This window comes from Gracilinanus agilis, chromosome 5 (genome assembly GCF_016433145.1).
Source record: "Gracilinanus agilis isolate LMUSP501 chromosome 5, AgileGrace, whole genome shotgun sequence".
NCBI classification, from domain to species: domain Eukaryota; kingdom Metazoa; phylum Chordata; class Mammalia; order Didelphimorphia; family Didelphidae; genus Gracilinanus; species Gracilinanus agilis.
In genome coordinates, this window is record NC_058134.1 from 3,720,958 (window position 1) to 3,865,136 (window position 144,179).

General features: G+C 41.5%; 1 pseudogene; it reads right to left on the reverse strand.

Moving 5' to 3' along the window:
* Positions 1-60,506: 60,506 nt before the first annotated feature.
* On the reverse strand, positions 60,507-112,325 carry LOC123249337 (annotated as a pseudogene).
* Between the last annotated feature and the right edge of the window lie 31,854 nt (positions 112,326-144,179).

The window sequence follows — 144,179 nt, forward strand, 5'->3', positions numbered from 1 at the left end:
ATCTGTGACCATTCAGGGGAAAAAAAGGAGATGTTTTGATTGTGAGCACAACACCAAAATAAAGCAATAGCAATTCTGAGTGTTAAGGGTTTTTTTCTTAGATTAATTTGATATCTGACCATCCAGACAGAAGAAAGACAGAGTTTGATTTTGAACCAACATATAAACCAAAGGAAAAATACTTCTCTGAAATTACTTTTTTTTTCCTACATAAAGAAAGCACTTCTAACAGAAGAAGTGCAAGGAATGTGCTGGACTTTCAAGAGAGAGCCTCAGTGTGTATAGAATGCTGAAGAAGACCCCCTGTTTAATGAAGCTGATCTCCTAGATGAAATAACTAGAATGCTCTCTTCCTCCCTAGACTACAGATCTGACAAAACAGCTGCCTTAAAAGTTTACTCGAGCACCCAAGAACTTATATCCACTGCTGATATTTTAGATTCCAGAGAGAATTGGGTGGTTTTTAGGAGAAAAAATGAGAAATTAAATTTCTGCTTGCACTGGAACAAGTAGAACAGGGAAAAGAAAGATGCCATCATTTGACACTGACTCACATTGACTAGAAGGCATCTCACCACCAAATAGAGAGGCAAGAGATGAGGGGGTGGTGGCCCTTGCAGGGCCATGATAGAGGCTCAGCTATATCATAACTTGGCACTCTGGTTTACTTTTGACAGCCCAGCCATGCACGTGAAGAGTTTTTTTTGGAAAAGGCAGGAATACGCAATTTCATGCAGATCTTCTGCAAGCTATTATCATTCACCTCAAATCTTTGGCTCCAAAAACCTTCCAAGCACATGAAAGTGTAGCTGGAAATACACCTCCCAGGACTTGCTTAGTGTGTCCTGAAACTCCAAAATAGAAGCTTAGTACCTGACATATATGGAGATTTCCCCAAACCTGGAGAACATGCTCTAATGGTATGGGCTATATTAAACTTCATTGGGATAACTTCATTTTCAATACTCTGGAGGTATTTTAAAACATTATTTTTCAGTGAAGATGCAATTTGCCTATTTGATTAATCACTACATCAGCTGGTAAATGGAACTTAAAAGTTCCTAATTGTTCAGGTGATATGAGAGGCTTAAAAGGAGATCCCCTCATCTTGATTTGCTGGTGTTTCTGACTTTGGGGAAAAGTCTTGCTAGATTTTCAAGGGAAGCACATAAGGAACATCTCTTGATTTCTGGACTCAATGAGAGCTGAAGAAACAGGCAAATCAGAAATATCAGCAATCAGATACTTGAGGGAAATAAGTCTAAAATCCTCTCTGCAACAGTAGCCCAGTTTTGTACATTGATGGCTAACAGTAAGAAACAGTAATACCTGGATATGGGGGGAGCGGGATAATGTACCCAATCTGGTCCCTAGCCCCATCCATGTGCAGTGATGGAAGGTGAACAAAATCTCAGAAATCGTAATATCTAATAAAAAATGGCAGAGGAAGAAAAAGTCCAAGACAAAGATCAGGAGAAAACCTTCATCTTACAATGAAAATGTCCTGAGCCTCTCAAGTGAAGGACATAAAAAGAAAAAATGGTAACAGAACACAGTAAAGAAAAGAAAAACACAGGAAAAAACCAAAGGCAAGACCCATGGTGAAAGAGAGAGAAGAGAGAGTGAGAGAGAGAGAGAGAGAGAGAGAGAGAGAGAGAGAGAGAGAGAGAATTCATTCTATGCTCTGTCTTTCTTTCTTTCAATTGTATTATTGACATCACTGGCCAGTCAGTACATAAGCTGCTTAGATTAGAACAAAGTGCATTTCCTAAAGCATATTTTGAAAAAAAAATTCTTAGAGAAGCAGCTTCAGGAGGATCAAGGCTCTACCTCCAAAAACGGAATTTCCTTTCATCAAGTTCTGGTTCTTGCATAATGTGGCTTCCCATTAGGTGGATAGGGTCACCGTATGAAGAAGATAAAATGCCATTCGAGATCATACTTTGGATTCAGGGATCCAGTGACTTGAGTCAGGTTATCACTGAGTTCCAACTCAAAGTCATGGAGATCCCAGATCCATTGGTTTGAACTGGCTTGTCTCCCTGGCTGGGTTCAGAAGTAGGAGACAGCCCATTCCAGTAATGATCTCACCCTCCTTCTGTAGTTGCCATAGTAACTGCTAGTCTGCATTTCTAACTGATCTGCAGATATTTTCCTTAGTGTGTCTCCCTGCCATCCCATTCTCCATCTTCTCTTCCTACCAATTTTCTTCCCTCCATCAGACTCTTCTATCCTCCTGTGCTCCCAGACCTGTAACCATATAATCACATGATACTTCTTCTTCACCCTCACTACAAGCCTGTACTAAGTTGCCAATTATGGTCATTTCGGCCTCTTTAATGCATCTGGCTTTTGGTTCCATACCCTCAGCTCTCTTATAATGGCTCAGGACAATTATGATGGAAATGACAAATTGTCTTCAGGGGCAAGTCAACCCAGGGAGGATACAAAGGTCATAAGAAGCAAATGATGAAGGCATAAAGAAAAAAACAGTCTGATGAGGGCAAAACAAGGTACCTAGAGGGAGAGGCAGAAGGCAACATATGGTAAGCAATCAAACAGCCATCTTGACCACCAATACCCCTTAGATTCCCATGGATTCAGCCCAGGACCATAAACCCAAGATTCTTTAGAATAGTGATGCTTCCAATGCAATTTCCATCAACCTGGGGAGCAGACCCTATGGAAACAGCCTGACAAACTGATCTGGCAGAGGTCACAGACAAAGCTACTGAAGATCCAGAAAGGAAAGTTCTTGTCAGCAAAGACTTTGGCCTAGTCAAATGATTCGAACTAAGAAACTGAGATTTTATCAGGGGGGTGACATTAAAAGAAGAGGCACCACTATCTCATCTTCCTCTGTGACTTAAAGATTGTGGGACTTTCCCATCTGACTCAAAGTTGAAACTTTCTCTATATGTTATCTCACCTATTAGAATGGGAGCTTTTTGAAGGAAGGGTCTGGTTCATTTTTCCATTTATATGTCCAGTACATGACATTTATTTTATTTTTTTATTCATTTATTCCTTCTTGAGAAAAAAATGAGGGATTGCCTAAAAAGACCAGTAAGGATGCATAGGGAGCTCACAGGGATCTAAGATTTGTATGGTCAAAAGTCAGAAGCAAGGGCAGCTAATGAAGAAAGAATTCAAAACCCTGATCATCATCCTCACAAAGAAAATGAGGAGCACAAAAGCTCAGAAGGACCTGAGTCAGAAAGCTCAGGGCAAGAAAAGCTGCAACTGGGAATGGAAGATCAGAGAAGATCTAGGACCACTGTGGTCCTAGGCTTTCTGCTCTGAAAGCCTGCTGAGGCTCATCAATCACTCATTGCCCCTTCCCTGTCATCTCTCTGCCCAATGATTTCTCCCTCCAATTCTTCATAGAAATTTTCCTGGACAGCTCCCATACATTTAGCCTACATGATCTTATATCATAGGCTATATACACTTGTCTCATTAGATAGTCCTTTAATGGGTAGAGCCTTAGAGGCAGCTAAGCACAGTGGATAGAGCACTAGACCTGGAGACAGAAGACCTGAGTTCAAATCTAACCATTGTGTAACCCTGGATAATTAAGTCGCTGAGCCTCTATCTGACTCAGTTTCCTAGGGAAAAATGAGAGGGAGGGAAAGAATGATAATAATACCTCCCCTGGCTGTGGGAAGGATTAAATGAGGTATCTTTATACTGTTTTACAAACCTTAAAGTGCCCTGTCAACAGTAGTCATTGTTTTTATTCTTAGACGCTCCTCTCCTTATCAAGGCCTTTTGTGAACAGACAGACAATATCTTCATTATAATGAATTAAGTCAAACCCTACAAGGTTTGAAATATGGCCACTACCTTGTATTTACCAGCTTTCTTCCATTTCCCATGGCTTCCTAAAGTCTCTGAAGCTTATCACACCTGCACCAGAGTCTTTTGCCTTCTCAGCATTCATAGCATCTTCTGGCTGATCAGGCAGCACGAGAAGGTGGGGAAGACCTCCTCCAGCCAGCACCTGCCTCAATGTCTCCCAGCAGGACTTTCTCTTGGAGCTCCAGATTCAACAATATGGCTATTTTAATCATCCTATATCCCTAGAGAACTTCCCTTATAAGTATCCAATGAAGGAGGAAGCTCAAAGATCCTTAGCCCATCTGATCCATGGGAAATAAAGCTCCACAAGGTGGGACAATCTGGTCAAGGCCATCTGTTGAGTGGAGGAGCTGGTGATCCAACCTAAAGGTCAACCCTGCACTGCACCTCACTCATTGTTACACAGAATATGATGTGTCCCCAGGCCAGAAGCCCTGGTTACAAGGTCCCAGTCCTTAGGCACATTCATTGGTCTCAATTGTTCTGAGGAATAAATGCGTTTGATTCAGTTGAGGAGATTATTACCTTGATACTAGGTGCCAGGCATTATGTTAGAAGCTGAGGAAACAAAGACAAAATGACGCCTGCTCTCCAGGTGCCATCATTCTAATCTCTGATCTAGGTTCTCACCAAAATAATGCAGATGGATTGCCAGAAGACATGAATAAGGAACAGATGCAAATGTCTGTGAATTAATGATGTTACAACCCATCACTTCCTTACATACAATCTGGTTTTCCTTCTAATAATCAAGGGAGTTTAGAGTCTTTTGGGGGAATTGCAGTTGTCAGGGAATGAACCAGGGTCCATGCAAAAGGAATAAATGACACTCACTGCAAAGTATAATGTATTTATTCTGGGAAAGAAGTCTAACTAATTTTGTGTAGCACAAGATCTAGCACACATTCTCAGCCATTTTTAGTTGTGTCTGACTCTTCATGACCCCATTTGGGGCTCTCTTGGCAAAGATACTGGAGTGGTTTTCAATTTCCTCTATAGTCCATTTTGCATATGGGGAAACTGAGGTGAACAGGGCCAAATGACTTGTCCAAGGTCACATAACTAGTATGTGTCTGAGGGAAGATTTGAACTCAGGAAGATATCTTTCTGATTGCAGACCCAGTGCCTTTGTGCACTGTGGTACCATCCAGCTTTTTGATTGGTGCTGTCTAGAATGGTATTTAAGTCACTTGAGCTTTCTAGCAGCAGAAGTCAAAGCTAATTAGTAAGTAATAAGTAAAAGTAAGTCTTCACCTGCTCCTTATGCCTTTTTATTTCTAGCAGCTCTCTTTGTAATGGCAAAGAACTAGAATTGAGGGGATGCCCATCAACTGGGCTATGGCTGAACAAGCTGTGACATGCAATTGGGATGGCATACTGCTATGCTGAAAGAAGTGACAAGCAGGTTAATTTGGAGAAAATGAGGAAAGACCTGTGTTCAAGTCTGCCATGTTTCATTTCTCTTCCTTCAAGGGCAAAATCAGGCCCTGAACCTAGGGTGGCTGATTCTACACCCAGAACTAATTCCATGTTGCCTCCTTCCTTTTCCACACAAATCAGTAATATTTAGGAAATATTCTACCACAGGAACAAGAGACATGAAATAAGCCTTGACTCGGCTTCCCCAGAAAGAAAAACCAAGGGCCTAACCTGCTTTTCATATATCTATTCTTTTAGAATGAAAAAAATAGGAACAATCTGAGAAAGCCCTGGGTTATTTTCTCAGAAAAGATTTGGACATCGAGGCCTAGTTGGGCCTAAGAAGGAAGCTGCCAGGATGCCTAGGATGAGCCCGCAGCCGGGTGGATGCCCTAGGCAACTTCTCATGGTCTTTCAGCAGGAAATACAGCTGAAATACTGGGCAAAGGCAGGCTGCTGATATTTCTCATTATAAAAGGTCACTGCTCTGCTCATTTATCACTCTTTTATGGAAGAAGCCAAGTGGATTATGTCTAGGTGCAGAGAAATGGTGCTGAGGAGCCTCTTTAAAATGGCCTGATGAGAAGAGGGCCAGAGAAGTTCCTAAAGGTACACCCAGTGTGCTTGGGGTGCCACTAGCCCCAAGCTCGAGGTCAGAAATGGGGCCAGAGAGACAAAGAGATCCACAGTAAAAGGTCTGCTTTGTCCTCTTGTATAGAACTCCTGTTGCTAGAAACGGGAATTATTCATAAGCAGAGGAAAGAGACTTATCCCCCTGAGTGTACTTAGCTATCAGCCCTCCATTAGCAATAACTTGAGAGATTATCCAGCCATCTGAAGCCAGCAGGCCATTCACAGGAGAGCCTCACAATTGCAGAGCAAAGAGAACAAGAACATGGCTCTTTCCCAACTGTAGGATGGACACATTCTGTATCCATATCCACATATATGCACATGAGCAGAAGCACACACATTCACAAACACACACACACACACATCATCCACTAGCACATGCACACACATGCATGAACAACTTAAGCTTCTATAGGAGCTGACAATTGATAACCCATTTTCCAAGTCATTTTCTCCTTTGATTCTAAGAAGGTCCTGTGAGGGAGGTGGCAGAGGGTTTGGCATGAAGGAAGGAGCCTCAGAGTGGAGAAGAGACTTGCCCAAGGGAACAGTTTGTAATCATTAAAAAGGGTCACCAAATTGTAATAATTAAAAGGTCACCAAATTGTAATAATTGAAATTAAATTATGAAACTGCCAGTAGCTTTATTACATCAAAGTAGTGATAGTAAAGAGAGGGAAATGTAGGAAAGAGGTGGGGAGCAATTTAGCTAAGTACCCTAATTGTGTTCTAATGGAATGAAGTTCACCTCCGATAAAGTTCCAATCTCCAGCCAGAAGTCTGGGAGGATCTCTTTAGCAAGAGTCACCAATGCAGTAGTGTCTCCAGCAAGAGAATCACCAATGCCAGAATGTGTCTTCAGACCTCTGGTCACGCCTTTATAAGCTATTTTCTCTACCCACTGACTCTCTCATGTCACATCTCAGGAACCAATCATAGTTCCTTAATTTGCCTGACACCACTCAGGGAGACAGTGCCTATGGGATCAATTTCCTATCTCTTTGGCTTCAACTTCCTTTCACTGTTGGTGCGTGAATCCTTGCACATCTCAAAGGACCTCCAGGTCCCTGACTGATTAAATTAAAACAAATTCCCTTCTCACAACTTCAAGAGGAAGTGGAAGGCCAGTCTAGTTCTCACTTTATCTGGTGTGGGACCTCACATTTTTGTTTTGTTTTTATAATTTATAATGTTTTGTTTTTATCACTAAAAATCTTTAGAAGTGATGGCCAACAAAGCATATGAACAGACAGTTTTCACATGAAGAAATCAAAGCTGTCTATAGTCATATAAAAAAAAAACACTTCGTCACTATTGATTAGAAAAAATGACATTTAAAACAACATCTCACCCCCATAAGATTGGCTAAAATGACAGAAAATTCCAAATGATGGAGGTGGGTGTGGGATGTCAACTTGGAAAAACACAGAACTACTAAAGTAGTCAGAAAAACTAAGTCTTTAATCTGAAAAGAGATAGCTCAGGGGCAGCTGGGTAGCTCAGTGGATTGAGAGCCAGGCCTAGAGACATGGAGTCCTAGGTTCAAATTTGGCCTCAGACACTTCCCAGCTGTGTGACCCTGGGCAAGTCACTTGACCCCCATTGCCTACCCTTGCCACTCTTCTGCCTTGGAACTAATACATGATATTGACTCCAAGATGGAAGGTAAGGGTTTTTTGAAAAGAAAAAGAAAAGAAAAGAAAGGAAAGAAAAAGAAAAGAAAAGAAAAGAAAAGAAAAGAAAAGAAAAGAAAAGAAAAGAAAAGTAAAGAAAAGAAAAGAAAAGAAAAGAAAAGAAAAGAAAAGAAAAGAGATAGCTCCAGTAACCAGCTATTACAAAGCCAAGTACCAAAATAGTATACTGAGTCAACACCCTGGAGCTCTGGGAACAGTATCACTGGGAGGATCAAAGCACTAGAAGATTCTCCAAAGAAACAATAGAATGTCGGAATCTTATATACCTTTTGGGGAATTAAGGGCATAAAATATACACTGATTAGTTGTAAGCAAGCTTGGGAAAGAGGTCATAGCCAGAGGTTTGGGTATAAGGAAGTGGTCTACTTACAATGGATACTAAAAGGATGGGTCCTACACAAATGTTGGTCTTCTTCAGACGAGATCTCTGACACAATCTCTGGGGAACTTCTTTTTTTAATGTTTATTTAATTAATTGATTTAGAATATTTTTCCATGGTTACATGATTCATCTTCTTTCCCTCCTCTCCTCCTTCTCAAATCCCTCCCTCCAACAGCCAACAAGTAATTCCATTGGGTTTTACATATGTCATTGATCAAGACCTATTTCCATATTATTAATATTTGCATTAAGGTGATTGCTTAAAGTCTACATTTCTAATCATGTCCCCATTGACCCATGTGATCAAGCAGTTGCTTTTCTTCTCTATTTCTACTCCCACAGTTCTTTCTCATAAGTCCCTCAGAATTGTCCTGGGTCATTCCATTGCTGCTAGTAGAGAAGTTTGTTATGTTTGATTGTGCCACAGTGTATCTATCTCTGTGTTTAATGTTCTCCTGGTTCTGCTCCTTTCCCTCTGCATCATTTCCTGGAGGTCTTTCCAGTGCACATGGAATTCCTCCAGTTCGTTATTCCTTTGAGCACAATAGTATTCCATCACCAACAGATACCACAATGTGTTCAGCCATTCCCTAATTGAAGGGCAGCCCCTCATTTTCCAATTTTTTGCCACCTCAAAGAGTGCAACTATAAATATTTTTGTGCAAGTCTTTTTCCTTATTATCTATTTGGGATATAAACCCAGCAGTGGTATGGCTGGATCAAAAGGTAGGTAGCCTTTTAAAGCCTTTTGAGCATAGTTCCAAATTGCTATCCAGAATGATTGTGTCAACATGGAATCTAGAGACCCCAAACTTGTGGCCTAGTGAGATCTGGACCCCAAATTTTAGAAATAGCTTGTAGGTTGGAGACCCCCAAAGCTTGTGCTTGTTCCCTGTTCCCTGTTCCCATGAGAATCCACCCTGTAGGGACTACCAGACTAGCAGTTGCAGACTGAATAATGGACTCTAGGGTAAATGCTAAATATCCTTTTGTCTTAGGTAGTCTTCCCATTGTATCAGAGACCCTTTCCCTGGAAGAAACACCTGTTCAGGGACCATCCTTTAGTATCCATCGTAAGTAGCCCCTTTCCTTACACCCTAGCGTCTAGCTATGATTCCTTTCCCAAGCTTGATTGTATCCTCACAGTATGATAATGCCAATCATCCTTCCCAGCCCCTGGATCTTCCCAAATGGTATATAATTTTCCCAATTTCTTTTGTTCCAAGGAGTTTTATCTAGCTCGATGGCACTCCCAGGGGGTCAGGGACCAGAGCAAGCAGTGTTCAATTCTTGGACTCTGCATAAGGCATGTGGCGTGCATCTCTTAGTGGAGGCCTAATCAGCCCTGTTCCCCCTTTTCCTTGATTAAAGAGTGGCTTTTCTGACTATTTAATAGTTCTGTGTTAACAGTTGGATCAATTCACAACTCTACCAGCAATGCATTAATGTCTCAATGAGAGGAAGTTGTAAGACTAAAAGGGTACTTAATATTTTATTAGATCTGCTAACCCCTCCTAAGCTGGGATCATCAAGTACTCTAAGATCTACTGTTCAGTATCAAATAGGTTAGTCTGAGACTTCCCTCAGGGTGAGTTCTCAGGGGACAGGGGCAAAATTGGGGTCTTCAGACAGGGAAAACTGGGACACTAATACACTGTTGGTGGTGCTGTGAACTGGAACAACCATTCCGGAGAGCAATTTGGAACCATCCCAAAGGGTCATAAAACTATGCATACCCTGTGATTTGGCAATACCACTACAAGGTTTGTATTTCAAAGGGATCAAATAAGGAGGAGAAGGATACATATATATACATACATACATACATACATACATACATACATATATATATATATATATATATATATATACACACACACAAAACTATTTATAGTAGATCTTTTGAAGGTGACAAAGTATGGAAGGGAAATGGAAAGGAAGTCCATCATTTGGGGAATGGTTGAACAAGCTGTGATATATCATTGTAATGGGATATTTTTGTGTTATGAGAAATGATTGGCAGGATGAGTTCAGAAAAACTTGGAAAGACTTACATAAACTGATGCAGAGTAAAGTAAGTAGAACCAAGAGAACCCTATACACAGTAACAATAATATTGTATAGTGAATAATTGTGAATGCCTTAGCCATCCTTAACTATAGATTAATACAAGACAATTCCAAAGACTTATGAAGAAAAATGCCATCCACCTCCAGATAAAGAACTGACAGAGTCTGAATGCAGACCAAAACATACTATACTTCATTTTCTTCTTTTTTTTAAGATCTCTTCCATAAAATGACAAATATGGAAAAATGTTTTACATGATTGCACATGTAAACTTGATATCAGAGAGAAGAGAGAGAGTGTGAGAGAGGATTTGAAACTCAAAATTTTTTAAAAGAATGTTAAAAATTATTTATGTATATATATATATATATATATATATATATATAGGAGAAAATGAAATATTATTTAGAGAAGGGGAATGATGACCAATCTATTAGTGGTCATGTACAGTGTAGCCCTCCACAAACAAAAGAACTTAAGTCTTTGAGTTCTCATTTTTGTTTTTTTATTGCCAGTGATTGGAACAGAGGGAGAGAGAGGGAAGGATAGAAAAAGAACTTATTGAGCAGCAACTACATGTACAAGTTGTTCAGAGAGCACTAGAATACCTGGTATAAGGCTTGCAGAACCCTTTTCAGGGCTGCTCATCCTCTTTTGGTGTCCATATGGCACTCATATCTCACCTGTGGCTCCAAGAAGCTATGGCATGCACAGTGTCCTCACCTTGGTAAAACATCTCAGCAGATGAGCTAAACCTGATTGAAGGTAACCAAGGGCCTCAAATTTATTGGTTTGAGTTGATATGTTGGTAGACTTTTAAAAATGACTTAAAATAGGAAAAGCTAAAAACTGGCACTTAAGGCCTTCCATTTTCCATGCAAGTATCTCCTGGGCACTAAGTAAATTTTTGCATGAAAGGTTGTCATTTTGTTTTGTTTTGTTTTGTTTTTCCCCAACAATCCTCTGTGATCATCAAGCAAGGTATAAACCAGGGCAATGTGCTCAATGGAAAAATTCACTGCTGCCAAGGAGAACATACTACACACAGGAGCAAGAGAGCAAAGCTCTCCTGAGGCTCGCAATTGGACACTCACTCAGAAGGGATCTGCCTAACAATCCACCCAGAAAATATCAAGTGGATGAACAATATCTTTTGTTACATGCTGTCAGATGAGAACCTGGTGAACTGGCCCACTGTTACATGCAGTTTGGACAACCTCAGGGTTGAAGGGGGAAAAGGCATTTCATGCTGACCTGTCTTTGGGAAATCCCAAAACACTTTTGGTAAAGCCAAGCAACCCTTAAATGCATACACACACTCACACATGCACATGTACACATATGCATATAAATCATTTTTCCATCAATATTTTTCTTATGATATCCACGGCTCATAGAATACTACAGCAAACAATCAGTCTTATGGGTGAACCAAAAGACCATAGATAGTTGCAAAATAAGAATAAAGCAGATACAATAACTGTCCATGATGGCTCCAGTCCAAGAAGTGATCTATATGACACTATCCAGAAGAAGTGGGATCTGAATCAAGGATGACTGGCCATGTGGCAGAGAAGAGAATAAGTAATGAACACCCCAACAGCTTTCTTGGCACTCAGAGGATGTGGTGGATGACACATGGAAAATAAGGATAAGAATTTCACAGGATGAAGTGCATATGGGGTGCAACCTGTACCACTGAGTGGAGTATCCTCCTTACTGATAGTACAACTTGCCTAGCACACTAACCTGTAAGTGTTTCTGAACTAGGAAGTGCTCTCATTCTTCTTCTATTTTTTCTTCTTCTTGAGAACTACAAGCAGACACTGGAATGGAAAGTGAACCCTAAAAGAGAATTTCTTTGAAGAAAACTCATGGATTATTAAAGCAATTATTTAGTTTCTTCATCTCATGCTCTATTCTATAAGCTAGGAACCTGCAGGGACCTTGAGCTCAGCTAAATTAAGCAAAGCACTTAAAAGAAGGAAATATAGAAATTATTGGTCTCGGTCTTTGTCTGTGCGTTCCATGGGAGATGGTTCACTTACTCTATCTGGGCCTCCATTTGTGTTTAAGAAACAAGGGCTAATCCTATAAAGCAAACTGATTTTATGTGGCATATACATGGAGGAAGAAGCATTGACAATTTTATGTTCAAACTCATGCGCTATAGAATATATTTAGAAATTCCAAGTCATTTAAAGTACCTTCTAGATTGTGACAATTGCCAAGAGAGGAACGTTCTCTTCATCTAGGTAAAACAAAGCTGGGCAAGAAGAATGTTCCTGCTTTGACATCTGCCCTGTATTTCTCAGAAGGGAAGAAAGGTTCAGTCATCTCCCCAACTTCTCCAGTGAGTTTGTGTGAATTTAGACATTGAAAAAAAAGGCAGTCAAGATGTTGTATGTATAAGAGATATGAAGATAAACTACTTCTGGCCCAGGGGACTAAATAGATCCACTCCTACCAAGGGACCCCAAGACTAAGGGCATGCTCATACCAAGCCCAATCCCAGAAAGGCTAAAAAAGGGTCATATTTCTCTGCCTCAAAGAATATAATGAAAATCACTTAGAGCTTAGCTTTGGTCCATGTCTAAAGCCTCCGCCAAAGAAAATAGAGGCAAGTTGACGTGCCATGTTAATCAAGTATAATCTATTTATTTTCTCCATACATATCAAATGACTAAATCACACAAGGCTCAGGAGCTTGCTCGGACAAAAATTTAAAACAGAACTTTAGCCTACAAGTGCATTTGTACTCTTCTTGGAGATACATTCTTTTTCTTCCTTTTTGAGGTCCATTATTAAAGCATAAAACACCTAGTAGAGCTAGCAAATAGCCTTTTCATCTTCACCTCAACTCTGCACTGTCCAAAAAAAACTCATTCAATGTCCTTATCTTCTCCCAAGACAGACTAAAAATTGAGTTTCTCCTCTTATGGGCGATCAGCCAAGAAGCACCCTAATAGCTGTCAGCAACACCTCTCGACTTCACTGAGAGCTCCAGGAGCTTCCAATCTTAAAAACCAGGTTATGCCCAATGCTAGAAACATCCATCTTGTTGTTCATTCAGAATCATTGTTGATTCACCTATGCCCAAGAGAAGAAACAAAGGAGAAGCTTCCAGGGTCCTGTGATCCTGAGCCAGGAGCACCTAGATGAGCGCATACTCTCCCCGCCCAGGTAGATCCATTCCAAGGGAGCAGTGAGGGAAGCCTTTCTCCCTGGTCCTCACAGTATGGCACAAAGATAGAGTTCCAAACCATGCACTGTGGGTAGAAGAAGAGAATGAGTACAGAAGTGGTGTCTCCTCTAATATTCTAATTGGTAGGCAGCTGTTCCTGAATCTTCGACACAAGCACCCCTTGCCACCATCACAGGACCAAGCCATAAATAAGGTTACTTCATCACATCCAACCCTAAATCTATCAGTGCTGAGCTATATGTGTCCACAGATGTGGCTATGAGGTCCAGCTCAGCTCCATGCATGCTATAGCCAGAGAAGTGGGGACCCTCACTACATAGTTATCCTTATGTGTGTTATGGCTCCTTCTGTGATACAAATTAGCTGAGATCCAAATAGCCTTCTCTTCTCTCTGGAAGTGCGGAAGCCCTGAAGAAGTCACTCTGGTGAGCAAACAAGCCAGTTCATAAAGAGAAGTTGCTGTTAGAATCAAGGAGAAAAGGAAAAATCCCAGCCATAACCCACAATCGTCTTAAAGGTCCAGAGTGCAGCACATACAGTTTGTGAACTCTCCAAGGACTCCTGTATTCCTAAAGGAGGCTGCTGCTGGAGTCACACACAGGGCGCAGCTTTGGGGATAATCACTTTACAGAGCTTATTTTCTAAAGAAACGGCATCATATTGGTTCAGTGCTTCACGTTTTCCTACCCAATTCTTGTCAGAAGCAGAAAAGGCCCCATTTCTGTAGCTCTTTGGGGAAAATAAAATGGTTTCCTGACAACAGCCCTGGGAGGCAGATGATTTATGCATTATTGTCCCTATCTTGCAGTCAATGAAGTTAAAAAGGACCAGCTAAAAAGAAGAAAAAAACCTACCCAAGGTCACTCAATTGGCCAAGCATTTTTCCAATTCAGAATGGGAAACAAAGCAAGGCCTTAGGGCTCATAGGCTGAGGGCTCCTTCACACTGCCTCTGATGCAAAAGCTCTTAGGAATTTGATAACTCCTCCACAGACATTCCATGATTATGTTCTGCCATGCTATCTTTTCTAAGTCTCTTATAAAATAAAGTAACAGGCTTTTACTGCTTTGGAGTAGAAAATTCTTTCTCCCCTCCCAAATGGCACCTGGTAATATGGTATCAACCTGAAAGGTCCAATCATGTCTGCTGTTGCCCACAAAAGCTGTGAAGCCTGCTGAACATGAGAGACAGGCAGGCAGAAGTAGGTAACACACACATATGTTATACATATACCAGAAAGGTAAGAAGATTCTAGACTTGTGCTAATGAGTGGGTGACTCATTGTTGCCAAACTAAGTCATCCCTGAACTTTGATCTCAAATCTGCAATTTCAAACTTAGTCCCTTGTTGGTCTGAGCACTGCCAAGCTATATCTCTTCATTCGCTCAGATACAATAACCAGATCCTAGTCCTGCCCTTATACCTCCCTGCCACTTTTGCCATGGCAAGGCCATCTGTAGGGTAAAGGCAGCTCATCCCCCCACTAAGAACTTAACACACTAAATATATAGTTACTGGGGGGCATGTAGGTGGCTCAGTGAATTGAGAGTCAGGACCAGAGATGGGAGCTTTGGGGTTCATATTTGGCCTTGGATACTTCCCAGCTGTGTGATCCTGGGAAGGCCACTTGACCCCCTTTGCCTAGCCCTTACTACTTCTGCCTTGGAACCAATACACAGTATTGATTCTGCCTTGGAACCTTGGAACCAGTACACAGTATTGATTCCAAGATGGAAGGTAAGGATTTAAAATATATACATATTTCATATGTATATAAATTGAAAGGTCCAATCATGTCTGCCATTGCCCACAAAAGCTGCTTAAGCCTGCTGAACATGAGAGGCAGGCAGGTAGAAGTAGGTATGCAAACACACACACACAAATCCCTAAAACATACATACATATACATATATATATATATGTAGTTTCTCTCAAGATATTCTAATAATCAATAAGCACCTTGAACTTGCTCTCAAATGCAGGTGCTTCACTGAACATTAAACCCATGTAAAAATTTAAAATTTAGGTTTTATGCTAAATATGAAAATTCTAAAATAATACTGTGGTCACCCATTTAAAAAATTAACTCTTAAGTCATGAGTTTGTTAGCCTCTCTTAACAATTTAGTTTAATAGAAATACAGTAAAAGAGAGAAATGTAGGAAGGAAGTAGAAAGTATTGCCTAGCTAAATACCCTAAAATTTCTGTCCAAAGAAGTCCAGCTGAATACCTGGCAAGGGGTCCCTCAAGTCCTGATTGCCACGTGGAGTCATGGTAGTCTCTTAAGCCAGGAGTCCTGGTGGTATATTTAGCAAGGGTTCCACCAGAGCAGCTTCCTCCAGGAAAGGAAAGCCTCTCCAGAAGCAATCTTTCCAAAAGCCAGGAAAGGAAGGCCAGCTACTCATCCAGAAAGCTGATGCAGGATCCAGGGAAAAAGCTCCTTTTTCAGTCCAGCTCATCAAAGTAGAGTCTCCAAAGAAGTTCATTCGGAGAAGTCCCTTGGACAGGGACTTTTTATAGTCCTTTTTCCACATCACTTCCTGTCCCTTGCCCACTTTTCAGGACCCAATCACGGTCTTTCAATTTGCCTATCACTGCCCAGGGACAAGGCAGTGTCCTCTGGAGTTGTAACCCACTCTAGCAAGTGACTTGTGAACTCTCTTACTTAGTGTCAAGTAGAGGTACTTTAAATTCTTGATTTAATTAGCTAAAAATAGGCAAGGGGAGAGTTAATCCTATCTTTACATCCAGATGGCTTAAGTATTTATGAGGCTGACTAAGCAAATGAATTTATTCTAGTAAAAAGTCTAGAGGAAAGACTCCATCAGTCTTTTTTTTTTTTTTATCATACTTGATCTCTATCCAACCAAACTCCCATCTCCTCTATCCCAGGTACTTGGATCTCCAAAGGTCATAGGGGCAGAACTGGGGTTAGAATTCAGGCGGTCCTTTTCTGGTCCAAACTGAAAATGGGTGGAGGCAATTCCATGCTGTATGAGGGATGCAAGAAAAATTATCACAATAGTCTGACTTTAGAGCTAGAAAGAAGCTAAAAAGGCACTAGGTTCAATGCTTTCATTTTTCACAGGTAAGGGAACTGACACATAAAGAGATTAAGTGATTCATCCAAAATCACATAAATAATAACAAAAACAGTATTTGAACCCAGATCTTTTTGCTTCAAATTCATTGATTTTTCTGCTATACTATACTTCCAATCATTTATCTCCTCCATGACCTTTATTTTCTCCCTCATCCAATTCTGCTCCATTCAGTTCATTTTATTCCAGAGTACATGGCACCCATTTAATAGTCTTCTCTAATTTTCTTTTGTCAGCTTCCTACCAAGAATAAATGAAAACTCTATAATATCTAAGTAAAGGGGTAGTTAAACCATGCTGCAAGCTTAAACAACCTTCCAATAAATTGCAAAATTCAAGGATGTAATTTTTTCTTTAAAATTTTCATCAAATTTTCTATCATAAAAATATTACCTTTCTCAATAGCTGAAGTGCATAAATTAGGAATATACAAAAATGGAAATTCATGTTTTAAATAGGTTGTTGAATCGGCAGCTAACACCATAACTATCAGAGCAAAAATTATAGACTCAGGAACACAACTCAACATCTGAGAATTCCTCTGGTGGAAAGAAGTCTGCAAAATGGTAGGAGGCAAGCAGGAGCTGCTGAATGAAAATAATAAAACAGGTGAAGAAGAAAGGGGTTAAAACCCTTCACACAGGAAAGCCACCAAGTCAAGGGCTTGTTGTATGAAGGCATGATGATTTCACTAGGAAACAGAAAATGGGGGAAATGAGTATATTTTGAATTGTCCCTTCCTAGACACCATCTCTCCTGGCTCAAAGAGGACATAATTAAAAACTTGAATAGGGAGAATTCCAAGCCCACTAGAATGTCACAGATTCTGCCCAGTTGAATCTCAATCAGTCTTGAATGTCAAGCTCTGTGAAATGATGACACTCATTCCTAAATTGTCCATTCTTCTGTCTCTGTTCAAGTATAGGAAGTACTCGATGAATGAATGTTGAAGAAATGAATGCAGTGAGACATGTAGAGCAGTGTGCAGAACAGAACAAAGATCAGAACTCATAGGCAAATGCAGAGCCCAGAAACAGCCTCTTTTCAACTGTGAAACAGGATATAAATGGATGGAGAGGGGGGACAGGAAGAGAGAGGAGAGACCTGAAGTGGAAACCCCAAGAGAACTAAGAGCAGCTCACTCTTTTGCCAGACACCTGTTCCCTTAAACAATTCTTAGGCAAAAATTTTCTTTACTTAGAAGCAGGGGAATGGAATCTCATGGGTCTACTCTGATGTAGCCACCTTTGCAAATGGATGAGGAGATGATTCCAGAGGCCCTCTTCACCTGGAATAGGCTCTACTCTTGTACAGGGGCATCTCTGGCTTGTCGTTTGTTCTTCACTGGCTTTGTTACAGAAGGTGCCATGTTAGAGCAGACAATGTTAGAGTTGAGTTGTTGGCAAGAAGGATCCCTGATTTATTTGCCTCATCACACCATATCACCCACATTAAATAGGAAACCCTTGCCTTCTTCAACCACCCTGCCCAAAATCTAAGTGCCACAAATTGCACAGGGCCCAGACAATTTTCCTTCTTGCAGTCACCCTGTCATCCTCCCATGAAGGACACATAGGGAAAGATCAGATTGTCCTTGGCCAATAGGAGTCACAATTTCCACAGGAGCTAGAGAATTGAGCCAAAGTCTGAACACTGATCACCCAGGAGTGTAAATGGAGAGATCAAAGTTGTCCATTTGCTGCCTCAAGCCAAAGCCAGCATTTTTCACAGCTGCAAACTGACTTTCATCACCAGACCACAAAGAGAGAGAGAGAGAGAGAGAGAGAGAGAGAGAGAGAGAGAGAGAGAGAGAGAGAGAGAGAGGGGCAGAGACAAAGACAGAGACAGAGACAGAGACAGAGGCAGAGAGACAGACAGACAGACAGACAGAGACAGAGACAGAGAAATAAAAGAAAAAATCTAGATAAAAAAACTCACTTTGCTTAGCTTAGCCAATGAAAGTGTGAGTGATACCATTGAAGTGGAAGCTTACTTTTTAAGGAGGGAGAGCTTATGGGCCTCATGAATTAGGGAATAGTTACAGCTCATTTTTTTCCCTTACTTGATCTCTTGCTTTTAAGAAAAGTTCCATTGGAACAGAAGATTCCAATGCAGCCTGTGTTTAGCCAAAGAAGTAGGGTTGGGGGTCCTTAGTTTTCCTAGAAAATTAGTCAATTGACAAATGTTAATAAGATTCCTACTGTGTGCTGAGCTCTGTGGGATACAAAAAGAAAAATGAAACTAGTCTAGACATGAAAGTGCTTACCTTCTGATGGGAAAATCCAAGCCATATGACTGTAAGTACACACGAAGGTCTAATACAAAAGAAAAAATGGTGTTGATGTTGTTAGGAGGAACCATTATCAGAGAATCAGGAAAAGTGATGTTTAAACTGAGATTTGAAAGAAATAACGGATTCTAAGAGACAGAGGAAGGCATCCCTGCTGGCCAGTACAAAGTACAGTCAGCACAAAGGCCCAGAACTGGGAGATGGAAGATTTTCTGGAAGAGACAGGAAGGGGCCACACACATTCATACATATGCACACACACATACACATACACATATGAGCAAATGCACAGCCATATACCCTTGGGCCTCTTCACCTTTGAACCAGCTTCTTCTCCAAACTCCTGATTTTTTGTTCTTAGTAATGACACTGTCCTCTCTCCAGTCCAAAGGTTAAAAATCCTGGAGCTGTCCTTGACTCATCATCACGTTCCTGCTAAGTCTGGCTTCTTCCTATACCTCACACGCTTTAACAATGATAACTTTTGTTTCCAAACGTAACATATTTTCTGTCATAGTATAAAGATTTCAAAGCCCTTTCTTGCCTGAGTGACAGGTGAAATAAGCATGATCTCCACTTTACAGATAAAGAGACTGAGGCTCTGAGTGATAAAGGGACTGTCATCACACAGGTAGCAAATGTCTAAGGTAGGATATGAATCAGTTCTGTTGCCTATAAGCCAAGGACCCTCTTCTAGGCAACAGCACCTTCTCCCATGAAATCTTACACCACAATATCTCCTGCGTATATCTACTCCTTGCCATCCCCATTGACACTAACCAAGTCCTATCCTTCATTAGCTCCTGCACAAGAAATTACAAGCCCAACCCAAAGTTCTTCCTGCCTTGAGTTAGATTCCATTGTTCTAACCAGTCTCTATCTGTGGCCTTATCTTCCTAAAGTATCTCTGGTAGCATATAATTGGTCTGCTCACAAGTCTTCAAGAAACCATGAAATCAAGTCTAAATACATGACATGTTAAGTCTTTCTACAAGACTCCTCTCCTGTGAGTACCCTCTGCTCCAGCCAAAATGGACAACTTCTATTTTCCAAGGGCCCACTTAACTGCCTCTCGACATTTACTCCTCTTGCTCTCTCAGCCAGAATATCCTCCCTGCACTGGCATTTGGTCCACTAACTCTAACCCAAACCTCCAAGTCCTACTCAAATATCCCCTTTTCTACAAAAGGCACATTCTTGATGCCTCAGTCAGAAGGAGATCCCTCCCCTTCTGAGCTATTATCTTCTTGGCCCCAATCCATAAGAATGGTTAATCACCTCCTACTACATACAAAGCCCTGTCCTCTATGAAACTTCATGTTAGGTCTTATTTCTGTGGAAACTTCTTATCTCCTTGGCTAATATGACAATTTCTTTTTTCATGACTTTAATTCATGTATTTAATTAATTAATTTAAAATATTTTCCATGGTTCCATGATTCATGTTCTTTCCCATCCCCCTCCCATAACCAATGAGCAATCCACTGGGTTTTTCATGGGGGTATGACAATTTATTGAGGGCAAGAAGACATGCTTTGCTCCCCCAGTCTCACTCATGACACTTGTCATTTATAGAACTACAAGATTCGAGAGTTAAGTGGGGCCTCAGAGGCCATCTCCTTCTACTCAAATCACAAAGAGAATTCCCAGTAAAACAACCCAAAGTGGTCCTCCAGACTCCATAGGAAGGCTTCCAGTAACAGAGAATATTCTACCTCCTATGGTAACCCTTTGCACCTTGAGGGATTTTTGAATGCTGAAGTGGGTTTCCTGATATCTGTCACGCATTGGCCCCTCTCCATCTTCTCCCTATTCCCCTTTGTCCTTGGAAGCCAAACATAATAAGCCTAGTCCTTCTCCCTGGTGACAAACCCTTTAATACTTCAATATTAAGGTATCTTGAATCTTCTCTTCTCCAGAATAAATAAACCATTCCCAGTTTTTTCAAATGATTCTCATATTATCCATTCTCAAGGCCCTTTTCCATCCTTCTTGCTCTCCTATGAAGGCCTTTATAAACATCCTTCCTAAACTGTGGAGCCCAGAACCAAAACTTAGTCATAAATTACATGATTCTTCAACCTTTTAAATTTTGCAATTCACTTTGCATATTGAATTTCATTTGATCTTCACAAATAGCCCTGTGTGGTAGCTGTCATTACTGTCCCCCTTTTACACTTGAGCAAATTGAATCTGAGGGAGATTAAGTGACTTCTTTAGGGTCATACCACTCCCCAATATTCAAGGCAGAATTTGAATTCCAGTCTCTCTGACTCCAATTGAAACATTCTCTTCACTTGGTTATCTAGTTGCCTTTAGAAAGTACTCTCAACATTTTTGAATGTATTAATGAATAAGAGATTTATCCAGTTATTGCAGTGTGTTAACAGTGCTGGAGAATGAATTCAGTCTCCTGACTTGGACTCCAGGGTCCATTTCACTGCCTTCTGCTAAGAGAGAAAAATCATCCAAATGAGGCAGGCAAGGCTTCAGTGCATGAAGGATGTGATAAACTATAGGAAAAGGGAAAGTTACAGGGGGACAAACTTTGAAGTTTTCAAATTGTTTTGACCCTATCTACAAGCCTCCATTCCAGAGCTATGGCGAATTTTCCTTGCCTGAAGGAAGTATTCCTCTTCTCCTTTTCTATCTTCAAAGCAACATATTTAAGGATCAAAGCTGAATTGGTTCCACTTATCCTGGTCACTCAATTTTATATTAAGTTTAAAATTTCAAAAACTGTTGGTTTAGAGTTAAGTTGCTGGTTCTCTGCATTCTGCATGGTCTTGTGGGGGGGGGGGGGCAGGGAGGAGGGGAGGATGCCGATACAAGGAGATGCTTCTACAGGGCTTTCAAAGCAGTTTAGCTTCTTACTTAGGGATATGACGGCTTACCTTGTAGCTGCCTCAGAAAGACCCTTTTGTTGCTTTTGTATAAATGTTATTTGATGGTTTATTTAAGGGAACAAATAAATCAATGAATGAATTTTTAAAATGTTCAACAAAGTACTTACTCTGTACCAGGAATTGGGTTAGGCTGGTGAACAGGACCACATAGTTGCCAATTATAATGATCTGCAAGGAATGATCACAGCACTGGTTTCATTACTGTTCCAAAAGCAAGAGGTTGAAAACTGGAGCTTGGAAAAGAGGCTTGAAGAGAAGAGGATTATATGAGAGCAGGGTTGGCAGAAAAGGTCAGAAAATGGTTGGGGTGAAAGAGAATGGGCAGGGGTGGAGTCAGGATGGCAGCTTAGGAGCAGGAAAAGTCAATTCCTCTGTGAAAACCCTTCCACACCAATCAAAAACAAAGTGCTTCGAGGGGGACAGAAAATCAAATCCAACAATAAGACAGAGCTGCAGGACTCTCCTGCTCGATTCAGCTTAAAAGGTACATAGAGAAGGATGAATTCTCCTGTTTAAGGAAAAGAAAGAAGGAAGATCCCAGGACCCCTCACTCACCTACTCTGCTGAGACTCCAGCAGTAGGTGGGATCTCAGGGCTGAGGGCCCTGGACAGAGTACCTGGCTACCACAACTACTCAAAGCTCAGGGCTCTGCTAAAGCTTGCTAGGAGGCAGCTGGAGGAGAGAAGCAGAGAATAGGCAGGTGGATTGCAGCCTTCAGCCACCACACCTCCATCTTGGGCCTCTGTCTCTGGAACCTTTGGCCTCAGGGCACATTCAGTTCTGCAGATCAGCTCAACTGACTTAATCTAGTTTATTAAGAGTGCAGAGAAGAAGCCTCCCAAGGACAGAAGAACTCAACCATTATTCACAATGACCAGGTAGGATTTATACCAGGAATGCATGGATGGTTCAATATTAGGAAAACCATCCACGTAATTGACCATATCCACAACCAAACCAACAGAAATCACATGATTATCTCAATAGATGCAGAAAAAGCCTTTGACAAAATACAGCATCCATTCCTATTGAAAACACCAGAAAGTATAGGAATAGAAGGGCCTTTCCTAAAAATAATAAACAGTGTATCTTTAAAACCAACAGCAAGCATCATCTGCAATGGGGGTAAGCTAGAAACCTTCCCAATAAGATCAGGAGTGAAACAAGGATGCCCATTATCTCCTCTATTATTTAAGATTGTACTAGAAACACTAGCAATAGCAATTAGACAAGAAAAAGAAATTGAAGGTATTAAAATAGGCAATGAGGAGTCTAAAGTATCACTCTTTGCAGATGATACAATGGTCTACTTAAAGAATCCTAAAAAATCAACTATAAAGCTAGTGGAAGTAATCAACAACTTTAGCAAAGTTGTAGGATATAAAATAAACCCACGTAAATCATCAGCATTTCTATATATTTCCAATACAACCAGGCAGCAAGATTTAGAAAGAGGAAACCACTTAAAATCACTCTAGACAATATAAAATACTTAGGAATCTATCTATCAAACTATCTATCAAATCTATCTATCAAAACTATCAATAAATGCATGAAAAATTATTCTAAATATCTCATAATCAGAGAACTGCAAATCAAAACAACTCTGAGGTACCACCTTACCCCTAGAAGATTGGCCAATATGATAGTAAAGGAAAATAATAAATGTCGCAGGGGATATGGCAAAATTGGTACACTAATGCATTGCTGGTGGAGCTTGTGATATTGGAAATTTGGGTGTCCTTGAACTAATTTTGAGGGCTCTGAACTTAACTTCCTGTGGAAGTTTAGAGGACTTTCAAACTACATTTTCCATGATTCCTAGCTTATGTAATGATGTAGGTGGTTACATAATAACATGGACCAGAAGTTTAAAATGAGTGGCTGGGCTTGTACCATCTCTTTCCCAGCTGAAGCAGCATGGTGACAGAGGTAATTGTGTTTTGTTTTGTTTTGTTTTGTTTTCAAACTGAATCTTAATATGGCACGTAGCTTCATTTTTCTAATGGCTATCAATAAATCCTTTAAAACTCATAATATTTTAAAATCTATCCTTTTATATCCATTTTATTTCTTACAATTTGTGAATTGATCCAACCATTCTCGAGGGCAATTTGGAATTATTCCTAAAGAGAGTTAAAAGACTGCCTGACCTTTGATCCAGCCATACCACTGCTGGGTTTATATGCCAAAGAGATCATAAGGGAAAAGACTTGTAAAAAAATATTTATAGCCTCACTCTTTGTGGTGGCAAAAAAATTGGAAAATGATGGGATGTCCTTCAGTTGGGGAATGGCTAAACAAACTGTGGTATCTGATGGTGATGGAATACTATTGTGCTGAAAGGGATGATGAACTGGAGGAATTCCATGTGAACTGGAAAGACCTCCAGGAATTGATGCAGAGTGAAAGGAGCAGAACCAGGAGAATATTGTACACAGAGACAGATACATTATGGGCACAATCTAATTTAACAGACTTTTCTACTATCAGTAATGCAATGACCCAGCACAATTCAGAGAAACTTATAAGAAAGAGTGCTATCCACATCCAGAGAAAGAACTGTTGGAACGGAAAGGCAGAAGAAAAACATGATTGATCACATGGGTATATGATTGGAGATTTTTACTAAATGATCACTCTATTGCAAATATTAATAATATGGAAATAGCTTTGAACAATGATACATGTATAACTCAGTGGAATTGCTCATCAGCTCTGGGAGTAGGGAAGGAAGAAGGGAGGGGAAGAATATGAATCATGTAATCATGTAAAATAATCTTAATTAGTTAATTAATTTTTAAAAAAGAAATTGATCTTAATTAATTAATTAATTGAAAATAAAAGGGGGCAGCTGGGTAGCTCAGTGGACTGAGAGTCAGGCCTAGAGACGGGAGGTCCTGGGTTCAAATCTGGCCTCGGACACTTCCTGGCTGTGTGACCCTGGGCAAGTCAATTGACCCCCATTGCCCACCCTTACCACTCTTCCACCTAGGAGCCAATACACAGAAGTTAAGGGTTTAAAAAAAAAGAAAAGAAAAAAAGAAAAAGAAAATAAATGTAGTTATGTATAATATTTTTTAAACAGAAAGAGAATGGGCAAGTACAAGATATGTACGTATTGTAAAGTCTCTCCAAAGAAGACAATGAGGCCCTAAGCTGGAAAATCTGATAATGCAAAACTCTAGGGAAAACATTCTGGAAATTCACTCTCCTAGGACTTGAAGAAAAAGAGGAAAGAAGAAAATTCCACTGAGAGCCACACATATTTTGATGGCTCTTGACCTCATTGATGCAGAGATTGAGATCACAGCCCATTCATTCTTTCTTGTGGTGGACTCTGAATCCTTCAAGGGAGACTGCCCATTGACCTGGGAGAACTTTCATCATGGTCCCTGGACATGGCTTGGATTTCAGGCTAGCTTCCAAACTGTCATTGATCCTTCACTTAACTTTTAGTTTTAATTATTCTGAATCTGACAAGCAGCAGGTAGCATGAGCACTTCAGGGGTATTTTCTATGAATTTGTGAATCTTTGTCATAAAGAGCTGGCTTCAAAGTATCTAACCAATTCCATATGTTAAGTTTTCCTATCTATCTCCCTCTGAACTTCCATCTGTTCTCTTCCGGGTATTTTAAAAATGCTTCTTTCTATTTTTCTTCTATTTTCATTCTTGTTTCAGAAAAACTATTATGCTTCCATTCTCATTAACAATCACATCCTGATAAACACACACACACACACACACACACACACACACACATACACACAGCAATGAAAATCCCTCCCTTGTGACAAAACAAACCCATACATGGGTCATGCTTGAAAATGTGTCACTCACTCTGCCCTCTTATCTTTCTCATGTCTATGCCAAGAGATGGGCAGCATGTTTCAACATCTGGAATCCTTTGGTGTCATGTTTGGTCATTTCATTTTCAATATTCAGAATTTTTAATGGATTTTCTTTGCAATGTTGAAGTTATATAATTGTTCTCATAGTTCACTTCATTATACATCAATCCATGTAATGTTTCATATTTTTTTCTGAATCTATCCCTTTCATCTCTTCTTATGAAGCAACAGCATTCCATAAAATTTATGTGTCATAATATATTCAATCACTTCTGAATTGATGGGACTCCCTATTATCCATTTTTTTTACTACAAAAAACAATAAAAATAGTGTTTCTACCAATATGATTGCTCATACAGGTCTTTGATTTTTTTTAAGTATATGCCTAACAGTTAAGTTGTGGAGTTAAAAAATATATTAATGTGTAGAACCATATAAAAATTCTACTGAATTGCTTGTCAGCTCTGGGAAGGAGGAGGAAAGGGGGGGAGGGAATCATGAACCATGTAACCATGGGAAATATTCTAAATTTAAAAAAAAATTTAAGCAAAGTAGCACCTCCAATTCATAGTTCCACCAATAGTCATTAATGTTCCCATTACTCACCCTCCCTTCCAATAACTGGCATTTTTTTGCCAACTTTGTCAATCTAACATATATGAGGTGGAATTTCAGATTTGTTTTAATTTTCATTTCCATAATTATCAGGTTTGAAGCATTTTTATATGGTTACTGATATCCTGAATTCTTTTCCTTGAAAATTGTCTTGTTATACCCTTTGATGGTTAAAATATTGAGGAATAGCTCTTTTTCTCATACATTTGAAATAATTCTCTATATGTCTTGCATAATAATAGTAATAACAATAATAAGCTTTCAAGTTTAAAAATCGCTTTACCTGTACTATTTTATTTGATCTTCAAATTAATCCTTTGAGGGACTATTAACTTTATTTTATATATAAGGAAAATGAGGCAAGCAGGAGTTAAGTTGTTGCAAGAAAAATAGTCCTTTGTTTCTAGGAAAAGCTTGGATACATTCAAAATTTCGACCAAGTTCTCTGAAAGCAATCATGCCACTTTTTTCCTCCTGTTCAATCCTGAACTGTGTTCTGTTTTCCACTTTTTCTCTGTATATGAGCTAATGGACCAATTCAGTGAGTTGCCACTCAACCATGTAACATAGTCTGGACAATAGGCATTTTTTTTGTACACTTGTGTTTTTTTTTTTCCGTTTCCTGTGTTTTTGTTGTTATTGTGTTTTTGTGTTTTGTTTTGCATTTGCATCCATTTGCAAACATGACCATTAGGATAATGTCAATTTGGTTTAGGGTATCTGTAGTTCTTTCCAATCCAAAAGTCACTGGCCCTGCCAAAGGAAGAAATAATCAATAAGAAGCGAGCATCTTATTATTAGTTATCGATGCCCCTCCCCCATGGTATCAGCCCTAGCCATTCTGATATCTCCTTTCCTTCAATGTAGCTTAAGAAAATTAAAAAAAAAAAAACCAGGGTTTTCTATTGTCTTCAGCTTACCTCATCAGCCTTGGCTTACTTTGGGCATCAGCATCCCCAGAACAATCTTAAAACATCATGCCAAACTTTTTATTCCCTTTTTCTTATCTACCTTTGTTCTATCTTCAGGACTTATCTTTGTTCAAATCCAAGTTGATTAGTGAGTTCTCAGTGAATCCTCATCCATCTCTTCAGACAACTCCTATTTTTGTTTTCACAAGTGATTATTTCTTTGTGTCATTATAAATCTTCCCCTGCCTCTTCAAGTTATTTCACCTATAGCTATCACAGGCTGCTAGCACTTTTGCTCATTTTTATCAAAAAAGCCCATCTTTAGACAGAACTATGGAGGAAGGTTCCTGCAACTCTAAAGTGCCTCATCAGCCCCAGGATCTAAATTGCAGTTGAGTCTTTGTGGCATTATCATGATGAATATTCCTAAAAGCATTCCCAAAATCCCATGCAGAAGAAATGGCTCTGCTACTTCTTCCTTCCCTAAATGTTTATTGTGAACCATTCTGGGAATTTCAGGTAGGATGCAGGCAGGCAGAGGTGCATTTGAAGAAAGGAGTTATGGATGATTAGGGTGTCTGAAACTAGATCATGAACTTTGTTTGAAAGAATAGGGAGCTCCAGAACTGAGTTGAGAAGGCTTTGGTGTATTTGATAGCTCCCTAAGTATTCAACTATAGCATCATATGGGAAAGGAATTATATTTACTCTGCTTGGCCTCTGAAGACAGAAGTAGGACCAAAGGGTCAACATAACAGGAAGGCAAAATTCTACTCAATATAAAAATATTTTCACCAATAATTAGAGCTTTCTAAATATAGAATGGGCTGCCTGGTGAGATAGTAAATACAATGTCCTGGAAATACCAAGAAGAGACTGGAAGGTTACCCTTCAGGGATGTTGGCAAGGGAATTTATGCTTCACAGAAATGGTTGAACAAATGACCTCTAAGGATTGTTCCAATTCTATGATTCTGAGTTTTTGACATTACATGAGTGAAATATAAAAGGCAGAGAGCAGTAAACAAAGTTTAGAAAAAAAGGTTAAAATTTAAAGTTCTCTGACTTTTTTGGGAAATTTATGATTTAAAAAAATGGGAAAAAGCAGCATCTGATTCATATGGCCTAAAAACAGTGTCAGATTAATTGCCACCCTGAACTTTACCAGTACCCAGATACCACTAGCTTATTACTTCTTATTTTGCATTCCTAGGAGGACCCTTGAGGAACTGGGGGAAGTGATGAACTTTAAACAGGTGAACAATCAGCTTCTTAAGAGAGAGTGTGTTTCTTCTTCCAGTTCCATAAGCTAAGATGTCAGAGTAATGAAAGCTCTGAGATTGCCCAAACCCATCTCCAAACAATCATAAAAAGAGAAAAATGCCTTAAAACAAAAGATAGTAGGAGTGACCCATATCACTGGGGTAAGAAAGGGAAGGAGATCAACCCAGTGCATGGGGAACCCAGAAAACTAAATCAGGGAGAACAGAATACAGGTGGATAAAGAGCTGCAAGCCTCCCCAAAGCAACCCAGACAGGCCACCCCCTTGAAATACACACTGCAGGACCTAAAGTTAGCCAGATTGCCCAAGCAGCAAAATAACCTATACTGTAATCTTGCAACAGTGTCCCTCTACAGAAGCAGAGTAGAACTTCAATATATAGGCAAAGGAATTAAAAAGACCTAGATAAATGATCAAAAGATAAAGAAAAAACATGATTTCAGAAAATTACTTAAATGAGAAGGACAATCAAAAGATCTTCAGAAAAGGAAAACAGTGCCAAAATGGAAATATGTGAAGTCTCAGAAGAAAGTGTGAAAAGGAGTCAAGCCCCAAAATAATTCTTAGGAGAAATTGAAAAGAAGTTAAAAAATAAAATAAGAGAATTGATATAAAGCAGGGGTAGGCAACGTGTAGCTCTTGAGCAATATCTGGCTCCACCTCCCAACCAGCCAGTCCGGGCAGAGCCCCGGGATGCACCCCAGGGGGCCCTTCAGCCACCGCCCCATATTCCAGCACCTTCCGCCTCCATCTTCCTCCTCCCACAGGCGTTTATGACTCTCAAGGACAAAAAGCTTGCCTACCGTTGATATAAAGAGTCAACAGCTTGGGAAAATTCACTAAAGAAAACACCTCCCAAAAAAATAGAATAGGTCAAATGGAAGAGACACAAAAATCCACTGAAGAAAACAATCTCTTAAAGATTAGAATTGGGCAAATAGAAAATGAAGGACAAAAGCTCCAGGAAGAGAGTAGCTCCCCAAAAATCAGAATTGGACAAATGGAAGATAATGACTCCATAAGATATCAGGTAACAATAAAACAAAAAAAAGAGAAGAAAATCTAAAATATCTTAATGGAAAAACAATTGACCTAGAAAATACATCTAGGAAAAATAATCTAAGAATCATTTGAATGGCTGAAAGTTATGATAAAAAAAAAGTTTGGACACCATATTATAAGAAATCATAAGGAAAAACTGCCATGATATTCTTTAAAAAGAGGGGGAAATATAAACTGAAAGAATCCACTGATCATCCCCTGAAAGGGGCTGAAAAAGAAAATATTCCAGGAGTATTATAGAAACTTTGGAGGAGGGTGAGGGAAAAGAGAGAGAGTCTGTTTCTTCATTCTGACTCTCCCCCAGTGCAAATCTATCATGCTATCATGCTCACTGCTTGAATTAAGATTCAAAAGAAATCTGATTCCATTCTATAACATGCATAATATGTAAAGTTTCATGTGTTGAGGTAAATAATAACAACAATAAACAACTGGGAAACCAGAAATCTCAAAAATTGGCTGCCACATTCAAAAGAGAAAGATAATCACAGAAAGACAATAATCAGTCATTAATGTCTGAATATCTCAAGAACAGAATTTACAATGTGTTCACATAATTAGCTCAGTTAACTCATGTCATTGATAACAACATGGATTGCAATGTCTTTTTCTCTCCATTGCATAAATAGGAAAATCTCTATCCCACGGTAGTTATGTCAGTAAAAGATGTTTATTCCACCTCATAGCTTTTCTACAATCCAACAGCATGAAACACAAACTAAAGTCAATCAAATGTGTGGCCTGAGTTTCTTTCAATAACCTCTCCAAGACAACATCTCTAATTAATGATGAATCCTTCTAGAAGCAATACTATTGTCTTTTTGCCACATGCCACCTTCCCTATTCAGTCCTCTCCTTCCCATCTGTGAGGTTTGGGAATTATTGTTCGTTTCTCTCAAATGAATCTGAAAAATAATATAAGATTGACCACTGGGGAAAAGCATTTTTTCTAATAAATGGAAATTTTCACTTTCATTTCCAAATTGGAATGTGTGTTTAATTAGATCTAAAAAAATGCAAAAAAATAAAATTACAGTACTGAGAAATTAACTTCAATATAACAGAACCAGGGTTTGAGTGTCATTGGATTTCAGCTTTCACATTCTGTTTTCATGGTTGTCTTCAATTTTTCCCTTACTGTTTCACATGTGACCTACAATAAGAAAAAAATGACTTTAGAAATATGAAGGAAAAGGACTTGATGAATTCAGTTAAAACTTGAAAATCCAAATTTGAGTCCATTGAATAAATGATCCCGTATCCCCACCCTTATCCTCACTGTACCTCTATGTTCAATAGAAACATCAGCAAATGAATAAGCAGAGCCCATGAAACAAGGGAGAAAAGAAGGAATACTCACTTAGAATAAATGAAATGATGGAGAGTAATAAGAGACTACAAGAGGGCCAAGGACAGAGATTTAGGATAGACCTCAAGGTATATTGGTAAATTTTTAACAATTTGGCTCTCCAAAAGAAAAAAAAAAGCTGTCACAGAATAAATTTTTAAGTTTAATCTGTATTATTAACATTAGTTATTCAGACAAGTAAGACCCTAATTTATATTTTTTGATGATTGAACATATTAAAAGTCAGTTATGTAATAATTTACCAATGAAAATGTAACAGTGAGTCAGTACAAGCTGGCTCCAGCATCTCACTAGGTAATATCAGCAGTCAGGGACATAATATAGACAGTGAATCAACAAAGGAGATGAAGAAAAATCTAAAAATGCCTGTCAAATATGGTCTGTGAGCCAATTTAATAGGTAGTGTGCCTTCCTTTGCCCTCCACTTCTGGATATAAAAAATATAGTAAAGGAAATAAGAGGAATATTCCTGTCTAGAAATGTTAAATTAGCTTAGAAACTCCTCATTCCCTTAAGGCCATCAAGTAACATATTAAACCATTGCTGAAGCATCCCTGAATGCCTTCTTTTGCTGGCAGAATCAGTCATGCGGAGTGACTCCATGCTGCAGAGGTGGAAGCTGCAAATCTACAAGGAAAGAAGAATTCAGGAACAAATTCTGTGTTCATCTGGGGTTTTCTTTGCCCATGGACCACAAAGTTGCTTGACTTTCAGTAAGGTCACTGGCAGTATTTCTTTTTTCCAAATGGTGGAGCACAGTTCTTCATTTCAAATCAAACAGAAGCAATGTCAAAGTAGTGAAGAGAACCTAGGGCTCTAATATACTATTCACCTCATCTCAAAAAGTTCTCAAAAGGCTGGAACAATGAGGCAAATGGATTAAGATGCAATAGTTAATGTTAATGTAAAATTTTCCAAATTTTCCATTTGTCAAAATGTCAAAAAATCAACTGCAGAAGTTCAGGATGGGGGAAATATAGACAGACAACACAGAAAAGATCTTAGGGTGGTGGGGTAAATTGACAGCTCAATATGAGTCAACAATGTGAGCTGACAATCAAAAAAAGATAATGATATCTTATACTACATTAATAGCATCATATTATCTAGAATAAGGGAAGTTTTCATGCCAGGCCATGTATCTGGCCTGATTTGACCATATCTGGGTGATTTTAATGAGTTTAGGGCACCATTTTCAGGGGAGAGCATTGATGAAATGGAATACCAAGAGAAGTGGGGCCAGATGATGAGAAAATAAGATGTTCCACAAGATAATAAGTTGAATAGAGATGAGAGACCTTGGATTCAGATGTGGTCTCAGACACTTTCTAGCTGTGTGATCTTGGGCAAGTCACATAACCTTACTGTTCTTCTGCCTTGGTACCAATACTAAGTATTGATTCTATGACAGAAGGTAAGTGTTTTAAAAAAAGAAAATAGGTTGAAAAAATTAGATGTTTATCCTGAATTAAAAAAATGACTGTTCTTAAGTATGTGACGGGCAGGCAGTTATGTGGTAAGAGATCAGATTTGCTCTGCCTGGACTTGGAAGACAGAAGTAGGATCCAAACAAACAGATTTGGGTTCCATATGAAGAAAAGTCACTTGGGAAATCCATCCAAAACTGAAATGGCCTGTCTTGGGAGGTAGCAAACTCCCTATGTGAGTGTTCTTCAGTTGGATGCTAGATGAGTAGCAGTTGGGAATGTGCCTAAGGTACATCTGCTCACATACACAGGTTGGACTCAATGCCCTTTGAGATCCCCCAAGCCCAAACTGTATACTTCGTGATTGATTTGGACCCTGATATTGGAAAGGCAAAGGAAATTCAAAATCAATTCAGCCAACACCTACCTAACAGATGGGCATGAAAGAGGAAAAAGCATCTTTCTGACATGGTATCAATCTGGGGTCTCCTATGGGAAGGAGCTCAGTGAGAGACTGCTTTCCAACAAAATGGAACTCAGGATTTCCATGAAGGCCCTTAGTGACAATAGCTAACATTTACAAAGTGCTTACTTTATACCAGGCACTCTACTAAGTGCTTTAAGACTGTTATGTCATTTTTTCCTCACCACAGCCCTAAGGGGTAAGTGCCGCACTACCCAATTTTACAGATGAGGAAATAGAGGCCAATAGAGGTAAAATACTTGCCCAAGGTCACTCTGAGACTGGATTTGAACTCAAGTCTTCCTGACTCCTGGACTGTTGTTCTATCTACTTTATCACCTAGTTGGGTAGAGGTCCCCTAATTGGCCAGTCAGAATCTGGGCATGGACTATCACAACCCAGGAGTTTTGAGAGGGTTGTATCTAGAATAGAGTACCAGCCTAGAAATCATTCCTACACAGTGGATTAAAATAGGGGCTCCTGAAATCTCTAGCTAGTCCTGTGTCAATGACTAAAACTGTCCTCAATCAAAACAATCCAACTTCAGAAACAACAGTCTGAAAAGACTATCCTAGACCACTGCCAGACATTCCTTCTTAATGTTAATAAAATAAGTAAAATAAAAAAAGGGATCTTCATTAAAACTTTCAGAAAAAAAAAAAAACAACTCTAACCCTCTATCTTAAAGTCAATGTTAAGTATTGGTTCCAAGGCAGAAGAGCAGTAAGAGTTAGGAATTGTGGTTAAGTGACTTGCCCAGGGCCACCTAAGTAGGAAGTCCCTGAGACCACATTTGAACCCAAAACTTCTTGTCTCTAGACCTGTCTTTCTATCCATTGGTCCACCTTGCTGCCCCATACTCAATGAATTTTGAAGAATTACTGAAAGTCAGATAATGAAGTTCCAGGGTACTATTTACTGAGTCAGACGCTTGTCAGCGTTTCCTAACTCCCCGCCCCCACTCCAAACCTTATCCTAAACATCTGAGTTATCTGAAATAACTGAAATGCACGAGGTCCTCCCAAATGGCTGACCATAGCCAGGAGCTTCCTTACATACCATAGTTCTCATATGAGTAGTGAAGTGTCTCTTCCCATCTTTGAATGCCTTTCACTTGCTTTCCCCTGACCCCACCATCCTGGACCAAACCACAGGATCCTGCCTCTTTAATAAATCAGGAAAAAGCAAGGCAAGCAGATTCCCAAGTCTAGGGGGGCACTGAGGGCCTATGAATATTTAAAAAGGTCACTGTCTCTACTTCTCAGTCCAGATTTACTGACTGCCATCCAGAGGAGCTGATTCATCTTTGGATTCCGGTGCCAGTGTCCCTAAGTAAAGGCAACAGAAGAGAAACTTGCATCTATTCTCTGCAAGTTGATTGTATTAGTGGCCAAACAGGCATTTTGGAAAGCTCTCTGGGCAGGTCCTGGAGCACTATCTTGACTCCTTTCCTGGTGCAAGTATGGCTTCTCTCGCTCTTTGGTGATAGTTTTCATTGCTTAGGAAAACCAAGAGGGCACAGCTTTTTTCATTGGGGAGCCTAAGGGCAAACTTTGGAAAGACTCATCTCTGAAAGTCTTTGTCTTTCCCAGAATCATGCTAGATCTTTGTCCCCTAAAAGGTGGAGACCCTGAAGGTTCTGCTTTTTCTCTAACTGTCCATGGTACTTTGCATCATTTCAAAGTACTTTCAGAACCTCTCGGCTCCTGTTTACCATTATTCCTACTGAGGGAAAATCCTATGGTCACTATTTTGCATCATCAGATATGTTAGAAATATGAGCATCATTCACAGAGTCCACACTAGGTAGGACCTAGAAGGGTGTATGCTGCATTTTCTTCATAAAAAGCAGAGGAAGGACTTTAGGCCACCCAATGGCCTCCTGACCTGCAATTAAACAAGATCTTAACATCACTGATCTTTTTTCTCTTTGCCAGTGAAATGTTTGCCTTATTTTCTTTTCTTTTTTTTTAAACCCTTGTACTTCGGTGTATTGTCTCATAGGTGGAAGAGTGGTAAGGGTGGGCAATGGGGGTCAAGTGACTTGCCCAGGGTCACACAGCTGGGAAGTGGCTGAGGCCGGGTTTGAACCTAGGACCTCCTGTCTCTAGGCCTGACTCTCACTCCACTGAGCTACCCAGCTGCCCCCCTTATTTTCTTTTAATATTATAAGAACTTTAAGAAGCAAAGATATGTCTTCTGAGTGATGGAAAGCAGAGGTCAGTCCATTTTCTTTGTCTTAGCATTCTGTTGTTAAAGTCTCTATTTTTTCTTAGTTCTTCAATGATCATAGACCTGTTATTGGGAGGACCCTTAGACATCATTGTGTCTAACTTATTCATTAAAAAAAAAACCTTACCTTACTGTGTATTTGGTTGTAAGACAGAAGAGTTGTAAGGGCTAGACAATGTGAGTCAAGTGACTTGCCCAGAGTCACACAGCTGGTAAGTGTCTGAGGCCAGATTTGAACCCAGGACCTCCCATCTCTGGACCTTGCTCTTAATCCACCCAGCTCCCCCCCCAACTTATTCATTTTAAATATGAGGCAGTGATGACCAGAGGGGGAAAACAATTTACCCAAAGTCTCATACATAATCAGTGGCAGAGCCAAGATTCAAACTCAGGCCCTCTGATTTCATCTACTCCTCAAAGACTGAGAGCTGAGAAGTGTATTCTGACAATGAATCACAAACAGGCCATAGTAGTGGGCATACTGAATTGCAACTACTAAGTTGAAAGGGGGTGCCCTGGTCTTCTGGGGAACTGAATCTCCAGTTTTTACTGGGGCAAAAGGATGTCACAAGATCTGTCCCAGGGAAAAACCCTCAAATTTGACTCCTACCCAACATATAGTAAGAACTTAAGAAATGCCTCTTGATTCATTGATTTGTGCACACCTGCTTCTTCAACTAAGCCTGTTTGTGAGATTGAATGCTCATTTTTATAATTTGTTTTCTTTATGACCTTGTGCAAGTCACTAAATATCTCTTGGCTTCAGGGTTGGTTAATATGACCTTTATGCTCTTGTCTAGCTCTAAATCAATGATTTTATGAGCTTAATAATTCAGGAGTAATGATAGAACATGGAAGAATTACCTTATAAAGAAGGGGAAAAAACATCGTGGAGCCGAAAACAGGCCCCCAGAAGGCACAGTATATGATGCAGCCAAAGCAGATTATTTCAAGAGCATTGATACATTAGATGGGGAAAAGACAGCTCAGAGATAGACAGGAAATAGAATGACTTGGCAATTCTAGAGAAATCTACTCATCAACCACAATAATATTTGACCTTCATATTTGTTGCTTTGAAGTTTTGAGACATCTTCCATATATGTCCATTGATTTTTGAAATAATCCTATGAAGTTGATCATTATTTACAGAGAAGTGAATTGAGATTGGGTTAGTTTAAGTGACTAGCAATGAGCACACACCTAGTGAAGAGGCTGAGGGAGAATTAAAACCCAGGTTTTCCTGATTCCAAGTTTTGTACATTATGCACTCCTCCATTCGGCCTCTCTCAAATGATGACAATGGAACAACCACCACACTGGAACTTGAACTCCTCGGTCAGTTCCTGATATGCTGTGGGAGGAAGTTAAAACAAAACTCAAAAAATTAAAATGAAAAAGAGCTACCGAAGCAAGAGAGGATTTGGGGCATCCAGGTGGGAGACAACCAGTGTTAAAGCCACACGGGGATTAATTTTCAAGATATTGCAAAGCAGGACAATTTCTTAAAGGATAAAAATAATCACTTACTCATAGAATGGAAACTATTACCCTCCTCTCAGGCAAGCAATATGCCTTTCTTCTCATCTCTATTTTAAAAAAGAAAAAGTTTATTAAACTTTGTCTATGAACATTTTGATGGTATCCTTGATGAAAATCCAGTCTGCTAGCAGGCAGGTTTTGCAAATTATTCTCTATAGGACATGCACAACTTGTTGGAAATAAAGAGAATATAAGATCCTACTGTGTTCAGTATTCATTGGTTAGAATCCAAAAGCAAAACGCCATTCTCCCCTCCAACAAAGCAAAGTGAAGGTCACACATGTCTCCTTTCTTGATGAAACATGAAAAGAGAACTTTGTTCAACAAGTTTCTGATCTTCAGCATCAAGTAAGGAATGAAAGAGGGGAATGGCTACTTCTTAGACATATTTGCTACAGTCTTGGAGAATGTTCTGCTCAGAGTTCAAAAGAAAAGAGAATTTGCTAAAGATGGAATCAGGGTTGGCATACGTTGGAAGATGCCTAGCAGCCTTCAATAATAAATAGAAATAGTCCCTTCCCTTGGCTTAGTGCTTTCTTGTAGATAAGCACTTCCTTTCCATCATCTCATTCACACTAAAGGATGCTCCACCACCACCACCACCACCACCACCACCACCACACACACACATACACACACACACACACACACACACACACACACACACACACTTTTCCATGGATTCTATTGACTTATTCAACTATTCATTTGGTGTATAAATGCACCATTTCTGACTAACAAATGTGATTGGCATAAACTGTTTTCTAGTTCAGTCATTCACCATAAAAGTTCAAACAGGATATTCTTGTCCTCGATCCTGAGCCCGTCCCCTTCTACTTTCTGTCTCCCCGCAGTGACATCTGGTAGCTCAAAGATGCTTTATTTATCTTCTTTGGAGCCCTTTTCCAGCCATGCCCACTGTTCATCCCACCTAATTTTACAAGTCAGATTTCTCCCAGCTCTGTATTAAGTTCTTTTCCAGAACCTAACTGGGCAGCATTTCTTTTGCTCCTTTGCTGCATTAATTCTGTAACTCTATTAAAAGAAGATCGGGCAAGATGTCTACAGTGATTTGTTCTTGTCAGAACCTGTGCTGTGGGTTGCAAATGATCCTATTATTCTCCCAATATTCACAGATTCATCCTTAAGGCATATTTGTCTTAAGAATTTGCTAAGAAGCTGCAGCTGCCTTAATAGGAGAGCATTTGAAGGACTTTTCCCCTCCCCCACCTGAAGTTGATTACTATGACATTTCATTGTTATATATGCACCTCTTCTACTTGATTCTGAATGATTCTTTTTAAGGAAGGTGACAAGTAACTAGCTGTCTACCCAGTGTAAAATGGATGCCTTACTATAGTGTCTGACTGACCCAGAATCCCTGAAGGACATTTTACTGAGCATCTACTCTGATAGGTTCTTCTAGGCTGGACAGTCTCTGATGATTGACTAATGGGCTGGCATCCCAGTGATAGCCACAATAGGGCAGAGACCTCATTACCCAAAAGTTGGTCAGAAGATAATGAATCTATTTGGCCAAAGTAACACTGGGGGATAGCAATGGAGAAAGCCAGAGGTTGCAGCCTGCGTTGATGGACGGGATGCCTCTATCACAAGGATATGGATTTTGTGGAAATATTGATGTAGTCAATTTGCTTGACACAATAGAATACCCAAGAACCACGTCAGCTTGGTGAATTTGGAGATTTCATGACATGTATTTCATCCATGGTAACTCATCAAGCTTATGACAAAAAAAAAAAAATGACATTGATCTTAGGCAATGACAGAGAGGGAAGGACCACTCATTCAACTCCGGAACCCAACAGCATGACAACTAAAAAGAGCTGCACGCTGCTGACAAATTTTGTATCTCATAAGCCCATGATTTTTGACAGTCTACATATGTTTCCTCTAAGGAAATAATCTAATGCCATCCCTGAGGGAAAAGTAACCCAAAGCCAATATCAGCAAATGAAAGTGCTGACAAGAGTATCTGTTTACAAAGACATTGGAAGAAACTAGAGAACTGGGTCCAACAGGTAGAATTTTCGTAGCCTACAAGACTCCTAGAGGCTCCAATCTTGTAGAATGTACCAATGAAAAGAGTTTTCCAAGTCCCGAAAGCCTTCAGAGTGATGGCAGCAAAGTCACAACAGACTGATTTTCAGTGGGGAGGAATAACCCCTACAAACCAGCCAGAACTGAGCCTAGTATTTCTACTGCTACATTAGCACTCCAATGAGGCACGTTTCCAATCCAGTTCAATCCACCCTTCGCCAAGTCAACAAGCATTAAGTATCTACTATGAGTAAGGCACTTTTCCCAGTCCCCACTTGTATTCTGTGGTGTCTTGCTCTCCCTTCCCATACTGGCTGGGTACACGCTCTTCTATGCACTCTCCTCAGTAGCCTGGTATTTGAACACATAGGTGGAAGGTATCTAAAACAGCAAAGCCGGTGCTGTTATGGTTACCATAATAGATGAGGGTTCCTTCAGCATTGCATGACTTCACATGCATTTTAGAGAAAAGCAGTGTCTGCAACATAATGTCTGAGGGCCATTTGCAAAATCATTAGCCCTGATGTAAAACTGTCTCCAATCTGCTGTTAAGCTCATCATTGAAAAGAAGAAAAAAAAAAAAACCCACCTCTGAATGGTGGCCTGAGCATTTTACCTCTGGATTACAAGAGGCTTGAACAAGACACTTAGAGAATCCATTACTTACTGATATCAATTCCTCCCCCACTAGTGAAATAGAAGAGCTGCCTGACAGAAGAGACTGGCACTGCTCTTATCAACCAGAATGGCACAAGCGTTCCTTTTTCCATCATAGAAGGTTAAGCTGTTGAATTCTGAAGGATTTGGAGGTGAACTGTCTTTAAGCAGCAGATAAAGAAAATTAAACTAATCTACAAGGAAATGAGACAAAAACGTGTAAAAGCAAATGAAAGTAAAACTGATCCAGAAACTGCTTCATGATGAGCTGATAGGATGCCAAGGCAGAGGTTTCTCTTTCTTGATGCTGGGGTTTGGGAAGATTCCTTTGTTCAAAGGGTGGGCGTTTATTTGAACTCTATCTGGTTATCAGAATTTGCATGCTCTTTCCCTTAAGGCTATGAAAAAGTCTTCTCTAAGGTCAGTTGTTAACTGTCATACTAGAAGAGGAACAAAATAACCTTACAGGTGAGGTCTTATGACTTGAGCATGAATCAGATTTCAGTGAGCTAGTCATCAGTCTCCCTCTTACTTGATCATCAAAGCTCAGTGGCAAGACAAAAGTCAGAACAACTGGTGATGACCCAGGATACAGTGGGTGACCTTGACTACTTCATTGTCTAACCAAGCTCTAAGTGGTCCATAATATCTGGTTCTTTTGCCTTCATGGTCATTAAACAAATTATTCTCATCTGCCCAGTTCATTGAGGGAAGTCATTACAGGTTTGGGGTATCTGATATCCCTCTAATGGAAAAAGAAAAGCTTTGAGTCCTGTTGATTACCAGCAACCTGGTCAGCCCAGTCTGCCCCTACAGTTTACCAGGGTGTGGCTACTGCACATGTTCTAGTTTCTTGGAGCCACAGGCGAGAGCTGGGTTGTATGTGGACACAAAAGGAAGAAAGCAGCCTTGAAAAGGGCTCAGCAAGCCCTCATACCAATTCTAGTCCTCCTTGAGCATCCTATATCTCTAGAGTCCATCATCAGTGAAGGAAATGTTCCATTCCTAGGCTAAGAGAAACCCAATACTCCATGGATAGATTTGTGGCTTGCTGACAAATGAACAACATACCTGGTCCAAAGTGGATGGGCAAAGGGTTGTTGGCACCATTTCCTTGCACTGCTTTACTCCTCTTCTTGCTCTGTTCTCTGGGGAGGCAGAGCAGCTGGCCCAAACTTTGGGAGTTTATTCTTTTGATTTATGCGGGCTCCAGTGTTCTCTTTAGTAAAGGTTGTTTTAGTCGCAAACCACTTGACTCCACCATTTCCATTTTTAAATAAAAAGAAACTTACACCGATGGGGGAAAAATGTCCTCCATAGAATCAACTATATGTCTCTGGAAATGTGGCACAGTATACCAAGGGACACAATGTAATGTTCAAATATCCACCTGAAATCTACTTTTGGGATATATATATATATGCCAAACAAAGGTAAAGAATAATAAATGAGCCAACACTCATTCAAGATCCTCCAAAGCTTCTATTATGAATCAGACTAAGTCATTTATAAACACAGAATGCTTGGAAGACTTCAAGAAAAGTCCTGCTAATGAGATATCCAGTTACTTGGCTACTTCTTCAAACTGTCTCAGTCTCACATAAAAGCCCTTCTCTCCTCTGATACTTCCATGACCCTGCCTTGGGCCCCCGCATCTTGAATAATTCCATAGCCTACTGGTTGGTTCTCTGACTCAAGTCTCTCTACACTGAAGACCATCTCCATTCAGATGCTCCATTCAGTGACCATCCTAAAATGCAAACCCAATCATGTCACTCCTCTACTCTATAAACTATAGTGGCTCCCTATCAACTTCAGGAGATAATAGTTAAATCTCTATTTGGCATTCAAATCTCATAGCCTGGCCCTTTCATACTAGTCTGCCTTCTTGAATTTCATTTCTTCTTCCAACCCTCCACATACTCTACAATCTGCTGACACTATACTCTTTTACTGTTCCTTCAATGACACCTTAACTCCCAATTTACTTCCTTATTACTGATTATCCCCCATTCCTGGAATTCTCTCCCTCCTGGCTTCTGTGACTTCTATCATGGCACAGCTCAAAATCTCCCTTCTTCAAAAAGCCTTTCCCAATCATCCCTTCCTTCCCCCACTATTGGTACCTTCCCTGTCAGATGACTTCTCACTTACTTTGTATATATCTTACAAGAATCTGTTTACTTACATGTTGTCTCCTCCACTAAAGTATGAGCTTCTTGAGATCAGGAACTATGCATTTGTCTCTTTGTTTCCCCAGGCCTCAGCACACTGCCTGGCACATGTTAAGTTCTGAATAAACGCTTCATGAATGATAGATTAGAAGACCAAACACACAGAGGAAAATATTTGTTGGTTTTGTTGAGTTAAATGAGGCCCATTATTTATGCAATGAGAGGTCCTTCTTTGACTTCAATATAGTTATTATTTTTCTTAGGAAAGTTTTACAAATAAATTTCAAAAGCAAAATCAGCTCAGATTCCTTGGTGGTTACAGCATTAAGCTCAAAACAATATGGCAGCCTGGCAGCATTTAGAGCCTAAGGTTTTGGCCAGACTTTCATGCTTCTTCAATCCATTCTAATGTATGTGTCTTGAGAAGATGAATGACTTGGATCTGCAATGTAGGAACAGTGCCTGGAAGAGAGCAGGCTTTATTGTATTAATTCTATGGTGTGGAAGATTTAGAGTTGAAAGATATACTGGAGGTCATTGAGCCCAAAGCTTAATTTTACAAAAGAAATTTTGTAAATTTGAGAGTTTATTGAACTCAGGTCTCAAGGGTAGCAAGCAGCAGAGACAGATTAAAATTCTAGGGCCTTTCTCTTTGCACACCTGATTGCCTTTCCTGATTATATTAAGTGAGGAACATGACTCTCTCCTGCCTGTGGTACAGGAAATAAAGCTCTAGGTACAAAGTCAGGAAATCTTGAGTTTGAATCTGACCTCACCCATTTCCCAACTGATAATTAGTCAAAGGATATGAACAAAGTGTGGTCTTCTCTTGGCGGATGCTGGCTCTGGTAGGTGAACTTTGACCTTCTTATACTTAGAACAAAGCTTCCAGGCTACTTTTCTGCCACCATCATCCCATTCTCTCTCACCTTTCCCACATCCCCTGGACTGGGTTGTTTTTCCTCATTAAAATTGAAGATGCACTCAGTTCTTCTTTCCAAAAAATGCTGCCACTGTTCAACTAAGACTCTATCCTGCACAGCAGACAGCTCCTGGAAGCAAAATACGCTTTGGTGTTTGGCTGATGAACAAGTAATGTCCTTCCCATTGAACCTGTAGCATCTAAATACCTCCCTGGCCTAGCTCTCCAAGTAGGACTCTGATCAAATTACCCTCATCTTTGTCTAAAACGCATACTACCACTGGAAACCCCCTTCTCTTGTTAGATTGAGGTCCCAAGTCCTATAACTTCAGTATTCTCCAAACCGAGGTTCCCTACGAGACAATCACCAAAGATGAATATTCCTCTCTCAAACCAAGCAATCATACACATTGTTCCTTCCTCCACTTGCTTCTACAGGAAATCTCCCAGGGCTCTGGCTGCTTTCTTATCTCTTGAGCTAGGAAGTGCCACTCTCAGGACCTCTCCTTATCATGCCTCATGTAAGCACATGCTACCCCTACATGGTTCTACAAATGGTCTGTAGGGAGATGAAATAGCCTTATTTGTCCCCTCGGGACCATTCTGTCCATGCTGTGAGTTTCTTCATCTTCTGACAAGGAAGTCAAAGTGAGCTACTCCTTCAGCATGCTTTTTTGGAAGATCATGGGAGGATTAGTTCCTCTGACAACTCTCCATCCTTTTGAGCCCCAATCAGTCAACTCTAGAAAGCCCTCTGTCCTTTCATTAAATACCAAGGGGAAGGGTCCTTGATATACCTCCAAGCAAAGACTTTCATATCTCATGTTGGTGATTGGGCTACTTCACTTCATTAGGTGTTCCCCTAATCATCTCCTTTACATAAAACAGTCTAAAGAGTCTTCAGGAACAAAGTGTTTGCACCAGGAACCAGAGTACATTGTCTAAAGTTTAGAGGCAAAAATCAGCCCAGGAAGAGACAAGCAGGTTGAGTAGGGACCAATTTCAAGGGGATAATACCCTCCTCCGACGCCTATTGTGAGTATAATTTGAACATGCCAGTTTGAACAGAGAGGGCATCACTAGTCGAGGGAATTCCACTTCATCAAGAGAGTCCTTGCAAGGGGATAGAAATCCTTGTTCTCTGTAAGCAGATTTGAGGTATTGGATGAAGGAGGATATGTTAACTAGAAAAGTGGCTTTGAGATGCATGGGTAGCTAGGTGGTTCAGGGGATAGAACACTGGACCTGGAATCAGAAGGACTTGAGTTCAAATCTGGTCATAAACATTGACTAGCTATGTGACCCTGAGCAAGTCACTTATTTAATCCTGTTTGCCTCAGTTTTCTCATCTATAAAATGAGGGGAGGGGGAAGGAAATGGCAAACCTCTTCTGGTATCTTTGCCAAGAATATTCCTAAAGAGGTCATGAGGAGTTGAACACAACTGAAATGACTGAATGACAACCGCTTCAAGGTGTTCATTGGTTGAGAAATGGCCAGATTGTGATATGTGGATGAAAAGAATTATTATAGTGCTAAAAGAACTGAATATGATGACTACAGAGAATCATGGAAAGATTTTCATGAACTGATACAGAGTGAAATAAGAAGAGACAGGAAAATAATAAATGCAATCTCTACAATAAAGAAAAAAAAACACCCCTCCAAACTGAAAATAAATGTCATGATGTACAGAGCAAACTGAGACCCAAGGAAATGGTATGAAGACACCTTGTACCACTATTTCACAGAGGTGGGAGTTAGATGGAACTACAAGTGTGAAATCTTGACTGATATATTATCAGATCTTTTCAATGTGTTGACATCAGCTTTGATGATTTTTCCCTTCCTCTCTCTTTTTTTTTAAGAAAAACATATTGGTTTTATGGGACAGTTTTCTGAGAAAGGCAAGAGGAGAGATGCAGGGAGAAGTTGAGAGAGAGAGAGAGAGAGAGAGAGAGTGACAGAGAGAGAGAGTGACAGAGAGAGAGAGAGTGACAGAGAGAGAGAGAGAGAGAGAGAGAGAGAGAGAGAGAGAGAGAGAGAGAGAGAGAGAGAGAGATAGATACTGAGACCCTTTCTTCAGGTCATGCCTTGAAAAGATCAAAGATTAATTAATATGGTTAGCTCAAGGGGATGCCCAGGCTCTGGCAATATGTCCTTGTACTACTGTAGACAAGAGGGCTCCCCTGCTATGAGGTCTAACCTCTCCCATCCAGGGGCAAAGGCTGGGGCATCCTCTGACTAATAAAAGCTGCTACAAGAACCTCTGCCTCACCCAGAAACATAAACCATCAATAAGCAATGAAAGCAGCCAGTAGCAATTTTCCTGGGTATTAGCAGGAGATTTGTCACTAATGTGATGCAAATATAGTGTTTGTAGGATAAGAATGCCAGTAAATATGATATGACATTAAAATATGTAGTGGAATGCCTCTAGTGTCAGCTGGGGCTCATTTAGACACTGTCTTTGAATAAATAAATTGCTGAGTTGATGACACCTTTTTAATTTTTTTCCACAACAGGATTTTAATAGATTATTGCCCTCTCTGAGCTATTCAAAATGTTTTTCTTCATTTGTGCTCAACATAAATTAACATGTCATTTTCTCATGAATTTTAGAGGCAGATAAGAGAATGGTGATCTGGGGATGGGTTTCACTTTTCACAGCAGTTGAGAAGTGTCTCGAAGAGCATGGGGCCAACATCACTGTCTGTCATCCATCCAGGATTACTGAGGCTACAGTAGCAATGTCACAGAGGCATAGCCAGAGGTACATTAAATAAAATCCCAATAAAACTTCCATTTATTGGAATGATGACGGCAGCTCATTATTTACTCCAAATGCCCTGTAATTGGTAGTTATTAGTTGACCTTGGTAGTAAATGTTCTTTGTGTGGACTGATCAATACGGCTCCCAATGATCTCATCACATTTACAAGATGCATAAGAAGTCATTCTCCTCTAGCTATTGAATTCTAATATTAAATAAAGTAAAAAAGAGGCATAAAGAAAATGGATAGCTTCAGTTGTCATAAGAAATAAAGAGCCAATGCTTCTCCAGGATTGCAGGATAATTTCTAGTAAGTGTACTGGTCCTTAGTTACCCAAATCACCTTGGAAAAGTGCAAAATATCAATGCAAAATGTAGCTATAATTTCAAGAGTGTTTTTCTCAGCAACAACACTACCTTCCCCCATTTTCCTACTTATTCCCATGTCTCCCCTGCATCTATTTGCCACCTTCTTTTAATTATTGTAACTTTTTTTAAATGTATGTTCATCTCCCATCTATGATCTCCTGCTCTTTCATGTGGTAGGACCCAAATCAGAGAAGATCTACTCTCCAAAGGCACCAAAGAACAATAGGCTGGCCCAGAACCAAACAAACCCAGCCTCATCACTAATTCCCCTGCATGATAGTGGCATTGAAATCTTAGTTATGTTCTAGTCAAATACTATCTTTTATTTGATGATCACACTAAGTTCTGAAGCAGATGAACTGAGCTATGCAAGGTTACCTCGGTCATAAATAATAAAGCCAGGATTCTCAGCTGGTTCCTGGGACTCTTTTGACTCAACCAAACTGCCTAATGGCCCTCCTCTTTCAGAGATAACTAGCTATCTTTGTATGACTCCTAAATCTGGTGACCAGGAGTATTACAAAGTCTTCGATCCCACCTCCACCTAGAGAGTGCATATGACCAAGGATTGCTGACCAATCCAATCAAATATCCCCCAAAAGACTCCAGTTTAAGATCCCTGTGATTTCTGAGCCTGTTTCAATGGTCTTGTCCATCCATACACATGGGCTCCATAGGTATAGCAGTAAAATGAGGGCACATTTTGATTCAGCATAATGAGTTATTTCCTGGCTATGGCCAAGAATGAAAAACCTTTAAATCTGCTAAATATGGTAAAGTCTAACAGTCATGAAACACCAATGAAACTTTGAAATGGGCAAAAATAAACGTCTTCTTTGTCATGCCCTTTCCATTTCTAGAAACTGTCTTTCTCAAGTTTATATATTAGTTTCCAAAGCACACTCATTCCTTTTCTTTTAACACCTTAATCCATAGTCCATGTCCCACTACCTGCTCATTGCTGGAAGAGGTTTAGCATAAAGTAGGTTGGGGCATTTACATCATAGATTTGGAGCAGATGGAAGTAGGATTAGTTTTAGTTTTCTATTTTTCCCAGACTATTCATTTTATATGGCAACTAGGTGGTACAGTGGATAGAGTGCTGGGCCTCCAGTTAGGAAGACCTGAGTGCAAATCGGGTCCCAGATATTAACTAGCAGTGTGACCCTGGGTAAGTCACTTACCCCTGTTTGCTTCAGTTTCTTCATGAGGTGGGAAAGGGAATGACAAACCACTCCAGTATTTTTGCCAAGAAAACCCAAATGGGATCCTGGAGTCAACACAACAAGCAACATCCCTTTAATGGCTAGATGTACCTCCTCACATGTGTTATATTGAATCTCTGGGAGCTTGAAGTTCACTTTTGATTGACAGATAAGTCAGTTGGATAGAATGTTCCCAGAGAGACATGAGGACTCAGGAGAGAGCAGTTGAGAACCCTGACAGAGGTTCTTGGGTCTTTTACCTGTCCCTGAGGCTGGAGATGAGTGGATCCTGGTCTTTGGAGATAGAGACTTGAAAATTCAACCCTGCAAACTCCTCCTGTGTTTCCTGTACCATCATCAACCTGTATCAGACCACCATCTCTAATTCTACTGCGCCTAGATATTAGGAAGTTCATCATCTAGCTATCTAGGCTTCCCAGGGCCTGGGAGGGATCCAGGAAGTGGGCAGGAGAAGAAGAAGAGGGTGGAAAGGGCAGATATCTCAACTGATAAGGCTTAAGATCCATTGAAGAAGAAGCTGAAGATTTCCCAGCAGTTTGCCTACTCTGGTTTAGCCCTGGCCAGGCTGTACCAGAGAGAAGCTTTCATCTTGATTCCTTCATTTGCCTGCAGTTAGACATTCATTAGTATCAATTTAAAGTACCTCTATCCCACACCATTATCCTTCTGTATCAAATATATTTAAAGTTTAAAGTACCTTCCTGAAGTGGTTTCCAAAGCTTATTTGGGAAGGGAGTCCCGCAGTGAGATTACCAAATTTACCTCAGCTGAAGAGCCCAATAATCAATATCAATTAACTCCAGGTGGGTCCTAAAGGGATAAACCACTTTGACCTAAAGGATCCTGCCTGGGCAACTGTTATAAAGAAGAAGCACCATCCTATCATCTCTCTGTACTCCAACTTTATATACATCAAAAGATAGTAGTGACCTCTTTATAATATAACACATGCCAGCTTCTCACTTCTCTTCCTCCTTTACCTATGTAAACTCACCTCTATAAAGCCTTTACCCGAGAAGCCCTCCGAACCTGAAAACCAGCAAGGTCACACCCAACATTTATCTGGATCATTGACTATCATATTTCATCCCTGATGAATTCCTCTTACAATGATGGCTCCATTGTTTATACCATCACTTAGCATAGTGCCCAGCACATAGTAGGTGCTTAATAAATAAATAATGGATTGATTGGTTAATCGATGGAATATACCATGTATGTTTTCCCACCCGGTGGCTCAGGTTCTTACATCTTAGCCCATCAACATGAACTTCATGCTGAGAATGGTTAGAGGGAGCTCTATCAACTTGACCATATCAGGAATAATAATATTTTGATTAGTGAATGTTTTTCCCTTCCAAAACTGTTTCTGCCATGGGGAAGAGTCATTATCTTGGAACTACCTAAAACCAAGAAATTATTGAGGCAAAAAAAAAGAATAAGAGCTGAGCTTGTGCAATGTTCAGTCCAATTTCCATGATGAATTGCTTTGGGGGAAAAAGCTCTGAATCAGCATCTGAAGTCACTAAGGTTCATCCCAACCAAAGCTAAACCTCAGAAAGATGTCCATCACTAATTGCAAAATGTTGTTTCTGGCATGTGTATGTGTGTGAGTGCATGCGCACACACACACACACACACACACACACACACACACACACACACACATACACAGCTTTCAGCCGTCTTCATTGCAGATCTTGATTTCCTAATCCTTAGTAAATGGAAAGGCGCATAACGGAAATGATATTCTTGTCCTATGTCGCTCTAAGTATCCATTAAACTGAGAATGAATTTCAAGCAATTATAAGACATGGATTTATCTCCATTCAAAGCCAGAGTCAGAGATAGGCTCCATTCAGCTGAATTAATGAGCAGATTGATGTTTAACTATTTCACTTTTTGAATGCTGAGCTATTTAACAGATGCTGCCCTCCTCATTCCCAAGGTGCTGCTCTCCTATGAAGTCACCATGGTCACCTGATATGCCATGCAAGGGCAGAGATGAACTACCAAAGCTGCCTATCAGGATATGTGCCAGCTGCTGCCTGCATGAGTGGAGAAGCTCAGAAGGAGGGCATTTCATGAGGGGAAATTACAGGTTTGGCATCTTTACTGGAAATTGGCTTGTGCTCTTAGCATTCACTTGTGGCCTTGAGAATGGGTGACCTGCTAGGGGAAACTTAGAAATGACTTCCATTTGGGCCCAGAAATATTTGTTGCACATCACAGGGCCATCAGAAGAGAACTAAACATGACACAGTATTGACTCCAAGACGGAAGGTGAGGGTTTAAATCTAAAAATAAACAAACAAACAAACAAACGAATAAATAAATGAATGAATGAATAAGTGAATAAATAAATAAATAGATAAAGGAACAAATAAACAAACAAACAAACAAACAAACAAATAAATGACCAAGTAAATAAATAAATAAATGAAGGTTAAAAAAAAAACTTTACCAGACCATATTTATTCCTTACAATAATTAGATTTTAGTTCCAGAGGTATACTTTGCTAACATTATTTCTCAGAGTTCTATCAACTCAGGATGTCTTGAACTTGATACTAAAATGTCTAGGAAGATGGTCCTTCAAAACCTTTGCACCTGAGCAAGCATCTCCTTGAAATCAGGCTTATCCAATATATTGCTACATCAAAGATGTGGATTTCCATATATGGGGAACACTCTCCTCTAGGCAGATCAAGCACATGGGAGAAAGATGTATAACTCTTTCTTCAGGAGCATTGTAGCACAGAAACAAATCATCTAAACTACCAGATAAGGTCTTTACATGAGGTATACAGCTTTAATGAAATTCTTACTGTAAAGAAAAGAAGCCTACGACTGAGAGGAAATAGAAGCGAGTTAGGATTTTCCCAGGTTCTATTGGTCTCTTCTTGGAGATTAAGGAGCAAAGCATTGCCCAGAGTCATTTTTTAAAAAAATGACGATTCTCAACCCCAAGGATGCTGGTGCCAATATCACATTTGTGGTTAACAGGGTTCGAGAATAGAGGAGTCATCATGTAATGTTTGGAGAGCTGGCTTTGGAGTCAGGAAGATTCTTGGTGTAATGGGCAAAGGAACGGTCACAGAACCAGGAAAACCTGAGTTCAAGGCCATCCTTTGACACCTACTTGCTATGTAACTTGCTCCTATCGCTTTTGCTTCTCAGCATCACGGATTTCTTTAAAATGATACATTCCAGGGAAGGTGCCAGCTTTCATTGTTAGAGCAAACATTCTCAACAGGAAGTTCTCCCATATCAAGGAAATCCTAGGATCAGTCCAAAAGGACGGGAAGCATCAGAGCTCCCAAATGGATCCTGTCTTTAAGGAAGAGCAAGAGAGGTAGAAACAAGCAAAAGGTGAACAGATCAAGTGGTCTGCACTGTTGGAAGAACCTAGCCCAACCTGTGTTCAGAAATGTTTGTGATATAGAACTAGGGGGACTATACGTGGATGTGGTCAAAAGCCCCAGTCTAGGAGACCTTTGACAGCAGAACAGATGATGGTCTCTGACTCTGACCCTTCTCTTGAGAACATAAATTTTAAAAGCTACTAAGAGAGACTGCTATTACTAAGGGCACATTCATTGCCGAAAAAGTGATGAGATCCCACCGTCCCTTCCTTAATTCCTTACCACGCAGACTGTTGGCAGTAAGATAACTGAGGACCCATCTGGCCCAACTGCCTCAGAAATGAGAGGGAGAAGGAGATGGCAGGATGACGTGACTTCCCTGAGGCCCCACAAGTGCATGCCCAAGCCAGGTTCTCTTCCTGAGCCTACTCTTAGGCACATGCTTTGGAACTGAAATTAAATATGAGGCACTGTGTGCAAGGTGTGAAATCTAAGGCAAGGGAACACATACCGCTTTGATCAAATCAGAAAGAAAATTCCAGATGAGCAATGGGTCAATGCAGTGACAAGAATCAATGACTCAGCCTATCCTTGATGCTGATGAAAACTGGCAGTGTGTTTGGGGGGGATAGAACACATGGACTTGGCAACATTTAAAACATAGGCCTGGGAGTGGAGAAGGAGCAAGGAGAGGTAGGGGGATTACTGAGCAAGAGGAGGGGGCAGAGTGTGGAGAATTCCCATCCCTCGAGTTGTCCATTGCCTTCCATATGGCTCAGGGAGGGTCATGAGCTCACTAGAGCTTCCCTGTTCCAATGTCTTGTGCAGAGAGGCTGCTCTCTTGGTCACCAACTATATTTCTATAAGAGGAAAAAATATTGGCAGAGACTGTCTAGTTGGGCAGCCAAGAATGCCCCAGGGTTTCTCCAAATGTCATCCGCCTGGTTTCCATCTCCCCTGAGACTCTTTAGTGCTACAAGGAAGGGACAGCCGGGAAATATGCTGGCCTTCATTAATCATGCCTGATGCCATTCAACCACAATGAGGTCTGAAGCACTGGGAAAGGAACAGCTGGTCCTCTCAAGCAGCATTAGAGATGCTTCCCCAGAAAGCCCAAGGCAAAGGGACCCAAGGGAAGGTGGAGAAGCTCACTGGGCTGGCCCTCAGGTGGGCTCCAAAACCACTGAGGCAGGTAGGCTATTTCCCTTGGTCAGAGACAGAGGCTGGGGGGGCCTTCAGACAGTGTAATGAACTGGAACTTCTCTCCTAAGGTTTCACAGAGGCGTACAAGGTCCCCACGTGGCTGGTGACTTTCCAGCCTTCTCCGATAGAGGGAGGTGATCTACGTGAAGCCACGGGCAAGTCCTGATGTGTGCGGACTGTAGTCACTGTAGTCACCTGTGAGCCCTGCCTGGGGTACAGTTTGCCCAGGTCCGTGCCTCTGCCCAGCCTGGGGAGATGATGCCCAAGTGGCTGGGCAGAAGTGCAGATTGGAGTGAGCCCCTGTCAGAATCTGGGTGGAATGGGGATGGGGATGGGGATGCTTCAGCTGCACAGACACGACAGTATTAAAGTCATCGATAAAGGGAAGAATGAGATCCCCAGGGCTAGTCTTTGCCGTGGTGGCCAGCCTTCCTCAGCCTTGCCCAGCTGGACCCATGGGCCCGGGATGAAGCTGTTCTTCAGTGTGGCTGCATTGTTATTTCTCGGCTCGGGCCCTCCCTTGGACGCTTGTTTGATGCGCTGGCCTCTCACATTTGACCACACTTACCACACGAGGGGAAAATCAATTTTCTGCGCTCCCATTTATCTCGGGCCTGATGTGAGCCGGCTCGCTAATGGAACGGCTCTTCTGGAGAGGTAGTTATTTTCTTTCAGAGTGGCATTTCAGGAGCCTTAAATGGTCTGAAGAGATGGCATGTGACCTTTCAGAATATTTCAGCTCTCCTCTCCTCCATAGAGGAGCCGTTTGACCTGCGTGCAACATGACAGCCCATCCCTCATCGCTCCTTCTCGTCCTCCAGACCCCGGACAAAGAGCGTTTGCACCGGACCCCTGGCGGCTGGATTTCCTAATGCATCTGACACCAGGCCCCAAAGCTTAACTACGAAATACAGAAACACAGCCACCCTCTCAGACAGTCTCCGGCCTTGAAAGGACCCGGAATAAACTGAAGTAATGGATTGATTGCAAACTCGTGCCGAGGATGGCTGGCCGTGAAACCCCTGGATCTGATCTGGGCTCCTTTTAATTCAGCTGCTCTCTGAAGAGGGACCCTGAATCCCCTGTTCAGGTCAGAGCCAAGTGGGAGGAGTCCCACACATAGCTTTCCCTGAACTACCTAAAGGGCATTTCTAGAATTCAATTTCCAGTGACTATGCAAATTACATTTTGGGGGCATAATATTTCCCCCTGACTTTCGGCTTGCAGTTTCCCATCAGACTTCTCCTAGTTGGCTCTTTCTCTAATATTTCGCTATGGGAGACATATTTCATTCCAGTACTGATTCCACTTTGCTTTTAAAAATGAACACATTTACATGCTCTAAGAAATATATTGAGCCACAGGTCCAGTTCCATCAGATATCTGGCTATAGGACGTATCGATGTGATAGCAGTGTGGCAAAGTGGCTAGGGAGTTGGCCTCCAAGACTGGAAGACTTGATACAAGGCCCATCTCCCAAGATGCATCCTGGCTGTTTGCTCTGACCTACTCACTTCCCATCACCTCGAATGCCCTGGGCATCTCTCAAAGGCTATCATTTGCAGAGAAGATGCCAACTTGCATTGGTCAAAAGTGTTCTTCTCTGGGAGCTATTTCCTTCAAGGAAAACAGATCCAGCCCCGTCCTTGTGCTTCAGTACACAAATAAATGCTGAAAGTATGGGCCTGAATACATGAGCTCCAGGGGCATTGTGTGGTAGCTATTAGCTCTCCCACTTCACCCCTAATCCATATCCAGTCTATTGCCAAAGCCTGGTCATTCGGCCTTTGGAAAAGCTTCTCTCTTCTGGCACTGTGGTCACGCCCTGGTGCAGTCAGTGTGCCTTCATCACCTCCCAATTGGACTATCATAGTCCCTTGCTGGCTAGATTCCCTGTCTCAAGCCTCCCCCCGCCACTCACTGCAGCCCATCCTCTCCCCATCTGTCAGCCTGGCCTTCCAAAGTCCAAAATCTGATCCTGTTAGCCCCATACCCATGGTGTCGGTGGTTCCCTATCACCTCTATTATCTAATATAAGATCCTCTTTTTAGCAAAGTCCATGCCAACCTAGTGCCTTCCCACTCATCTTTCCCCTTCCTCTCCTCTCCTCCCCCCCCATACCCTACAATGCACTGACATGTGCTACTTTGCTGGCCTTCCAACAAGACGCTTCATCTGCAGGGCATTTTCACTGACTTCTCCCACCCCCACCATTCCTGAAGTGCTCTCCCTCCTCATTTCCATCTCCTGTTCTTTTGGATTCTCTTTAAGTCCCAGCTAAACTCCCCCCTCCTCTTCCTTCGAGTGCCTTTCCTCTGTTGCTTATCTCCAATTTCGCCTTTCTATCTCCTACCTCGACAGAGTGGTTCAGATGTTGCCTCCACCATTAAACTGGGAGCTTCTTGAGAGCAAGTGCTGTCTTTCATTCTTCTTTGTATTCCCAGAACTGGACCTGGTACGTAGCAGGCCAAACATTAATCAGTAATTGTTAAGTGACCGAAGGATACACCAAGATGTGGCTCTCATCACCTACTCCTTAATAGATATGTTTCCCTCAATACCCCTGAGGGCACAGGAAACTCACCCGAGCCAAAACAAATGTCTATCTCCTCTCCTTCCAAGCTCCTTGCATTTGTCATGGGTGCTCATGTCCTTCCAGACTCCCCAGTCTGCAGCTTCGGAGCTATCCCCACTTCCTCCCTCCCCTTAGCCTCCCTTATACAGCAGGCTGCCTACCAACAACAACCAAGACAACAATGATGGCTACCATTAGGACGGTACTTTCAGTTTTGCAAAGCATTTGCCGTATGTTCATTCATTTGATCCTTAGAACAACGCTGTAAAGTAGGCGCTATCATCATGAGCTGCCTTTCCCATATGAGGAAACAGAGTCTGAGAGGGGCTAAGTGACGTCCATAATAACACAGCTAGTAAATGTACAAGGTGGGATTTGAACTGAGGTCTTTCTACTTCTAAGTCCTCCATTCTGTGAACGGCATCACCCAGCTGCCTAGTCTTGTCCATTTTACCTCTACGAGATTTCTCCATCTTCTCCCTAGTCATTCATATGGTCAACACTCTAGTCAAGACCCTTGTGTATGTATGTATGTGTGTATGTATATCTGTGCACCAATACATGTGCATGGGCATGCAGACATGCATGTACATAAATACAAGGTAATTGTGAGGGATAGGTGGTAGCATAGAAGGGGCTAGTCAGGAAAGACCTCATTTAGAAAGAGGCATTTGAGTTGAAACTTGAAGGATCCCTGAGGCCTTCCAATGAAGGCTATTCCAGGCATGGGGAGTAATAGCCAGGGCAAAGATTCAGAGGAGCAAGATGGTGCCCCATGGGGAAAGACCAGCAAGGAGACCCATTTGGCCAGACCTCAGGACGTATAGAGGGGAGTAAAGCGTGCAGAGTCTGGGAAGGCATGTTAGGATGAGCGTGTGAAAAACTTTACTCTCCAAAGCCCCAACTTTAGAGTTGATCCTTGGTTTGATGGGGAGCCATAAGAGCTTATGAAGTAGAGCGATGATGTGGCCAGAACTGCCCTTTGGGAAAGTCAGGTTGGCAGCCAAGTGGCAGATGGCTGGGAGGAAGCTCTGGGCACTACTCCACCTAGAAGTGGTAATGCAGAAGGGGTGTGTACACGTGGCTGGATATACTGAAGTCTAAGCATGTCCATCTCCTCCTGCCTGGGAAGTAGAAGTCAGCTCTTTCCTTCTACATGCCAAGAGCCGCCAGATCTAAGCATTGGTGGCATCCTACCAAGCTGTTCTGGGGAATAATGGGTAAATTTTAAATCAAGGACATCCTGCTCTATTAAGGACCAGAGAGCTACCTTGGCCCGATCCATAGACCTACTGGCTAGAAGGCGGTGAGCTGGGCAAGGGCTATTGTGTGCCCCCATTCCAAACCTCTAGATGGAAACTGGATGTCATCGTTTAACCACAGTGTCTCTGAGGCTGCCTGAGAAGATGGGCTGTTCACAAAGTCTTCCTTGGTGAGCCAGATCTCCTCCACCAGGATGCTGCCCTGCCTCCGGTCTCACGAAAAGAAGCTTTGCTAGTTACTGTTAGCAATTCCAATCACTCATCTTATACCAAATGAGATCCCATCCGTAAAAGCCCTTTCCCAAGCCAAAAGGGCCAAGTAAGCACCAGCTATTATTATCATCCCTCTTATTACGAGAATCGAAAACGTCACTCAGAGAAATGGATCTGTTTTAATTTCTCTCTTGTTTCTTAGAAGGAACGTCCCCCATGAATCAAAGCGGTGTTGCTTACTAAAGTCGAAACTGCTTCTAAGATTAGCCAGAGCCCAAGCCCAGCTCTCCTGGAGTCAGCAGCACATGTCTGTTTACGAGGAGCCGAGCGATCGTGGACTCTGGGTCATGTGCCGAGTGGCTGCTCAGCGTGGCCTTCGTGGGCCGCAGGCTGGGCCCCTCTGCCCTGCAAAGCTGGCGCTTTGGATCACGCCACTAAACATGGTCATTGTACCAGCATCTCCTTACAATTGGCTGTTCATCCCCATTCTTCCTGTCCAACAGAGATATGAATGACGCAACCCAAACGGAGGTGCCAGGTGTCCGCCGGGGGAATGAAAGGGAACCAATTCCAAAGTAGAAAGAAGCCTGCTGGGAGGCCTCAGTGCCGGATGGTGGGAGGGAGCTGTTTGTTTCGGGCCCCACTCGTTTGCCTTTGGACTTTGGGAATTACACGTGCCCTTTGTGTTCTCTCAGAAAGAAAGCGACTGGGAGAAGTTCTCACCGTACGGTGACTCCATATGACTGATGAATATTTTGCAGGAAAATACGAAGAAGACCTCTGCTCCCTTTTTTGTTCCAGGGTAGGAAGGTTGCCTGACAGGGAAGAACCTAAAAATGTAACAGGGCTTTTTCTCAAACTTCTTGGAAAGAGAGACGGGGCCTCCTGGGTCTCTGCACAGTTCAAGGGCTACATAGGCCTCCTTCTAAGGCATGAGCCCAGGAGAAGGCCCAAGGCAGGAAATGTCTCTTCCATGGCCCGCCCTGACAGAGAGCAGACAATCCACATTTGGGGGGAAATCTCCTACTTTAGGACAAGAAATTATACCCCAAATGATGCCTTAGCAGGGCAGAGCCCTTTCTTTAGGAACAAGGCTTTATGTTCAGCCCAGAAAACATGGTGGTCTCAGTTCTGGTTACAGGTTTCTGCATACCAGATCTCCAGCGGTGGCTGGCAGGGGCCAGAGATGGAAGGTAACCAGACCTGTGGGAACCTCAAAAAGGTCCCTGCTGGCCCAGCCCAAAAAGAGCTCTGGGGTGGGATAGGACCAAAGGAATGGGAAGGAGCTTCAATATATCCTATTAACGATCATAAGATGGTTAACTGATAAGAAACTGAACCTGCTTCTTTAAACAAGATAAAAAGTATGGCCTTGGCCCTTGGGCTGTCTCAGCTTGACCACTTCCAATTCATCATTAGAAGAAATAGGAAGGCTTTCAAATTGGATTCTTGGATGGGACAATCCTTCTTTCCCCACTTGTTTGTGCTTCTGACTCTCCTGATTTTGCCACTATGCCACTGGCATCATTACTTTCTCCCTCACTCCCATCCCTTTTCCTTTTGATGTGTTATTTAAAACATAAACTCCTCGAGGGCAAGGATTGTGCTTATTTTTGCCTGGGTTTGGATCCTGGCACTTAGCACAGTGCCTGGCACATAGAAAGTAATTCTTAAATATTTGTTTTTGTGGAGGCAGCTGAAGGATGGTTTTTGTCTCTGGTAAGATTTCATTGCATTTCCTCAGTTTCCCTCAAGTCTCCATATTCTCCATGCCCCTACCTGTATGTCTTCATCTTCCAATCACGGGTTTTTGTGGCCATACCTCAAGCAGGGCTCCAAACTGTAAGCCAACATGGCTATAGTCTCCCACGCATCCTGGCCCAAAGCACGTGCCAAAAGGTGACCTCCTCTCCTCCGGCTGATTGGCTGTGACATTGGGACCGTGCCGACTAATTCCTTGTGCTGTGCCTTCCAACGACCCTGAAGGTGATGCTGCTTTTCAAAGCATTGATTTGTTTGTTTAATCATCGTGTCTATGTGTCCTTGGGTTGAAGGGTGCTCTGTGCTGCAATCAATATATCAATTCTTCCGGGGTCCTGCCCTTTTCAGGGCAGAACAAAGTACTTGAAAGAATTGGATTTGGCTACATGAAACCCCAGGACACTCTACATTAGTTATGAAACTGGGGAGATGGTTGAGCATGGGGTGACTAGTGTCTGAGAGGATTTGGGGCCCAGTTCACTCTTTTGACAGATGCAGAAATCAAGTTATCCTGGAACAAGGGGGAATCCAGGACAATGCACCTGATCTCCCAATTCATACACTCCCCTTCTTGCAGTGGCTCAATCCTTAACACAAATCGAAATTTATATATGTGTAGAACCTGAGCAAGCTTCTGGGGACAAGTAACATGTAACACACGCCTTCAAGTCAACTTTTTCAAACAAATTCTGTCGGAGAGAGGGAAAGAGACCCAGGAGATGGCCCTCAAGGTGGAGCCCATCCATAGGCTGTTTTGTTGAGTGGCAGCTGGGTAAAGACAAAATAAGCCTTTTGCCAACTCCCCCATTTATTTTTTTCTTGTTAACAAGCTGCTGTGCTCAGTTGTTTCTATTTCTCTGCAAGTCTGAAAGTGCTGGCCTCACCCTGTAAATTCTGGCACCTTGAGACATACCTTCAGTCAGCCAGGCCTACGTACAGTTCTTCCTTGGATTCTTCCAAATTTGCTCTTTTGTAGAGCTGAGAGGAAACTCACCCCTTCAAAGGCATTCACCAGAAGTAGAGAATTAGGGAACTTGGGGCATCCTCATTCTCAAGATACCCTGCAAAATGGAGGGGGTAGAAAAGTCATCACTATCACATGAATTTAATAGATTTGGTACAATGAAGGAACAGATCAATAAGGGCCCAGTCCTTAAAAGCTTGAAAATCCCCCTTTCTTTATGGCTCTGTTAAAGAGATGCTTCATGATGCTTCTTCTGGAAGTGAAATAACAGTTATGTAACATGTAGATGGGTCCAATCCTGATTCAGAGTATTCACAGGAACTTTGTGACTGTTCTCTGCCACTTATTGGAGTCCTGGATAGAGGTCTTTCAAGTGATGGGGTTGATTTTTTGTGTGTCTAATGTCTTAAATGAATGAGTAGAACAGATGGCTTAGACGACTCAATGACCGCTTTGCATTTTGAAATGGAAGAGGCTCAAGATGTTCAGAAACTGTGGTCGATACCAAAGTTTGGTGGCAGCCAAGCCTGGTGAAGCAGGGTGGTCTGAAAAAACAACCTCCTTGACCTATGGGAGCAGAGGATCCCCCTCTATAGCCAGCTGCAGGCCCTCCAAGCAAGGCATCAAGGCTATCCATCGGCAATGGCACGCTCAGAAGTGAATTTGATGAAGGGAAAGGTGAGAGGAAAGAACAATCTGGAGTATCTATTTCAGGTGAGTGAACCTATTCTCCGAGGGATGAGAGTGGCCATAAAAGAGTGTAGCCCTCCTTTGGGGGGAGGGGGATGTGTTTGTATTTCTGTCCTTACTATATCGTCTCAGTAAATAAGTCTTTGTAAAAGTGAATCTAGATTAACTGCCTATTGGTGTGAAGGTGATATCAGCTTGGCAGCTACTAGTAGGACACTAGTCCCTAGGACGAGTGACAGCGAAGAGATATTAGCCAAGTCTGGGAGATTAATATTGGGGGTGAGGAACACACAGCAATAGGAGTTCAAGTCAATCACTTCCAAATGAAGCCCCCTGACCCTCGGGAGCACTGCTAGAAACCCAGAGGAAATATAGAGAGACGCATTCTGGAGCCCAAATATTCTGATGTCTGCGTGGCTGGGAGAGTAAATCCAGAGTCAGCGCACTTTATCGTGGCCATAATGCCTTCCACAAAAGTTCTTCTAAACCTCTGAAAAGGAACTCCAAGTCCTCAAAGCTACTTCTGGGGTCACAAAGGTGACAGCCCTGAAAAGCTAGAAAGCCTTCAGCCACAGGCTGGGGGAAGACTGTACTTCTGTTTTGTCTGTCAGCCAGCCTGGCTATGGGCCAAGAGGCTCATCACCAGCATACTGAAGAGGATGGAATTTGGGGGCAACACAAGTCCCAGAGACCAGCAGCAAACTGGTGGAGGCATCATGGTCTCTGTCTATGCAGTGAATAGCCACACCTAGACAATGTATCCTAGAGCTTCTAACTTTGGGCAGGTGCCTGAAATTCCCAAAGCTTCATCTGTCAAATAAGGGGGGGGGGGGCGTGGAATGGCGGGCCTCTGAGGGGCTTTCCGGTTCTAAATCTAGGCTCCCGAGAACCTCTGGATTCCATCATGTATACAATTCCAACAGAATATAATGAAACCTGGAAGTGTGGGGTTGCCTTCAGGTTCGAATGATGTGACAGTGCTTTGAAGTTCAACTGAAGTCTCTGTCCATGCACAACCTCCTTCCTACCATTACGCTTCACCCAAAGAGCAGCACTTCTGGAGCAAGGGAGTTGTGTTGTTTCACTGCTTAGCCCAAGCTCCAGATGGAGAGGCTGCATGTGACCTTAACCTTGACAGAGTTCCTGTCCATGGAGGGCTTACACCCATTGGCTATCTTCCCACCTCAGAAAATGGTACTTGTAGAGGTTGCATTTGGTAGGAAAGAAATTTACATATATCAATATTTATGAGCAGAATTTTTGTCACTGGGAGCTTAATTTTACTTTCCTAAAGGGGTCATTATGAATAGGGAAACACTTATCACAAGCTATAATTTGGGGAAAAGTATCTCCATCTCCTTCCTTCCCCAACTGCCTACATATCCCAGCTAAAACCCTACCTTCCACAGGAAGCCTTTCCCAAACCTTAATTTTAGCATCTTTCCTCGGTGAGAATTTCTCTTTCATATACTGTATTATTTTTATATCAGGGCCCTGGATTATCACAGCCCCAAATCGGTTCCTGTATATTAGGGAGAGTTCCTGAGCCGGGCCTCAGACCTGGAACCACTGATACCATAGATTTTTGCATTCTCGAATCTAGTCCTTTCACAGATTCTGGCTAACAAGAAAGTTCTGCAATAATGCTTTTCCTCCTCACATACAGAACTTCACCTGTCAGTTGGGGGAAGGGCTGAGAGTCTAACGGAGTACCTCCTCATTAGCCGATTGCCAATTAGAGATGTCTTGGGATTTTCAAGGGAGGAGCTGAATAATGAACTGCCCAAAATGCATTTTTTTGAGGTGGATACCTTACTTTTATTGACATTGAAAAAGAAAAATATTATGAACATAAATGTCCATCAGTTTCCAAGAAATAATACACATTTAGCTTAATGTACTGCAGCCTAGGGAATCTTGCCATCACATTGACCTTGACATTCCATCAGTTGTCTTACAAATCATTTTACAGATCACAAAAAATAATTACAAATAATTTTCCTCACTGAGGCTGGGGTCTTCTGCCCTGTCAGCTGCCCAGCCATATCCAAAAGTGTTTTGTTTTCTTGCTTTAGCTACTCATTTTCATCTTCTATGTCATCTGGGTCCTTCTTTAACAAATCGATTTCTTCTTTGAGTTTCCCAGTTGTTTCCTCTTTATCCTGGATCAGTTTCAAGAGTCTTAAGCTTTCTTGTCTCTCTTTTAGAACCTCCTTTTCAAGATCTTCAATATTTTTTTTTTCAATGTGATATTTGGAACTGAATTCCCCAAAGAATTTGCAACCATGTTGTACCTAAACCCTCCACTGTGTGTATGAGAGTATCGACTTGAAGTATCATCTTTGGAGGTCATACTTGTGCTTTTACATCTACTTGAACCAGTCCTAGATGGTTCCCGTAATAGGTATGAACTACCAGGGCTCAAGGTTGCAGCTTCATTCTCCATTGTATTCTGTTATGTAATAGTATCTTCTCTTTTCCTCTCTTTCTGGCCAGCTTCATCATCTTCATGTTCATCTAGACACTCTGCTGCAGGAATATTCACAACTCCTGTGGATCTTCTCTTCTCCAGTGGCTTCCTCTTTTCAGGCTGGCCCTTGCCTATCCCAGCAAAGTGCCAGGAGTTTCTGTTTGTCTTATCATGGTGAGAGAGACATTGGACTGTAATTAGGAAGTCTTGAGTGGTCCAATACTAAATTATTTTTAAATTAGGAAACACTGTCTCTCCAGAATTTGAAGCACTACAGTTTGGCTGATCACAAAGGGATTTTGACTTCTTCCTTTTTCACCTACTAGACATTTCACTCCAAAAGTCCTGGGCCCACGTGGGGATGGTTTTTTTCTCTGCACCTTTTTTATTATTTCCTATTCATCCCATATATAACTCCTTTGCATTTGGTTCATGTCCCCATTCGATTGTGAATTCGTCAAGGACAAGGACTGTCTTTTGTTTTTCTTTATGTGGCTAGGACTTAGCATGGTTCCTACCTGCCATAATCCTACCAGTAGGATTAATTAATAAATGCTTATTGACTGACTGAGATAAAGAGAGTGATTATAAAAACTAATCTAACAAAGCTCTACAGATGCTCTAAGAAGACTAATGCTCCTTTGGGCTTGGGTGGAGGAGAATAGGACAAAGATGACCAGGATAACTGTTGTGTATACAACATCCAGTGGTCTCTCACCTGCTGCAAAGAGATCTCTCCTTTGATTCTCCCAACTCTGAGTTGTCAGGCAGTCTTGACACTGTTATCTGAGATGACAATGAGAGAAAGTTCTCAGACAGACAGACAGAAAGGGGCAGCATTTTTCCCATGGTCACAAAGCTCCTAAATGTTTGAGGTCCTCATCGCTCTCAGGAGGTCTAGTCTAAGTTCACCAATTGCTTATTGGACACACTTGCCTAGATGCTCCTTAGACATCTTAAAATTAATTTGTCCAAAATGGATATCTATATTGTTTCTTTGGAACTCACCCCAGATCCTACATTCCACATTTCCATTGAAAAGGGCACCACGGGCCTTCACATTATCTGGAACCACAGCATCAAAGCCATCCTCTTCCTCACCACTGCACTATCTTGTCAATTCTGCATCAGCTATATTTGCCTCTTCATTTACTCTAAATATTCTCTATTTTCAGAGTTATCACCATCATCCATTCTCTCTTGACTTTGACAATAGCTTCCTCACTGATCTCCCTGTCCCCAGGTTCTCCCCTGTCCAGCTGTCCTCCACAGAGCTACCTAAGTGATTATTTCAAGACACGAGTGTGATTGTGACATATCCCTACTCAAGAAAATTTTGTGGTTCTGGGGAGAATTCTTGACCTTCTAACTTAAAGCCCTTCCTAACCAAGCCTCAGGCTATCTTTCTAGGCTTATTGCTCATTGTTTTTTCCCTGAACTCACCCCCAGATACTTACTGTTCCTTTATAGGCTCCATGCCTCATGCCTAGCATACATTTCTATTTTGTGTCAGCCTCTTAGACTCCCCAGCCCTCTCTGAAGCTGGACTTAGAGCAGCTTCTCACAGAAGGCTTATCCTGAGTCACCCACCCAGTAGTTAATGGCCCCACCCATACATAAATTTGCTTTGCACATATTTTTTTGTATAAGTTATTGCCCCTGGTAGAATAACACTGCCTGGAGGGCAGGGATTGTTTCATCATTGTCTTTGCATCCCCACTGCCTGACACCATGGAAGCACTATAAATTCTGACTGAATGGAATTGTCATTGAGCATGAATTTGGGTTTTTCTGAGTCCAAATTTAATACTCTCACCACTGAACTACTCTGCCTCTGGTTTCTTACAACTCCCAGACAAAAGGGCACTATCTTCCATAATCTTACTGCACACACTTAACAGCAACAACCATTTAAATGTGACATGAATCATGAGATTTCTTGGTAATAAAACCTTTTTCTTTTCCTTTTCAGGCCAGTGAGATACCCTCACTTCATGACCCACGCTCTCTCATTTACTAAACGCCAATTCCTGGGTCCTAAGCCACAGTCCTCACCTTCTTCACTTTTTCTGTCTCTGTCCCTGACATGGGAGTCTGGAACTCCAAGACTGTGAGAAGGGGAGAGAGCTAAGAGATTACAGCCCTCAACCACATCCTGAGTGAGGCAGCAACTGAATTCATTCCAGGAGGAGAAAAGGAATTTTGGCTATTTTATTACCACTTATAATATGATTTCTTCTCGGACATTTTATTCTAGTATTCCTAAGGAAGTGATGAGAAATAAGACTGTGGGAAGAAAAACCCTTTTGTTCATGGATCCAGTATGAACTAATGGCAAAGTATTTCATGCACCAGGAGACATTCTATGGTTATTGAGATGATGGCAGAGGGATAGTGCCAAAGAGACAACCCATTCTCATCTCCATGGACTGCTAGCACAGTCCTTTCACATTGACCTAGGAGGCCTCACAGCTTTTCCTGTTGACAATATATGTTGTTTGTTAATATCCAAAATGTTGGAGTAGGAAGTTGTTGGGCTTTGGTTTTCTCCAGAAAAAACTTTGAAAACCTGTACTTGACTTCAGGCTGAAATAGCATCATAAGGCATTGACCAAAGTAGGGGGGAGGTTAAAATGTCACTCCTAGCTTTCTGTCGAGCATCATCAGATAGAACTGAATGTACTAAGATCATCTTGAGCTCCTGGAGGGCCTTTTTCAGCTGTGCAGCAATTGAGCACATAAGGGACTGTCATGGAAGTTGTGTCCGCTGATTCCCAGGCCAAGGTCTTTGGGGAGGGTGGGCATCCAATCTACCAATAAGCATTTGCTAAGCTTGCCAGCTCTTGGGAAGTCAGACAAGTTTCATTGCTTCTTCCCTATACTTAGGGGAGAAGTTGTGGTTTTCCAAGTACAGACTGACTTCTTGATCCTCTGGTGGTTTAGATCAGTATCTTCTAGTAAAAATTGACTTTTTTTTTTCTAAGTACAGACTGACTTCATCATGGCCTGGGGATTACAGTCAATACTTGGGGGCTCTGCTAATGGCCTCCGAGCTCTAGAATATTCAATCCTACCTACTAGAAGGCCTTCAGTGCAAGCCCCATGATGAACTGTCCAATGAATAGCCTACTGAAATCTGAAAACTTTCAGCCTCAGAAGACCAACCACAGCCATCACATGATGACTTTTCTCAGTTATCATGACTCAGTGGGCTCTTTGATGGAGGATTATATCTGTGTCCATAGAAAAGTTCCCTTCACGCATGACTGAAATCACTCATTCTAGAGATATGGTAGCAATTATCATCCTATCGCCAGAGAGGAAAATAAAAACTCTTGCATATTATATTCCATATCCTTTCATTCAAGCTATCCTGTTACTATTCATTGGAATTCCCTGGAAAAGTGATAAGGATTGCTGGAAAATTTCTGAAGGAATTCTCTGTTGAAGTGGGCAAATGTACGCCAACAAGTTCCTGCAACCTCCCTCTTTGTGGAGATCCATGAGTTTTGGAGTCTAGAGCTAATATGGAAGCCAGCATTTTCTGGAACGTTAGAGAACTAGTCCTTAAAGAATTGAGGGAGGGGCTGCTTGCTGGCTGAGTGGATTGAGAAACAGGCCTAAAGATAGGAGGCCCTGGATTCAAATCTAGTCTCAGATACTTCCTTACTGTGTGATCCTATACTTAACCCCAGTTGCTTAGCCCTTACTGCTCTTCTGCCTTGGAACCAATATTTAGTATTAATTCTAAGACAGAAGGTAATGGTTTAGAAAAAAGAATTGAGGGAAATAGTTCATGATCTGACAGGAGCTCTTAGGCACCACAGGTCATAAATTAGATCATTGAACATCATGCAACTTGAGTGTAACCAGTGAAGTCATAGCTAGAACTAGAAAAACCTCCTACAGCTCTTAGTGGCCAGCCTGCTCCTGGCCTGTAACTAGGAACTGGTCCCTGCTCCTACAGTGCTTCCTCACCACCCTCTTCCCCTATTTGGAACATCTTCCTTATTCACTTAATGAGAGTACTGTTCAATGGAGAATTGACAGATGACCATCTCAGAGGGAGCTATGGGACCTCAAATGGAGCAGAGAAAGTCCTTCCTCAGACTGAACCCTGGACAATCCCTAGGAAACAGGCTGGTGGTTTGTTCCTAAAGGAAAGGATGTTTGTATTGTTTGAAGTATTCATTAATAAAGATTTGATGACTAACATTGAGGGAAAGAAAAAGAAGATAGGACAGTTTTGTGCCTCTGAAATGTAAACATAGGCTATTTCCTATAATCTTTCTTCTTAGTGCTATTTCTAACAATGATGATAGAGATATGTTTTATATAAATTTTTATCAAAAACTAAATTAACTCTGATATTTGTGGGTATTTGTTATTCTGTTTCTGAGCAATAATGTCTGCTCATTTGAATATCTTATTAGATTTAACAGGTAAAGGTGAATAAATAAAAATAAAATAAAAGAGAGCGTTCCTGTGAAAGACTGAGCTACTCTCAGCAATCCAATGATCCAGGACAATTCTGAGGAACTTATGTCAAAGAATGCTCTCCACCTCCAAAGAAAGAATGTTGGAGTCAGATCCAGATCAAAGCATGCCATGTTTCACTTGTTTATTTGGGTGATTGTTTGTGGGGGTTTGGTTTTATATAATTATTTTCTTACAAAAATGAAGAATATGGAAATATATTTGGCATGATAACACATGTATAAGCCAGATCAAATTCCTTGCCAGCTCAGGGAGGAGGGGACAGAAAAGAAAGAGAGAGACAATTTGGAACATATAACTTCAGAAAACTTATGTAGAAATCTGTTATTACATGTAATTGGTTAAATGAAATATTTGTCTAATAGAAAATAAATAAATAAATAAATTTATTCCTTATATAAGAAATAAATATAAAAAGAAAATAAATAAAATAAACACAATAAAATTTAAATTAATTAATTGATTAATTAATTGATTAGGAAGCCCTTGTCAGCTTTAAATTTCCAAAGTCAAAAGATTGGAAAGCTTAAGAAACTGGAAGTCACTCAATCAACAAACATTTATTAAGCATGTGCTATGCACCAGGAACCATGTGGTAAGCCCTGAAGTTTAAAAAATAAAAAACCCTGTACTCAAAGAAAAACAATATGCACACAAATAGATATCTGAGATACACGCAGAGAAGATGGAGGCTAGTCTTAAAAAAGAATCTGCTAGTAGATGGCAGGCCCACTAAAGCCCTCCTGCAGAAAGTAGGACTGAGCTTTAAAGGAAGCAAGCTATTCAAAGAAGCAGAGTTGAGAAGAAGAGCACTCCAGGAATGGGCAAGAGCAAGAGGAAAGCCATGGAGAGAATTGATGTCACATTGTCTATGAAGAATAAGCAAGTCACTAAGTCTAAATCACAGAATGGCTGGAGGGGAATCAAATAGAAGAATAATAGAAATGTCAGGAAGTGGAGGGCTGGGAAAGGCATTCAGGCTCAAACAACAGTCTATGTCTTGGGCTCTTAAAGTAGAAGTGAGACCCTGAGGGAGGATGATGGCATAGGCTTTCAACAATTTCTTTTGGGAGCTACACGGAGACATACTGGTGAAAAGAAAGATGAGTCAAGAGAAACAACTAAAGGCTAATGAATGTGGGCCTGCAATGTGGGAATTGGAAGAGGGTGCCTTACCCAGAGATGGCATGGATGGAGAACTGGCAAGTTTTGGCAGTACACAGTAAGTACTTAATAAATGCTTATCAAGAGACTGAATGGATGTATAGAGTGTGTGGGAGTGGAAAGACTCAGGTGATCTAAAGTTTAAGAATCTGGGTCACAAGACACAGTAGCAACTTCAGCTGGAACAGCGAAGTCATAGACGGGATGATTGAAGTGGTAGTGATGAGTTCAGTTTTGGACATGTCGAGTTTAAGAGGCCTGGGGAACAACCTCTTTAAGATGTATGTAGGCAGTATGTGAGGCAGGAGCTCAGGAGAGAGACAAGAGTTAGATGTGAAGATTTGGAAGTCATCGGTATAAAGATCACAACTGAACCATGGCCACTATGACTTTGTTCAATTAACTCAGCAGGTCACTGAATGGCAGAAACTCTGTCCATCAATATGGGGTGGTGACTTGGATGTAATTTCACAGCAGGACACGAAGAGAGAGAAAAAAGGAAGGAGGAGAGAAAGGTGGCAGACAGAGACCCAGAGAGGGAGATTTTCTTTGTCTTTCACTCTCTTGGTCTAGTCAGTTGATCATCTGTTTGTCACCTTTCTGATCCACCCAAATGAGAACAATGAGAAAGCAGGATATTCAAACTTGATTTGCTGTAACTCTTGGACCAAATGCATTATCTTGACTGGGAGACTTCTAAAATACAGGAGAGAAGGAGGGGAGGCTCTTGAGCCGTTGCTCCATATTTTGATGTTTTCTTATGTGCTCAGTGCTAGTTGTTATAAAAGATTGATTTGTTTATCAGTCCTATATAGAGTAAAAACATCTGTGTGCATTTGGGTAATTTTCTGTGACTCTGGTATGCCACAACAAAGTGTTGAGGACAACAAGAGAATAAGGAGATGGGGTTTGGCCACTGCTGGGGGCTCAGAGCCAAATTCTAATTGGGACATTTCACACTGTTTCATACTGTTCCGTAGAGAGAGGTGGAGTCAAGGGACAGAAGGTGAGCAACTCTTCTGGAGCTACAGAGAGTCCAGATCTGACCTAGATCTTCTGCCCAGCAAGGCATGTGCAAGCTGCTACATTGAGTTTGAGGCTTCCCAGGACCCATAACCTCAAAGTTGAATATGAAATCAGATTAATGGCTTTCAAAACCACTAGTCAACTATTGAACAGTCTATGTCCTCATATTTCTTTGAATGACTATGTTTTATATATATATTTCTATCTTATTTAATATACAATGCTGTTGTCTCCACCTAACTGTGGCTGTGCCTCTGTTCCCTGAAATCTCAAACCTCTGATAAATTAGAATGAGTGAGGAGAGGTTGCATGCTAGGCATGGAAGTGTCTGTGGAAATGCACAGAGGAAGGATACAGGAGTCCACTTTAGTTGGGACTTAGAATGTGTGAAATGGAGTAATGTGAGATAAGAGCTGGAAAGGTAGGCTGGAGGCAAATTAGGAAATGAAGACTTTCCCTTTGTGCGGTATTATCTACAGTGTGATGGTCTCATCATTCTTCCCAAGTGACAGTTGGCTCCTCAAATCCTCTCTAAGGGCATTATCTTTTGCTAAATCCCTGTCAGAAACCTGTCTGAAATATCATAAAGCCATTGAAAGCTCAATTAATTTTACTTAAAATAGTGGAAATGATATGTGGGTTTCATTCAAATCCAGTTTGACATGTTTGTCAGCATGGCAGCTATAAAAAGCATTTTGGCCTCTTTGGTAGAGCCTGCGCTGAGCTCAGGTCTATTTACTTAAGATGCTCAACATAAAGGCTGCCATTTGTATGCAGAAAAACACAGTCCTCTTTCTTATTTCCTGAATCCCAGAGTTCTCAAAATGCAGTGCGTTTTTTTTTTCTCATTTTCCCAACATGGTATATATTCTCTAGGGATGTCCAGGTACTCAGATAGCAATTTCAAACTACATGATGGAGAACACTGCATGTCTCTCCCCTAAAGAGCTTGCAGGCTTTCCTGGGAAATTTTGGACAACGAGAAAGAGAATTCAGTTAGACCTGAAGTTTAAACAGGAAGGAGGTGTTCTATGAAGTCTTACATGATCATCATTTCAGGTAGTGGAATTTTTTTCTGCCCGAAGTCGATTTTGCCTCCTGTCTCCTGACTGAAAACATTGACTGAGTCCTGGAGATGGTTTCTGTCATTGAGAATAAAATGGTTGACTACTTCCCTTCATCATCTTCTCTCCATCCCTCCACAGTCTAATGTGTAGAGCAAAGAGAAACACAGAATGACTTGTAGGGCTGAATTCTTTTTACCCTTAGAAGTCAGACAAGGAAGAGTAAGAAAGATTTTCTTCAATAAGACATGTTCTCCCCGAGGGAGTCGCAGTGGAAGCCAGGGCTTATGGTTAAAGATAAGAAAGGTCATCTTTCTGTTTGGAGTGACTTCTGCATATTTGCTTCTCTCATCCATTGAGATGTGTTTCTACACACTCCCTTCCCCACATTAGAGATTGAACTCCACAATTTCCTTCAATCTTTCCAGCCTGAGGATTCCATAGCAGAGGAAAATAGGACACTTGTAGGGAGAAGCAGAATGATGACAATCTTGTCTTTGGTATTAGATAGACCAGACTTGAGTCTCAGCTCTGACACTGAATGCTCAGTAAGCCCCTTATCTGAGTTTCTGTTTCCTTTTCTGAAAGATGAAACTGATAATGAAGCAACTAGGTGGTACAGTGGATAGGGAACTAGGTCTAGAATCAGGAAGACATGAGTTTAAATCCAGCTTCAAACCCTTCCTGGCTGTGTGATTTTAGGTATGTTATTTAACCTCCATTTGCCTCAGTTTCCTCAACTGTGAAATTGAAATAATGGCACTTACTTCCCAGGGTAGTTTTGAGGATCTGAAAAGATATTTGTAAAGAGCTTAGCAAAGTGTCTGACACACTGTAGGTACTATATTAATACTAGTTATTATTAATAGCAATACTTATACTAATAATGTAATGCCTGTACTACTTATCTCACCAAGCAATACAAAAAAATACATTTGGGAGCCACCAACTGCCAGACTTTACTAATGCCCTTGATAGTTAATTGTGAGGATTTTGAGCAAAAGCTTTAGAGTCAGCTGTGGCAGGTGTCAGAGGATGGAGACCTGATCTCAGAGTCGGGAAGAGTTCAAGTCTGCAGTCTGAACAAGACTGGCTGTCTGGACCTGGGCAAGCAGACCCAGCAATACTTTAAGGCTGTTGTGCATGATTATGGGAGTCATTTCTTTCCATAGGAAATCCCTATTTCAATGTACTCACAAATTTGACCTTCCCCAAATTACTAATGCATTTTGACCCAATTTCTTGAGATGACCATCTGTCTTACCTTAGGCCAGTCACTGTACTTACATTAGGCTCAGTTCCCTCTCTATACAATATGAGGAAAGATAAAAAGACAGCATTTTTAAAAACTCTTATCTTCTCTTTTAGAAAAGATACTAAGTATTGATTCCAAGGAAGAAGAGTAGTAAAGGCTAAATAATTGGAATTAAGTGACTTATCCAGGGTCACAAAGCTAGGAAATGTCTAAGGCCAAATTTTAACCCATTTCCTCTCAAATCCAGACCTGGCTCTTAATCTGTTGAGCCATCTATTGCTGCCTCCCCCAAAAAATATTGTTTTGAAGAGACCTGAGAAGACTTGTATGAAGTGACCCAGATTAAAGTGAGCAAAATCAGAACAATTTCTACAATAAGAGAAATGCTTGTTTTACAAGCAACTTCGAAAGGCTTATGAATTCTGATCAGTTCCTCTCATGATGGAGAAGATGGGTTAACATGCTCCAGAAGAAATGAGTTTTTGAATGTGGTCAATGGAGGCATCTGCTTTGCTTAACAATGGGTATATGATGCCAGGGTTTTTTTTTTTCCTTTCTTCTCAGTAGGTAGAGGGGTTGGGAAAAAATAAGTGAAATAATTAAAAATATTTTTAAAGAGAGAAAAGATTAGACTCCATGGTTACAGAGGTCCCTTCCAGCTCTGTGACTATGAGCAGGATTTAGTGTTTATTGGCTGGTTGCTTTTTAACTCCATCTATGTAAGAAAGGTGACATTTACTCTGCCTTAGTTAAATTTTGGAAATAAATACAGAACTAAACCAGCTCATGAAATGTGGCAGAGAAAAGATTCCATGTTGCTTTTGTTTACATTTTAGTGTTAACCAGCTTGTGCTCTGGAACTCGATCTACATCATGGTCTTCCAAGAGACACAGACTAAGCAGGGCTGGAGGGTTGCTCTGGGTTGCAGTTTGCTGAGGGTACATGGACAGATATGCCTTTTAGGAAGATCATTTTAAAGGCTGAATGGAGGATGGATTGGAGTGAGGAGAGATTTGAGGCAGGCAAACCCACCAGAAGGCTATTACAATCATTCAAAGGTGAAGTGCTAAGGGCTTGCTCCATGGTTGGGGTGGGGTCAGAGGAGAGAAAGGGTCATATTTGAGAGATGCTAGAAAGGCAAAATTGACAGGTCTTAGCACTTTATTGGATATGGTGGGGGACAGGGTAAGATATAGTGAGGAGTACAAGATGAGCCCCAGACTATGAGCCTGAAGAACTGGGAGATTGATGTGGTCCTCCATAGGAGTAAGGAAGGTAGAAGGGAAGAGGGTTTAGAGGGAAAGACTGAATTCAGTTTTGGACACACTGAGTTTAAGATGTCTACTGGACTTCCAGTTTGAGATGTTCTAAAGGCAGTTGGAGATTTGAGAGTGGGAGTCAACTAAGACAAGAAAGGTATTCTGAGAATTGTCATCTTAGAAATGGTAATTAAATCCAAGGGAAGTGATAAGATGACATCACTCAGGCAGAACTGAAGAAGGACCAGGAAAGGACCTTAGGCATATCTATTGTTAAAGGTGTGATCTGGAAGAGGGATTCAACAAAGGTGACAGATAAGGAATGCTCAGAGATTGGAGAAAGAGGTTTTCTGAAAATCTAGAAAGAGAGTGACCAGTGGTGTCAAGGGCATCAAACAGCTCAGGGGAATGCATACTGAGAAGAGGTCCATAGCTTGACTTTCCTGCTTCTCCCATAAGACATTTCTAGGAAAATCACTTTAATGGCTGAATGGAGGATGGATTGGAGTGAGGAAAGACTTGAGGCAGGCAAATCCACTTAGAAGGATATTGCAGTCATCCAAAGGTAATGCCTTTGCTCCAACTTTCTCCCCTTCCTGGAATTCTGTCACCTCACTGCCACCTGTAGGAATCCTGATATCTTTTAAGTTTTGGGTAAGTTCCACCTTCTTCAGGAATTCTTTCCTAGTTCTCCCTCTTCCATCTTCACTGCCAAGACTTTCCTCTCTCATATTACTTCCCTTCTGTCCTGTATATGTCTTGTATGAATGAATGAATGAATTAATTAATTATTAAGTACTTACTATGTGCAAATTACTTTACTAAGCACTGGGAATAGAAATAAAAAGATCAAACAATCTCAGCTCTCTGGGAGTTGCCATTTTAATAGGGTCCACAACACATATGGAGGTTTTCAATTGTAAATCAGATAGAAAAGTCCCATAGTTCTTAGTGTAGAGCAGAGAAATGGATGGCAATGCTTCTTCTTTCTGTGTATATGTAATTATTTATACATTATCTCTTTCCATTAAAATTTGAGCTCCTGGATGATATGGACTGTTTTTTTTTTTTAATTTTCTTTGTATCATCAGCATTTAACATAGTATTTTCACATTGTAAGCTCTTAAATAAATGTTTGTCAGTTGAGTGAGTCACAGATCACATCTGCTATATGCCCTTATATGTAGCCTTCATGAATTTCTATGGTCAAAAAATGCTATGTCCCAGTGTGGCCAGCTTTCTATTGGTGAGCCTCTCCAAACTTAACCTAGCCTGTCCCTAGAACACAAACATCTGGTCAGTCTCTGGATCCAGGGGCAGAATCTTTCCAGCTAGCTAAGCAAGAACTTCCAAGGCTGATCCTCCACTGACAAAGCCTTCAAGACCTCAGATTCATCTCCATGTTATGAGGATATTGATAATGATAATAATGAAATTATTTTTTAAAACTCCATCAACTATTTTCATAACTCCAACAGATATGATCTTCAACAAAGAAGTGCTACCTCTACAAGGCAAGGCCAAAGGGCTCTCTATGCTTTTGTCAGAGCTTCAAGAATGATGTTTGCTCCAAGAAAACTGTTTATCCTCCAAATCACCAACTGTGAAGATGGGATTAACTCTCCCCTGTACATTTTTAGATTTAATCACCAGAAGCATATATACCATACTTATCCTTAAGTATGGGGAGGTCTGTGACCCACATGTGCGATAATGAGTAATGAATCAGGATTGACCAACTGCCCACTGGGTAGTCCTAAGCAAAGCTTTAGCTGTAATTGGTCCATGTAAAGTGGAAGGAAGGAACAGGAAGTGATGAAAGGAAGGGTCTTTTAAAGTGGCAAGAACTTCCTATGACCAGATCTTTCACCTTCAACTTGACCTTGAAGGAAATCCATCTTGGGACCTAGGACTTGTAATGAAATAAAAGGAAATATGATATGGCTAATGAAGAGGCTTGTATTGAGGGCTATGGGTGGTATCAGCTGGGTCTTCAGGCAGGGAGGCTATCTTTTGGGTACAGGATAATTTGGGTCCTCCAGAGCTTGTGAGAGTCTGCCTGAAAGGTTTTATTCAGACTCCCTGCTGTTATTCTAAGCTCTTTTGAGGAGAAGAGTAAAGAGCCCCTCCCTTCTAGAAAGCAACTCCCAGCCTTATGGGAAGTGAAAGCTGGTTCACTTCCTGCCCAAGATGGATGCCTGGTTTAGCCCTCAAGAAATAAAGGAAAGTTATTCTTTCCCTCTTCAGCCTTTGCCCTAGTAGTGGGTATAATGAATCACTAGAAGCTCTTGGTATAAAAACCAAAGGGGTTTATTAAAACCAAGGGTAAGCTGAGGGAAAAGGGGTTAAGGTCTGGTACCTGCTGCAAAGGGAGTAGTTGGTGCTGGGGGAGGGTCACAGAAGAAGGGAATCAGGCTGAGAGAACCGGCCCCTCAGCCAGGGATGAATTCACTGCCCTGATGTAATAAGGTTTAGCAGATTACTAGATGAGGTGATGGATTGGTTTAAGGTTGTTCCTACCTGCCTATAGAAGCTAGTTCCCATGATCTCCACCCACCAAAAATACCCTCCTCCCAGGGCCCAATGAGGAGATCCAGGGAATAGCAGGATGTCAAGGGAGAGGTCAAGGGAATCAGGCAAAGCCAAAAGCCAAAAGCCAAAAAGCCAAAGCCAACGCCAAAAAGCCGAAAGGCCCAAAAGCCAAAAGCCAAAAGCCCCTACAGTTGGTTCTGCAGGAATATTTATAGTCTCAGGCTTCAACGGTTTTTGCCCATGAGACCACCAGTCAGTTTGTGTCAACATTCCATTTTCCAATGTCAAGGTTGCTTCAGTTAATTTTGCAAATGCAAGGGATTACTGTAGCAACCCTGCATTACAGACTGCTCTTTGATTTTCCATTAGAACTACCATGTGGGTGAGTGTAAAAGACTGACATCTTTCCTGGCTTTTTCTGAGAGGTACTAGCCTCTAGAGAGGCCCCTCAGCTTGAAGGAGGCCTCGTCTCTAAAATCCTTGTTTAATTTACCTCTGGGCCCCCTTTGCTGGGACCTCTCAAGTCCTGCCTGATTCGGACCTGGCTGGAGTAATTTCCTACTCTCTCTCTCTGATTTCTTTCTCCTTTTGTAAATAAACTACCATAAAAAGTTATTCTGGCTTGAGTAATAATTTCTGGTGACCACAATTCTCATATATTTAGTCTAACCCTTTAGTTTTTATCTCTTACACAACCAAATGTTCAACTTATCTTTGGACTTGTGTCACTATAATGGATAGAGAAGAAAAGGCCATTTCACACAGGAACATTCTCTTCTTTTCATGTAGCATCACAAGATTACTTAAATATTGCGATCTTTGGCCATTGGGACTTTTACAAATGATAGAAAAGTGTAAATGGCATGGCCAATGAAAGCACTATCAAGAAAAGTCTGCATTCCATCACTGGCTAGTCCCAGAATTCTATGTGTTCCAAAGGCTTTGTAAGCCTAAGCAGCCATTGTTCTCAGAGCAGAAACAGAAGTAAGCACACTGTTCGGAGCCAATCCAAGGTGATTACCACTGAAAGCAGGGCTTGTTTCCCAAACAGCAAGGCATATTATCCTTCATGCATGGCCTGCCATCAGAGTTTAATAAGATTCTGAAATTGAAGCTAAGGAGATTTGGGATGAGGAGGCTCAAGCTTGTACTTGTTGTCACCCTTTTTTCTTTGTCACTAGGTGTGTCAACAGTTTTTTTCCTCAGGAAGTGGAAAAAATAATGCAGTAGAAATGCAGTTAAAATCAGTGCTGTCAAGGTCCTATGACCATTGACATCTAGGGTCCTGGGATATCTTGCTAATAGATATAGCAGAAGGAAGAGTGGCATGTCAAAAAGGAGTTGCCAAAGTCATAGCTATCATTGATCTGCTGACACAATTCAAGTCAACAGCATTTATCAAGCACCTCCTATATGTGTGGCATTGTTAAGTTGAAGCACTTGGCTAAACAAGAAAACATAGGTAAACTCCTGGCCTTTTAGAATCTTCCAAAGGTTTTTTTTTTTTTTAAAGAAAACAAAACATTCAATATTCACTAGTGGAAAGGTTACATTTTCCCATGCTTCAGGCAAACCTCACTTTTACAAATTAGGTATCTCTAAGGAAGCCTTCATGTTGCCTACATCAGCAAGTAATGGCTACTCTCCCACATCCATTGGGAGATGAATTGAAAGACTTGTTCTTTTGTGTTGGCTTTGTCATCACACTCTATTCTCAGTCTCAAGACCAGCCAAGGAAGTCACATTGTTATTCCACACCTGGGAATGGTTCAGAATTTTCTACACATCTGAGAGAGCCATTAGGCCACCCCAAATTCCTTCTTTCTTATTAAGCCTAGTCTAGATCTTTTCCTTCCTGAAAAGGTCAACTCAAAACCAGATGGTATAAAATGGAACAATAACAATAGCCAGCATTTATAGTGTTGTAAACTTTACCAAATATTTGTGTATCTATAATTTGATTATAATACAAAAAAATCTTGGCAAAGCAGAAAGATTTCCAGAGAATTTTTCCTCAGACACTTACTAGCTATGTGGTTCTGGGCAAGATATTTAATCTCTGAGTCTCTGTTTCTTTATCTCTCAATGTCGATTATATAATCCCTACCTCATAGGGTTCTTATGGGATTCCAGAGAGATGATGTATATAAAATACCCTGAAAATCTTGAAGTATGAGAGAAATATCGGCTATTCTTCCTAGGAGTTAGCCAAAGTTAAACTACCTGTTCAGTATTCAAAGGCTGCAGCAAAGGGTTTGCCCTTATCCTAATGTTCTCGGTTTGAGCCATGATGACTGGATGAATCACAGACACACTGTCCACAGCCAGAAAAGGAAACCTCATTAAACTAGCTCCTAAGCTGTTTCTCTGGTTATATTCCATGAGTCTGGAGTCACCCTTTTGACCGACATGCCCCATAAAAACCTTCCCAATAATTCAAGGAAGCTGCTAAATGGAAAAATATTCCAGGAGACCTACAAATATCTACTTGACCTCTCTCTAGCCTTGAAGTCTTTAGTTTACAAGAAAATTTATTTTACACACATGTTGCAGCCACAGAAGCCAGTGTGGTATTGAATCCTGGAGCAGTCAGCCAATCTCTCCCTCCCCTCCAAGCTTACCGCTGGACTATGACCAAATCGTCACCTGGAAGAGAAGAAATATGAAGCATCAGGATTTTTAAAAAGCACGCCCATAAACCACACCAAGGGAGCATTATAAGTGGCTATTTGCAAGGCTGTAATCTCAAGATGCCCGGAGCCCAAAAGGTTGCCCCCAATGGCGTCCACTGCTGAAAAATAAAAATTACCAGCTAATATAGTGGAGTCTTGTTTTACAGCTCTATAGAGCAGAGACATTACAGAACAGAAAGTAAAACCAAGGAACCCACATAAATACAGATTGCACCAGTTATAGAGGTGACAACTCTGTGGCTGGTCAGAGGGGGAAAGAGTGCTGATCATTCCGTATGGCCCCAGTGGGCCACTTTGGGCAGTCAGATGCACTGTTTCTGGCAGAAATCCCAGCCAGACTCACAAAGAGCCTGAGGTTCCCACTCTATTGTGTTTTCAGGGGGACCCTCCCCAGCACAGACTCCCACATAAAAGCAAGTAGGGAATTCTTCAGAAAGACTATCTGGAGGTCAGAGGAGGGAAGATTCTGTTTTTGTCTCATACCATTCCTTTCATCAGGGTGGAATTTTGAGGGAGGCCAGGCTTATGTCTCAGAGCAGTCCCTGCTGATAGCACCCACTTGAAACTTGGGTCCACTATGGTAACATTATCATCTCCAACTGATCATGATCTGAGGTGGTGAAAAACTAACCAGAAACTCTTCTGTAGTAATTCTATTCTAGAAAACAAGAATCATTCTTTCTTTTCCGGTTGTTAGGTTCTTGATTGCTATCTACCTGTCCCTTGTTTGCAGAAGCACTGCATCCTAATAGCTACATCCTTCCCAGAAAGAATAAGAGATATTTGGATTGTAACATAAGTGTAGTTCACATGTCTAGAACATGTTGAGACTCCTGGTAGTCATTATCTCCCTGGATCCTTTCAGCAATCCTGTGAAGCAGGTGCTCTCTTGGGAGCAGGATTTAGGGCTTGCTATGAAAAAGAGACAATGCATCAGGGTCCCATGTTGGATGGCCTGGAGGACTGGTAGACACTACCAGGACAGACAGCATATCTTAGGAAATGCTGCGTCAGCCTCATTCATACCACTGGACTGTTACCACTTCAACACAAACACTCTTATCTGTTGGGTCACCTCAAATGTCTCTTCTGTCATCAGAATGTACTGGAGTACAGAGGTTCTAGATCAGGCTGGAGCCGGAGCCAAGGCTCTCTATACCAGACTATGGACACATCCCTGAATTAAACCTGAAACTCAAGTCCTATAGAAGTAAATCAAGAAATTCATGTTCCTTAACATATTATAGAGTGTGCAATTAACGCAAAAATACAGCCCCTTCTCCCACACATGTGCATTAAGAAAACACATCAAGTCATGTGAGAGGGAGACCACATGGTCAGCTGAAGCTCTGACATCCTGAAGCCCCTGCATGGTAGTTGACATGCCTGGTTACATGCCTGGAGGTCAGAACTCATGACCCAGACTTTCCTATCAAAGAGCCTGGCAGGAGAAATGTCATTGTTCATATAAGAGATAGGGCTGAACAGTAGCAGGGCTCTTTTAGTTTTGGGCACGGACATCACCCTGAGTGAGGACTCCCCCTCTTTGAGCCTGGCAGCCTCTCTGTTATCTGGCCCAGCCCTCCGACTAGGGCCCCTTGCCACCACTTGTAAATGGTTTGAATCCAGAAACTGAAGATATACAAGCACAGCCAGGAGACTCTGGGAATTATTTATTATTATTTTTTTAATATTATTTTTCTGAGAGTATTTTTCTTTCTCTCTCATTTACTAGTAAATAATTATAGCTTAACATGTCCCTGAGATTAATTTTAATTCTAACAGCAGAAACAGACTATTTCATATCACATCACTGACACCAACCAAAAAGACTATTATCGCCATTCCTCATGGCATTTGGGGGAACTTGCCATCTTGGATCTCTTTCAGGGACACTACCAGTTCCATGAAAGCTTCAATGCCTGTGGAGTCATTGCAAGATTTCCAGAAGGAGTCAAAAATGACCCAATCCAGAAGCTTTCTTCTGAGCTCTTCTTGGGGCCTTGAGAAGTCATTCATTATGTTCCTCATTTGAAAAGTCACTTTCTGTGTTGGTAAATACTTTCCCATAAGTCTTCCTTTAAGGAATGGCCCAAATTTGTCCTACAATTTGAATACACCAGAAAGTGGAATGATTTGCCCTCTGCCGTTGGGTGAGACCTTGCTGATACTTCAAGTCTATTCTCTTCAGGGTCACTGAAATGAATAAGCCCCATGTTCTACAGGGCAGATGGTGAGGAAGCTTCAGAGAAGGCAAAGGCCTTAACGCAACAGAAAGATGATCCAAGAACTCCCAGGAGAAGCCAGCTTCCTCTTCCCAAGAGCTGCTTAGGCCCTTATCTGTAGGTTCTGTTGCATAGTCCCCCATCTAAAAGCATCCTCTCACAGCCTGCACATTAGCATGGATATTAAAAGTTAATCCATCCTGAGAAATTGCTAATTGGCAGCCCTTTCTGCCTTTATTTAAGAGTCTGTGAGAATCCCAAAGGAGAAAACAGGAGGGATTGCTAAGACATCATAGCTGCCTGTCCCCTCTTCTCATCAGATGGCATTAACTGCCAAAACTGATGGCCCTCAAGGACTGCAACTGAACAGAGAAGCAGAGCAATGCCCAGGTTGGAGGAGGTCCATAGAGAAACGGCAATGGGGAAGGGAGTGAAAGCCAACTCCTACCATGGGCTGGGAAGCCGACCCTAAGAACTGGCTATCATTCATTACACGAGATCTTTGCTGTTGTGCCCAGCTATTAATGGCTTCCCCCTTTGAAGAAAAATCCATTTATTGTGGGTGTATCTAAATTAATTAGACAGGTCTTTATCTTCATATCTATTAGATACATATATGTGTATGTATGGTACACATATGCATATACACACATATTCATGCTGTCTCTTGAGGGCAAGGACTTTTGAGTTTGATTTTTGTATCCCCAGGCATTTAATAATGCTTGCTAATTGATCAAGTGATTCTACATATGTTGCTAACACATTCCAGAGAGGAGAGGAAGCCCTCAAGTCAGAAAGAGAGCCAGCAGGGAAACAGAGATTCTTAGACTTCATTATTCCCATGAGCAGAGATCTTGGTGAGTTGTAGGCAAGTGATTTCCCATGATCCTCTATGACACTGATACCAAGAGTCAAAGCTGTTATTCTCAGTAAAACATCCAACCAAACCAATGCTTTGTCTAGGACCCAACTTTCTTGAGCATGGGACATAGAGTCCTGGATTGAAACAAAGGCTCATACAACTGAGAGCATAAATGAGCCAATGAGCCTAACCCTAACCCCCTCCTTCTGTAGGGGAGAAACCAGGCCTCCAGAAGTTGAATGATTTACCAAAGGTCACATTGTTAGCAGAAGGCAGAGCTGTGATATTCAAACCTTGCTCCTCTCACCACAGACTCAATGTCCTTTCAATGACACTCCAGAGGAGCTCTCATTTGTGGGGAAATCTTTACCTTGGCATTATTCACTTCAAATCATCTATTGCCCTTCAAAGACTAGCCTTCAGAAGCCAGGGATGTGACTCTCATGCACACAGGCATGTCTTGAAACCAATAAGTCAGTCTTCAGTCTCTGAGAGACCCACATCCCTGTGTTGAGTGAGCATTTCTGGGCAGCCCAAGACTTCCTCATACATGATCTCCAATACTCTCTCCAATGTGTGTCTGCTACTATTGGAATTCCTACAGTAAACTTTCCTGAGGGTCAAAAACAAATTAAGGGTTTAATTTACAAATGACAGAATTCTCAGAGTGACAAATGCTTGGGCCAGGCCCATAAGTCTGAGAACACATTTCCTCTGAAAGCTTGCAGTTTATTTATAGAGATAAACTATCCATCTCCCCTCATCTGTATGCAGCCAGGAACCCATCCGAGCCCTTCAGGTTGTGTCCAGGACATAGGGATCCTTTTGATTTTCCTTAATTGAAACTCTCATGGTAAAGATAGCCAAGTTGTGTAGCATAATCTCATCATGGAACAGAGACAATTGATGACTCAGGAGCAGCTGGCCTGATGCTCATGGAATCATCCTCAGTCACTTCACAGAGCTTTCAGTGAATCCAAGTCATGCCTCTCTTTGATGCCACTTTTTAAACAAATGGAGCACATGTCAGGTTTTAGCAGATGGTAACTGGCAAAGGCTACCTTAGCATCACATGCAGATTCTTTGGGCTATTATCCTAACATTGCCAAAAGGCAGAAGCTCAAGTTTTGGAAAACACTTTTAACTGGACAGGCTACCTGAGCCTGGTTCATCCTCTCCCTTCCCTGCCTCTTTCTCTGTATTCATCACTTGCCAGGGAGTTCTAGCACTTGGGAGATAACAAAGTTTTTCACTTCTCTGTTTCCCAGCACCCATGATGCCTCTCAAAGGAGATATTAGAATGTCTATTCCAAAGGACAATCAGTATGCAAAGGCCAAAGGCATGAAGGACAACCTTGTGAGGATACAATGACTGAACCAGCAACTAGTCCACAGATCTGACAAAAGGAGTAAATGCACAAGTCTTCTTGGAAACTGAGTAATTCTAAAGCATCTTAATCTATCTTTTTCGTCGGGACTTCATGGGGATTCATATACATACATATTTCATATTTAATATGTTATGTTGACATATGATAAGAATTATTAATATCCATATAAGCTATTTATAGTTATTATGTAATTTATATATATATATTATATACTTACAATATGAAATATGGCATATCACAAATGGATATGAGTATGAGTGTGTATGGGAGAAGGTGCAAAGTAAGAAAAGTGCCACTGATTTCAAGCTAGGACTCCAGTGTAATACTTTACTTTGATCTCGATAGTGTTTCATATTATTCCACTAAAGCTGATTCTCTAGCGTAAGATCTGGCTAGATCTTGAGCCTGTCATCAAGTCTATTGGATTTCCTTCCCAATTGGGTGTCATCTGAAGATATAATAACTAGCTATGCCTCTACTCAAGGATTTGACAGTTGTTAAACAGGGTCCATGGGGCCCTCTACTGGAGAAGTCCTAAAAAGTTTCCATCATTAATGACCTGGGTTGGGAAAAAAATGTCCGCTTCATCAGAACAAGATGGGGAAAGGATGGCTAGCCCAGAAGTAGAAAAAGAATTGGGGATCTTAATAGAAAATAAGTTCAACAGTGTGACCCAGAGTTGTGAAAAGCTAATATATACTGACTTTCACTACACTTACCCAGTAACCAAACTTTTCCCCAGATCATATAACCTTGGTGGCACTGAAAACTTCTAAACCCCCAAAACCTAGTTCTCAAAAGAGTAGTGCAAAAAAAAACCCTTATGTTTGAGATAGTATTCCATGTCTCTGCTATGCCAGAAAGAGATCAACTTTCACAAAAAGTTCAAAATGAAAAAATAGCAAAGGAAAAAGAATTAAAAAAAAACTTGGCCATAAAAAGCTAATTTTGTAATTGGCAAGATCAAGATACAAACTCTAAAGAAGATAATGAAATTGAAATAGCTATAAGCAAAGCCTCAAAGAAAAAAATATGAATAAGCACAAAACCAATGAGAATTTCTGGAAGACCTAGAAAGTTATTTTCTAAATCAAAAAAGCATTTTTTGTTTTTCACTCATTTCAGTTGTCTCTGGTTCTTTGTTACATTATTTGTGTTTTTCTGGCAAAAAGACTAGAACTTTTAGGTTTTTCCTTCTCCAGTTAATTTACAGATGAGGAAACTGAGGCAAGAAGCGTAGGGTGACTTGTCCATGATATGTAGTAAGTAACTGGTGTTGAATCTGAATGTGGGTCTTCTTGACTCCAGTATTCTATGCACTGTGCCACCTAGCTGTTCTTCAAATAAGCATAGTAGAGGAAAAATCACATAAAGAAATAAGAAAAAAGGAAGAAAATCTGAAAAACAATTAAAAGCTCGGTAAAAGAGGCATAAAAATGCTAAAAATAGTCTTAAATTTTTTGCCAAATGGAAAAATAATTAAAAAAATAACTCTTTAATTAAAAGCAAAACTGACCAAATGGACTAGGAGGTACAAAGATCACTGAAGAAAATAGATTCCTAAAAATTAGGATTGGGCTACTAATGACTCCATGAGACATTAAGAAATAGCCATGCAAAAAGCCCTGAACTTCCGAGCTAAAATGGCCACAAAGTAGAAGCAAGGGTCTTCTTCTCCTTCTGACTACAGGCAAAAAAACACTCTGTAGCTAAATACACAGAGACCTGCCTATCCTCCTCACTCAGATCTCTGACTAGGAAGGGAAGAAAAAATTAACACAGAAATGGCCACCAACACACAAGAACTACAATCTACAGGCACCAAAAAAGAGAAGAAAACCTTGACCCTGGATAAATAGTACAGAGAAAAACAACAATCTACAGAGGAGACAGCAAAGGGCAACAAACAAGCAAATACATCCAAACTTTAAAAAAAATGAAATTTAGTCACAAGCCCTCCAGGAAATCAGAATGGAGGTGGAGAACCAAGAAAGAAAAATAGAATAAACTTAGCAAGAAAAGTGGGAAATAGTTCAAAAAGAAAATAGCAGTTTAAAAGACAGAATTTTCCACTTGGATAAAGAAGCCCAGAAATCAAATGAAATGATAAACAAATTGGAGACCAGAATTGACCTCCTGGAAGCCATGAAAAGCAGGATAGACTGAACCAAAAAGGAAAATCAAAAGATCATAGCTGAAAACCAGTCTTTAAAGACTAGAATTGGGCAAGTAGGAGCTAATGATCTCATAAGACAGCAAGAATTAATAAAACAAAGTTAAAAGAAAAGTTAAAAGAATGACAAATTAGAAGGAAACATGAAATATCTCATTGAGAAAATGTCTTGGAAACTGACTTGGAAAGTAGACCCAAGAGAGACAATTTGAGAATCATAGATCAACCTGAAAACCTAGAAATAAACAGAAATCTTGACATCATACTACAAGAAATTTTCAAGAAAACTGCTCTGATATTCTTAAACAAGAGGGCAAAATAGACATTAAAAGAGTTCATAGATCACCCTCTACATTAAATCTTCAAAAAACAACCCCAAGGAATATAATTCCCAAATTCAAGAGCTTCCAAGCTAAGGAGAAAATATTGCAAGAAGCCAGAAAGAGACAATTCAAATATCAAGGAGCACCAATCAGGATTACACAGGATCTGGCAGCCTACACACTAAAGGACCACACGGCTTGGAATATTCAGAAAGGCAAGAGAATTGGGTCTACAACCAAGGATTACCTACCTATCAAAATTGACATTTGGGAAAAATGCTTCTAGGGGAAAGCATCAGCATTTAACAAAATAGAAGATTTCTAAATATTTGTAAAGAAAAGACTAGAACTAAATAGAAAATTTGATGTCCAAATACAAAATTCAAGAGAAACATGAAAAAGTAAACAAGAAAAAGCAAGAAAAGAAAATTTTCTTTTAAGGGCTTTAGTAAGGTCAAATTGTTTATATTCCTATAAGGAAAAATGATATTTGTAACACTCAAAAATTGTATTCACTATCATAGCAGTTAAAAGAATTATTTATAAGTAGTGGTTGCAGTAATAAGTGGTTTAAGATGATATGTAAGAAAAGAAAGGTGGCACCCAGAGAAGATGGCACCAAGAGAAACTAGAAGGAATAAGAAAAATAGGATAAATTATACCACATAAAGAGGTGCATGGGTGGGGGAGAAGAAGAATACTATTATAAGAAGGAGAGGAAGAGAGTGCTAATAGATAATACTTAAACCTTACTCTGAGGGGAATCAACTCTGAGAGGGAAGAGCATCTAGATCCATTGAAGTATCAAATTCTCTTACCCTAAACGGAAGTTGAGAGGGAAAAACCAAGGATAAGAGTGGGGTTAGGAGTACCAAAAGGGAGTGAAAGAGAGGGAGGAAGGAATTTAATAGATCCTATAGAAAAATATAATGGGAATAAGAAGGAAGGGGGCGGGAAGGGAAGTAAAACGAGGGTGGTGATTAGGGGGATTGATTAAGAGCAAAACACCAGTGTAGAAGGAAATAGAAAAAGAAGAATAGAAGAGGAAATAAAAATGATGGAAAATACTTACAGGTGTTAATCACAAGTTTGAATGTGAATAGGATAAAATCACGCACAAAGCGAAGCAAATAGCAGAGTGGATTAGAAACCAAAATTCTACCATATGTTATCTACAAGAAACATGAGGCAGATAGACACATACAGGGTAAAGATAAGACACTGGAGAAAAATCTATTGGGCCTCAACTGAAAAAAAGAAGATAGGAGTCACAATCATGATATCTGATAGAACCAAATTAAAATTAATCTGAATAAAAGAAATAGGGAAGTTAATTACATCCTGATAAAAGGCAAAATAGACAATAAAGGAAATAGCAGTACTCAACGTGTATGCATCAAATGGTATAGCATCCAAATTTCTAAAGAAGAAACTAGTGGATCCCAAGGATGAAATAAATAGTAAAACTATACTAGTAGGAGACCTGAAACTTCCACTATCAGATCTAAATAAATCAAAACAAAAATTAATAAAAGAGAGGTAAGAGATATGAATGAAATCTGAAGAAAAATTAGACTTAATAGATAGATATAGGGAATAAAATAATGTAGAATACAATAAAATTTTTAAAAAATATGGAGAAAAAAGTAAATAGGGACCAAAAGGAATACACCTCCTTTTCAGCAGCACATAGTACATTCACAAAGATTGACCATGTACTAGGTCTTAAAAACATGGCAAACAAATGCAAAAAAAGCAGAAATAATAAATGCAACCTTTTCAGATCATAATGCAATAAAAATAATAATTAGTAAGGGTACATGGAGAAGAAAATCAAAAATTAATTGGAAATTAACTAATGGGATTCTCCAAAAATAATGTTCATCCAAAAGTTAAAGAACAAATCACAGAAACAATTAACAATTTCATTGAAGAGAATGAAAACAAGGAGACACCATACTGAAATCTATAAGATGCAGCCAAAGCAGTGCTCAGCAGGAAATTTATATCCAAGACTGCATAGATTAACTAATCAGAGAGGGAAGGAGTCAATGAGTTGGGAATGCAAATTTAAAAAAAAAAACAAGAAAGAAAACAAATTTAAAATCCCCAGATAAAAACTAAATTAGGAATCCTAAAAATTAAAGGAGAATTTAACAAATTTGAAAGTGAAACAACTATTGTATTAATAAATAAGAGTAGAAGCTGGTACTTTGAAAAAACAAATAAAATAGATAAAGTACTGGTTAATGAAATTTAAAAAAGGAAAGAAGAAAAGCAAATTAACAGTATCAAAGATGAAAAGAGTGATCTCACTTCTAATGAAGAGGAAATTAAGGTAATTATTAAGAACTATTTTGCCAAATTATATGGCAATAAATACAGCAATTGAGGTGATATAGATGATTATTTACAAAAATAAAAATTTCATAAATTAAAAGAAGAGGAAATGGAATATTCAAATAATTCCATATCAGAAAAAGAAATTGAACAAGCCATCAAAGAACTCCCTAAAAGAAAATCGCCAGGGCCAGATGGATTCAGAAGTGAATTCTATCAAACATTTAAAGAACAACTAATCCCAATACTATACAAACTATTTGACACAGTAAGCAAAGAAGGAGTTCTATCAAATTCCTTTTATGACACAAATATGGTACTGATTCCAAAGCCAGGCAGACCAAAAACAGAGAAAGAAAACTATAGACCAATCTCCTTAATGAACATAGATGTAAAAAAATCTTAAAGAGAATATTAGCAAAAGGATTCCAACAAGTGATCATGAGGATTATTCACTATGATCAGGTTGGATTTATACCACGAATGCAAGGATGGTTTAATATTAAGAAAATCATCCACATAATTGATCATATCAGTAACCAAACCAACAGAAATCACATAATTATCTCTATAGATGCAGAAAAAGCCTTTGACAAAATACAACACCCATTCCTATTGAAAACACTAGAAAGTATAGGAATAAAAGGGCCTTTCCTAAAAAAATAAATAGTTTATATTTAAAACCATCATCAAGCATCATCTGCAATGGTAATAAATTAGAAGCCTTCCAAATAAGATCAAGAATGAAGCAAGGATGCCCATTATCATCTCTATTGCTTAACATTATACTAGAATCACTAGCAGTAACAATTAGAGAAGAAAAAGAAATTGAAGTTATTAAAATAGGCAATGAGGAGACTAAGCTATCACTCTTTGCAGATGATATGATGGTTTACTTAAAGAATCCTAGAAAATCAATTAAAAAGCTAGTGGAATTAATCAACAACTTTAGCAAAATTTCAGGATACAAAATAAACTCATATAAATCATTAGTATTTCTCTATATTTCCAATACATCTGAGCAGCAAGAGTTTGAAAAAGAAATTCCATTTAAAAATGACCCTAGATTTGCCAAAACAAACACACGAATTATATGAACACAACTACACAACACTTTCCACACATTTATAACTAGATCTAAACAATTGGAAAATATTAATTGCTCATGAGTAGGATGAGCTAACATAATAAAAATGACCCTTCTACCCAAATTAAAATACTTATTCAGTGCCATACCTATCAAACTACCAAGAAATTTTTTTTTTGCTGAATTAGAAAAAATGTATAACAAAGCTCATTTGGAAGAACAAAAGATCAGGAATATCAAGGGAAATAATGAAAAAATGTGAAGGATGGGATGCTAGAAGAACAAGGATCTTAAACTGTAGTATAAAGCAGTGGTTGTCAAAACAATATGGCACTGGCTAAGAGACAGAAGGGAGGATTAGTGAAATGACTTGGGGTAAATGACCTCAGCAAGGTAGTGTATGATAAACCCAAAGATCCAAGCTTTTGGGACAAAAATCCACTATTTGACAAAAACTACTGGGAAAATTGGAAAACAGTATGACAGAGATGAGGTTTAGATCAACATCTCATACCCTATAACAAGATAAATTCAGAATTGGTGAATGACTTAAATATAAAGAAGGAAAGTATAAATAAATTAGATGAATATTGAATAGCTTACCTGGCAGATCTATGGGAAAGAGCAAGCAAGAGATAGAGAATATTACAAAATGTAAAATGAATAATTTTGATTACATTAAATTAAAAAGATTTTGTACAAACAAAACCAATTCAACAAAAATTAGAAGGAAAGCAACAAATTGGGGGAAAAATCTTTATGACAAAAACCTCAGAAAAATGTCTAATTATTAAAATCTATAAGGAGCTAAATCAATTGTACAAAAAAGCAAGCCATTCCCCAATTGATAAATAGGCCAGGATCATGAATAGCCAGTTTTCAGATAAAGAAACCAAAACTCTCAATAATGTAAGGGGTAAAAATGGGTTTTTGGTTGGGTAAATATTAAAAGGTTGGTCACCAGTGGATTGAGCAATTATCAATCTTGAATCATATAGCTCAGCCTTAGATGTGGACTCTGGTCAGCAAGCTCTTGTAATGGGTAAAAAGGTTTGGTGTCCAGAGGACTGAACAATTATCAATCCCCAATTAAAGCATAACAAAATTAAAATGCCTTTTATGGAAAATTTATTTACATATGAGAAGAAGAAGAAATAAGGAAATAAGAGAGAGGATAAGATAGGATGAATAATCTAACACAGTAGGTAATTTGCTCCAATCCCCTAGTTTAATCCAGGTAGATCTAAATAACCCTCAGCCAAGGGAAATCCAAGGCCAGAAAGTCAGAGGCCTGAAGGGCCTCAAGGCGAACGAAGCAAAATCTTCAGACACAGAGTCTCTATTAAAAGGGAAGTTCCTTAAGAGAAGTTCAGGAAGATTCAGTCTTTACACTCAACACACGGAATTCAAAAGAAAAGATTTTAGAACAGTCTCACCAAGGTCTCAGAGTCCCAGGTCCAGGTCACAAACCAGAAGTGCTCCTTCAGTTCCCATTCACAAACCAGAAGAGACAGCCCAGCTCACTGAGGTCTCTTTTTAAATAGGACTCTTTTGCATCACTTCCTGTGCCTTCCTCTTAGTTTGAGTGTCCAATCACAACAAACACTTTTCTTAGGATTGCCCAGGAGGCAGTCAGTAAATTCTGATTTGTCACTCATCCCAACACAGGTGGGTCACAGACCACCCAATTTGTGAGTTAAGTGGGGATGTTTTCACCTTTGGTGATTAAAACTAAAGATGAGCAAGGTAGATTTAATCTCATTATCACAATAAGCACATGAAAAGGTGTTCTAAATCTCTTATAATTAGAGAAATACAAATCAAAACAACTCTGAAATACCACCTCACACCTAGCAGATTGTCTAATATGACAGTAAAGTAATAAATGTCGGAAGGGGTGTGCCAAAATTGGGACATTAATGCATTACTGGTGGAGTTGTGAATTGATTCAACCATTCTGGAAAGCAATTTGGATCTATGCCCAAAGGGGTTTAAAAGACTGCCTGTCCTTTGATCCAACCATACCATTGCTGGGTTTATACCCCAAAGAGATCATAAGGAAAAAGACTGGTACAAAAATATTTATAGCCATGCTCTTTGTGGTGACAAAAAAATTGGAAAATGAAGGGATGCCCTTTGATTGGGGAATGGCTAAACAAATTGTACTATCTGTTGGTGATGGAATACTATTGTGTTAAAAGGAATAAAGGACTGGAGGAATTCCATGTGAATTGGAACAACCTACAGGAACTGATGCAGAGTGAAAGGAGCAGAACCAGAAGAATATGCATACACTGTGGCACAATCAAATATAATGTACTTCTCTACTAGCACCAATGTGGTGATCCAGGACAATTATGAGGAGTTTATGAGAAACAATGCTATCCACATCCAGAGAAAGAACTGTGGGAGTAGAAACACAGAAGAAAAACAACTATTTGATCACATGGTTTGATGGAGATATAGACTCTAAATGATCATCCTAGTGCAAATATTACTAATATGGAAATAGGTCTGGATCAATGACATGTGTAAAACCCAGTGGAATTGCTCATTGGCTACAGGAGGAGGATGAGAGGAGGGAAAGGAAAGAACATGAATCATGTAATCATAGAAAAATAATCTTTAATTAATTAATTAATTTCAAGATACATAAAAAAAAGAAAGAACTAAGCAAAAGAATGAAAAAAATGAAAATGTGAACTATTCTAATTGGGAAAACAACTGATGTGGATCATAAATTGAAGGAAAGATCATTTAAGAATTACTGGAGAATGGGACCCAGACAAGTAGAACAGACAAGTTGGAACTACCATGTTAAATTTGAAATATATATATTTTAAAAGCTATATGTAATAGAGATACAAAATTTCTTTTGTGATCCTCTTTTTTCCTATTCCTTGAACATTGAAATGTTCATGTTTGTTAATGCTTATTAAGTTCATATTAATAAAAAAGAAATTTTTAAAATTATTATTAGACTAGTTGAAAATCATTATCAAATAAAGTACTTAGACATCATAGCTAAAGAAAACTGACCCAATCTCCTAAAAAAGAGGATAAAACAGAAAAAATTTAAAAGACTTCACTGATCACCACCTGGAGATCCCAAAATGAAAACTCCCAGCAATATTATAGTCAAATTGCAGAGTTCACAATTCAAAGAGAAAATATTTCAAGCAGCCAAAATAAATCATTCAAACATCATGTTACCACAATAAGACCAGACAGGATTTAGCAACTTCCATGTTCAAAGAGTAGAGGACTGCAGAGATGACTCTACAGAAGGCAAAAGAGTTATAATTACAACTGATAAAGACCTACCCAGCAGACCCAAGTATAATCCTTCAAGAAAAAAGGATATTTAATGAAATAGATGGCTTTCAAGCAATCCTGACAAAAAGGCCAGAACTGAACAGAAAATTTGACTTTGAAATATGAGACTCAAGAGAAACATAAAAGGTAGACATGAAAGAAAAGTCATAAGGAACTAAGTAATGTTAAACTGCTTATCTTTCTATATGGAATGGTTATTCATGTAAATTCTAAGAACTTCATCACCATTGGGGCAGTTATAAAGCTTATTTTACATAGAAAAACAAATGAGTCAGTTGTATTGTGTGATAACTAAATTAAGTCTACACAAAGGTGAGAGCACCTTCCAATTCTGGGAGGTCCTAACCCAGGTGTGCTAGAGTGAGTAACCAATCAAAATTGAGGCACTGCCCCCTATGCTTTCTATGAGAAAGTGTCTATTGTGATTGGACATGTGAATTAGGAGGGAGGATCAGGAAGTGACACATAAGTGACTCCTTTAAAAGGAGAGGAGCCTCAGTCAGCTGAAGTATTGGGTGGAAGATAGCATTGGGTGAGGACCTCTTCTGGTTCATGGAGGAGTGTTGGAATGCTGAGACTCTGGTGGGACCTCTGACTGCTTCCCTTTGAATCATCACGTAGGTAAGTTAGGCTGACTCTATTTCTCTTCCCTTGGCATTTCTGGAGGCTCTAACCTTAAGGAGACCTCTCTTATTCGAGAAGGCCTTGTGGCTAGAAGCCTTGTTTAATTAACCTCTGTGCCCCTCTGCTGGGCCTCTAAATTCTTACCTGGTCCGGGCCTCTGGTCCGGGCCAGAGTTTCTCTCTCTCAATCTTCCTACCTTCAACCTTCCTAATTGTAAATAAATAAACTCACATAAAAGTCAATTTTGACTTGAGATTATTCCTTAATTGGGGAAATTTCCCCTGGTGATCACCTTTTAATATATTGAACCCATAAAACCTCTTTTTCCTCCTTACATTTTGGATGATGTAAAAAAGATAGATAAGCAAGAAATAGGAATGTCCTAGAACAGTGTGGGCAAACTTTTAAAGAGGGGGTCAAAGGAAAGGAAATGCTCATCTGTCAGTCTGTTTCTAAGGCAACTCTTTCGATGTTTCAATGTATTGTATCCTACTCATTGTATTCATCAGATTAGGAATAATGTCATGTTGGCTGGATAGAACATTTCAGGGGGCCTGCATCTGGCTCACGGGCCATAGTTTGCCAATCACTGCCCTAGAAGAAAAGGAATAATGATGAAAATCATCTCACATAAAAGGAACATACAAGGAAGGGGTTTTTTTTTTCCAATGGATGGGGAATGGGGGTGGGGTATTGTTTAAACCTCACTTGCATCTAAAAAATGAAAGAGGAATAGATAGGTACATACATACATATATATAATATGTAATATGTATATTTAATAGAAATCTATCTTAACAAACAGGAAAGTAGGATTGGAAATGGATAAGAGAAAGGAAGGAGGTGATGAAAGGGAGGAGTGATAAAAGAAGTCAGTGGTCAAAAGCAAAACAAAACATTTTTAAAAGGCACAGGAAAAAAGAGACAGAAGAAATAAAAGAAAATAGGGTGGAGGGAAATGGACATAGTAATCATAACTATTAATATAAATTGGATGAATTCACCCATAAAATGGAAGTGGATATCTGAGTAGATTAGAAATCAAAATCCAATAATATGTTGTATATAAGAACTCTACTTGAAACACAAAGACATGTAGCTTTAAAATAAAGGCCTAGAGCAGAATCTATTATTCTTCAGCTAAAGTCAAAAAGGCAGGGAGAGCAATCATGTGTTCAGACAAAGAAAAAGTTAAAATAAATCCAATTAGGAGATAAGTGGGGAAACTCATCTTGCTAAAAAGCACCATGGACAATGAAGTAGTATCAATAATAAACACAAATGCACCAAATGACAGAAAAGAAGAAATCAAAGTTAGAGCTAGTCACATGAAAAAAAAAGTTCTAAATCACTATGAATTAAATAAATGCAAATTAAAAGAACTCAAAGATACTACCCCATACCTATCAGACACATTAACATGGCAGAAAAGGAAAATGACAAAAACTAGAAAGGATGTGGAAAAGAAGAGAAACTAATTCACTTTTGGAGTTGAGAACTATTCTGAAGAACAGTTTTGAACTATGCCCCAAAAGCTATAAAACTATGTGTACCTTTTGTCCCAGTAACACTACTACAACATCTGTATCCCAAAGAGATCAAAGAAAAAGGGGAAAGGGGCTTATTTGTACAAAATTATTTATAGTACTTCTTTTTGTAGTGGCAAAGGACTGGAAATTGTAGACATGCCCATCAATTGCAGAATAGATAAACAAGACATGATATATGAATGTGATGGAATAATATTATTATAAGAAATAATGATCAGGATGGTTTCAGAAACACCTGAGAAGACTTATATGAACTCTTGAAAAGTGAGTAGAATCAAAAGAACCTTGTACAGTGTCAGCAATATTGCAAGGATGATCAGCTGTGAAAGTCTCACATCTTTTGATCAAAAAATGATCAAGACAGTTCCAAAGGAACTATAATGAAAAATGTTCTCTCCATTCAGAGAGAACTGATGAGCCCTAAGTGTAACTTGAAGCATATGTTTTTACTTTATTTTTTCTTGTTTTTTATCTGCTTTTTCTTTTGCAACATGGTTAACATTGAAATGTGTTTTACATAAAAAAATAAAATAAACATCAGCATAATACATGTACATATACATATATGTGTTTATATTCACATATATATATATATAAATATATACAAAATTAATATTGATTCAGTGGTTTAAATTCAATGCTGGCTCAAAGATCATAGTCATTTTTAAAAAATAACTTTTCATTGTGATAAAGTTAGATTCCTTGCAGTGATATGTCTCTAGCCAATCCTTCTCAGTCTTACACTTGACAGGTTGATTTTTTTCTGTCCAATATTTTCTCTTATTTTTTTAATTGTGTCTCTATCATCCAGTATGTGAACTATCTCCCTCACCCTTCCTCCAGCATTCTGTCGTCTTCAGTATTCATTAATGATAAAAGTATTAACTATCAGAGACCTAGAACACATCCCTGGGATAGTTCTGGAAACTTCATTCCAAATTGACATTGAACTATTAATATCTATCCTGAGTCAAAGAGTGGAGTAGTTGTTTTTTTTTTCCAAAATCACAAATAGGTAGTACTGTAATGAAAAAAGTCTGGATTCAAGCCAAGATCTTCTGACTACTAATCTTCTGACATCCTTTGCACTTCAGTATAACTCTTTTTCTCAGAGTAAAAGAAAAGACTTTTGTCATGAGGTAGGAAAGGAGAAGATGATAGATCAGTGATTCCCAAAGTGGGTGCTACCATACCCTGGTGGGTGCTGAAGCGATCCAGGGAGCTGGTGATGGCCACAGTTGCATTTATCTTTCCTATTAATTGTTATTAAAATTTTCTAAAAATTAATTTCCAGGGGCTAAGTAATATTTTTTTCTGGAAAGGGGGCAGTAGGCCAAAAAAGTTTGGGTACCACTGTGATAGATGAATCCTAGGTTTTCAAAATGGCCAGTAGAGTTTCCCAATTATGTCCTGACCCTTTTATGCTTGAGAAGATAAAGTCTTAGCCAGCCAAGGATTCTAGTAAAATTCCAAAGCATTTTATGTAAATTCAGATAAAACCATCACAGCAAGTGGGCTAAACCAGGTTGAAGATAATCTACAGGCCTCAAATATGTTGGTGAGTTAGAAGAATGTCTACCCCAAGCACGTGAAGACTTTCCCTGGCTGAATAGATGGATGAGAACAATTTCTTTCAATGGCAATGAAGGCAAATGAAGCAGGGACTGTGGAGTACCTAGAGCTTAGTCAGACATCAAGGACACCAAGATTGTCCAATGCATCCTGGGCTTTTGCCAGCTGTCCTGACTTTTGTCTTGCCACTGGATTTCAAACTCTGGAGGAGTGAAGCTGACAATTTCTGCAACTCTGTGTCACTTAAATCCAGTTCACAGTGGAAGTCAAGAAATCACCCTGCATCCTTGGTCCTCTTCAAAAATGAAGTATGAACAACAAATTCAAATGGTTTATTTCTACAGGTATTAGTCCTTTTTCCTACTTAAAGCAATTTCAGAGCCCATTTGAATTTCTTAGTTAACCAAAAAAAAAAAATAGCAATAAGAGTCACATTGGCAAAACCATCCCTTTTTACTGAAAGTGACAGCCAGTACTAGAGAGGATAGCGTGAATGGGGAAAGGGAGATTTTCCTCAGCAGGAGATCATTGCTTACAAGTGCACATAAGGCCTTGGAATCTCATGATCATAGATCTTGGAGAGTCTGAACGAGAACATCCAGTCCCTCCTGAACTGAGGGTTGTAGATTTTCTTCTTGTAGATCTCCTGGGACAGAGATACCATGGTCACCTCCCTTGGTTACCAATTCTTCTTTCTGACAGTTCAAAAGATCTTTCTTTGCTAAGCTGAAATCTCCACCCCCTTAATCCTATTTCTTCTTTAGTTGCTCTTTAGACTTAGAAAATAACTGCTTACCCTGTAATTTACTTTCTTAAATGACATATACCTGAGAGCAATATAAATCCTTATGTTCTCTTTTCTTCAAAAATCTGAACCCATCCCAATCCTTTCCTCTTGCTTCATATGACCCATGCCTTTAACAATGATGTTCCTACTTCACTCTTTTCCCTATTCCTTCTTCTTTTAGCATATCATTCTTTATGAGGAAAAAGGACAACCTGAATGTACATAGTTGTTAGCATTCGGAAATTTTCAGGGCTGCCACTGAGAAGGAAAGAGGCTTCTTTTAAATAACTCCAGAAGTTGGAACTAAATGCAATGGGCTTAAGTTTTAGAGAGAAAGCTTTTAGTCCAGTAAGAAAGCTCCTTCTAATTATGAGAATCCTTAAAATTGGAGTTAGATATCTTGTGAGGTATTAATATCCCCATTATTGTTGGTGTTCAAGCTGAAGCTTGTTAGAATCTGTTAGAAAGGTTGCCAGACTGCCTCCTGAATTGTACTAAAGAGTGAATAAGATGGTCACTAAGGTCCTTCCCAAACCTGGGATTCTATAAAATGTATTGAGCAGAGACTCAACACAACACTGTTTATATAGTGCTGGGTTATGTCAATAATAAGTTAAGCAGAAAAAAATTCATATAACTCATAATTCAGCCATGTATCCAGGGTGATTCTACTGTTGGTGAACAGGGGGAAATTGTGTAATTATCCTAAAATGCAAGGTTTAAAATTTTTAAAGCAATTTTAGGAAAAAGAAAATCACCAACCCCCTGAACAAAGAAAGTGGATCTTTTGGAGAAGGTATCATAAGGATGCCTACAGAAACCAAACACTACATCAAAAAATCCAGAGTGAACTTGGGATACAATGAACTGAACTGAAGGGTGTTGAATCTGTCATTTATTTTGAATGTAAATTCTTATGCCAAAGAGGAGTGCCCCCAATTGGGTTTTCTTCAATGCATATATCAATCATTTTTTGTTTTCTTTCTCCTTTTTCTTTTCCTCTTATTCCTCAAATTGTTTTAATTCCCTCTATGGAAAGTGCAATATTTTATACACCTCTAATAAGAAAATCTTTAGAGGTAAAAGCTATGTATGTGGAATGATTCATTGGGGAGACCTGACATGTTAATCTCCCAGAAATCCCAAGTGAGGAGATATTTTAACCTGCTAGTCTCCCAAAGAATTAAAGGGAGGATTGTGCGAGGAAAGTTCACCCCTTCCCTCTTCCCCCCTGACCCCAGGAAGCACAGCTGGCATGCATCTGCATGAGCCTGCATGAGTTTGCATTACCTATGTCTCCTAGCATGGGTCACAGGATCATGGCTCTTGATCTGGATATGATTCTGAAACTAGATGCACATGTCAAAGAAGGATTAAAAGCAATATATCAGGAAGCATTCTGGCTTTCTCTCCTGTGACAGTACTTGGGGAGCTGCTGTGGTGACCAGGCTAAGACTACCCACGTGGCTCACTAGAATAGGCTTTTTCTCTCTGCAAAGATTGAATCAAACCTCCTTTGTCTATCAATCAGCAATTTTAAAATTAATCAGTCAAAAACTTAAGCATCCCTACTTAACAGTAAGTAAGAGAGTTGGCAAGTCACTTACTAAAGTGGGTGACAACTCCAGAGGCCATTGTGCTGCCCTGGGGCAGTGCTAGGCAAATTGAAAGGCTGCAATTGGTTCCTGTAAGGAAGGGACAGGAAGTAACATGGAAAAAGGACTATAAAAAATCCTGAACTTCCTGTTAAGGGAACCTTCCACATTCAGGCTTGGACTTTGGCTCTTGGACTGCTTCTTGGAAGACTGCTCCTGGATCTTCTCTTTTGGACTTCAGTGTTAGAGGACTTCACCTCGGGGCTTAGCCTTCAGTCTCCTCCTTTGGAGTACATATTAGGTGTGTGAGTAGCTGGCCTTCCTTTCCTAGCTTCTGGAGAAACTGGTTCTAGAGAAACCTGCTATGACTTTGGAGGAGGCTGCATTGGTGGAACTCTAGGTGAAGACACAACTGGACATGGGGAAGCCCCTGTGGGACTGAGTCTCACTTCACCAGAGAAGGATGAGTAGGTTTGTTATATCCTGTGTCTTTAGCTACCTTTTTCCATTTTCACTCTTTTTACCTCTTTGTAAATAAAACTACTAAAAGTCATTTTTGATTTGTTATAATACCTTTAAATTGGTGACTTTAGAACTTTCATATTTAACATACAACCTAAATTTAATTTATTATATCTCTATCTCTATGCCTTCACCTATCCAAATAACTAATAAATTTTATAAAATCCTAGGGACCCAAGTCCTAATTTTAATTCTTGCAGGTAAGAGGATTCCTTCTCATAAAGCCTTGTCTAGAAGGTGTTTCCATTTTTCATGTCTATGGGTACCCTTTCATAGAGAAGTATGATAGATGGGTTGGGTTTTTATTTATTTCTTTGGATTGATTCAACTTGATCATAACACAAAATAAAGAGCTTGGGACTGGAGTGCTAGCCCCTGGATTTAAATCACACTTCTAATATTAGGGTGTGTGTGTGTGTGTGTGTGTGTGTGTGTGTGTGTGTGTGTGTGTGCATGTCCTTAGATAAATTATTGAATGTCTCTGGGACCCAGTTTCTCATACTGTAAAATGAGAGGACTCAATTAGATAGTCTCTGAGGTCCTTTCCATCTTGAGATCTAGCAACCTATGAACAACTGAGCTTCCATTAGGCCATACTAAATTTCTCCTTTTGAGTCATAGAACACAATAAGCTTCTCAAGGGATGAGAGTAGGAATTACTTCCTCAAGGAATAAATCAACACATTGTAAATATTTAATTCATGTTTTAATTTGCCACTGTATCTTACCTTATTGATTCTGTTAAAATAGTGTGATCCCTTTTGAAATGAATCATATTATTTCCTCAGATAGAGCCTATGGGAAGATCATTGATTACAAAAATCTTCAGCAGAAAAAAATAAGACATCATATTCAGAGTATAAGCTCCTTGAGAGCAGGGATCATTTCTTTATTTCCTTTGGGTCCCCAGTGCAGGGCACAGTGCCTGACATACATAGAGGCTTTCTAAGCATTTCCTAAAGAAAATATAAGTTCATTATAAAAAGCAGAAGATACACAATGAGGAAAGAGGCTTACTCTAGGAAAATCAAAGAAGAGAATTTAACAAGAGAGAAGTCAAATGTATTTAAGATTCCTAGGAGTTCAGGTAGCAAAAAAAGAGATATTTATACAATTATTGCTCAACAAATGGTATGTCATTCATAACATGATTCATATATTAAAACCAAACCTTGTTATAACAATATTCTATTGTACTAATGTGTAATATGCATTACCTTGTTCCTATAGAGCTAATTGTTCCCAGTAATGTCATTGTAACAAGCATGGTGTTATCAAAGAATAAATTAATGGGGAGATTACTAGAGTTATATGCTTTTATTTTTGTTCAAATTCACGTGGAACTTTGGAGCTTACAAAAGATATCAGAAATTACTTTTAAATTTAACATATTAGTTGATATGGCTAGGGTGAGATTCAGATAGAAGAAATTGCTTTTTTAAAAATGAGAAGGATAGTTCCACAGTAGATTTCATAAAGTAGTTAAGAAAATGACTATAAATTTTAGAGCTAGTAGTTGTCTTATTTTTCACTGTTCTTTTCTCTAATTGGACAACTGTATAGCTTGGCTCTATATTGAAAGAGTTATATCCTTTTTTTTGTCCAAATTCACATGGAATTTTGGGGCTTACAAAAGATCAACATCAATAACTTTGTCTCCTCAAAACCCTGAATGCATATTATTACCACCATGTGACATAAAAGGAAACTGAGTCTACATATATTTAGCTAGGCACTCAGAATCACAAAGCATAAGTGAAAATGGAAGAAAAATTTTCTAACACCAAACCTAGCACTGCTTCAATTGCATCACCACCCCTAGATTTCTCTCGTTTTTCTTAGTATGGTGCATGACAGGATGAAATTGGTGTTAAAAACCTGGTTAAGAATACAGAAGCTTTAGAAAAATAATGTAGTTAAGTAAGTAGTTTAAAAAAAAAAGGTGATGTCAGATCTGTGGGAAAGGAAGAAATTTAAGTCCAGACAAGAGATAGAGAACATTAGAAAGATTATAGCAAATTAAAAAGGTTTTAAAGTACAAACAAAACCAATGCAACCAAAATTAGAAGGAAAGCAACAAACTGGGAAAACATTTTATAAAAAAAAAACTCTCTGACAAAGGTTTAATTTCCCAAATATATAAGGAACTAAGTAAAATTTACCAAAAATCAAGCCATTCCCCAATTGACAAGTGGTCAAAGGACATGAATGGGCAGTTTTCACATGAAGAAACCAAAACTATCAATAAACACATGAAAAAGTGCTCTAAATCTCTTATAATTAAAGAAATTCAAATCAAAACAACTCTGAGATATGTTTTAGGGAGGATTACTTAATTATTATTTATGAGACCTAGCAGGAAGGGCTTGAGAATTCCAAATGGAATGGGGAAGCAGGAAGTGTGCTCTCTCTCTGAGATGGACTCCATGGTGGTTGGGACAAGTTGTATCTGACCCTGGGAGACCTCATAGAAAATAAAGTTTGTACCCTGATTCCCTGGGATCCTGAAGGAAGACTGTCATCTACCTGTGGGAGATTTTGGTAGAAACTATTAATCCCAACCTGAGTTGCAAGTTAACTTGGGCTGGGTTAGCTCCCAGAATCTACCCACCTGAAAGAATACAGCTAGTGGTCCTGGAGGACCTGCAGTATTGCTGGAGTGTGTCAGGACTCTTCTGTGAGGATATCCATTTCAGTCCTGCTATTTTCTGGGCCCTGTCTTGTTTAAGTCTCAGTTCAGTGTAGATAAGTCCCTCCCTGACCCTGTGGTTTGCCCATAGTTTTAAAGTGTAGAAACCCCTATTCCCATTTTTTACCATAGTTCTCTTAATTAAATTTGTTACAGACTCTTGTCATTTGCTTTCTAGTTTCCATAGGCCCCTTGTCTAGATGGTGCAGAGTGACAGTTATGCCTAACTGCCACTTCTGTTAACAGACATTTTCCTTAGCAGTTAAACCCAGTCTTCCTAACTTGTTAAGTCCCTATCTTTTGTCATTCCTGTCTCCTACATACCCTTATGGACCCACATTTATAGTTTTAAGTTATCTCCCTGGTTTTCCACATATGAGTTACCACCTTAAACGTATCGGAGTGACCAATATGGCAGCAAAGGAAAGTGATAAATGTTGGAGGGGGTGTGGCAAAATTGGTACACTAATACACTCCTGGTCAAGGTGTGAATTGGTCCAACCATTCTGGAGGGCAATTTGGAACTTTGTACAAAGGACTTTAAATGACTGCCTGCCCTTTGATCCAGCCATGCCACCGCTGGGTTTGTACCCCAGAGACATAATAAGGAAAATGACTTTCATAGAAATATTTATAGTCATGCTCTTTGTGGTGGCAAAAAATTGGAAAATGAGGGGGTGTCCCTCAATTAAGGAATGGCTGAACAAATTGTGGTATCTGGTAGTCATGGAATACTATTGTGCTGAAAGGAATAATAAACTGGAGGAATTCCATGTGAACTGGAATGACCTCCAGGAATTGATGCAGAGTAAAAGGAGCAGAACCAGGAGAAAATTATACACAGAGACTGATAAATTGTAGCACAATCAAATGTAACTGACTTTGCTACTAGTAACAATGCAATGATCCACAACAATCCCAATGGATTTATGAGAAAGAGGCTCTCCACATCCAGAGAAAGAACTGTGGGAGCAGAAACGCAGAAGAAAAACAGATGATCAATCATATGATTTGATGAGGATATAATTAGGGTTTTGTTGTTAAAGAATTGGTCTACTGCAAATATAAATAGCATTGAAATATGTTTTGAACAATGATACATGTATAACTCAGGGGAACTTCTTGTCAGCTCCAGGAGTGGGGAAGAGACGGGGAGAGGGAAAGAACAAGAATCATGTAACCATGGAAAAATATTCTTAAAAAAAGGTGAGATGCTGGTCAATTGGACTTATAGTCTAGTGAGTATGTTTACATTTAATTTTTCCAAACCCCAAAGATTTGTTGGACATATATCCATGGTTAAAATAATAAGTATATGTAAATGTACATATTTCTATATATATATGTGTGTGTAAGTATATAGTAGTTCAAGGTTTGGAGAGTACTTTACATATCTAAGATCTTTAGTGTTTCTAACAACCCTATGAGTAAAACTAGGGGTCTCTAGAATGAAATCTTTAATTAAGAGATCAATACATGGGATCTAGGCATAAGTTAGCAAATGTGACAAAAACACCATTGTAAAATCCAAAGTGAGTCTAATTACTAGTGTCATTCTCCGAGCATATACAATAAAAGTAATTGGTAGGAACAAAGGCAGATGGGCAATAGACAATGGAAAAGTAAAAATGATAGATATGAGGGACATAATCACAAGGAGATTAAGTTTTAGAGATAGGAAGTCAGTCCCTAGGGGTACAGGGAATCTGATTGTTGAAACACTTAGTTGGGTAAATGAGTCACAGAGAAAGGCCAGGTAATGCTAGCTACTATACAAGGGAAACCTGTGTCACCAAGATCAGAACAATAGAAGCAACAAGATTGATGAATCCAAATTAATTAACATTGCCCTCTGACTCCCTATAAATCACACTTCTTAGGGTCACACTCAATATTAGACTGGAGACAGGGATGAACCTACATACAGGTAGGAGTGAAATGTCCATAGCAATGTGGATTGAAGGTTTAGGCTTGGCTGACAAGAAATTAGAAAATTGTTACACATTTGATTCTGAATTTTTCTTGGTTGATAGAATCTAGGATGTGTTGAACAAATTAGACAAGTCATTGATACTCTGCAAGAGAGGAATATAAAGTGATTTTCTATGCCTCCTGAGTGATGAGGCTTTCAAAAGTTACCAAAATAGAGGCTGAGTGTCATTCAAAAGGGAATTTGGTCTAATTATTCAAATATACAAGGAGCTAAATCAATTGTATAAAAAAATCAAGGCATTCCCCAATTGATAAATGGGCAAGAGACATGAATAGGCAATTTTCAGATAAAGAAATCAAAACTAGCAATAAGCACATGAGAAAGTGTTCTAAATCTCTAATAATTAGAGAATTGCAAATTAAAACAACTCTGAGGTACCACCTCACACCTAGCAGATTGGCTAAAATGATAGCAGGGGAGAGTATTGAATGTTGGAGGGGATGTGGCAAAATTGGGACATTAATGCATTTCTGGTGGAGTTGTGAACTGACCCAACCATTCTGGATGGCAATTTGGCACTATGCCCAAAGAGCGATAAAAGACTGCCTGCCCTTCAATCCAGCCATATCATTGCTGGGTTTGTACCCCAAATTGATCATAGATAAACAGACTTGTACAAAAATATTTATAGCCATGCTTTTTGTGGTGGCAAAAAACTGGAAAACGAGGGTATGCCCTTCAATTGGGGAATGGCTGAACAAATTGCGGTATATGCTAGTGATGGAATACTATTGTGCTCAAATGAATAATAAACTGGAGGAATTCCATGTGAACTGAAAAGACCTCCCGGAATTGATGCAGAGTGAAAGGAGCAGAGCCAGAAGAACATTGTACACAGAAAATGATGCACCGTGGTAAAATCGAACGTCATAGACTTCTGTACTGGCAGCAATGCAATGACCCAGAACAGTTCTGAGGGATTGATGGAAAGGAACTCTACCCTCATTCAGAGTAAGAACTGTAGGAATGGAAACACAGAAGTAAAACCACCGCTTGAACACATGGGTTGATGTGGACATGTTTGCGGATGTAGACGCTAAACGACCACACCAATACAACTCTCAATAATATGTAAATAAATCTTGACTGATCAAACATGTTAAAACCAGTGGAAATGTGCATTGGCTATGGGGAGGGTATTAAAGGGGGGATGAAGGGGAAAGTAAAAACAGGAATCATGTAACCATGGAAAATTTTTCTAAAAAAATAAAATATTTAAATCTAAAAAAAAAAAAAAAGGTAATTTGGGTCACTCTCCAGGCTATGCATTTACTTCTATTCATTACCACCAAATAACTAGTGGCTCATTTTTGTTTGTTTTTGTTTTGTGAGGGGAGAAAGGATAGTACAGAAAATGGAGGAGTTTGTTTTTGGAGAGTAATTGGCTTGAGGAAACTCAGAAATACAAAGAAATAGTATTTCCATTCCTTTAAAATGAAGTTTCTTTTTTAATGTCAACTTAATTATCTGTAAAAATTTCAATAGGAAAAATGATAGCCAGCACAATTCTTTCTGCTGAGCACCTACAACTATGCAAAAGATTTGCCCCCAACAATATGACCATAGGTTAGCTCTTCTAGAAGATGTAGATATCCTCTTAGGGAAGCTGATATTCCCCTCAGAGAAAGAAGGCCCAAAGAAATAATTCAGCTCTACTAGTATCACTTATGTCAGGTCAACCTGAGAGTTAAGAATCAGGCAAATGTCTCCAAACTTTCCTGAGATACCTGTCAAAGAAACTTTATTCATCCACATGTACCACATTGGGTTGGAATATAGGCTCTGAGGTCAGCAGAGAAAGCTTTTCCCTTTTAGAGGACCCATCTCTGGAGGAACAGAATATGGACGGAGGTCTAATGTGCAGAGTCAATTCCATCAAGGAGATCAGAACCTCGGAGAGCTACTACTAGCTGGCACTGTACCTCCAACATGTAGATTCTTTCAATATTCCTTTTCCATTTCCTAACCTTACATTTGGGGATAGTTTTTTGGATTTGGGCTGCTGAAGAGAGAAAATGGCCTTACATACTATCTCACTCAGTCTTCCTCTCAAGATTTTCTTCATTTCGATTCTTCTGATTTTTTTTTAAGCACTAGAAGTTTTTTAAGCCATTAATGTATTTGTCTGATGTTTCACCACTGTAAGGAAGTGACATAGGTCCTGGATGGGTTGTAAAATGAAGCCTTGAAGGTAACTGATAGTTCTAATACCATCATTTTACAAACGAGAACAAAGAAGCCCAAAGAGCCTGTGACTTGTCCAAATGGACAAAGCCATACTCTTCTCAGTGCCCACTTGGCCTCCCCAGATATTAGCATATGAGTTGTAGTCTGTCCTCTAAAATTGGAAAGACTGTAACTAGAGCCCCTGAAAAAGTCAGAACATCTTCCTGAAACATAGTAGGTACTTAATAAATGCTAGCTGATTACCTGCATTGTGGGGAAGTTCATCACTATTACAATTCTTTTTTTTTCAAACCCTTACCTTCCATCTTAGAGTCAATATTATGCATTGTTTACAAGGCAGAAGAGCAATAAAAGCTAGGAAATGGAGATTAAATGACTTACCGAAGGTCATACAATCATCTGAGGCCAGATTTGAACCTAGGACCTCCCATGTCTACACCTGGCTTTTTCAATCCTCTGATCAATCTAATTGCCCCCCAACCATGATAATTCTCAAAGACTATCCAAAAAGGTGTATAGAGAATTAAATGTGGGTCAGCAAAAGGAATATAAGCACAGATGAACCTGGGGATCTTAGAAAAGAAGTAATTCAGGATATAGCTGAGTGGATCAGTGAATTGAGAGCCAGGCCTAGAGACATGGAGTCCTAGGTTCAAATCTGGTCTCAGACACTTCCCAGCTGTGTGACCCTGGGCAAGTCACTTAGTCCCCATTGCCTAGCCCTTACTCCTCTTCTGCCTTGGAACCAATACACAGTATTGATTCTAAGATGGAAGGTGAGGGTTTTTAAAAAAAGAAAAGAAAAGAAGTAATTCAATTTGACACAAATTACATGCCTACTGTGCGCCAGACACTATAAGAGGCACTAGGAAACAAAGATAAAATATTAAATCGTTTCTCTCCTCAAGAATCTCACAGCCTTTTGGAGGAAAATAATCATATGGAGAAGTAAATTCAAGTTATGAAAAAATAAATGCTAAGTAATTTCAAAGGAAAAGCATTAATAATTGGGGATAAGGAAGGATTATTTGTCCCTAAAAGTGCTAAGCCTTGAAGTATGGGGATGAATTTGATTTCCGCCTCACCCCAAGCCCAAATAATGAAATCATAGATGTTCAGAGACAGGTGACAGATTTTGGGATGCTGCGTCTCAGGTGAACTTCAGGGGGTGGTGTAGGCAACTCTTCATTCCCTTGCTTAAAGACCGAACACAACACTCCAGGACCTTTGAAAAACAATATGATTTTCCAGGAAGCAGTTGAGGCAGGAGACAACCCTGAAGAGTATGGAACTCTCTGAGTGAAGAAGATAGCAGGTCCTGGCTATTAGAAGTTGAGCTGTGGAAATGAAGAAGCTGCGTAACGAGGATTTGCTCCCCAGAACTCTAAATCCCAGCTTCCCGTGTTACCTCTCATGTTAGGTGCTAACGTAGGAAGGATATAAGTCTTGCGTAGCTCTGCTCCTCGCTCTCTTCTCCTCTGATTGTGGTTTGTGGAGGAGGGGTGAGTCCGAGGCAGGAGAATTTTTCACGTGGTCTTATTTTTGTTAGATAATTAGGTTTGACCATCTATTTCTTTTAGTTGATTTTCTTTCTACTTCAAGTTATTATTAATATAATAATTGTAAATTACTTAATGTTATATTAATTTAATATTATATCATATTATATTATAAATATAATACTTGGAGTTATTGGATATTGATTTAACTCTTACAAAGCCCAGAATGCCCAGATAAACAATCTGCCTGCAAAGAGAAAAACATGAAGACCTGACAGGAAGAAAAGTGGCATTGAGGCCCTATTTAAACAGAAGTCTACTTTGCCTGAGCCACGTGTTCCTTACATGTATTTCTTTCTAGTAGTATAGTCCATGCATGTCCTCTCTTCCCACCGGTGCTATGAGGAGTCAGTGAAAGTCGATTCTATACATACTAGCCTACAAGAAACAATCTCAGTAAGCGTCTTTGCTTTGAGAGAATCAAGTCTAGTGGATGATTATTAATGGCAAACATACCAGTGAGGATTGAGGAGCCAAAAATCTCAGGAGTGAGTACCCTAGATTACCTTAATCCAAGGCGTCCCACTGAACGTGTTGAGACTATGAGCTGAGAGACAGCCCTAGAGGTGGCTTTATGTATCTTGTGTGTATTCTTACCATTCAAGTTGTTATCCCTGCAAGCATACTGCTTCCCAAAGTTAGCCTGTGCTCCAGACCAGAGGCTCTCTTTGGTATTTTGACAAACTTTCAATGAAAACAATCATCCTGCTAAGATCTATTTCATAACTTAATGAAGAATGCATTTTTATGTTCATCCAGAAAGTATCTCTGTGCAATATTCATTCAAAGAAGTGCCTCCAAGCTACATCCCTGCTATTCCTAGAAGGTACTTTGCCTTGTAAATACAATCTTGAAGGCGCCCAGCATATTCCTCTATCCAATTATCAGCACTGAGCAAATCACTAAGTATTAAACTGATTAAGAAGGAAAATAAGATCATGAGCTCAAAAGAAAAGGAACCTGAGAAGTTGGGGCTGGAGTCTACATAGTAAAGGAAGTTTTAAATCCTGCCCAAATTGCTAAGCCATTCTCCCTCAAATTGTCCTCACTTAAAATCATCTCTTAATTCCATCTAGAATGTCTTCATTTCATTTACATAACACAGGCTTTGTCTCAGTGGGAGGTTACCTAAAATAGTCATTATGTCTTTGGGCAAAAATAGGCAGACAGAGTCAGAGAGAAAAACTCGGGAGTGCTCAGATCCCCTACAGAGATGGAGATTATATGTCTGGCGTCCTAAATACCAGAAGTGAGATTGGATTAAAACTGTGCCAATGAAAATGCTCCCAAATTTCGCTGGGTGCAGTCCAAGCTTCCTGCATCCCAGAAGCACACCAGGTCTCCCTGAAAGTCAATCTCTTCTCCTGGGGTACAGTAGAGAGCAGCCTTGTTGAGGAGTTGACACAAGGAAAAACAAGGCCCGGGTCACATTTCTGGACAGAAGCTACGTACCCCATGATCTTGGGAAAGTGACTTTGTCTCACTTCAGCCACCTGGAAAATACCATTCACTGGAGCATTTCAAGTTTAGTTAATTGGTAAAGTGCTTGGAGGGGTTCAATGAAAGGTGTTAGATAAGTGCCAACTATTTTCTATTATTAAGTCCACTTCCAAACCTCAGTGAAGTGGGCTGCAAGGTCTCTACCTCCTGCCAATCAGCAGCAGGATGCACTGATTTAGGGCAGTGAGTACCTCACAGAAGAGCTGAGATCAGGAGGAAGGAATTGGAAGATAGGTGCTTTTAAAGGGTAGATGGGAGCCAAGAGTAAAGGTGAAAATATATATATATATAGTAGGTTTGCCTATAATGGCTGCTTTCCAGAAGGAGGAGGAATGAAATGTGGCCAGAAATGGGAACAAGAAAAGAGGAGAGCATGACATCTTTCAAGAGTGTTGCTGTTCAATAATATTCTTTCATAGCTTTGCATATCTTTCTTTACCTTCTCTCGTCTCCATATAAGGACTCAAAAGGTCAATGAAAAATGTTTTTCTGCAAAATGTGGACCACAGCAAGCACCTTTCTCCCCTGAAAAAATGTTTGCCATGATTCTACACTTATTTTTTTTTTAAAACCCTTGTATTTCGGTGTATTGTCTCATAGGTGGAAGAGTGGTAAGGGTGGGCAATGGGGGTCAAGTGACTTGCCCAGGGTCACACAGCTGGGAAGTGGCTGAGGCCGGGTTTGAACCTAGGACTTCCTGTCTCTAGGCCTGACTCTCACTCCACTGAGCTACCCAGCTGCCCCTGCCATGATTCTAATGACAAAATCAAAATGAAATATGATTAGCACAAGTTAAAGATTTTTTTTAATTATTCATTTTAAATTCCCCCTGAATCCAATGAAGAAAAGAAAGGAATGTGTTATTTCATAGCTTCTTTCTGGGACATGTTTCTCTGATTTCTCTCCAAGGCAGATACTGAGTCCTTGATGGTTAAGACAGCAGAACACAAGTCCTGGCAGATCCTGTCAAGCTAGAAAAGCAATAAAAACAGATCCAATTAAGCACTGGCTTCCTGTGGTCCAAGGACCAGCCCAGTAAGGGAAGGGTCAACTGAGTCAATTAGTTAATCACACTCTAACAAAATATGCTAGTTCTGATACTTTTATCAGCTAAGAATGTCTTTATTGAATGAATGAATCAATCAAAGGCATTAAACTAATCTATGCTCTGTGGATTTTAAATAAAACAATCAGCTGGGAACCTAGAATTATTTTTTCCAGGGGCAAGCCAAGAGAGAGATGCTCCAGCCAAATCTCCGAAAGGGAATCTTTTGGGGATAGGAGTCAGGAGGAGGAAGAAGAACTTTGGTTGCCCCCAACCCTTCACCAAAGAATAACCTTGTCAGCTTCAGAAAGGGGAGAAGATTTGGATTTTTCCCTGATGCCCCTGGAACAACGATGACATGCAGCACTGTTTATACCAAGAGTCAAGGACAAAGACTCTACAAGAAGCCCAGCAGGAAGTTGTACCAAATCTAAGGGGAGTTTCATGAGTATACCTGGAGAGAAGACAAAAGGACATCCAGCAATTAGAATTAGCCCTTTTCCATAAGCTCTCTCAGCTTGACCCCACTTTTCCTTGCACTTTGTAGGTCCTGGAAGGAGAATTTGCCGTAGACATTTTTGGAAGGAGGGTCAATCAGGTAGACAATAAGCACTTATTAAGCATTATGTTCCCGGCAGGCTCTATACGAAGTGCATGAAACACAGGAATACCATCCCTGTTTGAAAGGAATTTACACTCTAATGGGAGAAGGTAACACCCAAAAGAGGAAGCAGAAAAGCAGCCTATGAGGGATGATGAAGTTACATGATAGGGGATGGGAGAGATGCGGAGGGCAAGTGTAGCTTAAATCTAGAAAGTCAGAAACAAGAGTCAGGAAGAGAACAAAGGTAGACCAGCCTGGTCCCTCCCCTAAAACTGATGTCTCAGGGAGAATTTAACAATGGGTAAAGAGGGCTCACATGGCAGAGGGATGTTTCAAGATGAGAGGTCTGCAGGAACGGAGGCGTTCAAGAATAGGTGTTAGCAACAGGTGCCGTCTTCTGGCCAAATCTGGCAGGCAGATGGTCTGGTTTGACCCTATCATTTGCCCATCCCCATTGGAGATGAGAAAGCCCCATTCTCTCAGGGAGACTCCAGGATGAGACTGGAGACAAAGTATGGCACTAAAGCTCTAAAGGATGGAGGGGCCATTTAATACCAAGTGTTTTCACTACAGTCTTATTAAATAGCTTTTTCTAACAGCAAATTAATTCTGAAAGACTAATTTTTATCAGTGAGGGAGAAGCACAGTTTTGAGAGCTTATGAATAATTGCATTAAGAAATTGAACTTCACTTCCCCCATTCAGGTCATTATGAGTCCCCTGTTGTTGTTGTTGTATAATCACTTCTCATCTGTATCTGACTTTTTGTGATGGGGTAAGAGGAAAGTTCTTGGCCAAGATATGTCTTTTGCCATTTCCTTCTCTAAGTCATTTCGCAGATGAGGTAGCTGAGACAAGTGACTTGTCCAGGGTCACATAGCTAGGAAGTGTCTGGTCACATTTGAACTCAGGTCTTCCTAACTTCAAGCCTGGTCATTTATCCATTGTGCTACTGAGGTACCCACTCTTAATTCCCTTAAAACCTCATAAAGGTAGAAGTAGCACCAGTCCTGTGAAGACCTAACCTGCCGAGTTAATGGGAATTGGAATGATTTTTCCAATAATTTTCAGAGTGTGGCCTAAGGAGCTCTAGGAATTGCAGGGACACTTTCAGGGGTCCATGAAGTCAAAATTATTTTCAAAATGAAATATTATTTGCCTATTACAATTCTCCCACTTTCTGGAAAGCCAGATTTTCTTCCTATACTTCAACCAAACAGCATATCATAACAGATTGAAGGCAGAAGCAGAAAGGAGAATGCAACTATCTTCCATTAAGCCAGATATTAAAGACATGGACAAAGAATAGAAAACAATGTCATGCCTCATTGTTTTGTTTTGAAAAATGGAGTAAATTTCACTTTAAAATGTAATGTTCACCTCTAGTGGATCTTTATTGTTCTTTTTAAATGAATTAAATATTTTAAAATTTTATGAGTTTTAATTTCTAATAGAGTAAATAGCAGTAGATTTAACCATCATCAACAAATGCTCTTGGGGATCATTAATAATTTTTAAGAATAAGAAGACATCCTGAGACCAAAAAGGTTGAGAATTGCCGCTCCGGAACACCACTACACTAAATTCTTTTTTTTTTTTTTTTTTTTCAAAAAAAACCTTCCCTTCTGCCTTAGAATCAATACTTAGTATCAGTTTCAAGGCAAAGAATAGTAAGGGCTAGGTAATTGGGGTTAAGTGACTTGCCCAGGGCCACACAGCTAGGCAGTATCTTAGATATTACACTGAATTCTGAAAAGTTCAGCTTCAGTAAAAAAAAATAAAAGATTTTCATGCTAGCAACTCCCAAGGATCATCCAACAAAAGCTCAGAGATTTGGAGCTCACAAGGACTTAACAGGTCATTTTGCCCAACCTCCTCATCTCACAGATGAGAAAACAAAGAACTAAAAGGGTTCATCTGGCCTCCCCAGGGTTACCCAAGTTCTAAGCCAGAGATCCAGGATTGGGAGCCAGGGCTTTCTTTCCCCAAGCCATTCTGACTCTGGCTAGGAGGGTTGTGGTCTATAATGAGAGAACACCCATTCTTAGGACACGTGGAGGGGGGGGGGTTACATTTGTGAGTAGTTGGCCACACGACTCCTTGGACAATTCCAACCCGATTTTCCATTGGGCGGCCCAGTCTCATCCAGCCAAAGCTGAGCTGCCTTCCTGCTTGCTTGTGCTCAGTGCTGATAGGAATTACTAAAAGACAGTCTAGTACACCACGCTGGGGGGTCTGGCACACAGGAGGTGCTTAAGAACAAGTATTTCCAGTTATGTAATATGGAGACATTGCAGCAAATCCATAGGTCTCCCACTCAAGTTCCAGACTCCTAGTATCCTCCCGGGGTTAGGACTCTACTGAATGGGAAACAAACAAATAGACTTTACAGCTACTGACTCAGAAAACCCTTTCAGACTGGAACTTTGCCATCCACATAACTCATTCTAACAAGATGGCTAGGCAGTCTAGTGGAAGACTAGAGGGCTGAGCCTGAACCAGCAAGACCAGCCTCAGACAGAAGCTGTATGCCCTTGGACAAGTCTTTTGACCTGTAAAATGGGGATGTGATCCTTTGCAGGTTTGTAGTGAGGTTCAAATGAGGTATTTTAAAAGCATTTTGCATGTGCCTGGCACACAGTAGGTACCATATAGATGATCATTTCTTTCCCTCTTCCCCCTGCTGGTGGCAAGGTCTAGATTCCCTATTTACTAGTCCTGATTTTAACTCTAAACTGGTTCTCCAGATTCAGGGTCATGTGGGATGCAAGAATACTTGACTGAGGGGACAGCTGGGTAGCTCAGTGGATGGAGAGTCAGGCCTAGAGACGGGAGGTCCTAGGTTCAAATCTGGCCTCAAACACTTCCCAGCTGTGTGACCCTGGGCAAGTCATTTGACCCCCATTGCCCACCCTTACCACTCTTCCACCAAGGAGACAATGCACAGAAGTTAAGGGTTTAAAAAAACTATTTTAAAAAAAGAGTACTTGACTGGCTCTTTTTACTATGGTCCATTCCTCCAACAAGACCTATCCAAATGATGATCTTGGGAGTTAAAGACCAAACAGGACTTGTCTTTGCCCTTTTTATAAGTGCCAGTGCACATAGCCATGCATGCACTGCAGAAGAAGAGTCTTGCTCTTCCTTCCTGCCTTTATCTAGGGTCCCCTAGATAAGGAAACCCCCTTAACCCCTCATACTTGTATTGAGTCTATGGGCAAGTGACTTAACCACCAAGACTTGTGTTTCCTCACCTGTAAAATGGGGATATTGGTGCCTCTCATATTCCCATCATGGAATGGTTAGGAAGTTCAAATGAGATAATGTCTGCAAAATACGATGCCAACACTAAGCCTCTGTGCAAATGTGAGCTGTTATCTAATGAGGGATGCGGTGGGGGAATCATTCCTGTTATTGATTAGTGGAACCTGCTCAGGCCTCCTCTTTTGCAGTGAATTGGATGCCTGTGTAGTTCTAAAAGGATGTCCTTACCAAACTCAGTGTAGACAACAGTTCTTGCATGAAGTCCTCCCCTTCCAAAGCAGGTTACAAGCTCAAAGCTTGTAGAATTAGCATCCCTTTCTGCATAAGCTGTGATGAACAGAGAGATGACCAGGGGTCACACCATGGGTGCTGAGATCTGCAAAATGGAGAAGCCTTAGCTCTGAGAGGCTGGGGCTCGTACGAGTCTGTACCTTATATCCAGTACCTTTCATTTTAATTTCAGGCCCTCCACTTCCATCAGAGCCCCAATCTCTGATTCTGCTCCTGACAGCTCATCATCTTCCAGGGAAGCTCTCGATTTGTTCTGGCAGGCCACCAGACATGCAAGAAACACACCTGCAACCTGACTCTTCTCCAGCATCATGATGTTCAATTAAGCTCCTTTGAAATTGGACTTTTCCAAGCAATGGAATCACCCCACTGCCTTAGTAGGCAAGTCAGGCACTCACCGCTTCAGAGCCTTCAAGACAGATAGCAGGCTAGAGCTGTAATTCCCAGAAGAAAGCATTTTCTCAGCAATCCTTCCAGAAATAAAGTCCTCTCAAGCTGCAGGGCAGAGGTCCAGTGGAATGAGGGACTTCGGCATCTTGCATCCTGTCAGTTGACGAGCCACATCCCAAGCAGAAGGTGGCTGCTGGAGACCCATGTCTGCGCCTGTTTCGCCCACTCCGCATCCTCTTTTCATCTGTGCCTCTTTGCTTCTTAGGAGGCAGTGATCTTCCAAGGCTTCAGATCTTTCAAAGCATCTGTGATGTTCATTTTCAGCTTCTATGATATTCCCACTGATGCCATTGAAATGGTACCCAGTGAATTCTTGCTGGCTCATGCATAAGGGAAGAAAAGATCTCACTTGGCAAGTTGATGCTTCTCACACTTTCATCTTCTGCCCAAAATGGTGATGGGAAATGAGAAGATTTAGGAAACATCCCCTTTCCCAGGTCCACTATTACCCCTCACAACTATCTGGCTGGACCTGCCCGGCGACTGGGCATCCTTTCATTCTTTAGTCTCACCAGAGGGCAGCAGGTGACAGAATGGGTAGCATATTGGACATGGAGTCCAGAAGACTTGAATTTGAGGGCCCTTCCTGGGTTATTCCTGAGTTATCCTGCCTGTCGTTTGTTTGTATACAGTTGTTTGTAGCTTGCCGCCTCCAATAGTTTCTTGGGAGCTCCTTGAAAGCAGGGACTCTCTTTTGTCGTTCTTTATATCCCCAGCACTTGGCACAGCGCCCGGGTCATAGTAGGTGCTTAATGAGTGTTTATTGACTGGCTTACTGCCTTCTAAAATGAGTAACACTGGGGAAACCAGGAACCTTGCATTTGTTTCCTTATCTGTAGAATGGAGATGCTAATTCAGTACTCCCTAGCTCACAGGGTTGCTGTAAAGACTGAATGAGACCCGTGGAGAATGGGCGCCTGACATATGCACCGAGCACCTGGGAAAGCATCTCTCCACAGAAGATCCATGGAGAAGCCAGGAAGGCGGCTTCAGAGACCCCCCAATGATTCCTCGTAGAGTCAGACTATGGCTCACTCCTGCTACACTTCCCATGACGTGTTGAAGAGGAGGAGCTTTGGCTGGCTACAGAGACATAAAAAGGGGTCTGTCGGCCTCCACTCCAGTCTCCTTTCTCAGCATCATGGGGAAGTCATGTGGCCAGTGAAGGGAGTGGAGCCGAGGATGGGTTCCACGGGTCCCCTTGGAGGGCTCCTCAGCACCCCGTCATTCCAGAGCCCAGGCCTGAAATCAGAGCAGCATAGAGTGAGCTGTGGGGTGACCTGCAAGCCCCAGGCCCCTGGGAGCTGAGTTCTAGGCTCACCAAGCAGTGGCCATGAACTTGGTGGGAACAACATTCTGCAGCAAGAAGTCCTTCCCCAGGTTTCAGGTGGTGCAGGGCAGAGCGTGCCCCCATGGGTGAGGTGGGTGGGAAACATCGGCACATTTACCTGTCCTGAATCTGAAGCTCGGGCAGAGGGGCTTGAGCCATTGGCAATACAGAGAAAGCAGCCCTGAACCCCCAGAGGCGAGCCAGCGCCCACCGGGCCATGAGACAGGGAGCCACCCCTACACATCCCATCGGCCAAGCCCTCCACAAAGCCCTGCAGGGGTGTGAGCCATCCCATGGCCTGAACTCCCAGGGTAGCTGAGCAGCTCAGCGCATCTCTTCCTTGTGGCCCTCCTCTAAGGGATGCTGCTCCAGCTCACTCTCTAGCCAGGTGCAAGTTTCCTTCCCCGACTTCCCATCCCAAGCAGGAACCAAGGTCTCCATCTGGTGGCAGGCCCAGCTTTAGTCCCAGCTCCTGGCTGAGGAAGGAGGGGAAGGGAAGCAGATAGGAACAAAGTAATGGAGGGGCGCCTCCGAGGGAGCTGGGCCTGCCCGAATCTGGGGGAGGGGGGAGAGTAGTGTGCCTCAGAGGACCCCAGTTAGAGGCAGGAAGGAAGCCTGGCTTCATGTTGAGAGAGCTGGCCTCAGGCTTGGGAAGCCCAGAGGTCAAAGTGTGCCTGGACTGTGCTCAGGCCCCTTAGCTCTCTGGAAAGGCTCCCCAGCCTCTGAGAGCAGGAGCGCCAGTGGGAGGGCCTACATACACACGAGAGAGGTTCTGCTAAAACTGGGGGACTCACTAAGGGTCCCCCCAGGGCCAGCACCCCTGCTCTGTTCCTGGAAGCCCCCAGAGCCCCAGGGGGTGTCCCATGCCCAACAAGAGCAGCTCCATTAGTACTAGCTGGGGACCCTCCCTTTGGCCTAGAAGCAAGCAAGAAAGGGTCCTGGTGACAGGCCAGAAGAATGGGGAGAGAGCAGAAGGATCCCCTCCCCAAGGAGTGCTGGAGGTGGTCCTTCCCCTCTCCCTGCCTCGGGTCTCTAAGAGCAATGGGATGCCCATCTGCAAACAGCACCACGTGATGCAGCGGCCCATCCCAGCAGAGGGCCTCGGCTCAGTCTTCTCCTTCACTTGCTCCATTGTCAGCCGATCTCTGAAGTGTTGGCTCCAAACTCTGCCCTCCAGAAGCCCAAACCCGAGGAGCCCTGAAGGGCCAAAGTAGTCCTGGCCTCCTGGAAGCCGAGGCGGACCCACGGCTGCGGCCCAAGAACCCTTCATCCAGGGCCCGGCAGGGGCTGCCCCGTCCAGAACGAGGCTGACTCCGGAGAAGCAAAACCCCTGTGGCCTTGTGGTTTCCCAGGAGACCCTTCTGCAGTGCCTCAGGGCCCGGCCTGCTTGGTCCCGCTGGCTGCCCAGATGCAACCTCCGAGGAGGAGGACAAACCTTTCAGCCCCCAGTAGGACCCCAGAAGGTGCTCGAGGCCCCGCGGCCATCAAGGACGGCCCTCCAGGCTCCCCCAACCGCCCGGCACTCTACCACAGAGCTCCCGGGCTGGCGTTCAGAGTGGGTGTGGAGGGTGTCATCCTAGAAGCCCCGAAATGGGGGAGCCCCTCGTGACCCAAAGAGAAGGCAGGAGATGGGTGCCAGCACCCAGCACCCCTGAGTCACTGCCAAGGGGGCCATTTGGAGCAGAAGGGATTCCGGGAGGACGTCGGAGGGAGGATGTGGCTACCTGGAGGAGAGGGAGAACCCTGGCAGCCAGGCCCAAACCTCCTCCTCGGCCAGAGGCTGCCCCTTTGCAAGAAGAAACATCAGCCACCAGAGGCTGCGCCCAGCCGGTCTCCCCAACTTTGCCCAAAGTGGGGGGAGGGGAGCGGTCTGCAGCGTAGCTGATGACGGCTCAGGCAGCAAGAATGACAGGGCCGGGGGAGGGGGAAGAGCAGCTGGTGCTGGGGGGTCCGCAGTGACAGCTCTGAGGGGGGCGAAGCTGGGCGCGCCGGTGACAGCTCTGCTGGCGCTCCGGTGGGGGCCGCAGCCTTGGACGAGCCCCACTACAGGCAGAACTCGATTACTTCACAGTTTGCTGCTTCAGGTTTACAGCCGTGGGAGGGCCATATGTTCGCCTCCGCCTCTGTCTGGCTGCCTCCCCGTCTCGGAAAGAGCCTCGGGGGACCCAGGCAGCCAGCGCGTTCTCGGAGGACCTCTCAGGAACAAGGAGCTGCTTTGCCCATCTTCGACTCTGAACTAATAAGCGGGGCGGCCTCTCCGGAGTGCCGTCAGCCAGCGCTTGGCAGGAGGGGCGGCTCTGGGGGTCCGCTCCCTCCCCTCGCCCGGGGCTCCCCGCTCTCTCTGGCTCTGGCCTCTGAATGGCGCTTCCAAATGCCCAGAGCCGACGCCGTGGTTTCCAGCCCCGGGAGGTGGAGTGGAGGCCGGACCCTCCGTTCCTCAAATAGCGCCCAAGCAGCCTCCAAGTCTGGCCTCCGGGTGCCTCCCTTCCCTCCTCGGAGACACCACGTGCCTGGAGAAGCAGGTCGTAATCCATCCAGGGGAACTGGGGAGGGGATGGAGAGCCTGGCAGTTAGGGGAAGCGCGTCCAAGGAAACCAGGGAGGGGCCGAGGCAGAGCCGAGGGGAGGCTGGATTCTCTGGACCAGACCCTCCGGATGGCTTCCCTTTTGTCCCGGTACCCCCAGATCCCTACCGAATGCCAGCTGAGGCCGGGCACCCGCACTGACCGCGTGAAGCTGCCCCCCAGAACAGCTCCTCTCAGTGCCACCTCCCTCAGCCTCTGCCCCCAGCAAGCCCATTTGCTGTCTCCCCACGAACAGGGATGGCCACACCACCCCAGCCTCAACCTGAAGCTCCCTGGCTAGACAAGGGAGGCCAGCGCAGCTGCCATGGGAGTCCATGGGGTGGGGTGGGGGGGGGGCGATGCCAACAGCATCCTGCCGCAATTAACTTGAAGAGCAAGCAGGGGCCACCGACTCTGGAGCCGGGAAGACTTGGGTTCCAATCCCACCTCGGATACTCACCTGGGGAGATCCTATCAGGTCACTGCGCCTCAGTTTCCCCACCTACAAATGCAAATAAGGACAACAGCAGCCCCGGCTTCCTGGGAGTCACTAAAAGAACAACCTAAACTGCCCAGCAGGCTATATGGACGAGTCAGTCGTCCCTGGAGATGAGAAGCTGGTGTCCCCTCACAGCCCCTGCCCAGGCCCTGGACATCAGCCAGGGAATGGCTGCCTAATTCTATCCCTGGCTTGGGCTCGCCTCAGACCAGAAGAGCTCCCAGATCATGATTGATGAGGGAAGCAAACTGCCATCTGGTGGTCCCGGCGGGGGTAACGGGGAGCGGGACGGAGGGGAAGCAGATGGGCCACATCCCTGGCATCTCACCCTTTGGATTCCAGAATGAGGTTGAAGCTCTTCTCATGTTTCAGGCACAAAAGAGAAAAGAAGCTAGAGGGGCCCTCTGGAAGCTGGCACTCTCCTGGGGGGCACAATGGAGGAATAAAGCTCAGGGATGGGGGGTGGAGGGGAAGCTGGGCAGGCTTCATGAAAGAGGAGGCTCTGCTCCAAGGAAGATGGACGGCCCATGGGGAGCCAGAGAGGGAAGATGAGATTCTTCCAGGGAACGGCTAACAGAGCAGGGTAGCGGCAGTAACATGGACGTGGGAGAGGATGCCCTGAAGGGTCCGGGAAGGCATGCGGGCCTGAACTGCAGAGGGTTGAGATGCCAGGCTGACGAGGAAATATCATGGAGCCTAAGTGGCTGAGATGTCTAGAGGACATCCACATGGAAGGCTCCAGAGAGCCAGAGAGGTCTATGGAATTGGAATTCGAGAGATGATGTTGGTCAGTCAACATGCCTTAAGTACCTCCTCTGTGCCAGCCATTGAGCTCTGGGGATACAAGAGGAAGCCAAGGCGGGGCCTTCCTCGGAAGGAGCTCCCCACTGAATGGAAGGCCAGCTGGGAGGTTGTGAAGGGACAGCCTGAAGAGAAGGAAGAAGAGGCACAAGGCAGAGGGAAGGACAGGGAAGATGAAGTAGCAGGTCTGGCATATAGTCAGCATTTAATAAATGTTCACTCTATCTAGCTTTCAAGCCACTGATACTGAGACGGAGTGTCAGAGAATGAGACAGAAAACCATGAGAGAACATACGGTATTTGGGGAAGAGAGGGAGGAAAAAGTACTCAAGAAGAGAGAATAGTTAACGGTACCAAAAGTCCCTGAGAGGGCAGGGAGAACAGAGGCCAAGGAGGGAGCCTTGAATGTACATCAAAAGAAAGCAAAGGGGCTTTCGATTGAGAAGGAGGCTTGGAAACCATATTGGAAAGGGTGGATGTTAGAAGAAAGGCAGAAAAGTGCCACTGACTGAGCAATACTTGGAACCATAAAGATCTGAGTTTGAATTTTGCTGCAGATACTCATTGCCTAAGTGACTTTGCTTTTCTAGATCATTTAAGGAAAAATGTTTTTCATTATAACCCGTGTAAAATCTGAATCAAATGGAAGAGGGAAGGGGAGGGGGGGTGAGGAATTGGACTCAAAATTTTATTTTATTTTCTTTGTTTTTTAATTTTTTTTTATTTTTTAGAAAAATTTTCCCCGGTTACATGATTGATGTTCTTACTTTCCCCTTCACCCTCCCACCCCCATAACCGATACACATTTCCACTGGTTTTAACATGTGTCGTCTATCAAGACCTATTTCCATATTATTGATAGTTGCATCGGGGTGGTCGTTTTGTGACTCCAAATTTTAAAAAGGTTAAAAATTGTTTTTACATGTATCTAAGGAAAACTCTATTATTAACAAATAAAATAAAGTCAAGGGCTTGGTGCCGGCATCTCGATGGGCCTTTCTGGCTCGCCATTGCTGATCCTCTAAGTGGAAAGACTCTTTCTAGCAGATTGAAGGGTAAACCGAAAGGTCAGAGATAGCCTGAAGGGACGGGGCCCATGGGAGTTGGGGGGGGGCCCAGCTAAATGTTGTTTGGGTTTGGGGTTTAGGGGTTTTGCTCATTTTTATAGACAATCACAGACCTGAGGATGCTTTTAGGTTGCAAGAAATAAGCGAGTGACTAGAGCAGTGTACAGAAAATGAGAATAAGGGGGCACAAATAGAGGGATTGGCCTTGACAAGGAGAATCTTTGTGGTTCAAATAATCAGATCCAAGGGTTCCAGGAGCCAGTTTCCAGAACAAAGATCAGCTTTGCTTGAAGCCTGCTCTGGGCTTATCTGGTGTTATAGATTTAGCCAATTGATTTGACGTCTGGATAAATACGGGCTCGTGAGACCTCCACTTTAGACCTACAATGGGGATCAGGAAATTCAGCTGTGCCCTTTTGTGGATGAACTAAGCAGGGTCAAGAGGAGGGAAGTCGCTCACTCAGGTGCCCAGAAATCATTGATCAGGCCTCAGACTGGGCAGCCTCAGAGGGTCCCTCCAACTCCCAGTGAGACTCAGGGATTCTTTGGGAATGTGTAACAGCCAGATTTCTGATCTCCCAGATTCCTCTGCTGGTGCCCCCTCACATTCAGCAAATCCTAAAGACGCTCCAGGTTCTCCCATTGTTCCAGTTTATTTTTCCTTCTTTTGTAATACTTAGTTTATACAAGTTCAACAATGGACAGCTCTGCTGTAGGAATCCAATGTCAAACTTTCCAGTTGAAGAGAGCTCTGAATCCATCTAGCCCAGGCCAAACAAGAGTAAATACCCCCTGCTGTCATGTCCAGTCTGCAGGGGGATAGCCGCTAAGGGAGACTCCACTAGCTCACCAGGTGGCCCCTTTCGTGGCTCTAAGGAGACTAACAAAGAAGAAGTGTGGCTGGCTGGAGAGGAAAGTCAGTCTGGAAATCCCCCACTGAGCACTACTGAGGGTTCCCTGGAACGCTCTTGGGAGTTCTGATGCCCCTTGAAGCTTCCAGTGAGTTTGAAGGGGTCAGGTAAGTTGGCATAACCAGCCAGAGAAATGCCTGAGAGGCTCGATGGAAAGCTTCTCTGTTAGAAAGGTTCTGTGGTTTGTTGATTTTTTAAACTTTACTTATGTTCTTAGTCCCAACTCTAAGACAGAAGAGAAAGGGCTGGGCAAATGGGGCTTAGTGACTTGCCCAGTCACATAGCCCCATTTGAAGCCAAGTCCTCCTGACTCCCAGCTTGACTCTCTATCCCCTGTGGCACCAGCTGCTCCAGTTCTATTAGCTTTAACAGAGGGCTCCCCATCCAAAGTGGCATTTCAGAAAAGCTGGTGTGGTCATACCACTGCTGGGTTTATACCTCCAAGAAGATCATAAGGAAAAAAACTTGTACAATAATATTTCTAGCCGTGTGCTTTGTGGTGGCAAAAAATTGGAAAATAAAAGGATGCCCTTCAATTGGGGAATGGCTGAACACATTGTGGTATCTGTTGGTGATGGAATACTATTGTGCTCAAAGGAATAATGAACTGGAGGAATTCCATGTGAACTGGAAAGACCTCCAGGAAGTGATGCAGAGTGAAAGGAGCAGAACCAGGAGAACATTGTACACAGAGACTGATAAATTGTAGCACAATCAAATGTAACTGACTTTGCTACTAGTAGCAATGCAATGACCCAGGACTATCCTGAGGGACGTAGGAGAAAGAACCGTGGGAGCAGAAACACAGAAGAAAAACAACTGCTTGATCACATGGGTCAATGGGGACATGATTGAGGATGTGGACTATAAATGATCACTCTAGTACAAATATTAATAATATGGAAATAGGTCTTGATCCATGACACATGAAAAACCCAGTGGAATTACTTGGTGGCTATGGGGGATGGGGGGCAGGGGGTGCAGAGGAGGGGAGGAAAAGAATATGAATCATGTAACCATAGAAAAATATTCTAAATCAATTGATTAGATAAAATTTTTCAATTAAAAAAAGATAAAAATTTGCTGAGCTTCCCATAAAACCTCACCCATTCCTGAGTGTGCAGCGAGCACAGTGCTAGCTGCCCCTAGATAGCATCCCTGAAAGGCAGGGACTATGCCAAATGGCTTCTCGGGAAACTTTCTGAAGGAAGAGATCATCCACAGTCAGAAGCCACACGTCTCTGCCTACCTGTTCCAGATGGGAAAAGTAAGGCCAAAGGGATTTGCCTGAGGTCATTTACTTAACAAAGGGCAGAGTCAAGATTTGAATCCAAGTCTTCTCCTAAGCAAATACGTATGACTTGCTTGTTATGTGTTGGCCACTACACTGAGCACTGCTGATAGAGGGGGCACAAACTCGAATGGGAGTGAGAGCCCGTGAGTCCATCCAAGACACAGGGTAAATGGCAGGCAATCTGAGAGAGGAGGCACTGCAGGGAGGGGGCAGCATGGAAGGAGCAGGAAAGGTATCATCTGCCAGAAAGTGGGATTTGATCTGGGTCTGAGAAGGCAGCCAGGCGTTCTCCAAGGGAGGGGTAGCATGGTGCGGACAACAGTAGCCAGGTTGTGGCGGTGGTTGTTGTTGCTGGCTGTGATCTGGGATTTCCTTGGAGTGGGAAACTCCTGGCAGGAAAGCCCAGAAGAGAAGAACAGACACAGTCTTTCCCCTGGGGTCTTCGAGTGTTGCCTGGGGCATGGAAAGGTAAGAGACTGACCCAGGGTCCCACAACCAGGGGTGAGCAGAACATGAGTATTTTTGCCACCAAGAAGGACATTCCACTATCCCCTGAGGCCCACTCTGTCCCTGGAGAAGAACAGCTCCTGCCATGATGGAGCTTCTTCTGCACAATGCCTTGGGAGAAGCTGTATGGTGAAGCGGGTAAAGGAGTAGATCCAGAGTCACAAAGTCTTGGGTTCCGATCCTAGCTTCATGACCTTTGACAAACCACTGAACTTCCGTTTCCTGATCCAAAATATAGGGCTGATAAGAAGAGATGTAAGAGCCGTCTCACCCAAAGGCCCCAAAGAGCTAGTGATGAAAATGGGCCTTGCAAACCTTCAAGCTGCCCAGTGGCCTCCGATGGCCTCACGGGCCTCCCAGGCCAGGACGCTGCCCTCCCCCGCTCCTTGGGGGCTCTCCGAGACGCACCCACCATTCCGCTTCCTCACTCCAACGCCCCCCCCTTCATGAATGTATGGGTTCTCGGGATCGCCAAAGTTGATCAGATTAAGTGGAGGAAGAAAGGTCTGCCCCAAGCTCCCAGGAGCAGCCCGGCTCGGCTCGCTTACACGCCTTGTTTCTAAACACGCGAGTTCCCAGCTTGACATTTGCTTTATGAACGTCGGATTCTCCGACTTAAGAAAACAGCTTAACGAGCACAACGGAGATGCTGAGTGAAAGGTTATTCCGACAATGACACGAATACCAGGATGCGAAGAGCTTGGGGGACCCGGAGGAAATCCGAGACTCTGTAGGCTCCTCCGCTGAAGGGCTCCGAGCCAATCGCCCACTTTACCGAATCGATGACCCCGTCGGGCCAGGCAGCCTGGGAGTGGGGTGGGGGAGTCAGGATTCAAACCCAGGACCTTACAGGTTCTGTATTTACCCATTGTTTAATTCCTATCCGTCTGAGAACCCTGTGGGGCTGGCTTTCAGGAATGGTGTCTGGCTTCCAACAGAAGCTTGGTGGCCCTGGGGAAGCCGCCCGACCTTCCTGAGACTCAGGTTCCTCCTGTGTGAAACGGGGACAATAGGAAACCCTACAGAACCGTCTCAAAGACCAAACATAGCTTGAATTGTCAGCTTGAGTCATTCTCCTCTATGTCTATGGGCTGCCTCGTCCTAGGAGTCATTCAGTGCTCCTCTTCCAGGAGGAGTTGGCAAGACTTAGGCAAATAGGGACAGCGGGGAGACTCTGTGCATTAAGAGTCAGACCTAAAGGTGGGAGGGCCTGGGTTCAAATCTGCCACAGACACCTCCTAGCGGTATGACCCTGGGCAAGTCACTTAACCCCCATTGCCTAGCCCTTCACAGCTCTTTTGTCTTAGAACCAATACACAGCTTTGATTCTAAGATGGAAAGTGAGGGCTTAAAAGAAAAAAAAAAAGATTTGGCCAAACACATGACCCTGTCGGCACGTCTATGCACAAAAGGCCCCCACGTTCCCGGGCGGGAAGAATCATCAATATGCCCCCCCAGCCTTGTCCAAAGCAGGCGAAGGAGAACCGCGTGAGCTCCTCAATGAGAATCGAAAGGGAGATAAAATCTCAGACTTGTGTTATCTTGTTTTCCGATGTCTTTAATAAAGGGCAATTCAGCTGTGGGGTTTTAATTAGTCAGCATGGTTGATTTTTTAATCTTTCATCATCTGTTTCAACAACGTGCGCTCTGGAATCCCGCGACGGCCGCAGAAGGGGAGGCCGAACAGCCCGCGATAGAGCCCGGCAGCGGCAGAAAGGCAGATTTCGGGGGCTTTCAAGGCTCCAAGGGGGGGATCTTGGTCTGTGAACTGGGGAGCATCCGCAGAATGGAGCCTCTAAAGCCAAAGTTAGGGATCTGAGGGGACGCCCAGGATCCCGAGAACAAGGGAGACGGCCGGCCATCTGCAGAGATGGAGAGATGAGGCGGGAAGTAAAAGGCACGAGGAGGGGACAGAAGGCATGGCGGGTGGTTGGGCTACGTCCCGGGCTGAGATGAGCCCCCTGCACAATCCTCAGGACAATAAAGCGGCCCCGGCGGCAGGAAAAGGACACATGAATTGGCTTCCAAGTCAATGGAATGGCTCGTGTTGGCTGGGCGCACACAGGAGGGGCCCCGTGGTGGCCTCGTCTGAGATCAGAGGCGGCTTCCTGGCCAAGTCTTGTGTCCTTTTGGACACCATCCCTGGGGGTCGTCCCTTCCCAAGCCCAAGGCCAGGAGCCTCCTCTCTGACTCCTGGTGAGTGTTCAGTCCTTCGGGTCCTGCCACAGGGGAGTCACCTGTTTCCTCTGACCTCACCTGCAAATGGGGAGCACAGCTGAGGCCTAGAGAAGCAGGCAGGGCAGCAAGGTGGTTAGAGGCCCGAATCCGAAGGGAGGAGACGATGCTCTCTGTCGCCAAGAACAAGCCGATGCCCCTCTCTGGGCCTCAGTGTCCGCATCCAGCAGGAGAGGGTGGAGTAGATCCTCCCTGAGGTCTGAGCGGTTCTAGAGGCAATACCAGATGATCCTTGCAGCGGTGACCAAATTCAGGCTCTTTACCTAAAATTGTGCAGAACCAGAAAGCGGCAGCGCCCCTCCCCGCAGACTCGCCGCCCCTCCCCGCAGACTCGCCCCATGCCTTTAGAGGAGGACTTTCCTTTCAAAAGGACTTTCTGGTGTAACTAAAGCACCAACCAGGCTCTGATTCATTCCCCACAAAGGCTCTGCCTCTGGGGTAAGACATGGCGGCCATTGATTGGCAAGTTCTTTTTGTCCCAGCCAGGGTTCCTGACAAAAGCAGGCCATCCGCACCATCGCTTTTGAAAGAACCAGAGAGCCAGCCGGGGATCAGCATCGAAGGCCCAGACCAAAGAGCGAGGCTTCGTCCTCACAACTAGCTCAGAGAACCTCCGACATCCACAACACGGAGCCCAAGGAAACCGAGCCCTCCCACTCCAGAGCTTCCCAACGCTGAGCCCAGAAGCCAAGTCTCGGGTGGCGTGATTGATGAGTTGTTCTAGGTCTATGTTAGGACGCCTCAGAGCAGATCATTGGCCAGGAGTCAGGAGAGCTGGATGCAAATCCCACCTCCAACACAGTTATGAGCCACCTAATCATAAGCTGGGCAGCTAGGAGTACTGTACCAGGAATACCCAAACTCCTGAGTTCAAATACAGCCTTAGACACTTAATAGTTGTAGGACCTTGGGCAAGTCACTTCACCCTGTTTCCTTCAGGTTCCTCATTTAGAAAATGAATTGGAAAAGGAAATGGCAAACCATTCTAATATCTTTGCCAAGAAAATTCCAAATGAAGAGTTTGCTATAACTGAATAACAATAATAATAAACACAGCATTTAAGCATTTGAGTCTCAGCTTTCTTATCAATAAAATGGGGATAACTCCCCTTCAATCCATTTTGGCACGTTGCTCGACAAGAAGGAAGATGTTTTACAAAGCTAGAAGTACCATAAAAATAAAAAATTGTAATCCTCATTATGCCATCATCTTTCCCCTTTAGATAAACAGCTTAAAAATAACCAGAAGAGATCAAGACTGTGCAAAAGAAAAATGAATGAAGATGGAGACCTTGCAACACTGCATGCAAAAAGGTAAATTAAGGCAGGAGCAAAATCAGAGTCCAGAATGCCTAGAATCTAGATTCTGATTCATCTTTCCAAACTGGAAGCCCCACAGAAGAAGGAAAACTCCTCTGAATTAGAGGTTAGCTCTGGCCCAGACTCCGGAGGTCTTGAGAATCAAAGCGTACCTGTCCTCAGGGCGGGGACCAACTTCTGAGCTGGGCTCATTCCAGCCACTCTTTGGAGGAGCACAGACCAAAGAATGGTGGGGGTAGAACTAGAGACTAGAAACAACAACCACCACCAGGATGGCATGACATGGCACCCACCCCAGACAAACCAAAGGGGCTCAAAAGCCTGGGAGTGCCTGGCATGCCTAAGGATGGGGAATAGAAAATGACAATGGAATCTCCCCACTTTCCTTTGCAGATGAAACCCCGTCTTTGGTATCCTCACTCAAGAGAACCACCGAAGGAAAATACCCAGGTGGGATGTTTCCAAGCAAATGATTAAGTAGTGCGTAATGGAATGAAGTGCATATCCAGGCCAGGTTGCAGTTGCCATAGAAGACAATGAGGTTTTGTTCTTTGTTTTTTCTTACCCGAATTACTCCGAATGGATGTTTGCACTACAACATTCCCTACATAATTACCTAAGACTTTAAACTCTTCATCACGTGTCCCCCAATCCCAGGGGACAGAAAAAAAGAATGGCACTTGGGGATCCAAAGACGCAGGCAAAAGTCCTTGTTCTCTTATTTCCTGGCTTGTGCCTTTGGACAAATCGATCTCCCTTCTCCAATTTCCTCAGCAGGAAAATGGGGATAATGATCCATTTCCCATCTCATATTGTCATCAAGGATGTCCTGACATTAACACAGATGTCTCCCAGGTAGCTGCTGTAATGGAGAATTTCCCCAAACTAACTAAGCCCGTGATGCCTACTTACTTCTGGTGATTCATCTGTGCCCAAATGAAGGATGCCACCTGGAGGAATCTAGATAGCTTGACCAGTGATTAGAAGTCATAGGCAATTTTGATCCAGCTATACCAATACTGGGTTTATACTCCAAAGAGATCATAAGGAAAAATACTTGTACAAAAATATTTATAGCCACGCTCTCTCTTTGTGGTGGCAAAAAATTGGAAAATGAAGGGATGCCCTTTAATTGGGGAATGGATGAACAAATTGTGGTATCTGCTGGTGATGGAATACTATTGTGCTCAAAGGAATAATGAACTGGAGGAATTCCATGTGAACTGGAAAGACCTCCAGGAACTGATACAGAGTGAAAGGAGCAGAACCTGGAGAATCTTATACACAGAAGATGGATACACTGTGGTACAACCAGATGTAATGGACTTTTCTACTAGTAGCAATGCAATGACCCAGGACAATTCTGAGGGGCTTAGGAGAAAGATACTATCCACATCCAGAGAAAGAACTGTGGGAGCAGAAACACAGAATAAAAACAACTGTTTGACCACATGGGTCGATGTGGATATGATTGGGGATACAGACTCAAAATGAGCACCCTAGTGTAGATATCAATAATATGGAAATGGGTCTTGATCAATGACACATGTAAAACCCAGTGGAATTGTGCGTCGGCTATGGGAGGGGGTGAGAGGAGGGGGGAAAGAACATGAATCGTAACCATGAAAAATTTTTCTTAATTAATCAATAAAAAATTTTTAAAAAGAAGACATAGGCAAGAAATTGGAGATTTCAGGAGATAACAGATTTTTCCTCAATGCCCCTCATGGAAGGCAAAGTATTAAGAAGCAAAAATCAAATCTGTGAAGTTGTTAATCATTTAAGATGGTATCTGGGGATAGGTAGGTAGCTCAGGGATTTGGGAGTCATACCTAGAGATGGGAGGTCCTGGGTTCAAATAAAGCCTCAGATACTTCCTATTTGTGTGACACTGGGCAAGTCACTTAATCCCTGTTGCCTACCCCTTCCCCTTCTCTTCTGCCTTGGAACTAATACTTAATATCATTTCTAAGAAAGGTAAGGGTTTAAAAGACTTGGCTTTCTGGACCACATGGAAAATCTGAGCCTAATGGGGCCCTTCACCTAGCCTTAGAATGCAATGAATAAGAAGTGGGAAAATGCATTCACCCCAAATTTTTCAAATCTAAGCAAAAGGTTTCTCAATTAGAAAAAAAGATTGAGGAAGAATGAAATAATCGAGCAATAATAAAGTGCCTACTATGTCCCAGGCACTGTTAGATACAGTACAAAATACAAAGGTGGATCAGTCCTTGACCTCAAGAAGCTTCCATTTGCCATGGTATGGGAGAAAGGGGAGTCAAATATGTTTAAATGCAAGTAAATACTAGATAGATGGGTGGATCGGTGTATGGATAGATGGATAGACATGAAATTATTTAATTATAGGGCAATACTAACAAGTGAGGAAATCAAGAACAGTCTCCTATAAGATAGAGTACATTGGCTGGCAGGGCTGGAGCATAAATCTTTGAAAGGAAGTAACATATAATAAGCCTGAAAAGAGAGCCCAAGTCAGACAGAATTATAGTGAATACAATTAGAATATCTTAATATCAATTAACACATTTCAGTTATTATTTCACTGTTGCTTGGTCTTTTCATTAGTGTCCAACTCCTCATGACCTTATTGGGGTTTTCCTAGTAAAGGTACTAGAGTGTTTTGCTATTTCCTTCTCGAGCTCATTTAACAGATGAGGAAACTGAGGCTAACAGGGTTAAGTGACTTTCCCAGGGCCACAGAGCTAGTGTCTGGGACTAGATTTGAACTCAAGTCTTCCTGACTTTGGACTGATGTTCTACACTTCACCTAGTTGACCAATTATGATTTTTAAGAACCCCAAATAGGGAGAATGTAAGAATTTCCAAAGGGGTTGGGGCAGTAAACTAAAATCTTTGTATTTTCCCCTATCCATTCTCATGTGTTTATTAGCCTTATCCCTCATGATCAAAAAAGACGCTTCTGAGTAAATGTGTACAGAAGAAAAAGGAAATTTCATGAATGTCATGTCTAAAAAGAAGTCAGCTTTCCTTTGACAGAAAAAGAAAGTGAGGCAGCATCTTGAAGTGGTGAGAAAGCTGGCCTCAGAGAGTCAATCCTACCTCTGAAAAGTTCTTGCCATTAACTTCCCAGATCCCTGGGTAATTCTCTAAGGCCATCAGTTCCAGAGAAGGTGCCAAAAAATGGCCATTGGGTCACTCTGCTACCAGTGTTTACGGTGATGAGGCACAACTTTAGAAAACAATCAAAGAAAATTATGGAAAGATTACATGGAAATGACTCCAAAATCAGAACTTTCAGCATGAGGACCAAATGTTTCCCAGGCTTCTAACTCCTCCTGGGGTTCGAGGAAATTGAATCAGCAGTCATGTGCAAAACAGGCCAGTGGACAATGTTTAATGAGCAAGGCAGGGCTGAGATCACAGGGAAGTACACAAGGATGCATCTGTGCAAATACATTGAAATTCATTTTCATCAATAAACACAATCGCAGAAGGCGCAGACATCTTGATTCACTCAATCAATAAAACAAATACTCAATTTGAGCATAATGTAGGTTTTGGCCATTGCATGAGACACAGGAAATCACTTGTGATTGGCTGAGAAGGTCAAGTACACTTCTTAGGTAGGGTATAAAAATGGAAGCCCACCAAGTCTGCCAAACATAAGAAATAGAAACAATTGAAATGAGAATTCATCAAAAATGGGCCTTTTGCCACAATATGTATCACTTTGCTTTCTGAAAAGAGAATCTTAGGGAGATTTCTTTGCCTTCTCCAAAACCCACCATTTAATGTCTGCATTCCATGTTTCCTCAAGGCCTTTTCCTTTACTCTCAGCATTTCTTTGGGACTTGATGGAAATAACCACTGCTGATCTTGGGAACTCTTTCAATTTCACAATGGCCACCTCACCGCCATTTTTACCCCCTAAGGACAGAAAAAAACCAGAGCCTCATACTGAAGCAGGAAGGATTTTAGTTAGAGATTTGTAATTGTTGATAATGAATATCAATAATGAAACTGCACAGCTTCAGGAGAGAGGGGGTGTGGAATTCCTTTATGTGGAAATTGGTTTGCTTTGCTTTTGATTCTTTAAATAATACATGGCTTGATGAGATTTTATCTTTCAATACTCCCTGAAGCCCCAGAGGGAAGATGACTCATTCTTTTCCAAATTTTGTCCTTTTTTCAGATAGAACTGATTTCACCATTTTAAAAACCTCATATTGTACAAAATCATAAATAATAAAAAGCCACTGTCACATTCCTAGCCAGCACAGAGATGGCATATTAATGTTTGCAAAGCACTTCATGTATGCTGTGTCATTTGATCCTTAGGACAGCCTTGGAGGTCACTGCTATTCATAAGCCCATTTTCCAAAGAAAGAAACCAAAGCTGAAAAGGATTGTCATTTGTGCAGGGCCACACAGCTACTAAGGGTTTGAGGCAGGTTTTGACTGGATCCCTGGCTGCCCCAAAAGGAAATCTTTCTGTGTGATCTCAACTGAAAGATACCATGAGTGTATGGGTAAGGCTTGCCCAATGCACCAATTAAATGCCTGGAAAGATGTGAGAGACTAGAGAGAAGAGTCTACAGCCTCTGCCTCTGAAATTTCTCATGATCGTGATGACTACCAATATGGCATGAAGGTGAACAGATGGTCTGCTGAATGAATGCAGAAATGCATGTACCTTGGAGAGATGCTGGAGGTGGACCATGAATTGGGCCAGGAATGATGAGGAAGAGAGCAAGCCAGAAAACAGGCTTGGGGAATGGTGGGCCACTCTGCACTCGAAACTGTTCCATGACACCAAGCCCATTGTTTCAACAAAAACATCTTCCTAATTGAGCCATCTGGGCACCTAGCTAGAGTGAATAGAATTCTGAGTCTGGAGTCAGAAAGACCTGAATTCAAATCCAGCCTCAGATGCTTACTAGCTTTGTGCCTCTGGCCAAGTCACTTAATCCTATTGGCCTTGGTGTGTTCATTTGTACAATGAAGGAAGAGAACCTATTACTAGACTTTTCCCCTAAAGGAAACCATCAATAAGAAGCAAGTCCCCATACACACCAAAATATTCAGAGCATCATTTTTGTGATAGCACAGAATTGGCGGGGAAAGTAGGTGCCCATCAGTTGGGCAATGGCTAAACAGATTGCAGACTCTGTATATGATGGAATATGGCTGTGCTTTAAGAAAGGATGTATGTGAGGAATAAATACAGGAAAGCCTGGAGAGATCTCCAGGAGCAGATTCAGAGGGAAGTCAGCAGAGCCAAGAAAACATTCTCCACACACAGAGGCTCCATAATTTTTTTAAAAAATGGAAGGAACAAACACAGGCTAAGAGAAGCCCAAGGGAGTAAGATAAAATACTAATAATCCAATGAGGCTCAAATGAAGAGATATGAGAGAACACTCCCAACCACTGTGGAAGGGGGAGGTGCCCGGGCACATTATACCTGTTGGGGCACATGTAATTGGGCTTTCTCAGTGTATCCATCACTGCTGATTATTTTTTCTCATGAAAAAGGATCTTGTTAGATGGGATGGCTTTCTGGGAGACAGAGAAGGAAAGAAGGACCCTAGAGAGAACTATGATGGTGTAAGACTCAGAAGATATCAATCATAATTTAGTAAAAAACAAATGAAGAAACAAAATTCTGGGTGTTACAACCATGAATATTCAAAGAGGCACAGACAAAATCCTACAATAGAACTACTAGATTTTCTGCTGATAACTTATGAAGGGCATAGCTAAGAATTCCATAGAATTAGAAATTCTTGGGTCCATCAGAATATAAAATGAAAGCTTCTGGATGACTTCCATATTGTCTTTTTTATGTTCCGGATCTCCTCCTCTGGACAGTTTAGTTTGTTTGTTTTTTAATGCTTCTCAAAAGACCAAGACAAAAATTGGAAAACGAGGTGATGCCCTTAGATTAGGGAATGGCTGAACAAATTGTGGTATCTGATGGTGATGGAATACTATTATGCTGAAAGGAACAATGAACTGGAGGAATTCCATGTGAACTAGAAAAACCTCCAGGAATTGATTCAGAATGAAAGGGGCAGAACCAGGAGAACATTGTACAGAGAGACGGATACATTGTAGCACAATCAAATGTAGCTGACTTTGCTACTAGTAACAATGCAATGACCCAGCACAATCCTGAGGGACTTAGGAAAAAGAATGTATCCACATCCAGAGAAAGAACTGTGGGAGCAGAAATAGAAAAGAAAAACAATTGCTTGATCACGTGGTTTGATGGGGACATGATTGGGGATGCAGACTCTAAACTATCACCCTAATGCAAATATTAATAATATGGAAATAGGTCTTGATCAATGACACATGTAAAACCCAGTGGAATTGCTTGTTGGCTATGGGAGGGGGGTTGGGAGGAAGGAGAGAAAGAACATGAATCATGTAACCCTAGAAAAATATTCTAAATTAACTAAATAAAAATTTTCAAATAAAAAATAAAATAAAAATAAAGATGTGCCCAGAACTGGACCTGACAGTCTAGATTTGTTTTTTTCTGACCAGTATTAGGTCCCCTGCTATGGATACTCAACTCGTATTTTTGCAGCTCAGGTTGAATTAGCTGTTTAAGTAGCTCCAACACACTATTGGCATTTTGTAAGCTTGTGGTCTAAACCAAAGCTTCGGATTTCATTGGACCTGCAGTTAGGCTTGATCTTTCCTCTTCTGGACTAATGCAATGGATTCTTCAGGTGATAGTTATTTAATTTTATTCCTGTTCAATTTCATCTTGTTAGTTTCGCCCCCCCCCATTCCAGCCTACAGAGAGATCAGATTCAATTCAACAAGCATTTACTTAGCACCTACTATGTGCCAGGCTCTGAGTGAGCTACCATAGATCCAAAGGGCAAAAAAGAAAACCAGTAAACCACCCAAACAAAAACAGTTCCTGTCCTCAGTTTCCTTGGAGCAAGTTTAGGAAATGGAATGGGGTTGGGAGATCTGGAAACACAGAAGAATAAATACAAAGGAAACAAGGGATCGATATGAAGTCATTGCATGGGGTGTGTTATAGGTAGATTATAAATTAGCAATAATGAAGTTAAGATAGGAAGCAGGTAGTGCAAAGCAAAACCCTTGGCTGGACCATGCACATTCTAATAGGGAATGCGGGGAGGTTTGAGCAGAGAAAGTGAGCTGGGCTATGCTGGAAGGAGTGTGGAGCTGTGATCTAGCCCAGCTGAACCTCTACAAGCTGTGGAGTTTTGACCTTGTGAAGGAGATAGGAGAGACCATCTAGCAAGATATCCTAAATTGAGTGAAAGTTTCAAATCTGTAGTTGGAGCATGACTAGCAGGTAGCCTTTCCTCCCTAGTGATTACTGGATTATTGGCTGAGCAAGGATTTGCTTCCTTTGTCCTGAATTCATCAAAGGATCAGCTTGGACCAGTGTTGTGATTATCCCAATCTCCCAGCCCTCTCAAGCCTCAGCCAGGGTTGCCTGCCTGTCTGTATTTAGTATAGCAGGGAAGCCAGCAAAATCCTTAACATTCCATTGACAGTTGGTGCTTTCTATTGTTACAAATTACCTTTCCCTCTTTCCCTACCTTAAAACCATTAAAACCTTGTTTTATACACTTCTTCTTGTCCCTCCTCTAGACCAATAGAACCCACATTAAGTTATTTATTATCCTTGGTTAGTTCTGGTGGGCAGTTAAACTGCCAACTGTCATTACCCAGCTTGGTGTATTTCACTGTCACTACCCATTCCCCAGATCCTCTGTGCGGTTTATTCAGTGTATCTACTCAGTCCTTTCCCTGTGGGATGTGGTTGTGCCTCCTGTTGTGTTTATTCCCTGGTTGGCAGCAGTCTGACCCACTTGCCTATTTCAGGTGGGAATCAGGAGAGGCCTCTAGCACCTGAGCTCAGCCTGGAAGAGAGTCACTAAGGAGTCCAGGAAACAGAAGGCAGATGTGAAGGATGACCAGCCCCAGGCATAGACATAGTGGAGGGCAGACATCTAAAATGTAAAAGGAAGAGCAAATAATCAAAAAGCAATGCCAGAAGAAAACGTGATCACCCTGCCAGCAAATTTTGTTCTCAAAGAGAGACTGAAGGATGGATTATGGGTCTCCCAGAAGGACATGACAAATGAAAAACTTGAAACATCTTATCATGCAGGAAGTAACCCAAGAAAGCTGCCCAAAACTTCTGAACACAGAAAAAAAATGTCCATCAGAAGAAGCCACCCATCACCTCCAGAAAGAGATTCTAGGTCATTTTAGAAAGAGCAGGGCCAATGGAGCAAGGAGTTCAGAAATTAAAACATAAAGGATGAGGACAGGAAGTAGAAAAAGAGAATGGAGACAGCTCTCTCAAGTACTTTGGCTGGAAAAGGAAGAGAGATCCTTCTTTTATAATGGAAAAGACTTGGATTTGTGAAAACAAGAGAGAGGGAATAAGCAGAGAGAACCCAAGTTTAGAGGACTTTGTTTTGACAAAGAGAAGTCCCACCTCTGTCGGATACTGTAAAAGGAGGAGAAGATATCTGATATCAAGAGTCTGAAATAAAGAAAATTGGAGAATGACCTCAGCTTTCTCAGCAAATGCAAGGATCTCAGCTGGGAGAGCATGGTGAAGAGAAGGAATAAGATGCCTAAGGAAGAGAGAGAAGATTTGGAATGGCTTTGACAGGGAATGAGAAAGGGACTCAAAGAGAGAGGAATAAACATACTTTATTGCTGCAGAAATGGCCTAGTTTAGTTTGGATAGCACAAATTTGTAATATATTCAGTCAACAAGGTGTTAAGACTTCTTTCTGCTGTGTCCACTAGTTTGTGAGCAGGAAAGCTGAGAGTAATCCAAATCTGAGGTTTGGCAAGAGATTTGTGAGGTCAAGAGATTTGTGAGGTCAAATCTGGCCCTCAACACCTCCTAGCTGTGTGATCCTGGACAAGTCACTTAACTCCATTTGCCTACCCTTCCATCTTAGAGTTCTTAACTAAAACAGAAAATAAGGGTTTTAATTTTTTTTTAAGAGAGATGCACGAGGGACGGATTGATCCTGAAGAGTTTGTGGAGACAAATGACAGGAACAAGTAATCAAGGCATACCAAGTAACTCCGAGGTTGCAGGTGGAAGAGTATTCTGCTAACTACTAACCTTGGGGCTGGGGGAAAAGCACATGGTTGGGACTCATACTTTCCAGGTTCCTCTAATGATGCAAGGATTTGGGGCAAGGATTCCTTCTCTAAATACCTGGAATCTGGTAGAGGTGGCAAGGAATCCAAAGCCACAGTTGTGCATCAATAAGAACTGAACTTCATTTACACATAGTAATAGCCCAGTAGTGACATCCCAAGATGGCAGCGCTGAGTCACACCAAGAAGACAGTTCAAAAGTGGAATATGATCTTAACTGAAGGGAGCAGATTTATGACACGTTGGGCCATTTGGTATTGAGATGCTTTCTCCCTCCTTCTTCTAACACCTAACTACACACCTATTTCTTGCCATTTATTCCTCATTAAAATCCCTTAAAGCTTCCCATCATTTCAGAGGCATATTCCCCTTTAGAGGCATAGGCCATGTCACAATGACCTTTTAAAAATTCACTTTCCTAAAATATGTGCCTGAGTGTGCCCAGCTTGACCTTCCTTTGCCAGTCTGAATACCAAGATGGCCTTCATTTCTGGCAAAAGTTCCTGCTACCATTACAGCATCAAATAATTCTTTTTTTAATCAATGAGATCACCTTGTCACTTTCCCCAACTCTTGAGCAATAACTTGGCCAAACCAAAAAGAATATCTCACATTCCAAAGGCAAAAACGGTCCAAGTGCTGCCCTTCCTAGAACACTCCCGAAATCTATCCAAAAAGAGTACAAAGAAAGAACTCATATAGCAAAAAAGCAGCAGACCCGCACTGGTACCCACCTGCTGTGTGGAGTCCTAGCCTAATAAAGAACCAATCCAATGCAATATTGTTTCCCTTATCCACCAAGGGATGCCTGAAAGAGAGGCCTATAATGCACGAGGTTTTAATCAAATGAATAATTAATTAATAATTATTAATACAATAACTTGGAATTATTGTAAAAAAAAGCATGAATAATAAAGTGCACCCCAAACTGGGAGATTAAAGGAGAAGTCTGTAAGCAGAAGTAGCCCACTGGACAAAGTACTGGAGCTGGGATCAGAGACTTAGGATATTATTATTATTATTATTATTATTTCTATGGTGGTGGTAGTGGATATTAGAATTCACATTTATGTGATGTTTTAAGGTATGCAAATCACTTTACAAGTATTTAAGTTTTTCCTCAAATAGTCTTGGAAAATAAGTACTATTCATATCCTCATTTTTGCAAATGAGGAAAATGAGGCAGGCAGCAGTTGAGTGACTTGCTCATAGCTGCAGGAGCTAGTAAGCATCTGAAGCTCGATCTGAATTTAGGTCTTTCTGACTGCAGGGCCAATACTCAATCCACTGTGGCCCCTAGCTCTCTCAGACAGTTATTAGTTGTGTGACCATGGAAAAGTCACTTAACTTCGGTCTCATTCAAATTCCCTGTCTGTAAAAGGGGGTTAGAAATAGTGTCTCCCTTTCAGAGCTGTTGTGAAGATAGAATGAGATAATATTTATAAAGTGCTGTAAATGTAAAGCCCTGCATTACTGTATTGTTATCATGAGGAGGAGGAAGAAGAGGAGAAGCAACAGATTATGGGAAATTCACAAGCTATTTTCCCCAATTTTATAAATGGGGAAATTGAAACATGGAGATAACAAAAACAAGGTGGGTCTGTTTAGCACAGTGTCCCCGATTCCCAAGGAGGGACATTTGCAGATTTCCTGCGCTTCCAGAACTCTCCTAGTGTTTGGGGACCAGGACTCAGTTTATCCATATTTGATATCTTCCCTCTCACCTTGTCACAGGCATATCATGAGATTTGGGGTAGGGAAAACTCTAAGATGCTTTGAGCTCCCCAAAAGAAAAGCACTGAATACTCCCCAGTCCTTGTGATGCTGTCACTCTTCATTAAGGATGCTGCTGAAGGAATTCAGAACGCTTCAGAAAGAGCAAGACCACCAGTGGGAGCTGGGAAGATGAGACCCAGCACCAGCAACAATATTAAATGGATTAATATTTAAAAGGTAAGATATAAGAACTAGCAACCCTGGAGAATTTACCTTTCATTAAATGAGCTACTCAGAAGAAAGTAGGACAAGAATATCCCATGAATACCAAGGAGCTCCCAAATTTGAAAGAACAAATAAAAGGCCCCAAGTCTCCAGGCCATTCCATCCAAACACTCATGAGGTGGGATGCCCCACCAAGAGAAGGTCATGAATCCCTGGTTCTCAAGCCTTCTCATGGCCTCAGTTACCATAGAGACCATAGGATCATAAAAATATGGGTTTCAAGGGGGAAGGGACATCAGAGATCCTCTAGTCTAACCAACTCATTATACAGAGGAACAAATTGAGGCATAGGGAAATAATATGCCCAGAATCACCCAAATGGTAAGTGTTGAAGGGGGGATTTGAACCCTGGGTTTCCTGACATGATGCCTTTAGAAAAGGTGGGACAAAGTCCTGGAAATTGGAACAATGCTCTGAAAGTCAGACCTAGAGTATTTGATAATTATACTTCTTCTGGTCTCAAATGAATGTGAAATGATATGACCAGACTTCAGGAACGGCACTAAAGATGACTCCATGGGATGCAGGTCCTCCCCAAAGTCATGGATCTGATGGAGTACCACATACTCACTTGGCACAGATATTGTCATTTCTTCTTTGCAAGAGGATTTGGAGACATTTCCCCAAAGTGCATTTTTTGTAAGATCTTTTACCAAAATTTCCTTGCCCATCATCCCAACCAAAAGGTCTTCCAATTCAAATCAAAAACTAAATTTAAATTTTGGACTTGTTCTGCATGTGGACATAGCCAGAATGTGCACCAGGTTATGAAAGTTTCTATTGTCTTCCAAATTCCTCAGACCATTTTTGAAATGTCACTGTCGCTGAATGTGGATATATAGGAATAAATGCTTTGATGAGATTAATGTGCCTTGTAATCCTCTCTGATTCTTGCTCCTGGTCTTCCATTAATAAAGATTTTCCCAAGAACAATGACCTTTGTCAACAACTGCTTGGGCTGCCCATCCATCCATCCATCCATCCATCCTTCTTGACTTCGACTATAAGGGAAGCTCTTGCCTCTGTTGCTCAGCTGACTCTTTTGTGTCATCCCTCATACCATGGAAGGCAAAGAACCTGGTAATCTAGGAGCTAAAAAGGAATTCAGTTATTTCTAGGCAAAATCCTGCCTGAAAAAGAATCCTCAACAATGGGTTGTTCTGCTTCTCAGTTAGAAATATTATTTCCCTTCTTCCTTCTGAAAACACCACCACCAAACAAGCTTATAGTGATCACTAGCACAATTCTTCCATAGTTGCCTATGGGTGATAACCATTATAGAAAGTTTCTCCCCATCACCAACCTACACCTGACCTCCATCATCCTTCCATTACCCATTGGGTCACCTGAGACTCTGATTCTTTGGCAAGCATGGTAATCCACGATTTGTAGCCATCACTGGGAAGACTGAAGTGAAAAAAAATTAGGTTGTGTGGGGGGAAAGAAATAATTCCAAATCCTTTCGAGCAGATTTCAAAGCCCTACAACCCTGTATCCTGCCTCTCTCTCCATCATCCCATGGATCCCAAGAAGGGATCCCACTCCTGCTCAGATCCTCCTCTTTTCCCCAGTATAGTTAATTTTACTCTTCCTGGCCATTGATGTTCTTACTTTTCCCTGAAGACTCCGTTCATTCTGTCCTTTACATTTCCTGGCACTGTTCTAACAGGGATATGTAACCCTTATGTCTTTATTCTCTAGTTCCTGCTCTCACTCCCATGTTCTGTAAGTGTCTTAAAAATCAAGTCCCTGAGCTCCCTGTGCATCCACATGAATCTCCATTCTCTGGACTTCACTTCCACGTTTCAGCTTCCAGGAAGACTTGGGTTCAAATCCTGTCTCCAATACTTACTAGCTGTGTTCTGTTAAGCAAGTCACTTACCCTCTGTCATTCTCTTCATCTGAAAAATGGGAATGATAAAAGTACCTCCTGCACATAATTCTGGTAGAATCAAGTGCTTTGCAAACTTTAAAGCAGTGTATACATATTAACTATGATTACTGTTATTATTCAGTTTGGAAAATATCTTCATAACGATTTTGAAGCCAATGATTCAAGTATTGTTATCTCCATTTTCCAATGAGGAAATTGAAAACAGACTTATCCAGGATCACAAGGACATGAAATTGAAATTGGGCACTTGAAAGAGCCTCACTCTAAATCCAGAGCTTTTCAGTAAATGGGTGCTGGGCAGAATCTGGAAGAACTACAGGAGTGGAAACCCAGAAGAAAAACAACTGCTTGAACACATGAGTTGAGGCGGACATGGTTGGGGATGTAGACAGAAACGAACACCCCAGTGCAACTATCAATAATATGGAAATAGGTCTTGATCAATGACACATGTTAAAACCAGTGGAAATTCGTGTCAGCTATGGGGAGGGGGGTCGAGGGGGTGAAGGGGAAAGTAAGAGCATGAATCATGTAACCATGGGAAATTTTTTCTAAAAAATAAAAATGTAAAAAAATAAAGAATCTTTATACAATGGTAATCACCTATTGGCAACTATGGAAGAATTGTGCTAGTGATCACTGTAAAGTTGTTTGTTCTTGTTGTTGTCATTGTTTTCATTAGGAAGAAGGGAATGAATTTCTAGAAACTGTAAATTTGGAGTAGATTTCCAGGTACAAGAGAAACATAGATATAAGCTGCTACCAGTGTCCTAGGAGGGAAGAGCAATGGCTGGAAGCCCAGATGTTCTCTGACACTCAGCAAGTGGAGGGGGGGGGAAGACTGGCTATCATCTCATTATCTCTTCTATCAAAAGATACTACTGTTCTTTATTAGGGACTTTTTTCCTGTAGAAATACAGCTCCAATTTTTAGTAAATCTGAACAATCCAAGTTCCCTGCACAGGTAACTCTAATGGAAAACATCTCTCCCTTGAGGCAAAGGCTGCCTAGAAATAAATGTATTCACTTTTGAAGCAGTGGAATGTGTTCAACAACATCCCAAAATTTCTTATTTTACCCAAATCTGCAGGTATCACATAAAAAAATTTCTGCCTTTCTAGACATTATTCCCTAATGATATTCACATAGTTTTCTGTCAAGAAACAGTGTAATTGCCTGCTTGGGGTTCTGATGTCTCCATCTTCTGCCCCCTATTCCCCAAGCCCTTGGGCTATAAACTTCATAGCAGGGTCACTGAGCCCTGTTCTCTATATAGGTCATCTCAATTGGGCCTCCAAGCCAGAAGAAATTGAGGAACTTTTACCTGAAGAAGACTGGGTGGCAGGGACGGAGGGTGGCACAGAGAGGCAGGGAAGGACACAGCAGTCAACTTCCAGAATTCGAAGGGACATCATGTGGAAAAGTGATTAGTCTTGTTCTGCTTGGCCACAGGAGACAGAGCTGGGAGAAGAGGAGGGAGGGGAAAGGGAGCCACCAGAGGAGCATCTCGGTTTAAAACAATTGGAGCTCTCCTAAAGCTGGATGGGTCCTATAGAAACCAGCAGAGCCAGAGGTGAATTTTTTGAGAGTAAGCAAACAGACTGTGGAGTGTGTGTGTGTATATATATATATATATATATATATANGCCCTTGGGCTATAAACTTCATAGCAGGGTCACTGAGCCCTGTTCTCTATATAGGTCATCTCAATTGGGCCTCCAAGCCAGAAGAAATTGAGGAACTTTTACCTGAAGAAGACTGGGTGGCAGGGACGGAGGGTGGCACAGAGAGGCAGGGAAGGACACAGCAGTCAACTTCCAGAATTCGAAGGGACATCATGTGGAAAAGTGATTAGTCTTGTTCTGCTTGGCCACAGGAGACAGAGCTGGGAGAAGAGGAGGGAGGGGAAAGGGAGCCACCAGAGGAGCATCTCGGTTTAAAACAATTGGAGCTCTCCTAAAGCTGGATGGGTCCTATAGAAACCAGCAGAGCCAGAGGTGAATTTTTTGAGAGTAAGCAAACAGACTGTGGAGTGTGTGTGTGTATATATATATATATAATGGGATATTATTAGGCTAGAAGATATGGGATAAAGAATTGAAAAAACCATGGGAAAATATGTAGGAAAATATTCTAGAGAACAAAGGAAAGCCACATAGGAGGACTACCCCGATGCTAACAAAAGCATGAAATCTCTGATTATCCAATTTGGAGCGGTTATAAGAGCCGCTCTTGGCTCCTGACAGCATGCAGAAGAGGGAAAGGGGGAGCTTCGGGGATGGAATGCAGCATACACTGCCAGATATATTCACTGTGCTGGTTGGTTTTACTGAACTAGGAGTGTTCAAAATGTGTGTGAAGGGTACATTAGGGGGAAATGCCTGTTGTTAACAAGGGAATAAATTAAGCTTTTTTAAAAAGTAGAATGAGGTCTTGGGTTCCCTCTCTTTGAAAGTCTTCACACCAAAGCTAGAGGAATATTTATCATGGATACCATAGAAGAGATACTTAGGAATCTTGGTAGGGGCTGGACAATCGGACACTAAGGTTTCTGCCATCTCAGAGTCTGAAATTGAGACCATTCTTGGCCTCAGGCAAAGTAAAGAGGAACACTGAGTCAGCCTTCCCTGGATCAGCACTGAGGTCGCCTTGATATTGGTCCTATCCTGGTACCTTAATACATTTGGGCTTTCTGGAACCAGTTCCCTGTGACTCCAGCACCCTAGTCCTCCCTAGGATTAGATTTCCCAGCCCTTGATCTATATTCTGGTCTCTCCTGGTAAAGGCCTTCCTCAAGCCTACCCATTCCTTGCACTTCAGCCAGGCCTTCTGCCTCATTGCATATGGCCCTGAGTGTCTCTCTAATTCTTGAAAGGCAATCTGGGCCTTCTCTCCTTTGGGAGTCCCCCTCAGGCCAGACTGCTGTCACCTCACTATAGGTGCTGTCCCAGGCACTTCTCATCTGTGGATGAATTTCTCCCTTGTTTCTTGGTTCCAACTTGTGGGTGTCTTCCCAGTTTGGGCCCTAGCACAGAGCCCTGCCATCGCTCTCATGCATCCTCCTGCATCCTTAACTCAGCAGTACTCTGATCTTGCTTTCCATCATTGTCACACACTGGAAGATCACAGAAGCTTTCAGAATGTAAATTAAAACCATGATTGCCTTCTAACAGAATAGCCAGGAGAGACCAGTGGATGAACCGGTTACCAATAAGCCTGCAGAGTCAAAGTCCTGCCATGGCTACTCCAAATGGCCCACTTGTTTAAGGAAGCCATCTGCCTCTAAAGGTGACTGAGGAAGCTCCTTCTCCACTGGAGTATCCTAGCAACTTCTCAGTCCCCCGGGGAGTCCCTGCTGAAGCTCACAACAGATTGGTTTATCACATGCCCAGCTCCTCTGGCTGTTCGCCCCCAAAGAGCTGCTTTGATCAAATAACTACTCAAATTTGCCTGTTACCAAGAGACCTCTCTTCCTCCCTCCCTCCCTCCCAGCTTCTGCACTCACAGAGATGGGTGGGGGTGGGCTGGGGGTGAGGGCAGCCTTTGTTACCAGAATGATGTTTTCTACAAGGAAGAATTCGACAAAACCATATTTCTCAGAGCAGATTCTTTAGCCAAATCTTTCTGAGAATCTGGCTAGGGGAAAAACACAAGCATGCAGATGTTCCTGTTCTGGGCACCACTCCATCAGGGTCGTTCTGTAAATCTGCCCTGGGGACTCGTTCAGTACCTGTGGATTGGGCTGTATTCATTTTAGTCACGGATAGACTGAAAGGGCCTCTAGCCAGTGTTCCTGCTCATAGCAACTCATGCTAAACTGCTGGAGAAACTAATACCTAAGAACTCAAGGAAATGACTTTCTAGAAAAGCCAGCATGACGCCTTCAATTTTGTGCTTTGGTTGTTTTTGAGAAAGATGATTCTCCTTAATCTTGGAGGGGAGAAATGTCCTGAGGATGACAGTTGTCCCTAAGTGAAATGGGTTGCCCTAGAAGGTAGAGTCCCCACTTGTTGGAGGCCCTCAAAAAAAGACTTGAGGATGGGTGACATGAGAGCTGCACAGCAACAGTGATATTTGCCAAGATATGGGTTTGATTGGATGGCCTCTTGGGTCTCCCTCAATTCTTATTCTCTATGATTCTTTTATTCTGATCTCATTTGGGGACCAGAACTTTCTGTAGGCTCTCACATCCTTCATGCCATGATTGTACAGCACAAACTTCAGGCTAACACAGTTGCTCTAATATTAAAGTTCACCCCATTTTGCCTCCATTGCTAGGCTGATTTGAATAGAAAGTCCCCATAGATAACAACAAAATAAGTCCATGGATGACCTGAAATGTAAGAATATAAAATTAGGTTTTAATGCTATTATGATAATTCTAAAGTAATAATGTGGTCGCCAATTTAAAATATTATAGCTCAAATAAAAATGAGTTTTAGTAGCATTTATTTATAAAGAGGTGGAAAGAGTGAGAGTAGAGAAATATAAGAAGAGGAGAAATGTCTAGCCTATCACACTAAATATTTCTCTGGTGTCTGACTCAGCCCTGGCAGGACTCATTAACCTTCAGCCAGAGGACCTGGTCATGTTTTATGCAAGGATTCCATCTACGCAGCCTCCTCCAGGAAAGGAAGACCAGCTACTCTCTCGCCCTAGACAAACTCCAAAGGAGAAGATCCGGGAGCAGTCCTCTAAGAAAGCAGTCCAAGCCAAAAGGTCAAATCCAAAGTCACCTCCAAAAGCCAAGTCACCAGGAGAAGCTTCAAGTCGAAGATCCAAGCCAAAAGTTTCTTGGACAGGAAGTTCAGGACTTTTTATAGTCCTTTTTTCACATCACTTCCTGTCCCTTCCTCTCTTCACAGGGGTCAATCACAGTTTCCAAATTCCCTAGCACTGTCCAAGGAGGAAGTGTCTGTGGGGTCTGCCTCTCATCCTCTGAACGTGTAAAATCTTATCAAAGGATTCACACATTTCTGAATGATTGAGTTAAAAGGGTAGAGCTCTCTAAGTAAGTGACTTGTGAATTCTCTGACCTGATGGCTAAGGAAGTGTGAAGTCAGGGTTTCTTGATTAATTAACTCAAAATACACAAAGAGAATAAAGAATTCCCTTTCACACAACCCACATGACTCCATTCGAGAAACACATTGCATAGCTACCTTGTCTTGTGAACTCTGTCCAATGAAAGAAAAAATATATTATTATAACATTCTTAACATTCCCCACAAAGGCAAGAGATTGGAGGCTTGGACAATGATTCTGGAGGTCATGTTTCACCAATGGATCAAAGTCATGCCTACAAATATCATGGTTTCCTCCAAGCAAGATCCATTGAGATATCAGTATCAAAGAGCAGACTATAGCTGAGCATTTGGAGAGTTACCAGCATCCTGAAACAAAAGTTCCATGGAAAGAACATATGGAAAGCAATTAATACTAGCTAATAGCAGCCCTGGCATACATTTTAGAACTATATAGTGCCACCATGGATTTGGAATGTTTCTTTTGAAAAACATCCATACGATAATAATGAGACCTGGGCCCAGCACACTAAGACTGTGAGAGAAAGGTGAGAATTTTTTCACCAAGAAGGAGGAAGAGGCTGGAAAGACATTCTTAGAGCATGCTGTAAATCAGTCAAAAACCCATAAGGATTCTTTTGGAACAAACAGAAATTATTCCACTGAGCAAGAACAAAGCCTCCTCAACCATACCTAGGCCCTTGAATTTGTTGAAAGAAATGGATAGTGGGTTCTAGGAAACAGAGAAGATCTAAGAATAGAAATAAATGCCTTCCCTGAGTAGCATCCACATTAGCTCAGTCCACTATATATGTCAACTTAGAAGCATCAAAAATAAAATGTAGCATGTGGTTTTGTTGGAGGAAATGGAGAGGCCATGATGGCCAATCAGGATCAGGTTATTGCCATCAGAAATTATCAAAGGGTCATCCTTGAGTAGCCCAGGCTTAGTGATCAATGGATATCGTGTAAGGAAATGGTAGAAATTGTGCGACAAATCACTGTGGGCTGCAAAAATATTACACCTTCCAAATCCTTCATGAGCTATTCCTTGGTGCCGGTACGTCCACTTTCTTTCAAAGACTGACAGATGGGCCAAA